Source organism: Liolophura sinensis, chromosome 4 (assembly GCF_032854445.1).
Source record: "Liolophura sinensis isolate JHLJ2023 chromosome 4, CUHK_Ljap_v2, whole genome shotgun sequence".
NCBI classification, from domain to species: Eukaryota; Metazoa; Mollusca; class Polyplacophora; order Chitonida; family Chitonidae; genus Liolophura; species Liolophura sinensis.
Genome location: NC_088298.1, coordinates 1,171,661 through 1,315,839, shown reverse-complemented (window position 1 = coordinate 1,315,839; position 144,179 = coordinate 1,171,661). Strand labels below are relative to the sequence as shown.

At 39.3% G+C, this 144,179-nt stretch overlaps 2 protein-coding genes across 3 annotated transcripts; one reads left to right on the top strand and one right to left on the bottom strand.

The window, feature by feature from the left end:
- The first annotated feature begins 34,076 nt into the window (after window positions 1–34,076).
- Window positions 34,077–104,539, top strand: LOC135464659 (myosin-IIIb-like). Of its 2 annotated transcripts, XM_064742144.1 has the most exons (39): window positions 34,077–34,327; window positions 36,796–36,968; window positions 52,625–52,729; window positions 53,394–53,493; window positions 53,824–53,900; window positions 59,871–60,016; window positions 61,231–61,296; window positions 62,438–62,528; window positions 62,841–62,999; window positions 64,307–64,423; window positions 65,632–65,736; window positions 67,261–67,344; window positions 68,513–68,663; window positions 70,058–70,208; window positions 71,303–71,414; window positions 72,364–72,490; window positions 73,062–73,281; window positions 74,257–74,398; window positions 74,887–75,040; window positions 75,845–75,933; window positions 76,448–76,577; window positions 77,194–77,333; window positions 82,020–82,034; window positions 82,776–82,814; window positions 84,734–84,852; window positions 85,967–86,116; window positions 86,830–86,941; window positions 88,208–88,370; window positions 88,708–88,788; window positions 89,248–89,409; window positions 89,891–90,063; window positions 90,435–90,662; window positions 91,403–91,443; window positions 91,756–91,827; window positions 92,571–92,735; window positions 97,435–97,560; window positions 99,817–100,008; window positions 101,878–102,192; window positions 103,036–104,539. In XM_064742144.1, the coding sequence occupies exons 1-39, from the start codon at window positions 34,174–34,176 to the stop codon at window positions 103,259–103,261; spliced, it is 5,172 nt and encodes a 1,723-aa protein (XP_064598214.1). In that variant the 5' UTR covers window positions 34,077–34,173; the 3' UTR covers window positions 103,262–104,539. The 2 variants fall into 2 exon arrangements, with proteins under 2 accessions (XP_064598214.1, XP_064598215.1); XM_064742145.1 differs by lacking the exon at window positions 92,571–92,735.
- Window positions 104,540–126,793: 22,254 nt separating this feature from the next.
- On the bottom strand, window positions 126,794–131,103 carry LOC135464921 (uncharacterized). The gene is made up of 5 exons (XM_064742494.1): window positions 130,958–131,103; window positions 129,710–129,827; window positions 128,470–128,585; window positions 127,670–127,739; window positions 126,794–127,447 (listed from the first exon to the last, which is right to left on the bottom strand). Exons 2-5 carry the CDS (start codon window positions 129,803–129,805, stop codon window positions 127,421–127,423), a joined length of 309 nt encoding a protein of 102 aa, XP_064598564.1. The 5' UTR covers window positions 129,806–129,827; window positions 130,958–131,103; the 3' UTR covers window positions 126,794–127,420.
- Between the last annotated feature and the right edge of the window lie 13,076 nt (window positions 131,104–144,179).

The window sequence follows — 144,179 nt, the reverse complement described above, 5'->3', positions numbered from 1 at the left end:
ATTAGCCTCTGTATTAGAAAACCAGTGCTGGGCAGATGACTGTGTTCTTATCTTCACTAATCACAAAACAGTATGTAGTAAGTATATCCAGATTAACCTCAGGTGCGTGATGTGTGCTAATCCCTGGCTAATCCTCCCTGGGACTGTATCAGTACAGTTAGCGCGTCCCCTGGGTCAGGCCCTGTGGTCTCTGTCAGCCACAGGAGGTCGTGATTGAGTGGCTCCAATCTTGTCCTCTGGGAATGAACATCACTGACTGTTGGTAATGTCAATCGACGCACTTATGAAACAGACATGAGCAGTCAGCCTGCCATTATTGTTATTAACACCTATATGTAGCTCTGACAAGCTATCAGTGTGTGTGCACGTAAATATCCATGTCCATGGTGTCAATAGGGCTGAGACTGTAGTTCTAGCTAACACATCTTCCTATACATGTACATTATCATATGGGTGGCGTTTTACGGCCAGGGTAGATAAGGCTGGTGTAGAACCTCAAACACTGGATGGAAACGGGAAAGTAGATGAAGGGTGCTTCAGAAATTGAACTTTCAAGAGGGCATCAACGGCATGCAGGGCTGTGGTTATATGGATACCTGATTCTGAAAACTTAAGGCTACACATACGCAATTCGGGCCTTTGCATCCAAGAATTTGCCTCCAGACTGAAGAGTGAAGGAGCACTGATTGGTTAATACTGCCACACAGGCATTTTAGGTTGTTTATAGGCGATACATTTCTACACTGTTGTTTTGCATCGTTATCTTTGTGGTGTTGTACAGCCAAGTTATCGCTAGTCAGAATAAGCAAAAATATCCTCAGGAAGAAAATCAAATTGCTATCATGTCATCAGTTTTATCTAATCAGGCGCAAGTTATTTGAATAATTCAGGAACGTACCTGAGGGTGATTTTACGTAACACAATTCATGCTTACATGTAATATCAAGAGCATCAGAGAAATTGGCAGTGGCTGACAAAGCCTCTTTGTTACTTGCAGTATTAAAGACAAACACCACTTTCAATGGAAATATGTATGAGACAAAAGACAGTTAAAAACTGTCCAGAAAAATATTTGGATTTGTTTCTTTGTTTTTTTTTTTGTTTTGTTTTTTTTGATTTTTCTAACCAAGTAGAACTTTTTAAATATCAGATTCTGTGGTGGTCTGTTGTGACCCAGAAGGTATCAGTTAGCTAACATCTGTACTCTTTACTAAGTTTCAAGGCCAAATCATTGAATGCATTCATAGATCTATAAGTATATGCATTTTGAATGATGAAATGTAGCAGTCTAATGGTGATAAGTAGCAAAACTCTATGTGACATCGCTGGTCCTATTGTGGTCAGAAAAGGCCATCATAGAATAAAATATTCAAATGCATTTTACTGGGTTAAACAAATTTTAAAAAAAGTAAATCCAACGATTTTCCTTGACAGTTTTTAATGGTCTTTCAACTGATATATACTTCATTTTAGAGTGGTCTTTGCCTTTGACTGAGTGTAAATTATTTGTTTTGTTTTTTTGTTTTTTTTTCTTTGAAGAAGAAATTCAGTAATCCTTCATGAACATGTGAAACCATACTGTTATGAAGTTGTACACGCTGGCTTCCTCTCCGGCCGTATGTGGGAAGGTCTGACAGCAACCTGCGGATGGTCGTGGGTTTCCCCCGGGCTCTGCCCGGTTTCCACCCACCATAATGCTGGCCGCCGTCCTATAAGTGAAATATTCTTGAGTACGGCGTAAAACACCAGTCAGATAAATAAATATTAAGTTGTATGTTTGGGCTAATTCTTCAGGGCTGCATTGTAACCTGTACAATATGTCACAAAACCTGTCACAAAACATATGCGACATCACTGCTTTCTTTTCACGCAACACCCAGACCTGCCAGACATTGAAGTATAATCATTATCATCTTTGTGCAAAACTCTCAGCTCAGAAACTGCTTTCTTCTGTCTTCTTTTTTTACCTGCAATGCTTGAGTACACATCAATGTATACATTGTATACATTTGTGCAGGTGTCTGTTTCAGTTTACCTGGACATGTGGTGAGGATCTTCACCTGTCACTCATGTTTACTTGCATTGTGTGAGTCTTTACATGGAGGTCGCCGGGACTCAGTTGTAATTGTTCTTATTTCTTGTTTATGTTATGTTTACATATCAATTAATTAATTTGCTAATGAATATCTCCTTTTCTCTCTGGAGCGCTGTGTGTATGTATGTATGTATGTAAGTTTTTGTACATGTATGTTCATCTCTGCTTGTAATCTACATCCTGGTTGGTATTAGTTGAGATGTTTGATGTACATCTTTTGTCCACCTGGGGACTATCACACATCTGTACATTTATATACTTGTCAGTTAGGCCATACCAATTTTAAATTTTTATTTTATAACCGGAATGAATCTCTCTTTAGTGTCAGAGAAAGGTATAAAAATAAAAACTGGAAGATCAAATAGTTTATGTAAAATGTGAACCATACCAGCAGTCATTGCCGTTGCAAACATGTTAACATGATTGGAATGAAATCATTTTGATCCGGGTAGTACACCATGAAGATCAAACCTGAGTCAGGTAAAACCAAAGACTTCAAAAATGGTGCCTTTGTTGCTTTGCGATCAGCAGTGAGACGTTAGAGCAAGAAAACATGACCGGTTGGCCCTGTGTCAGTATAATGTGACTGGCTGAGGTGTCATGTTTGGTGTCTTTTCCATGATACTAAAGTGGTGGTAGCACTTGGGCAGCATGGACTCGCCCTGCCATAAGAAGACATAACAGATAGACACACACCAAATGACTCCTCCTCCTGATATGACTAAAAACTTGTTAAGGGATTAGTGTCCAGATTCATTATTTATTCATAATGAGCTACCCCTATATAAATTGTTAATTTGAGTGTGAACAATTTTGATAAAGGGTACATTAATCAGAGTAATATATGGCACAAAAAATCCCTAGATAATGAAGCTGTTTTTTTATGCATTTTTTCAGCCAACTCTTGGTAGTCTGCGCCGAATTACGTTGTACACGTCCAGCCTTCACGGGCTGTCAGACCTTCACCATTTTCTTCAGTCTTAACAAAACCTACAAGAGTGACAACAAGCATATTGATTTCTTCACGAAATGGTTTGCTGTTCTGCATTCGTTTGTGAAAACAGGTCATAGAAGAACCCTGGTGTTAGTTTTTTCAAGTTTTGAGACGATTTGGTCTTCAGGGAGGTCTAGATTTAGAGCACAAGAAAGACAGATTTTGAAAACAGCCGTATTTGCTTTCGCCAATTTACAGCTGACAGTTGAAACAGGAATACAGTTGAATTCCCACAAGGGCTCCTGCAGACAGTATTATAACATACTATTAACAGAACTGAAAACTGATGGACAGTGAACCTGTGTACACTGTAACTCTGCCGTCCACATCCTACCTGTGTTTATGTTGTACTAGGTACGTGTACACGACTCTATTGAGAATGCCGACAGGTGCATGTACCAGTAGTTGTCATGTCACATATTGGTATGAGTATAGAATCCCTTGGAGAATATTTAGTGTGAAGCAGACAGAGCGAAAGAATGGTAAATAAATATTAAATCTGAAGATAAACCCTTGAAATGTACAGTGTAAGACAGGGTAAAGGTATAGCTTACCAGTCCGTATTATGCCAGAGCAATTGGAAATGCCTGGATAAAGATCAGATTCATCTTAAGTCTGACCAGAGAGGTCAGTGTCATAAATCGGAACTTCAACGTTGTCCACAATGGGTTCAAATTGATACGGCAGTATGTTTGCTTCGGAGTAGCTAGAATCTATCTCGGAAATGATATTGGTTTGATACAAATTTTTTCCCAGGTTATTTAGGCCAACTAGACTTGCGTTTCTCAGAAGCCCTCTGGGTAACATGCTGTTTAAACAGGTTATAATCTTTGTAATTAGGACCAGTAGCTAAATCTGGACACTAATCGTCTAAGTACGATGTTTACACACCAAGGATACACACATACATTGAATATATGTGCATGTTATGCAGCATTTTGTAGCTGGACATTTTCTAAATGTGAGTCGCACATAAATTCTGTGTAGTGCTGCGGCATTGAAACATTGTTTCCAAGACACCATGCAGGATGCAGAAGTTAATATGGACACCAAGTTGACTTGTTCATCAGCTACACATGGACACTTAAATTCAGGCAAAGAAGTAAAACACATCATTAAGTACATGTATGTATGTCAGGTGAAAGACGATTGAACACTGTCCATTAAAATATTTGATCTTTTAAAGTAATTTTTTCAACATAGTTGAATGCAATTAAAACATTGGATCCTGCAGTGGTGTTCTCTGATGATATCGGGACCAGTGATGTCGGGACAAGTGATGTCGGGACAAGTGATGTCGGGACCAGTGATGTTGGGACCAGTGATGTTGGGACCAGTGATGTCACATTAGGTGTTTGTCACTTATCACACCAACTGCTAAATTTCTGACATCTTTCACAAAACACATACAGACATATATAAATGAAGGCAATCTTCTGAATGGAACTTAGCACAAACTGGTATGTGGGAAGGTCTGTCAGCAACCTGCGGATAGTAGTGGCTTTTCCCCAGGCTCTGCCCAGTTTCCTTCCACCATAATGCTGACTGCCGTCAAATGTGAAATACTATTGAGTACCAGGTAAAACACCAATCAAATAAATAAATAAATAAACACATTGTTTTAAGCAGAAATATGAAACATGGGGTATCACTGACACTTTCTGGGTCACTAACACACCACTGTGGGATACAGTGTTATAAAACAGTCCTGTTGGAGAAATTTAAAAAATAGAAGTCAAACTACCCTAAATTACCTAAAATCTGGGTGACATACACAGATTATAAATATCTACATGTATACTAGTAGATGTACACGTAAGGCATTATTGTGCCTGCGGTTGCTGCATGTGAGTTCAAGCCCAGCTCATACTGGCTTCCTCTCCTGACCATATCTGGGAAGGCTATGAGTTTCCAGAGCCTGGTTTCTTCCCTCTGTAAGGCTGGCTGCCATCTTATCAGTGAAATAGTCTTGAGTATGGGGTAAAACACCAATCAAATAAATAAATAAATAAATGTTAGTGTGATGAAGTAGATTTGATAGAGATAATTAGCCCTTAGGTTCCACCAGCTCCACCAGTATACATGCATGTCCATGAAGTCTTATCACCATTATCAAATTATATATTTAAGTTTTGGGGGAAATACCTTGCATTCTAAGTTGTCATGTTGTCTTGTGTGTAAAAGCCTCGGGAGTAAAGGCGGTGGTTACTGAACCCCTTATCAGACACTGTGTAAGTTTAGATCATGTGAAGCAAGCCATGCTATTTTCAGGTGAAACTGACTGATAGTTATCTTCATGTCTTATGATAGTTATCAACATGAACAAAATGCTGATGCATAAATACATGTACATATATCAGGTGTAATTAACGAATTACACCTGGCTGCTCATTCACTGAACAGACATGCAAAAGTGTACATATAATGTTTCTAAAAATTTTGCTCTGAAAAATTTCAATTTTAGAGGACAGACAATGTCAGAATATAACTTTTGTCGCTTTAAACTTACAATTTTTCCAGAGGTATATCCTTGTACCTTCCAAACAAACCTTAAATCACCTGTCTACAGATCAATACAACTCTCAGAAGTGTGCAACTTTTATAATCATGGCTGAAATTTTACCGTACATGTATACTCTAGATGTACAAACTTACTTTGGTCTGCTGGCAACCTGCAGATGGTCATGGGTTTTCCCTCGGGCCATGCTCGGTTACCTCCCGCCATAATGCTGACCGCGGTCTTATACATGTGAAATATTTCTTGAGTCCGGCTTAGGACACCAATCATTTAAGTTCCACCAGGATGTACATGTTTGATTTCACGCAAGCCTGGAAATGTGCACGCTGTCACATATACATGTAGGAACATTTGAAGTTCGTACATGTTCAAATGGTGTCTTGTACACCTCCATTGGCTTGGACACGCCAAGACACCTCCATTGGCCTGGACACGCCAAGACACCTCCAGTGGCTTGGGTGGGACGGCTTATTTGCCTTCGGTAAGTCATCTCAATGAAGTAGCACTAGATAAAAGAGCAGTGGATATCTGTCCTGCACCAAAGAGGCACATTACAAGCACTTTTAGGATGCCTTCGTCATCATATGACTGAAAAATTGTTAATTACAAGGTTAAACCCTAAACACCCACTCACTCTTAATAAGGGTTGTTAGAACATGTTTTCTAATGACGGTGTTTTGAACTTCTGCTGGATCATCATGGCACGTGTACTGTTCTAGTAGTACACTGATAACTGTTAACTGGTGTTTTTAGGTACATTCATTGACATTACAGTCTTGGTACTGGAGGTCGTTAGTGAGATATAGATTCATCATCCAGGGAAGGGTGTGGCCGGAAGACTCCTCAGGAGAAACGGAAGATTCAGATTGCAGTGGCAGGAAATTTCTGTTAGGGACGCTGTTATTGATCTGTGATTGGACCTTGATATATCTGACACGGTGACTCACAGGTCTGATGATAGAGGTGCGGCAGTGCTCATCTCTGTGAGTAGATTATCATAGGTTTTTACATGCATAACATAGATAATAATAATATCTTTATTTATTGCCTGTAACTGTTCTTCCTAAAACATAGTGTAATTCTTCAACCTTTTCATGTGTTTGCAGGGTGTTTATTCAAGCATGTTCTGAAGGCATTATTCTGTGTAGAGTGATAAAATTCTACTTTTTGTGAATCCTTGAACTCTGCTCTACCAAACCAATGTAGTTTAGTCTCCAAAATCAAATTAAAAGTGTGCAAAAATTGCACTGAAAGTTGCTCTTTCATATTCGAAAAGGTTGAGGAATTACTGCTGCCCCTACAACTGTCCCAACCAGCAGGCGAGACAGGGTAGTGGCACGCTTGGGAGACAGCCCATTACCAGCCCCTTTCCGGCCTCTTCCCGGCCCCTTCCCGCCCTGCCTGCTGGCAGGAACCCCCTACTCACATGTACAAAGCACAAACCAAGTGAGAAAAAAGTGCATGGCAGACTGGGTTGTGACATACGGTTTTGCTGTATACCTCCTCTGTACTGTCACCACATCATGGCTGTTCTTCAGACACATGCCCTGACTAATAATTTGACCTGATTTAAAAAGAAATAACATTAGTTTGAGTTATGAAGCATGAAATCAATTTGGACCAATTAGAACCAAAATAGAATCTTAGTTTTTACTAATACTGAACGACGCCTTTGAAAATACATTTATTGTTGTGTTAACTGATCATAACATGTATGATCAAGGTGTGCATGTCATGGTGGTTAATTTAGTTAAGGCTCATTCTTTGGTTCAAATTCCATGATAAAATGATGACTTCATAATTCACCAACAATAATCTAACATCATCTCTTAAATGATGTCAAAGGACGGCAAAATATCTTTTAATTCTGAACTTAGAAATTGCGTGAATAATCAATCATATATTAAAACATCTTTAAAGACTTTTTTTTTATTTTGCATATGTTTTCATTGCGTGAAAAATTATGTGCACATGTACATTACTGACAAGGTCAAGGCTAAAATTAAACAGCGCGCAATGTTAATTGAGATATCACACCTGGAAAATCTATATTTAGCTCTGAAACAAATGTGTGGCATTTCCATGGACAAGCAAGATAGATTTCCAGGTGAACTCGGCCATGTGTGTTCCAGCTCATGATGGATGGATATATGGGTCTTTGGTTGAGATAAGAACAAAAAGCTGACAAGCACTAGAGAAGGTATCATTATCTTTTGATTGTTGCTCAAACAAACCATTATCCTTTCATCTGGGACCAATTTATTTGCAACCTTTGTCTTTTTTTGCCTTCTCATTCAGATTAATTATCTTGAGCCATCAGCAGTTGTTTTCTTTTACGCGACATTTCCGTGAGAAGATTGGAATGTACAAAGTATTTTATGTAGGTACAAATCTCAAGTACAGTTATTTTGAGATATCTGAAGTGTGAAGGGCATGTGTGAAGCAGTAATTTGAGGCAGTCTCCTGGGGGTTTCCTGAGAACAGCATATAGAGTTGGAAATGGCAGCTGAGCAGGGATCTATGTGATTACTTTATTCTTCAGCCTGGATTTCCCAGCCACATTAACCTGATCACTCGTCATGCTGTAGTGAAGTGATGAATAATTCTGGGACACCATGTAAGGTACAACCATCAACGAAATAAGCACCTGTAAAGAATAGTACAGCTGACAGCAACCACGGGGAAATATACAGCTTCAAGGGAAGAAATTGGACATGGATGAAAATCGAAAGTGACAGTTGAAAGGAATCTGTTCGCTGATGTGGAAACATGTATATAGATGTCAAAATGGTAGGGATTTCCCTTGAAATTTGCGACGGATGCCATTTCCAGAATCCATTCAAAGTACTGATGGTATTGATTTGATAATTGATAGTTGCCAATGCTTCATACATGTACCTAGAGAATGCACATGTACCAGTAATTATCTCCTGGGGAATTTGCCTTTAGTCCAGATAGTACTGGAGTACTGGACCTTGGATCATGTGCATGGGGATCTTGGTTCAAATCCTGGTGTAGTCATCTATTGCAGTTCACATAATATTGGTTTTATTGGTTTGAGAGTTGACGGTTTTATAGATAATACACGTAGGTACATTCGCTCATAATTTGCTTCTTGTCTGTTTCATCATGCTGCTTACAGCCAAACAGATATTGATTATAATAAACGATAAATATTTCCGTCCACATGTCAGATGTAGATATGGTTTACATACATGTACATAGTTCAGTATGTGTGCAGCTTGTTTTATCAGTTGACTGAGCACTCTACATATAGAGGCCTAAACGTATGGAAGATCACAGCTGATTATAAACATGGAATTCAGTATGTACATAGTGCGGGACCTAATTCATGTACAGCTTTGGATTTGGGCAGCCTTTCAAATATTTAAATTTCGATTATTAAATTATATTCATATGTCTTAACATCTGAAATTTTTTACATCTCAAATACCAAAATATAGTGTCAGACTTACTTATTTCCCTTAGTACAGTCAGCACAAGTGAATATTACAAACTTAGTCGAGATTTTGTAGCAGGCAATATTCTCCATAATTTCGGCAATTATGGGATATGTGTTGTAATTTGGGTGCCTATAAAGGGCATCAGAATGTGTTAATATCTAACCTTGTGGCATGCAGGCAATTATAGAGGTACCTGAGTCAATTAGATGGTTTACATGTAGGTATTCTCATTTCATGTCTGATTTTTCACCAGGGCATTCCTGATTACAAACGACACCATTACAGGTGGAATACTTTGATGTGGCCTCATTTACTCCCTCTATCATTAGCTAGTATAGGATTGTCAAATTCACATTGATGGACTAATCCAATGTACGTGGACATGAAATGCCTCTCTTTATTGTTTGTGACATCATTAGAAAGGGGCGCATATATGCTATACCTTGCTGGCTCATTTCAGTAATTAAAGTGTCCTCCACACAGATGAGTCTCCATTAAATGTACCAGGAGATCATCAGCTTAAAGTTCCCTGTCAGCTTAGTTTTACTGAGGTGCTGATTTTTGTTAGGAGGTAAGTCTATGTAAGTATGTTTTACATCGTACTGAACAACTTTTCAGTCCTACACTGCATGACAACAACGACGACGAGTCCTTGGCGTTTTGTCAGTAGGTGGTTGTTTTCATCATGCAGGAACTCCGGCTTCCTCAACCCTGACCAAAACTAACATTGGTAAAACATGTACAGTTTATACATGTCTTAAATCCCACTAAATGTCTGTGAAATTTGGAAAAAAATAACATCCATTATGGACATGAATGTACATGAGTACATATAGTATACTGTGGGGGCCTCCGTGTCTCAGTTGGTTAGTATCCTTTATGGCAGTAGATGTACATGAGTACATGTAGTAGACTGTGGGGGCCTCCGTGTCTCAGTTGGTTAGTATCCATTATGGCCATACATGTACATGAGTACATGTAGTAGACTGTGGGGGCCTCCGTGTCTCAGTTGGTTAGTATCCTTTATGGCAGTAGATGTACATGAGTACATGTAGTAGACTGTGGGGGCCTCCGTGTCTCAGTTGGTTAGTATCCTTTATGGCAGTAGATGTACATGAGTACATGTAGTAGACTGTGGGGGCCTCCGTGTCTCAGTTGGTTAGTATCCTTTATGGCAGTAGATGTACATGAGTACATGTAGTATACTGTGGGGGCCTCGGTGTCTCAGTTGGTTAGGATCCTTTATGGCAGTAGATGTACATGAGTACATGTAGTAGACTGTGGGGGCCTCCGTGTCTCAGTTGGTTAGGATCCTTTATGGCAGTAGATGTACATGAGTACATGTAGTATACTGTGGGGGCCTCCGTGTCTCAGTTGGTTAGTATCCTTTATGGCAGTAGATGTACATGAGTACATGTAGTAGACTGTGGGGGCCTCCGTGTCTCAGTTGGTTAGGATCCTTTATGGCAGTAGATGTACATGAGTACATGTAGTAGACTGTGGGGGCCTCCGTGTCTCAGTTGGTTAGTGTCCATTATGGCAGTAGATGTACATGAGCACATGTAGTAGACTGTGGGGGCCTCCGTGTCTCAGTTGGTTAGTGTCCATTATGGCAGTAGATGTACACGAGCACATGTAGTAGACTGTGGGGGCCTCCGTGTCTCAGTTGGTTAGGATCCTTTATGGCAGTAGATGTACACGAGTACATGTAGTAGACTGTGGGGGCCTCCGTGTCTCAGTTGGTTAGTATCCTTTATGGCAGTAGATGTACATGAGTACATGTAGTAGACTGTGGGGGCCTCCGTGCCTCAGTTGGTTAGTATCCATTATGGCAGTAGATGTACATGAGCACATGTAGTAGACTGTGGGGGCCTCCGTGTCTCAGTTGGTTAGGATCCTTTATGGCAGTAGATGTACATGAGTACATGTAGTAGACTGTGGGGGCCTCCGTGTCTCAGTTGGTTAGTATCCTTTATGGCAGTAGATGTACATGAGTACATGTAGTAGACTGTGGGGGCCTCCTTGTCTTAGTTGGTTAGTATCCTTTATGGCAGTAGATGTACATGAGTACATGTAGTAGACTGTGGGGGCCTCTGTGTCTCAGTTGGTTAGTATCCATTATGGCAGTAGATGTACATGTAGTAGACTGTGGGGGCCTCCGTGTCTCAGTTGGTTAATATCCATTATGGCAGTAGATGTACATGAGTACATGTAGTAGACTGTGGGGGCCTCCGTGTCTCAGTTGGTTAGTATCCAGTATGGCAGTAGATGTACATGAGCACATGTAGTAGACTGTGGGGGCCTCTGTGTCTCAGTTGGTTAGTATCCTTTATGGCAGTAGATGTACATGAGTACATGTAGTAGACTGTGGGGCCCTCCGTGTCTCAGTTGGTTAGGATCCTTTATGGCAGTAGATGTACATGAGTACATGTAGTAGACTGTGGGGGCCTCCGTGTCTCAGTTGGTTAGTATCCATTATGGCAGTAGATGTACATGAGCACATGTAGTAGACTGTGGGGGCCTCCGTGTCTCAGTTGGTTAGTATCCTTTATGGCAGTAGATGTACACGAGCACATGTAGTAGACTGTGGGGGCCTCTGTGTCTCAGTTGGTTAGTATCCTTTATGGCAGTAGATGTACATGAGCACATATAGTATACTGTGGGGGCCTCCGTGTCTCAGTTGGTTAGTATCCATTATGGCAGTAGATGTACATGTAGTAGACTGTGGGGGCCTCCGTGTCTCAGTTGGTTAGTGTCCATTATGGCAGTAGATGTACATGAGTACATGTAGTAGACTGTGGGGGCCTCCGTGTCTCAGTTGGTTAGTGTCCATTATGGCAGTAGATGTACATGAGTACATGTGGTAGACTGTGGGGGCCTCCGTGTCTCAGTTGGTTAGTATCCATTATGGCAGTAGATGTACATGAGCACATGTAGTAGACTGTGGGGGCCTCCGTGTCTCAGTTGGTTAGTATCCTTTATGGCAGTAGATGTACATGAGTACATGTAGTAGACTGTGGGGGCCTCCATGTCTCAGTTGGTTAGTATCCATTATGGCAGTAGATGTACATGAGCACATGTAGTAGACTGTGGGGGCCTCCGTGTCTCAGTTGGTTAGGATCCTTTATGGCAGTAGATGTACATGAGTACATGTAGTAGACTGTTGGGGGCCTCCGTGTCTCAGTTGGTTAGTATCCTTTATGGCAGTAGATGTACATGAGTACATGTAGTAGACTGTGGGGCCCTCCTTGTCTTAGTTGGTTAGTATCCTTTATGGCAGTAGATGTACATGAGTACATGTAGTAGACTGTTGGGGGCCTCTGTGTCTCAGTTGGTTAGTATCCATTATGGCAGTAGATGTACATGAGCACATGTAGTAGACTGTGGGGGCCTCCGTGTCTCAGTTGGTTAGTATCCATTATGGCAGTAGATGTACATGTAGTAGACTGTGGGGGCCTCTGTGTCTCAGTTGGTTAGTATCCATTATGGCAGTAGATGTACATGAGTACATGTAGTAGACTGTGGGGGCCTCCGTGTCTCAGTTGGTTAGTGTCCATTATGGCAGTAGATGTACATGAGTACATGTAGTAGACTGTGGGGGCCTCCGTGTTTCAGTTGGTTAGTGTCCCTTATGGCAGTAGATGTACATGAGTACATATAGTAGACTGTGGGGGCCTCTGTGTCTCAGTTGGTTAGCACGCTAGCTCAGCCTTATGACCCAGGAGCCTTTTACTAGTGGGGTTGCTGTGAGTTCAAATCCATCTCATGCTGGCTTCCACTCCAGCCATATGCAGCTAGGTCTGTCAGCAACCTACGGATGGTCATGGGTTTCCCCAAGGCTGTGCCTGGTTTCTCCACTATATGTGATACATTCTGGAATACGGCGTAAAACACCAATCAGATAAATAAATAAATGATACTGTGTACATAGTGTATACATAACAAGGCATAACTTACACTTCACAAACTTAAGGAATGGATTTGTTTTTTTTTTTACGACATTTTCCTACGTTTTAATGGGTATTTACTATAGATCTACATATATACATGTATCTACAGTATCCTGTGTAAGCCTGTGTAATGTCCCCAACATTACATAGAAGCTTACTGAAGGGTTTAGTTTGTTAACTGTGTTTCCTGCCAGTATTTACCCTGTGCTTGGTCAACACGTTAATTGTCGTATATTTAGATGTAACGTCATTGATACTGCGAATCCATGGTGAAAGGCCGAGGTAGTCAGACCTGACCTGTCATGTTCCATATACATGTATTTATATGGTATCTACATGTAGGTGAAAGGCCAGTCCTGGACATGTGAGGTAGGCTGGTCCTACTTCTACTTCCTTGTGTACATGTGATAGGTGTTCATGTATGTCGACTTCAGGTGTAATGTTTGCTCACAGCGATTTGGTTCTGGAATTTATAATAGTTTGTTATGTCAGCATTGTTCAGGTACATGTATGAGCTGGGTGAAAGTGTTGTTTTTTTTCTACCTCTGCATTTTTCTATCTTCACACATATTCTTTTCATATTGTACATTGTTGTACATGTTGCACTTTATATTCCAAATGCCTTCAAGTGTACTCTACATTGCATAATACATCAGCAGTACAAAGCATGATAATTAGGTACATGTGTCTGGCACACATGATAGAGGTTCAAACCCGGCTTTGGACAGATAATTTCTAGATTCCCAGGTCCTTACTGTTTACGGGGCCTTGCGGACATTATTAAAAGCGCTATAGAACACAACAACAGCTTGGCGAATAATAAAATGTTATTACCTCACTAAAAATGTCATTATAAATAATGTAAAATACTAATTGTAAACATACACAAGCAGACAGCAAATCTGTCACGGGCGGCACAAGCTGCAGGTATTAATAGGCATGTACATAGGAGGGCATAGGGCATACAACACTGTTACGCATGGCCACAAGGCAATATAACTCTTAACCCTAAAGTGTGAGTTGTTACCACGTATACATGTATTTACACCAGTATCACCTTGACACCCCATTTCAGTTTACCACTGTCGTGTTTTTAACTGTCTGGAAAAGACATGCCGACAATGCTCCAGTCTATTTGTGAAGGTCACTTGTCTTCCGTCAGTATCATGATGTGTACAGCGTTGATCAGTGTACACCAGGTCCTCTGGAGTACGGTGTTCAGCAAGCAATCAACAGTTGTAAAGTGAAAGAGGATTTTTTTTTTGTAATTTATTTATAGATGGATTATACTGTAATTATAGATAAAGAAAAGATGGTTTGTACGATGATGGGAAAAAAGTCACAAAGCATGGGGGAGAGCTTGTGTTGTCCACAAATATACATTTTAATTAATTTGCCTTAATACTTGCACTTGAAAGTTTTTATTATGCTTAAAGGCATATGTGAACTTAATGCATGTGCACGTATGTATATGTACTGGCTGAAGTGCCCCTGTGTTGTGCTGTAGATACATATATACATCTACATAAATAGACACAGTATAAGCTCGTCTAATGTTAATGAAGCTAGACGTCCCGTAGGTGTTGAATTGACGATTTTTTTTGGTGTGTGTTGTGGAGAAAAGAAAAAAATGCAGCCAGACATATGAGGTTTTAAAGATATGACCGTCCGTGACAGCATCACTGATTATACCACCCCTAGATGTATTTGTCCTTTTGGAGGAAGATCAACACACCCAGTCTGTGACCAGATTTCTTAATAGATAAATGAAATTACGGGTATAATCAAATGACTCAAGATTAATGAAATCACTGTGCAGAGTATGGCGTGTACATGTGTGTACTTGGTCAGACATCTTTATATCATTCCCCTAGGCGTCAGATAATCACAGACACATATAGAGCTTACATAAACATCTGTGTGTATATATAAGATGTATTATAGGGTTGTTTTTTGCCATTTGCCAGTGATCTGTTCTTATTCTTTTTGTGGGTGTTTTTTTTTTTGTTTTTCCAAAGAATGGGGGAACTTCTTTATAATAACCCTCCACAAGGTTCATCATTTTTTATAAGGTGAATTAATGAATTCGGTACCCAAGTCATTTTCCATGGTTTTGAATATTAGCACATTTATTTCATTATTTATTTACTTGATTGGTGTTCAAATCCATGCTCAAAAATTTGTCTACAATCTGATGGATGTCAGATTTTGATATTTATTGAGGAGTTGAAACCAGTATGGCAATTTAGGTACACATGTGTGACAAGCTAAAAACAGGAGGTGGATTTGAGCCTCCAACCTCCCCGGTCAGCGGCCGATCAGCTGCAAAGAGAAGGATGTTTTGTGTAATGAGCCATATGGGTATCAAGGACTCCATTTATGGGGATTGCTCGAGACAGCTGATGCATGCACGTATGTAAGAAATGTTGATATCTGCAGCCATTACTTTCTTCTCATCATGCCGATTTGCTAGAGTAACCACCTGCAACAGGCACTTTACCTACGTATGTATATCTGTATCTGATGCTGTCAACATTATTCATGTGTGTGACTTAAATTATACCCATAACGCTTCGGTGGCTTGAAGGTTAGAGAGTCCACCTCAAATTCTAGAGACCCGAGATCAAACCCGGCTTGGATTGAACTAAAGACCTTAAAACTGGTATTTGCTGCTGCCTCGCTTGGCGCTCAGTACTGAGAGGCTAGAGCAGGGAAACAGGACTGTTTGATCCGGTGACAGTATAATGTTACTGGGTGAGGTGTCATGTCTGGTGTCTTTGGCATGATACTTCAGTGGTGGCAGCACTCGCCCTGCCACAAGAAGACATAGCATATGTACACACACCTTATGACTCCTCATCATCATATGATTGAAAAATTGTTAAGTACGACATCGAACCCGAAGCATTCATTCATTCATTCATTATGCACATGTTGATAAAGGAAATCAAAAACAAAAAAACAAAAACAAATCTTTGTATCATTGATAATTAACATGATGTATAGCCCACACCATTGTCTGATTGACAGATGATAGTTTGGGATTTGTGCAGGTGCACTCAACAACAGGGACAGTGCGTTTCAGATGTCCCTTTAGGACACCCTTTGATGAAAATCAAGGTACATTACGTTGAATAATACAGGGTTAACGAGGACGGTACATTTACTGTACACTCGCTCGATCATGATGGCAGTGGATTCGTGGTCACGGTCTGATGCTTTCATTCATTCAGCCTGACATATTTACCCGCAGGACATAATGAGAGCTTTAATAGTATCAGATTGATAACGGTTTGTGGCGTTCACAGGTGATAAATTAGATCTAAGCAGCAGAATCAGGCTGCGTTTTTGTTGTTGTTGTCTTCTCGGGTTTATGTGCATGAGATTCAGCGTGCCTGACCCAGCCGTTGTCACAAATGAGATAATAGCATTGTGTTAATAATACATTGGAATTGATTTAATAACTAAACAGGCAGATTTGCATTATTTGTGAATTAATCCCATATTCAGAATGGTTAGTCCTTAGGAGTGATATTCAGTGATGTGGAGGTTGACACGTCCACATTCATTGAATTAATATCATTTGATAATTAACAGTTCATTGAATGCTTTTTTGCATGTGTATGAACTAAAAAAAATGTAGTAAGAAGTTTGCCGAGTTGGCTGCCAAGGACTGTATTTAAGCTAAAATTCCATGCTTGACCGGTCATATCATTCATTGTCCAAGCCTGATCCTGGGAGATTTACTGAACGTAGCCACAGGTGTTGAGGTTTAGTTGCAAAGTGGTAGTATTTTTTGACCTCTATTTTCTGCCATAAATGCACATTTGTGTAGCAAATTTTTATAACAGGTACAAGGATATGGTGTGCCTTGTCCTTGGAGTCCTAGTGTACTGGCAAATCAATACTGCTACATGTAGGTGTTCTCTCTGTATATGGGCCAGGTAATCATTAATGTACATGTGAGATACTAACAGAGAACCTAACTGTACAATGTAACCAGGTGGTCAGACTCCGTCCCTACAGGTAATTGTCAGCATCAGATTTTACCATTAAAGATGGTAATTAAAGCTAAGCACTGTAATTTTTTAATCATTATTACATGTATCTCTTTGTTTGTAAAATGCATCCTGGATGTGATCCACAACACACACTGGCATCTGACTTGCAGTGTTATGTTTTGCATCAAGAGACGATTAAACTATTTGCAGCACAATTTTAATACCTCCTTAGGATACATAATTTGTTGGAAAATATACAATTTTCTAGGAAACAGAACACAAATTTAGGAACTTTATTTATAAATGAACGCTTTGAACGCTTTCAAAGTGTCTGCCTTGAAGTCATGAGACCTGATGAAACCGAGGTAGGGTCTTATCAAAATGGTGTTTGATGCTGCCTCACTGGGCGCTTAGCACTGGAAGGTTAGAGCAAGGAAAGAGGGCTGATTGGTCCGGTGTCCTAGTCAGTATTATGTGACTGGGTCAGGTGTCATTTCTGGTGTCTTCGGCATGATACTTCAGTGGCAGCAGCACTTTGGTGACATGATTTGCACACACCTATTGATTTGTCGTAGTCATAGGACTGGAAAATTGTTAACTTAAGCACGACGTTAAACCTCAAGCATATGTACAATCTGATTGGATCAAAGCTTGTACATTTCACTCTCTCGTTGGTTCGTTCCTGAGTGCTTGGGGTTTAACGTCACTCTCTCATTCGTGTACAGTAGACAGAACTCACATAACACGGTATACATGTAGCAAGCACATAATAGCTTTAGGTCACGCAATTTGCTGAACAACATAGTGATATTGTGTACATAGGGTATACATATAGTGTGATTGACCTTTGTTTGAATTGCTGCATGGTTGCATGTTGGCCTGAAATCAGAGACTTTCTGAACTGACAGTTAGGAAAACATGCATTATTCCGCATGAGAAGAGATTAGAACCTACAGGGAATTCATTTGCGTATGATCATATCTGGCTATATCGTGTCTGTGACCTGCTTACCTGGATTTACACAGTGAAGTGATCCTCAGATCTCCTTAATAAACAGAAAAACAATTGCTATCTTTAGTAACATTAATGCAATCATACTTCAGGATTGTTTGATATAAAATACCTGTACATATATTCATACAATCTACTTGTGTGTAATTAGCAAACTAATAGAATGCAATTAACACCTGAAATAAGCTGCTTGCATGTAGATATGTACATGTATGTAGCAGGGAAGATAATTCTTATTCTTATTTTATTCTTTAATAACAATCTCTGGCTATTAAAACGTAATTTGCACCTAGGTGCATGACATTGTAGTACATGTGTGTCATTGTTAAGAACTGTCCTTACATAATTATGAGATCATCGTCAAGATATTATTTATGAATTCATATAGATGTCATGTGCAGGTAACAACTAATTAGAAATATGAAGCACTTAAATTTATGCATGTTCAGGTGAATGTAAAATGATACAGCATACGCTTTATTGATACTGGTTCAGTTTATATATACAGTACTGCATGATGTACATGTGTGTACTCCAGGTATATGCGTGTAGTGGAGCCTCTGTGGCCGAGGAGGTTAGCACGCCAGCATGGGCCAATGACCCAGGAGCCTCTTACCAATGTGCTCGCTGGGAGTTCAAGTCCAGCTCTTGCTGGCTACCTCTTCTGCTTAGTGTGGGAAGGTCTGCTGTTAGCAGCCTGCAGATGGTTGTGGGTTTCCCCCAGGCTTTGCCTGTTTTCCTTCCATAATAATGCCGGCCCTGGTCGTATAAGTGAAATAAGTACAGCATAAAACACCAATCAAATAAATAAATATCTACGTGTAGTAATATGTACATGTACATTTAATTCCTTAACCTTCCCTAGTTGATTAGAATCTCTTAGTTCCTTGATTTCCTTGGGGCTGATTCCACAATGCCATTTCTGATGTAAATCCAAATTTGAGATATGATTTTCAAACATATTTTTACAGAGTTGTAATTAAAAGTTTGACCCTTCTCATAAATGTTGTCATAAGATAAACATGTCCAAATTTCACCTTCCATTACTAAGAAATAAGCATTGTTAAAGAGGTTTTCAATTTTGGCTGAAGCCAGAAATGGCTTCTTGGAATTGGCCCCTGAATTCATTGAAGTCCCTGGGTTCCTTGACTTCGCCAAGTTCCTTGAATTCTGACAGCTCATTGACATCCCCTGGTTCATTGACTTCCCCTGGTTCATTGACTTCGCTTTGTTCCTTGACTGCCCTCGAGTTCCCCTTTCCCCTAGTTTATTGGAATCTCTTAGTTCCTTGATGTCCTCTTAGTTCCTTGATGTCCTCTTAGTTTCTTGATGTCCCTCTTAGTTCCTTGATGTGCTCTTGGTTCCTTGATGTCTCTCTTGGTTCCTTGATGTCCTCTTAGTTCCTTGAGGAACCTTGAAATTTAACATGTATATGAATGTATATGTGTGATATTGTAGAGACAATTTGACTGGCCTTGAGTACAATATCCCTGCAGATATTAACAACAGCTGCCTTTAAAAATAGTTGTTAAAAACTAGTTGGACGACTTTTTGTGAACTAGACGCTGTATGAGAGCCCCTTGTGTGGACAGACTGTGACTCGCGTGCCAGAACAAAAACCTGTGGACACAGACATACCTGTTGTAAATCATCAGTGTGTGGACAGGTAAACTGAGAACAACCGTTTGTACGGTGGTGGTGTGTGTTATGTGGCAGTCATTTAATCCAACAGAGCTGCAGTGAAATGAACATGTGTTATTATTGTTAATATTATAATAATGTGTCAAGTGCTTGTTATGTAGACATGATGATAACCTTGTACATTGTGTTAACTGTATATTGTGTACAGCATATTGTAAAATGGGATTAGATAAGAGGAAAAGTGTGATAGGCTTTATAACATGTAGCTTGGTCTCTACATTTGTAACTGTCATAAAACTGAACCTGTGGTGATGTACACTTCCTGTGTAATCTGCCACAAATACTGTAAATCTTCAACCTTTTCAAACTCGAAAGCGTTTTTTTTTCTCAGTAAAATTTATGCATACAGTTAAATTATTGAAAATGAGGCTAAAATGATTTGTTTGTGTCATTGTAAAGAATCTTCATAAAACTGTGCAAATTTTTTCTCTTCACCCCATGGTATCTGAGAATGTTGCAAAATATTGGTGGCAAAGACGGTCGGAAGGGCTGAGGAATTAGGATATGTGTATTGTGCTTGTGAAATGACGTAGGTGAAATGGCATGTGCGTGAAATGACGTGTAGGTGAAATGACGTGTTGGTGAAATGACGTGTACATGAAATGGCATGTATGTGAAATGATGTACATGAAATGGCATGTACATGTACATGAAATGATGTGTACATGAAATGGCGTGTATGTGAAATGACGTGTAGGTGAAATGGCATGTACGTGAAATGACGTGTACATGAAATGGCATGTACTTGAAATGATGCATACGTGAAATGATGCATACCTTAAATGACGTACATAAAATGACGTGTAGATGAAATGACATACGTGAAATGACGTGTACGTGAAGTGACGTGTACATGTAGTTACAATGTATATTAATATTCAGATCTACTCAATCTGCGGTAAACCGTACACAACCACATTTTTCTATGCGGGTTACTTTCTCACATACATCTATATATTTCAAAGTGGTCTCCCTTTGGCAAAGATGAACTACAAACTTTGATAGGTAAAAACCACAAAACTGTATCGGTATTTCCCCTGAAGTTTGTAAAATTGCACTTTCAGAAGCACATGAAAGCCTTAAAAATAACACTTTTTATGGCACCAGTTATGGTTTTGTGATAACTAGAAAGTTATTAAACTTAATAAAAAAACTTCTTCAATGACACTATAAGGTAAATGCAGCAATCAGAATCAAGTAAACTGTAACACCTGACAAATGTTAAAGTTTAGGTGAAATACAGCACTGAAAACCAAAAGGTGCCTTAAGAATGGTCGTTTTTGTGGTATGTAATTTTGGCCATTTGGTCCAAGAATGTGTAGTTAATCAGCATGCTTTACCCATGCAGGTGTCAATTCTGCAGTGGGAGTGCAATGGAACAGCAGCTCTTCCAGGCTTTGAGTGATTCATATGTACCAAACATGTGAAAGTGTTTATTACCTGTTAGTAAGAGGGCAGAAAGTGACAGAGTTTGGCCTGACCAATAGTCTGTTGACAGCACACAGTGTCTTTCTGTCTTCATACGTGTATACGGGTAGATCGATGACCACTTAAGCGGCGTACAAGAGTTTGAAGCAAAGATGGTAGTTGACCCGTTCAGTGAAAGGTTGACCACATCCAGTGTCATTCTGTCTTGGTGCTAATCAATGACCACTTTAGTGTGTTTAAAAGGGTTTAGAACAAAGTTATCTGGAAGGTTAGCTGAATTAATCCATGGCTTTTAGATTCCTGACGTCCTTGTATCAAAGAGATCTGACATTTTTTTTTTGTGTCCTTTGTGACACTTAACCACCTGTCACAGGTAAAAGTACCTGGAGAAAATGTCAGATGAACAACATTCTACTTGAACTCTGAGAAAACTAAAGAGACAGAAAACGCAACCAACAAAATGGCACGATATATCAGCATATGGAAAAGATCGTGTTCCCATGGGATATTGGATTCATGACGTGCAGTTTTGTTATAACAAATCAATAAAACTGCTTCGCTCCTTTCTAAGTTGATTATTCGTCGCTTGATAACACGCGTGAAAGGAGGTGTCATTAGAAAAGTGTGGCTGCTGTTCACCTGTACGTAACGCGATGGATCCCGAAACAGCCATCAATATTCCACAATTAGACTCTGTAGTTTTTTTGCTCTCGCCTAGAAAAATGACTTAAGTGTGAACACAAGTTTGTGCCCCAATTGATTTTACGCTCTCAATATTTCAGCAGTAATCAATTGGAGCGGCAATCTGTGGCAAACTGTGACTATTCCCGGGGTACCTCTGACAGGCTGTCGTGGCTATTAAAGGGTAGTGGAATTACATAGTGAAAAAATCAATGTTCACAGAACCAGAACAAAATGTACGATACGATATATATTTTGTAGCTGTGTTGATTTATCCAAATGACATGTATGCATGCATGGAGTATTTATAGCATTTACGGCTGTGCAGGTGGAGGTGTGTAAATGTAGTTGATTTATTTATTCCATTTACATTTTCATATTGACAATGGTACATGCCAGTGAGGTTTTACATTTTCACCTTTATGGGTGATATTGTCAATGGTACATGACAGTGAGGTTTTACATTTTCACCTTTATGGGTGATATTGTCAATGGTACATGACAGTGAGGTTTTACATTTTCACCTTTATGGGTGATATTGACAATGGTACATGCCAGTGAGGTTTTACATTTTCGCCTTTATGGGTGATATTGACAATGGTACATGACAGTGAGGTTTTACATTTTCGCCTTTATGGGTGATATTGTCAATGGTACATTCCAGTGAGGTTTTACATTTTTGCCTTTATGGGTGATATTGACAATGGTACATTCCAGTAAGGTTTTACATTTTCGCCTTTATGGGTGATATTGTCAATGGTACATTCCAGTGAGGTTTTACATTTTCGCCTTTATGGGTGATATTGACAATGGTACATTCCAGTGAGGTTTTACATTTTCGCCTTTATGGGTGATATTGACAATGGTACATTCCAGTGAGGTTTTACATTTTCGCCTTTATGGGTGATATTGACAATGGTACATGCCAGTGAGGTTTTACCTTTTCACCTTTATGGGTGATATTGACAATGGTATATGCCAGTGAGGTTTTACATTTTCACCTTTATGGGTCATTAACACACCTAAATTGGCTGTAAAAGTCCACCGCAGAATTCAAACATGACACTTCATTCTAATGATTAAAATATGTTAAAAAATTATAAAGGTGGTTTTAGATCAACTTTTCTGTTATATTTCTATGATATGATATTCTTTTTCTTATTTTGGCAGGCATTATTTCAAACTTAGTGAGGAAAAGTTTCAATTAATATGTTTTTTTTTTTTATACAGCAGGAGTGGGGCAAGCCAACCCTCTTTCTGTTATGAGGTACTCACTGTATTAATTACTCATTAATATTGCTTTCTGATTAGAAATGAACACATGGTTCTTTGATGTAAATGTTTCATTGTCTGATAACTTGTGAACTAGCAGGTTGAAAATTATGACTTTTGAAAGTTCTGAAAGCATTGTTTTGAAAAACTTTATTGGTTATAATTCTGTAGTGATTAGTTTTTGTATGAATGTTGTTAATGCATATCTGTTGCATTCAACTTGACTTCATCTCCATCTGAGGAAAGAGACCTACATGTATCTACATTGTTATTTTCAAAATTTTTACATCATTTTCCTGTAATTTACATGTGATTTCTCTTGAAAGCAGGCAGGTGCTCATTTGAAAGTTGTCTTGAAGCCTGGCCAGTTAGGGCTCTCAAGCCTATGTCACTGACTGTCAGTATATTGTTCAAGTATACAAGCCAGCAGTTGCTGCACTTTTGTATGCAATAAGATGGAAGCCAGAAGTGGTGGTCAGAATTTTGCCGTTTCTGTCTGTTGTTGTTTTACGGCCTATTGAAGCAAACATCAACACGAAAGGGGAATTAAACAGGGATTCTGTCCTGTTAGCTCGCCGATGCCAGGCATATTGTTGTGGTTTTGCTCGGTCCAAGCAGATTAAGGCATTATCCGTCTGTGGATTCAGGATTAGGGTGTGTCAATAATTGGCCCTGGTAGCCCTACATGTCAACTTACATCATGTGAATGTTGGGCTCCATTTTTTAATAGTTTTGCGTGTGTATACAGTTACACAAAAATATAGATTACATCTACATGGATTTTCAAATTATTATACATTTACCTGTGATTTTATGGCAGTTTGATTTTGTAAATTAATGCGAAGTTATTTTTGTTAAAAGTTAAAATATTATTAATAATCTTAAAGGTGAACTGTCCTGGGTGATCAAATTTTTCTCTTAAAATTGACAATGTATCCTAGAGGTGTCTGAAACACGGAGCCTAAGTGATGGAAAGAATTCAAATCGCTACATGTTGTAAAAAAAAACACTACTTTGAAGGCTGATAGGACGAGTTTTATGAAGCCTGGTATACTCTACGAGCTTATCTGCCCTTGATGTCCCCCTAGTTGATGACGTCACAGTAGAGCGATGACGTTTTGTGTAGTTATGAACTGTGCTAATCGCACACTGAATTTCTGCGGGATTAGTTTTCATGCCTTCGCATCAGACCCATCCATGCAACGAAAATGGGTTATCGCCATGCGACGCGACCATTTCGAGCCGAATGAGCGCTCAAAATTATGCTTTAACCATTTTGAGGAGGCATGTTTTGACCCAGTTTACAGGCTGAAAATGAGGTATGGAATTAGATTCCAAAATGGAATGGAAAGTAAAAATATCTGACGACGGTTGAAAACGGAAGCAGTACCTACTATTTTCAACATTCCTGTTCACAAAAGCAGTTTTCCTGTCAGAAAACATGGGTCAAATCTCAGTGAAGCCGACATTGCGCGTGTAAACCAGAGTACCACTCATACTTGGCACACTAGTGCCATTCATGGGAAGACAAGCCATATGAGTTTTTTTTCCTTGGAATTTTTGGTGTTAGTTGCATTTTTCATTTCCACAGCTAAAACCAACTCACCAGATGCATTTTATTGTTTTCATAATTTTTTTTCCATATCACAGGTATACAACTCAGTTAGGTGAAGTGAGAAATAAAACTAGGACAGTTCACCTTTAAGGATAAATTGAGATTGAAGGTTTACTATGTAGGAAATGCTACATACATGAGATTGAGTTTGAAGGTTTACTATGTGGGAAATGCAACATACATGAGATTGAGTTTGAAGGTTTACTATGTGGGAAATGCTACATACATGAGATTGAGTTTGAAGGTTTACTATGTAGGAAATGCTACATACATGAGATTGAGTTTGAAGGTTTACTATATGTATGTAGGAAATACAACCAACATGTATATATGTAAGTATTTAAAGGCAATATATAGAAAAAATGTCTTTGTTTGTTGGAAGTTAACAGTTAGCATTCCGTAAGAAATTGTCTGTTGTGTGAAAACAGTTTGATAAAACAAGTAGACATGAACATCCAAAGCATGGACTGGAGGTTATAACCCTTCTGGGGCAGTATTGTTCATTGATATATTTACAGGTAGATATAGCTGATCAAGCGGACGTCATATTCCAGATGATGCCTTTTGCTTTATTTGTTCCTCTCATCTCTTGTTGTCAATCAGTTGTTAGACATCAATCATCCTTGACTTCCTTGTTTTTAGTGGTTATTGAATGTGTTATTGATAAACTGTTACAGTGCATTAGCGGCCATCAGGAATTTGACATGAAGGGCAAGCGTATCTTATTTCAGCGATCACTATCACAACTGTTGACATTTGTAATGGGTAACAGGAGACAGACCTCTGTAATTGATCAGCTTATACATGCCTACATGGCCTCCATACAGACCTGATAATCACTTATAATGCACTGTTATGTATATATGTATTATATATATATATATATATATATATATATATATATATTATATATATATATATATATATATATATATATATATATATATATAATGTATACTTACTTTCTCCTCATTCTGAGGGTTCTTTTGAGTTGGAAAAGTGTTTTGAGGTTTGCATAGAACATGGGATGATATTCTACTAGAAAATTGTAAATTTCAGCACCGAAAAATAAGATTTTGTGACCATTATTTGCCTCTAAAAATGGACTTTTATGAGCAAAATCTGAATCTGTATCTGAACTAAACTTTCTTGGTTTAAGAAAAAATGCACTTTCAGAAACATATAAAGGCCGTAAAATGGTACTTTTGATGCCAACAAGTTTTTCTGATAAGAAGTTAGTCAAACTTGACAGGAAAGTTTGATTGACCTTATATTAGAGGTGATCAGTCAATCAGTAATCAAGCAAAAGGTATGAACTGAGAAAGCTAAAGTTTTAATGAAAATCACACATTAATCCTGGTACATGCACATCTATGTTTATATGTTTGTGTGTACATTATGACTCACTCTCATTAAAACAAACTCAGCTGGCATAAAACTGTACGTTAGTTTTGTTAGTGTAATCTGTCTGGTGTTGAAGACTCTGCTGGGCTGAGTTGTTCAAAAGTGTATTAGCAGTTGAACCTAGTATTAACTTTAGCCTGGTCTAAAGTGCCATTAGTTTAAGATTTAAGCCTGGCTTAACTTTTAATGCACTTTGAATATTACCGGGCCCTGAACTTTCAGAAAAGTTCTATAGGTCATTTTAGTGAATTACTACATGTAAATTCCACCTACATGTTGCTGTTACATGTACATTAATACCTACATGTAGATACTGCATGTTACGTGTTTCTCTTTTTGTTAGTATACATTGTGCTTTTTACTGGTAGACCCTACATGGGAAGGTCTGCCAGCAACCTGCGGATGGGCATGAGTTGCCTGTGGGGCGGGTTTCCTCCCACCATAATGCTGGCCACCGTTGTACGTATAAGTTAAATATTCTTCAGTACTGCATAAAACACCAATTGAATAAATAAAATAAGTAAATAAATATACATGTAACTAATAGATCTTCAATATTTTGGGTAGAGGAACAGAAATTGTTTATTATCAATAATGCCAGCAGTGAGAGCATTAGAGCAACATCGTAGGCCAAGGCCCTGTGCTTCTTATATAGATATATATACATGTATACTGTAAATCTGCAAGCTTTTCAACCACTAAAGCACTTTCTTTCAGTGGAATTTAAACATACAATTGTTATTAGAATGATTTGTTTGTGTCACTACAGATACAACCTTTATAAAACTGTACAAATTAGAAATACACCCCATAGTTCTCTCAAACTGTTTCAGAATTCTGGGTACAGAAGCAGTTGAAAAGGTCAAAGAATTAGAGTAATTAAGGTTTTGCAATTACAGACAAAAAACTGGAAACAATGTACTATTTTTTCTTGTTTCTTTTCTTTAATTTTAGAAAAATTTATGTTATGTACATGTACCTGTATGACAGCTACAGCCAGGTGAAAAACAGCCAGATGAAAAAGAGAAAAAAAAAACTTGTGCATATGCTGTTCAAACGTACATCTATGCATATTCACATAGCTGTACAGCTTACATTAGACATTAACGCAACTTGTTCAGTACCTGAGATCATTATCAATCACTCGCCAGGTAACACATTTCACGATCTGCAGGTGAGTGCACCCACATCTATGATTTTAACGGCCCAGTGATATGATGTTGACATTAGTCACTTTCATACCAGTAATGCATACATTACAGCGCTAATGGCTATTAGGTAGCACACATTTGTACAGTACATGAACATGTAGCTGTTGTCTAACATGTCTAATGAATTATGGATTTGTATGTATGATGAAAGCTGGAAATGGTAATTTCTGTTTTTTCTTCCATCACCTGCTTGTGTTACATTGATGTAGGCCATGTACTCACAGCACGCTGAATTCATTACAAAGTGTTTTTATAGGATAATGTTTACATTTATTATTACATTGTATCTTTGATATCAGCATTAGCGCCTTGAATTCATTACAAAGTGTTTACAGTCAGGTCCACATTTGTTATTACAATTTGTATCTGATATGAGCATTAGTGCCTTGAATTCATTACAAAGTGTTTACAGTCATGTCTACATGTGTTATTACTTTAGGGCCTTGAATTCATTACATAGTGTTTTTGAACATGTTTGCATTTATTATCACATTGTAATCTCTGACATTAAAATTAGGTGTGTGTTCAAGTCTGGCCCTGGACACTGAATTTGTTTGATTCCCCTTTGCTCTCACCCCTTGTTTGGCCTTGTTAATAAGTGGGATTTAGCTGATAGCAGCGCTCATGTGACTGTTTGTGCAGTGTAACATCTGTTGTTGACCACCTGTCTTCCACCAATACAGTTTAATGTCGTGTGAGAAAGTTTGTTAGTAACTTGCAAAGGTTAGGGGTTTACGCCAGGCATTCAGTTTCTTCCACCCAAGAAACTGACCACCTTTGTACCTGTATGTTAGGTGAAAAATTGAATGTTGTATTTAGCAACAACATCTATCAAATAAATCAGTAAATAATTCAGTATTAGTACATGCACATGTATCTGTGAAGAATTCATTAGGAAAGGAGTTTAAATTTTATCTAGCCCCTGGTGGCTTGACTCCGGGGTCTTGCTTCAGTAGCACCTCTGTCACCTACAGTGGCAATGTGCACCGTAGCATGATGTATATATGCATGTGTAATGAAGCAAAGTGATCATGGGTTATAAGCTATCAGCAGTATTAGATATCCTTCACATGTTCACCATTGTGTTGCCAATAAGCTTGGGTGATATCCTTGATTTTGCCCTGTCAGCAGTATTAGATATTCTTCACATGTTCACCATTATGTTGCCAATAGCTGGGTGATATCCTTGATTTTGCCCTGTCAGCAGTATTAGATATTCTTCACATGTTCACCATATGTTGCCAATAAGCTTGGGTGATATCCTTGATTTTGCCTTATCAGCAGTATTAGATATTCTTCACATGTTCACCATTATGTTGCCAATAAGCTTGGGTGATATCCTTGATTTTGCCCTGTCAGCAGTATTAGATATTCTTCACATGTTCACCATTATGTTGCCAATAAGCTTGGGTGATATCCTTGATTTTGCCTTATCAGCAGTATTAGATATTCTTCACATGTTCACCATTATGTTGCCAATAAGCTTGGGTGATATCCTTGATTTTGCCCTGTCAGCAGTAATAGATATTCTTCACATGTTCACCATTATGTTGCCAATAAGCTTGGGTGATATCCTTGATTTTGCCCTGTCAGCAGTGTTAGATACTCTTTCACATGTTCACCATTATGTTGCCAATAAGCTTGGGTGATATCCTTGATTTTGCCCTGTCAGCAGTAATAGATATTCTTCACATGTTCACCATTATGTTGCCAATAAGCTTGGGTGATATCCTTGATTTTGCCCTGTCAGCAGTGTTAGATACTCTTCACATGTTCACCATTATGTTGCCAATAAGCTTGGGTGATATCCTTGATTTTGCCCTGTCAGCAGTAATAGATATTCTTCACATGTTCACCATTATGTTGCCAATAAGCTTGGGTGATATCCTTGATTTTGCCCTGTCAGCAGTATTAGATATTCTTCACATGTTCACCATTATGTTGCCAATAAGCTTGGGTGATATCCTTGATTTTGCCCCGTCAGCAGTAATAGATATTCTTCACATGTTCACCATTATGTTGCCAATAAGCTTGGGTGATATCCTTGATTTTGCCCTGTCAGCAGTATTAGATATTCTTCACATGTTCACCATTATGTTGCCAATAAGCTTGGGTGATATCCTTGATTTTGCCCTGTCAGCAGTGTTAGATACTCTTCACATGTTCACCATTATGTTGCCAATAAGCTTGGGTGATATCCTTGATTTTGCCCTGTCAGCAGTGTTAGATACTCTTCACATGTTCACCATTATGTTGCCAATAAGCTTGGGTGATATCCTTGATTTTGCCCTGTCAGCAGTAATAGATATTCTTCACATGTTCACCATTATGTTGCCAATAAGCTTGGGTGATATCCTTGATTTTGCCCTGTCAGCAGTAATAGATATTCTTCACATGTTCACCATTATGTTGCCAATAAGCTTGGGTGATATCCTTGATTTTGCCCTGTCAGCAGTATTAGATATTCTTCACATGTTCACCATTATGTTGCCAATAAGCTTGGGTGATATCCTTGATTTTGCCCCGTCAGCAGTAATAGATATTCTTCACATGTTCACCATTATGTTGCCAATAAGCTTGGGTGATATCCTTGATTTTGCCCTGTCAGCAGTATTAGATATTCTTCACATGTTCACCATTATGTTGCCAATAAGCTTGGGTGATATCCTTGATTTTGCCCTGTCAGCAGTGTTAGATACTCTTCACATGTTCACCATTATGTTGCCAATAAGCTTGGGTGATATCCTTGATTTTGCCCTGTCAGCAGTGTTAGATACTCTTCACATGTTCACCATTATGTTGCCAATAAGCTTGGGTGATATCCTTGATTTTGCCCTGTCAGCAGTGTTAGATACTCTTCACATGTTCACCATTATGTTGCCAATAAGCTTGGGTGATATCCTTGATTTTGCCCTGTCAGCAGTGTTAGATACTCTTCACATGTTCACCATTATGTTGCCAATAAGCTTGGGTGATATCCTTGATTTTACCCTGTCAGCAGTGTTAGATATTCTTCACATGTTCACCATTATGTTGCCAGTAAGCTTTGATGATATCCTTGATTTTGCCCCTTCTTGTACAAGCACTCTTTCCAGTCGGTTGATGATACATGTATGTGTGTGTGTATATATATATATATATATATATATATATATATATATATATATATATATATAGATATATATGTAAAAATAATTAAAGCCACTCTATCATACATGCATATGTACTGTATTTTCTTGTGATATTCAGTAGATACCATATCCATCCAGAAATCATTTTGATTTATTTGTTTGTTTATTTGATTTGTGTTTTATACATTAAAGAAAGAATATTTCACTTATACATCAGTGGCCAGCATTATGGTACGCCAGAGGAAACCAAGCAGAGTCTTGAGGAGGGCAATCATTACCATCCGCAGGCTGAAATATTTTTGAGTTCGGACAGTTTTAACTTTACATGCATGTACATGTGTTATATTTTTTTCATATGGAGAGAATTCCGTGTAAAAAATTGATACCCAGTCTGCATGCAGTCCTTGTGATAATGCCAAAAGGAATGCTGTCATGATCTGAGTACGGGTACATGTACATATTGATGTGGGGATCGGTCAGGGGATCCCTTGTGCCATGCCAGTGGCTAACATGGTTTACCTTGGCTTAATGGCCTATTACAGTAAAATGTTATTCCTGTAATCCTGCTAATGTACATGTGTAAGACTGTCAAGCTTTGTGCCATGCCAGTGCCTAACATGGTTTACCTTGGCTTAATGGCCTATTACAGTAAAATGTTATTCCTGTAATCCTACCCATTGTACATGTATAAGACTGCTGAGCCTTGTGCCATGCCAGTGCCTAACATGGTTTACCTTAGCTTAATGGCCTATTACAGTAAAATGTTATTCCTGTAATCCTGCTAATGTACATGTATAAGACTGTCAAGCTTTGTGCCATGCCCATACCTAACATGGTTTACCTTAGCTTAATGGCCTATTACAGTAAAATGTTATTCCTGTAATCCTGCTAATGTACATGTGTAAGACTGTCAAGCTTTGTGCCATGCCAGTGCCTAACATGGTTTACCTTGGCTTAATGGCCTATTACAGTAAAATGTTATTCCTGTAATCCTGCTAATGTACATGTATAAGACTGTCAAGCTTTGTGCCATGCCAGTGCCTAATATGGTTTACCTTAGCTTGATGTTCCTATGTGGGAATGTGTAATTCAGTTGTTGATTGGTATCATTTTTATAAAATTAATGCATTGCATTTCTATGGGTTTGCATTGATTTTCCACTGATAGTGCCTCGCTAATAGACTGCTGCTTTCCAGATATCATCTTGGCTGTATAAAATCAGGATGCTGAAGAGGCATTAATTTTATAATTCCTTTTATGAATTGAAAACACACAACAGGCATGCTGATGTCAGCACTTGCCAGATTTGAGATTTATAGGTACTGTAGTAGGTGTAGATTGATTGAAGTTCTGGCTAACAGGGTTTGTTAAAATTCTCTGCAAATGACATGTACGTGGTAGATGGGACATGTACGTGATAGATATGACATGTACGTGGTAGATATGACATGTACGTGATAGATATGACATGTACGTGGTAGATAGGACATGTACGTGGTAGATAGGACATGTACGTGATAGATATGACATGTACGTGGTAGATAGGACATGTACGTGGTAGATAGGACATGTACGTGATAGATATGACATGTACGTGATAGATATGATATGACATGTACGTGATAGATATGACATGTACGTGATAGATATGACATGTACGTGGTAGATAGGACATGTACGTGGTAGATAGGACATGTACGTGATAGATATGACATGTACGTGATAGATATGACATGTACGTGGTAGATAGGACATGTACGTGATAGATATGACATGTATGTGGTAGATATGACATGTACGTGATAGATATGACATGTGCGTGGTAGATAGGGCATGTGCGTGGTAGATAGGACATGTACGTGGTAGATAGGACATGTGCGTGATAGATATGACATGTGCGTGATAGATATGACATGTACGTGGTAGATAGGACATGTACGTGATAGATATGACATGTACGTGATAGATATGACATGTACGTGATAGATATGACATGTACGTGGTAGATAGGACATGTACGTGATAGATATGACATGTACGTGGTAGATAGGACATGTACGTGATAGATATGACATGTACGTGATAGATATGACATGTACGTGATAGATATGATATGACATGTACGTGATAGATATGACATGTACGTGATAGATAGGACATGTACGTGGTAGATAGGACATGTACGTGGTAGATAGGACATGTACGTGGTAGATAGGACATGTACGTGATAGATATGATATGTACGTGGTAGATATGATATGTACGTGGTAGATATGACATGTACGTGGTAGATAGGACATGTACGTGGTAGATAGGACATGTACGTGATAGATAGGACATGTAGGTGATAGATGTGAGATGTACGTGGTAGATAGGACATGTACGTGGTAGATAGGACATGTACGTGATAGATAGGACATGTACGTGGTAGATAGGACATGTACGTGATAGATATGACATGTACGTGATAGATATGATATGGTGTGCACTGGATTTAGAACCGTTACTAATCAATATGTCCATTGATGTGGGGTTTTTAAACGATTTTATTTCAGCATATGCATATTGCTTGTTCCCAGAATCCCTCAAAGGTAGTTTTTAATAAATTCAGTTATGGAAATTTGATTTAAATGAAGCTTATTTCAGGACTTCAGTTAATGGTAAAAATTACACAATTACTGCAATACAGTACATGTTAGTGGTACCAAATCCATCACAGTTTGATGTTCTTGCAATGGGATCATTGTTGAGGTTTCACATATGACAAGCAGCACAATATGTATATTAAAGCTTAGTGCACAGGGACAACTTGTTGTCGAAAACGAGATATCTTGATCCAGACCACATAAAAATCCTCAAAATTTACTCATGTGCGCATAACCACATCAAGAATTCCTGAGTCTGGAACACTTCATCCAAAGGTTCAGTTTGTTTAACTTTGGACAAAAACAAATCCAGAAAGAAATGAGCCGGGCACAAGATTCCACTTGTCTGGGGGCAATCTGGATCTTTTGGGATGGTTTTCGTCTACATTGACCAATCAGTGTCTAGGGAAATGTCATGTGAGTACATATAAAATGGAAGGTGTGACACAATGTTTTGGGATCACATGAACTTGAATGTACCTTCTGACCATCTTTTACCACTGTAATCTACGAAGATGGACAACAAATGTGACTCCTGTGCGAGTAAATGATATTCCATATCATTTGACACCAGGATCTGAAAATCCGACTTTCGACAATAGATGTTGTCCGTGTGCGCTAGGCTGTAGTGTCTGTGTACATGTATGCTGTCTGACGGTCGGTCGGTCAGTCAGTCAGTCGTTCGGTTGGTTGGTTGGTTGGTGGGGTGAATTTCTGACATCGTATCTTTTAATGTGGTTCATTTTTTACTTAAAAATGACAGTTGAATGTGGTATTTTTTGGCAGGATTTCACATGTATTGAGCTTTTGTGCATGTTGTTTATGAAGTCAAAAATCACTTGTTTGGAATCCACCCCTTGTATTTATTTGTACCTGCAAACTATTATGCATTCCCAATTTACATTTTAACTTACCTTTGGCCCACTGTTTTTTTTCAGACTTTCCCCTCCCAACTAACATCATGACATGATGTGAAGACTCAAGGGAGACAACTCTTATATTACGGGTGTTCAGATCAAGGCAGCCCATTGGCTGCAGATATAACAGTTGCCATGGCAAACTCCACAATGCTGACTATATACTCTCAATACTCCAAGGAGATTCAGTTCCACAAACTTCAGGACCCCACGGAGATCTGGGGGCTGAGGGAGACCATTGGAGAGGGGACGTATGGAGAGGTGTTTGAGGGTTACAACAAACAAACAGGTAAGACTGGGGTAGGGCTGTAGTGGAAATCTAACGCCATCTTCAGAAGAATGACAAGAACACATTTTTTAAGTTAAGCGTTGAAGAATTCATGAAAAAGTACTTCAGAATGAAGATTATGGTCTTATGGAAGATAAAGAAAGGTATCGATGTGCCAAAAAAAAAAAAAAAAAATAAAGAGATAGAGATTTTTGAAGCATATTTTATATTTTTTAAGAACACCTTTATTTTATACATATTTTCCATCGATGGTCAGAAATATCTGAAAATGCTATCATTGATCAACATACATATAATTTGTACACAGGATTAGCTTAGTGCCATCCAACTTTCCCAACAAAGAAGAAAACTGAGAAGCTATTTTGTGCTTTTATGTGTTAGGCCACATCATTTACTCTGTATTAAAATAAAAATATGCCAAGCATTCATATTCTGTCAGGAGGATGAAATTTGACTACAGAAAATAAGCATACATTGTACACGCAAATATGGATCAAAGACGTTTTACAGACTAACTGGCAATAGCCTTCAACAAGGAATTTGTGATTTCAAACTCTTTTATCACTAAAGGTAGAAAAAGTCCTGCTGACCATGTGAGCTGTCAGAATTGTTAGGCAGATTTTGCGGGATCACATTTACTATAACATGGGCGTAAGGTAGAAGTTTTGAAAAAAAATTGTTCGGAGTAAACAAATGCTGGAGAAAATTGAGAAGCCAAATGCTTGTGAACTTGTAAAGTTTCTACAGGAAAGTGGCGTGATCTGTACCTCTTGAGCATGGTAAGTCAACGGGCAGGAAATTGATATCTACAGAGGTTCTGTAACATTTTGCACTAGTCAGATCATACAGGAGGACTGTTTTTACCTTCAACAACTGAAAAGTTCGAACTCAAAATTCTCCTATTAGTGAGGTCACCTGGTGGATTCCAGCCCCAGCTACGCTACATATAGATCTCTAAATGTCAGCAAGTTTTTAAGTGAACATTTTTATCTTGCATCTACCAAGCAAATTAATAACATAAATTACAAAATTTGTGATAAAGGTCTTTCGAAGCTGGATTAATTGTTATAGAAAGACAGAGGTATTCCTGAAATGTTCATTGTGTACAAAGGTTTAATTGTCCTAACCCAGTTTTGAAACCAAGTAACAACATAGCCAATACCTGTTCTTCTATATGTATTTTTTTATTACCTTACAAATCTTAAAGTCTGTAGCCTTATCATGCTTATTGCCAAACAATAAGTTTTTGTTGGTAACAGTACGATGTGCTTGTCTATATATTTGGGAAATAGTCTGATTAAGGGGGGATAACTCTAATGGAATTTCCGGAGTTGAGGTACAAGGGAAGAAATTTTGGCTGACAGACTGTACAGGATATGTCTTTTGATGTAACCTTGTTGACTGTAAACAGAGAATACTATGAAAATTCCCAAGTAACAGTTAAATAAGTAAAGTATAGGGTAGCTTTAAATGAAATAACCATAAGATTAGAGTGAAACACAAATCTAATAAGAGCAATTAGTGTGCTAGCACAGCACAATGACCCAGGATCCTCTCACGAATGTGATAATGCGAGTTCAAGTCCAGCTCATGCTGGCTTCCTCTCCGTTTGTACGTGGGAAAGCCTGTCAGCAACCTGTGGACGGCTGTGGGTGTTTGGTTTCCTCCCACCATAATGCTCGCCGCTGTTGTGTTGAGGAACTATTCATGAGTAAGGCCTAAAACTCCGGTCAAAGAAATAAATAAATCAGCCTAATAAAAAAGTAGCTTCTCGACAGAATTTCCATCATGAATGTTATGGCTTTCTGTGAAATCAGGGGAAGAAATGAAATCTTAGATCAAAAAATAAATCTAGCATGAGAAAAGCCATTTTAGACGAAGAGGAAACATGCGAGTCTTTGACCCTATAACAAAGCAAAAATAAACAGCAGGATAAAAGTAAATCTAGAATGAGAAAAGCCATTTTAGACGAAGAGGAAACATGCGAGTCTTTGACCCTATAACAAAGCAAAAATAAACAGCAGGTTAAAAGTAAATTTAGCATGAGAAAAGCCATTTTAGACGAAGAGGAAACATGCGAGTCTTTGACCCTATAACAAAGCAAAAATAAACAGCAGGATAAAAGTAAATCTAGAATGAGAAAAGCCATTTTAGACGAAGAGGAAACATGCGAGTCTTTGACCCTATAACAAAGCAAAAATAAACAGCAGGTTAAAAGTAAATCTAGCATGAGAAAAGCCATTTTAGACGAAGAGGAAACATGCGAGTCTTTGACCCTATAACAAAGCAAAAATAAACACCAGTAAACATTCTGCAGAATTCAAAAAGAAAAAAAAACATTGGTTCAAAAAAGAAGTGTTTGGGGAAAAAATAACAAAGCCTCAAATTTTTTCTCTGTGGCATTCCATTCAGATGCATGTACATGCACATGTATTGGTGTGACTGAGATGCGTGCTTTGTAATCCTAGGTTTGCCTGTGGCCATCAAAGTGATGGAATCCGTCCATGAAGTCATAGAGGAGATCGAGGAAGAGTATGTGATACTGCGGGACCTGGGGAACCACCCTAACATGCCCAAGTTTCACGGCCTCTACCTGAAGTGTGACCCTAAGGGCGAGGATCAAGTCTGGCTTGTCATGGAGGTATGTATGCTTGTCTGTATACACCCACATTATGGGTGTTATTGTGGTTTTTTGTCTGTCTGTCTGTCTATCTGTGTGTCCTTGTGTCTATCTGTCCTTCTGTTAACCCTAAAGGCGATTAGGGCCTAAAGGCCTAAAGGGATTAAGTCTGGCTGGTCATGGAGGTGTGTTTGTATACACCCACATTGTGGGTGGTAGTGTGGCTGTTGGTCTGTCTGTCTGTTGGTCTGTCTGTGTCCTTCTGTGTGTCTGTCCTTCTGTCTTGTCATGGAAGTGTGTTTGTATACACCCACATTATGGGTGGTAGTGTGGTTGTTGGTCTGTCTGTCTGTTGGTCTGTCTGTGTCCTTCTGTGTGTCTGTCCTTCTGTCTTGTCATGGAAGTGTGTTTGTATACACCCACATTATGGGTGGTATTGTGGTTGTTGGTCTGTCTGTCTGTTGGTCTGTCTGTGTCCTTCTGTGTGTCTGTCCTTCTGTCTTGTCATGGAAGTGTGTTTGTATACACCCATATTATGGGTGGTATTGTGGTTGTTGGTCTGTCTGTCTGTTGGTCTGTCTGTGTCCTTCTGTGTGTCTGTCCTTCTGTCTTGTCATGGAAGTGTGTTTGTATACACCCATATTATGGGTGGTATTGTGGTTGTTGGTCTGTCTGTCTGTTGGTCTGTCTGTGTCCTTCTGTGTGTCTGTCCTTCTGTCTTGTCATGGAAGTGTGTTTGTATACACCCACATTATGGGTGGTAGTGTGGTTGTTGGTCTGTCTGTCTGTTGGTCTGTCTGTGTCCTTCTGTGTGTCTGTCCTTCTGTCTTGTCATGGAAGTGTGTTTGTATACACCCACATTATGGGTGGTATTGTGGTTGTTGGTCTGTCTGTCTGTTGGTCTGTCTGTGTCCTTCTGTGTGTCTGTCCTTCTGTCTTGTCATGGAGGTGTGTTTGTATATGCCTGCATTATATGGGGTGTTATGATTGCTGGTCTGTCTATCTGTCTGTCTGTCTGTCTGTCTGTCTGTCTGCCCGCCCTTCTGCCACCACAACATGTGGAGAACCATTTTGTTTAGAGTTGTAAAACTGTCCTATCCTGCCAGAGCAGAAGCCTACTGAAGCTGAGTCACAGTGCGACGAAATTAACAGGTTTTTCACTCTTCATGACTGGCGTATCATGAAACTCCTGTTATACTAGACCTGCTTTGTAGAGCATGACATGACAGGAACTGTCTGACATTTGTTTGTGCTGCGGTATTGGTGTGTTCTCACCTGGCAGAGTTAGTTTGTGATTTTTACTGATGATGGTAATAATACCAAAAGTGCTGACTTGGGCACTGGTCACAGTGCTGACTTGGGCACTGGTCACAGTGCTGAAGAGGGCACTGGTCACAGTGCTGAAGAGGGCACTGGTCATGCTGATGACTTGAGCACTGGTCATGTTGCTGACTTGGGCACTGGTCACAATGCTGACTTGGGCACTTGTCACGGTGCTGACTTGGGCACTGGTCACAGTGCTGATGTGAGCACTGGTCACAGTGCTGATGATGTGCTGGCGACTGTGCCGATGAAGCACTGGTCACTTTGCTGTTGAAGCACTGGTCACCGTGCTGATGAAGGAGTGATCACTGTGCTGAATCAGTAATGGTTACAGTGCTGATGATTGCTTTGGTTATGGTGCTGATGAGGGCACTGATCACTGTGCTGATGAGGGCACTGATCACTGTGCTGATGAGCTATGATGAGGGCACTGGTCATTGTACTGATGAGGGCACTGATCACTGTGCTGATGAGGGCACAGGTCACAGTGCTGATGAGGGCACTGATCACTGTGCTGATGAGCTAGGGCACTGTGCTGATGAGGGCACTGATCACTGTGCTGATGAGGGCACAGGTCACAGTGCTAATCACAGATGACAAAGGCTTTATCAGAGTGAAAACAGAATGTATTACTCAGGTTTCTCTCAGACAGTCTTTGGCTTGTCCATAGGGAGTTCTCTAAGAGGCAGAAACACCCTGTGTGGTTACTGTATTAAAGTGGCTTGGAAATGAGACGGCCTTATTTCTCAGGCTTTGTATATTTAAAGTGATCAATCTGTAGATGTGTGTGAAGCTTATTCTGGGATACACACTGTAGATATCACAGTTTGGGAAGTATTTGTATGATATATATGTATGTAAAAGATATAGAATACAGAGTTCATGTGCGTGCACAGGAAAATTTCTGAGGCAACGTTCCATATTATACTGTATTGTAAAAATGTGCCAGGGTGTAGAGATAGTTTTCAGGGTTTGCCTTCGTCAGGGATTTTAGAGTCACTATGCATCCGTACAGACGCCAGAGGTCTGTGGTTTTTATTTGTCAAACGTATCACGTGTCAAAGATTAAAGAATGTCTATTGCACTGAAAATCATTTGAAGAGAAGTAGTGTAAATACTTGCATGAGGTACATGTACAGTACATGTGTACTGCACCTTGTTGACAAAATTACATGCCCAAATACCTGTAGACATCACAGGGACTTGACATGTGTGCTGTTTTAATCTAGAAATTGCTGTTTTTAATCTGGAGATTGCTCATGTCCTCAGTCTGGCAGGTAATCTAAGCAGGCACATATAAAACCCCAGGTGTTAGCCTGAGTGGGTCAGAAGTGTGGATCAGGATTTTGCTAATCCACAGATCACCCCATGTCAGTTTATTCCTGCACACGCAGGAAGTTTTGGCGGACAGATGTGAAGTTGAGGTGGGAGTCTGACCCGTAAACGGTTTGATAATTAATCTCCTGCGTCACAAAAGCAGCAGTGTTTGCTGGGAAAAAATTCACACTGCGAAGACAGGTTGAAACTTTGAACTGCCAGGGATAAAAACATTCCTGTGTGCATCTAGATGCAGATATTTCATAATCAAATCTCAGTAATGTGATTACAAAACAGTTACTTGTTTATACATTGTTTTCAACACATACGTGGCTCATACATCTAAATACATGTGTCTAAATATAGCGTAAATCATGCAGAGTTTAGCCAAAAATTTCTGGCTGTAAAGTTTAGCTGATTTGAGTTGCCAGTGGAGATGACAGGGGACAGTGATCATCCCCCGGCTGGGCAATAATCCCCAGGGACAGTCTGGCTGCCATCTAAAGCCTCATTAAAACATTATTGGTTTTGCGTAACGAGCTATTGACTTGTTCTCAAGGTTGGGTCTGTCGGTCGTCGAAAAAAAATTTTTTTTTGTTCGACCTGTGCAGTAACTTGCAGAAAATGATGTAAAATTTCCCCCGTCGGTTACTTCGGCACAATCTGAGTTGGGGGCCCCATGACATATGAGATATTATCCCCTCTCCCTCCCCCTTTAAACTTGTGTGTACTTGACAGTTAGGCGTAAGGATTCACACCTTTTTTTTTACTAACATCAGTCCACCTGTTTTGGCACAACGTACTCTTGCAGACCACACGTGAAACATGCATTCTGGTGGACGATATTTAGAGATGGTACTTGTGCTAACATTTTGTTGCTCACTAAAGTGTTTTGCCACTCAGCATTATGATCTTGTCACAGGCATATACAATCTTGTAAACACACTCCTCAGCCCCCACTGATCCCCACTGACCCCCAGCTGTTTCCAGTTACCAAGAATCACAACCAGACACAAGGAATCATGGGATACACTTTTTGTAATAATGGGCTAAATTACCGTAGATATCCTCCAGCTGGGGGCCTCCGTGCCTTAGTGGGCAGTGACCCAGGAGCCCCTGACCAACGCAATCACCTTGAAGGATCTAGAATCCTGCTGGCTTCCTGTCTGATCATAGGTGGGCAGGTCTCCCAGCAACCTGTGGATGGTGGTCGTAGACTTCCAAGCCCAATTTACTACCACCATATCACCAGTTGCTGTTGTATAAGTCAAACATCCTGAGTGCCCAGTATAGTGTAAAACTCCCAGTGGATGAATAAATCAGTAAATACAGTGCACTTCAGTTAAATGTATTGGCCACTGTTGGTGCAGTTTATTATAGCTATGTTGGCCGAGTGCTCTAAAGTGTTATAGTCAACACAACAACATGTTCAGGTGTTGTGGTCAATTTGTGTATCTGTGTCAAAAGGTTTCAAGACACCTGCTATGCTCTCTGTTTTTGTTTGTGTGTGAAATTTGAGGTCATGCACCAGGTCAGGTGGAACATTCTGGACTACATTGTGCATGTCTATTGAGTGAGTTCTGGCGGAGTTTTTTGTTTTTGGATCTCTAGGACATGCTGTAGGTGTTGGACAGACGGAAATTCGTATATACGCTCTGTATGTGCAAGCTTTAACTCCTTTGTAATAAGCCTAAGCTACTGCTATGTCAGTACATTGTATGAAAACAGAAACCATCCATGAATTGTGTAGACTGTGTGTCAGAGCTGTTTATAGTATGGTTATAATGAGCACCAGAATGATGGAATTTCACCTGACCCATATTCTCCGGTATAAGTATAAATGGCATCTTTAAGACAATTCCGAGTCATTTGATGGTGATGTACTACAATTCCCTGCAGAATTCTGTAGTGAAAGTCCGTTCTGGTATATATCATCAGTGTCTGGCTGTCAGCTGGGAGGATGTCATACATCTCGCATACTATGGAATTTTGTTCTGCCTGCTCAGTGGCTTGATAAATCAACTTTCTGGTACTATAGATACAAGTAAGTCTGGTAGTTGGATCAGCAGTGTTGGGCCGTCAGACAGGTGGTCTTTGTCATGTACCAGTATATGTGTTTGAAGTCCGCAGAAGCAGGCAGATCCACATTAATAGCAAAGTTCACAAACATCTGACATGTCCTAATGCTGTACACGGACCAGTTGTGACTGATTTTTCTAAGCCTGAGCTACATGTCAGCCTACATGTGTGTAGCTCTTACCAAATCAGCTTCTTCGAGCTGTAGACATGTTGTGCTGTGGATTCTAATTTTGCTGCAGGTGCACTGTGTCAATTTCATGTCATACATGCCAGACAGTAAACTGACAAGTGGTACTTGTACTTTTCTGTAATATTGACATGTATGTGTACCTTCACCTGGAAATGAGCACGGTAAATGTTAGATCTGTCACAGGGGCTGCTCTGTGTATGTAAATTCCTGTCATACATGTGAGATAGGAAAACGACAAGTGGAACTTTCCTGTTATATGGGCGTGCACCTGTACATTTCACTTGTCATTAAGCATGATAAATATTCTGGTGCAGCAGGTGCTCTGTGTCTGTTTCATTTGATGTTGTGTTAGCCAGATGTTCTATTAAAACTGACTCTAGTGATGGCTGCATGAACTTTACTGTCGATTTCTCCTCACAAATTAGTGTACACATGAATCTATATTGTACATGTACCTGTAAATGTACCCTATTTTTTCCAAAATTTGGGACACCAGGTCTGCTCATTTTAGCCAATATATATGTAACTCTAGGAAGAATATTGAGTTAGACCATTTAATGAACAACACACCTGTATCTTTTCCAAAAGGCTGATAAATCAGTGTAACATTCCACTTTCAACACCACTAATATCTGTGCCAAATATTAGCAGAATTAGGGTGCATCCACCTGCGGTTAGCTGTTAATTTATGTGGCACCCGGTGCTCTGTGTCCGTTTCATGTGCATAAATTCCACGGAAAAAAAGTGGTCAAGAGATTGAAAAAAAGGTTGAAGATTTACAGTATGATATTTAACCTATAGATTGGTATGTAAAAGTGCAGAATCACACAAAGGCATTTAAATAACACTCTTTATCCCAACACAAAGTTTTTGTGATAAGAAATTACTTCAACTTCACCAAAAAAAAAAATTATTTGGGAATGCAAAGTGCATGAATATATCAGAATCAAGTAAAACATGTCACTTGAAATATGCTAAACTTCAGATGAAATACTTTGGTACATTTTGACTCTTAAAACTAGGCCTTTCAACCTCAGTCACTTTATATACATACACGTATGACTGCATGAATGTTGGTGTCAAGTTTAATATACCAGTGTGTGCAGATATGCAGTTTTGTATGTATCTTAGAATGTTTTATGTCCAATATCCATATTTCCAGCTGCATTTGGTCACGTCACTTTCAGCATTGCCTTCACGTTCATATCCACAGCCATGACAGCAGTGCTTATGGTTGAAGACAGGATTTGTTTTTATCTTGATTAATATCCTTACACTGGATTGAGAGGGATTTAAATGGTTTCTGGACATCAGGACAATCCTTGCTTTCTTCTCTGGTACAGATACAGATTTAGGCATGCTGCTCCTCGCACATTGGCTTGCTGCTGCTGCCGCAAGTCTTGACCGATCTGCCTAAAGCCTTGATTGACATGATTTTGATTGGATTTAGCCCCTTCAGATTACAGGCATGGATTTCAATATTGGATCAGCCTTTTTGTTTTCAACTTATAATGCTTTTCTTGGCGTCTTAGTTCTGGATCGAGTGATGGTCTGTTTCGCAAATTTTTGTGTGAATTTTGGAGTGATTACATGGGCCTGCTCTGGATATCATGGACCCCCTGCCATATATGTGTAACGAAATGGGGATTACAGTGGAGCAATGGAGTGAGCTCTGTTGATTTTAGAAAGGTGTTCTGAGGTTTGCTTGGAACATGGGATGATATTCTGTTGGGGAATTTGTTTCAGCACCAAAAATACTATTTTGTGAGATTTATTTGCCGAAAAATGCACTTTTGTGGCGTATTTATCATTTCATTGCATTAATTAGCACCATATCACCATTGTATCAGAGATTTATACACTTTAAACTTAGATATCTTATGCCCAAGTAGTAACATGCTGTATATATCTGTTTAAAGCTTTTTGAAAAGAGGATTTGTTTTTCTATTTTGTGAATTCAAGGTCTTCCCATCTCAGTTTCTTGGGCAATATAAAATCCTTGGTTAATTAGTGGAGATATTATACAACAGTTCAACAAGGTTGATTTACAGTAGTTTAGAATTTTATTTTAAAATACATGTCAGGTCGATATACGGAGAAGACAGGAATGCAAACGGGGGAAGGGGGGTGGATTTACATGCACAGTATATATGTATGTTGAATGCAATATCTACAGTATCTGTAATTAGAAAGTTGTAGTGACAAATGAGAAATATTGATACATGTTCACATGTTCATATACAGGAGCGAAATGTAGAGGCTCTTGTTTATTGTGACAACTTTCAGGTCTAGATTGACAGAGGCATTACTTATGGATAACAACTCCTTGATTTATTGTGTTGGTGACATTTCGATGTAGGTTCTTACATCATTATCAAACCATATATGGTTATATATGAGAAGACGTCATATGGTTTGAACCTACATCGAAACGTCACCAACACAATAAATCCAGGAATTGTTATCCATAAGTAATGCCTCTGTCAATCTATACCATCCCAATTCCTAAATGCCTCTGAAAGAAGAAACTTACAGGTCTTCGTGTACATGTTCATATTATTAAGCACTTGTACAATGTGGTTTCCGTAAGTATGCAGCGTGCGTACTATTTGTTTGTCATCATTAATTATGGATGATTTTCTTGGACTTACATGTACGCAGGAAACAAGTATAAGACAAATTAGCCTATATTCTCATGCTAGTGCTGTAGAAGTCCATACTATATACCTGTATTTCAACATACTGTAAATGCCCTTTTATTTGCGGGCTTCAATTTTCGTGGACGTTCGCGGGAATCAGTTTTCGCTGATCTTAACAGAATTTTTGGACAACCAATAAACGAAAATCAAACATCAATACAGAAACGTCAAGTAATAAAGGAACTCAAGCATTCAAGTAACAATGTTATCATTTAAACTTCTTTGTACCTGTAAGGTGTGACAAAAATTCTATGCAATACAGTAAATTGATCAGACAAAGGAAGTTAATCCTCCTAAGCTTTTAATCTTTTGAAGACTGTTAATCTTTAAAAGACAAATCCCTTACCTGTTGTGTGAGCAAGTATTCGTGTCACTTACTCCGGGAGACAAATAAGGATTAAATCTGATATGAATAATTATTATTATTCTCATGCATTATTATTATTATTATTATTCTCATGTTTAATACTCATGCATTAGCAGTACGAGTGAATCTTTGAGTGAACTGTGACAGATTTGAGTCAATTTCTCAGAAATGAAAAGGAAGTTTGAAGTGCAGAAACTCCAGGCACGCCTAAGCCTCCTTAAAAGAAAGCAAGATTAACTGACGATCAAGTAAGCTGGATTTGTGAAAGCCGGAATACGTTTTAATTAGGTATTTCTAATGATGGTGTTTGAAAAAGTATTAGAACTGTAGTGCTTGTTAACGAATTTATAACTTTAACTGCTACATTAATAAATTACTTACCTGTTTTTTTATAGTCGATTCCACTTATTTTCGTGGAAATGTGTTTGCTGTTAAATCCCTGAACGCCAGTACCACACGAATAAAAAGGCATATACAGTATCTTAAATTTAGACCAGATCATGGCACCTGTCTATAAATTAAAAATTGCTGAGGTATATATATGTATATGTCCATGGAGGCAGAAATGTACATGTAGCTTGAATGAATCTGATGTACGTGTAAGTTCAGACAAGGTTAAACTGTGTACACACATGTATCTGGACACACTCTGTTGTACTCCTGTACGTTAGTAATACACCTGTACATGTAAGTTCAGACAAGGTTAAACTGTGTACACACATGTATCTGGACACACTCTGTTGTACTCCTGTACGTTAGTAATACACCTGTACATGTAAGCTCAGACAAGGTTAAACTGTGTACATACATGTATCTGGACACACTCTGTTGTACTCCTGTACGTTAGTAATACACCTGTACATGTAAGCTCAGACAAGGTTTAATAGTTTACTCACATGTGTATCTGGAGAGACTCTGTTGTACACCTGTATGTTAGCAATACGCCTGTACGTGTAAGCTCAGACAAGGTTTAACAGTGTGCACACATGTGTATCTGGAGAGACTCTGTTGTACACCTCTATGTTAGCAATACGCCTGTACGTGTAAGCTCAGACAAGGTTTAACAGTGTACACACATGTGTATCTGGAGAGACTCTGTTGTACACCTGTATGTTAGCAATACGCCTGTACATGTAAGCTCAGACAAGGTTTAACAGTGTACACTCATGTATCTGGACACACTCTGTTGTACACCTGTATGTTAGCAATACGCCTGTACATGTAAGCTCAGACAAGGTTAAACTGTGTACACACATGTATCTGGACACACTCTGTTGTACACCTGTATGTTAGTAATACACCTGTACATATAAGCTCAGACAAGGTTTAACAGTGTACTCACATGTGTATCTGGACACACTCTGTTGTACACCTGTACGTTAGTAATACACCTGTACATGTAAGTTCAGACAAGGTTTAATAGTTTACTCACATGTGTATCTGGAGAGACTCTGTTGTACACCTGTATGTTAGCAATACGCCTGTACATGTAAGCTCAGACAAGGTTTAACAGTGTACACACATGTGTATCTGGAGAGACTCTGTTCTACACCTGTACGTTAGTAATACACCTGTACATGTAAGTTCAGACAAGGTTAAACTGTGTACACACATGTATCTGGACACACTCTGTTGTACACCTGTATGCTAGTAATACACTTGTACATGTAAGTTCAGACAAGGTTTAACAGTGTACAAACGTTTGTCTGGAGAGACTCTGTTGTACACCTGTATGTTAGTAATACACCTGTACATGTAAGTTCAGACAAGGTTAAACTGTGTACACACATGTGTATCTGAAGAGACTCTGTTGTACACCTGTATGTTAGTAATACACCTGTACATGTAAGTTCAGACAAAGTTAAACTGTGTACACACATGTATCTGGACACACTCTGTTGTACACCTGTACGTTAGTAATACACCTGTACATGTAAGTTCAGACAAGGTTTAACAGTGTACTCACATGTGTATCTGGAGAGACTCTGTTGTACACCTGTATGTTAGCAATACACCTGTACATGTAAGTTCAGACAAGGTTTAACAGTGTACAAACATTTGTCTGGAGAGACTCTGTTGTACACCTGTATGTTAGCAATACGCCTGTACATGTAAGCTCAGACAAGGTTTAACAGTGTACTCACATGTGTATCTGGAGAGACTCTGTTGTACTCCTGCAGTTAGTAATACACCTGTACATGTAAGTTCAGACAAGGTTTAACAGTGTACAAACATTTGTCTGGAGAGACTCTATTGTACACCTGTATGTTAGCTATACGCCTGTACATGTAAGGTCAGACAAGGTTTAACAGTGTACTCACATGTGTATCTGGAGAGACTCTGTTGTACTCCTGCATTTAGTAATACACCTGTACATGTAAGTTCAGACAAGGTTTAACAGTGTACAAACGTTTGTCTGGAGAGACTCTGTTGTACACCTGTATGTTAGCTATACGCCTGTACATGTAAGCTCAGACAAGGTTTAACAGTGTGCACACATGTGTATCTGGAGAGACACTGTTGTATACCTGTATGTTAGCAATACACCTGTACATGTAAGCTCAGACAAGGTTTAACAGTGTACACACGTTTGTCTGGAGAGACTCTGTTGTACACCTGTATGTTAGTAATACACCTGTACATGTAAGCTCAGACAAGGTTAAACTGTGTACACACATGTGTATCCGGAGGGACTCTGTTGTACACCTGTATGGGAGTAATAACGAAAGTAAGAGGAAAAAATTTTTCTCTTTGTTCATTAAACTCAGTGAAGTGTAAAACATTGTTCATCAATGTTGTGTTTGATGCAGTCTTTGTTTTCATGCTGTACGTGGCTTGCTCAGTGATTGGAGGAATGCCCATGGTTGAAGTGTTAGTCGTCTGATGCGGGAGAAGGTAAAAAGTCACATATAACTGACGCTGTCTGCAGTAATTAGACCTAAACGAAGGTGTCCATTTCAGGTTTAGGTCGTTAGTGACAATTTCAAAGGCAAGCATGCAGATTGCTCATTAGTAGCCGGGCTATTATTGGATGGATTTCCCCTTTAGTTGTCCTGATCAGTTGTGATAGAGATTGTGCTGTGGAAATGCATGTACATGTACGTATATATCCGTGATGTACGTGACATTGGCCGGCCAGACCTCCTGACTTCGTATTCACTAAAGACAGACAGGTGATGTAGCAGCTGCTGGTACAGTTATTGAGTTATCTCAGTCAGTGAGTTTTTTCAGTTTCAGTTTTACATGATTTTACTTCATGTATGTGTGTAATTCTATTTAATGCCAAAGGGTTGAATATTTTATTTGAAATGTTGAATGAGCTGGACTTGAATTCATAGTGACTGCATCGGTGATCGGCTCCTCGTTCATTGCGCCGTGCTGACAATGTTGATTTGGTCATACATGCACGTGTATGTGTGCATGTTTGCTGATGTACATGTACATAGACGTGTGCGTGTGCATATTTGGTGATGTACATGTACGTGTTTGCTGGTGTACGTGTAATGCACGTGTAATTTTGGCTTTGTGCATGTCAGTACGGATTAACTTCTACACTGCTGTTATCTGTAAGCTGTCGACTTTTAGCTCCCAAAAGGGCAAGTGTAATTTAATTTCAATTCTTCATTAGTTTAACAAGGGTTTCAGTGTATATGTATTAATTAAAGTTGGTTGTTTTTTCTTTGCCATTCACACACCAGTGTATAGTGCAAATGATGTCTTATACAGATGTAAATAGAACTATTTGTTGGCAGCTTGTTGGTTTTTTGAATACATGTATCTAGACATTTGTGTCTTGGGGTGGGGGGTGGGGGCGGGGAAGGAGAGAGGTGGTAGGATTCCCTGGCAGCAGTACATGTAAGGGGCAAACTTTTCATTTTCCTTGCCTCCTGCTGATAGCTGGCTACATGTATATATGTAACGTGCTTTTGTAGAGTGATTTCTGATTCGATCACCTTTTTGTGTAGAGTGTTTGTTGTAGGAGCTGAAATCAACGCACATTGCATAATAGGCGGGTATCAACATCCATTGTGTGCATAACTCACAAACTGCTGGGAGCGTGTGAAGAATGACTGTGCTAACAGGCTTGGCCTAGCTATAAACCCTCCAGACTGAGTTACCTCCGCATCCCCTGGAGATCTCCAGCGGGAAATCCTCTAGCTCAGACGCTGATCTTTGCTGCTGGTGAAATCGACATGTAGCCAGTGTCTTGTTCTCTGGTGGGAAACACAGTTGCTCAGCTGATGTGGGCATTAGAAGCCCTGATGCTGGATGGATTGGAATTAGCCTCTGAATTCTCTTGTGTCTATGTGGACTCTATGTGAACTGGACACGTTTAAACTTTGATGCGTACCTTAGTGCTACCTTCAGATACTCCTGATATGTCCCTCACAGGTGCACATATACTGTGCCGAGATTTCTACTACCTGGTTACATTGTAGTGGAAGATGTGGGAAGGTTTGGGACAGTTTTAAGCATTGACTTGAATATCAGAGGAACATTCCCTGAAGCGATTGTCATTATGCTGACCCACAGCTTTTAATAAGCCGTATCTGATAAGTTTAGTGAACTGTTTTACTTTTACAATTAACAGTTGACTCTGTACTGTTTAATGGCTCCATTGATGAATGGCCACTGACAAGGTGAATACAAGGCTATGTGTAGATATTTGAAAACTTGCTGATGGAAACACTTTTATAGTGTAACGGGCAATTTATGGTCTGAAGTGGTTTACGGAAATGATGGATGGTGATTGCGCACCTTCATTAATTATGGATTCGGAAACTGAGGATTGTACAGAGAGTTCCGAGAATTCTGATATGACATTCCCAGAATATGTGGAGGTAAGAATAGGTCAAGAAATACATTTTTTACATATGTATGTTAAAAAGTAACTTGATGTGATTTTGTTTTTTGTTGAGATGTTGATGTAGAATTTAACAGCTGGTGCAATATGTTATTTGCATGTACAGGTATAATTCACATGTAGGGGTTGGTGACATTTTGTTGTCACACATGCTGTTGAGATGTGCTGTTGAGATGTGCTGTTGTCACACATGCTGCTGAGTTGTACTGTTGTCACAGACTGCTGACATGTGCTGTTGTCACACACTGCTGACATGTGCTGTTGTTACACACTGCTGACACATTCTGGTGTCACACATTGCTGATGTGCTGTTGTCACACACTGCTGACATGTACTGTCGTCATGCTGCAGACATGCTGTTGTCACACATGCTGTTGAGATGGGCAGTTGTCACCTGCTGCTGAGATGTGCTGTTGTCACACACACTGCTGACTTGTGCTGTTGTCACACACACTGCTGACATGTGCTGTTGTCACACACACTGCTAACTTGTGCTGTTGTCACACACTGCTGACTTGTGCTGCTGCCACATGCTGCTGACATGTGGTGTTGTCACACACGCTGCTGAATTGTGCTGCTGCCACATGCTGCTGACATGTGGTGTTGTCACACACACTGCTGACATGTGCTGTTGTCACACATGCTGCTGACATGTGGTGTTGTCACACACACTGCTGACATGTGCTGTTGTCACACATGCTGCTGACATGTGGTGTTGTCACACACACTGCTGACATGTGCTGTTGTCACACATGCTGCTGAGATGTGCTGCTGTCAAACATGCTGACATGTGCTGTTGTCACACACACACCGCTAACTTGTGCTGTTGTCATACATGCTGACATGAACTGTTGTCACAGACACTGCTGATATATGCTGTTGTCACACAGATTGCTGACAGTGTGCTGTTGATGCACATGCTGACGTGCTGTTGTCACACACATTTGCTGACATGCTGTTGCCACACTCTGCTGACTTGTGCTGTTGTCACACACATTTGCTGACTTGTGCTGTTGTCACACACATTTGCTGACATGCTGTTGTGCTGTTGTCACACACATTTGCTGACATGCTGTTGTCACATGCCGCTGACGTGCTGTTGTTACACACATTGCTGATGTGCCGTTGTCACACACTGCTGACTTGTGCTGTTGTCACACAAGCTGCAGACTTGTGCTGTTGTCACACACATTTGCTGACATGTTGTTGTCACACAGTGCTGACGTGCTGTTGCCATACACTGCTGACTTGTGCTGTTGTCACACAAGCTGCAGACTTGTGCTGTTGTCACACACATTTGCTGACATGCTGTTGTCACACAGTGCTGACGTGCTGTTGCCACACACTGCTGACGTGCTGTTGTCACACACATTTGCTGACATGCTGTTGTGCTGTTGTCACACACATTTGCTGACATGCTGTTGTCACATGCCGCTGACGTGCTGTTGTCACATGCTGTTGACGTGCTGTTGTTACACACAGTGCTGACGTGCCATTGTCACACACTGCTTACGTGCTGTTGTCACACACATTTGCTGACATGCTGTTGTCACACAGTGCTGACGTGCTGTTGCCACACACTGCTGACTTGTGCTGTTGTCACATGCCACTGACATGCTATTGTCACATGCTGTTAACGTGCTGTTGTCACACACATTTGCTGATGTGCTGTTGCCACATACCACTGACATGCTATTGTCACATGCTGTTAACGTGCTGTTGTCACACACATTTGCTGATGTGCTGTTGCCACACACTGCTGACTTGTGCTGTTGTCACACAAGCTGCTGACATGCTGTTGTCACACACATTTGCTGACATGCTGTTGTCACACAGTGCTGACGTGCCGTTGTCACACACTGCTGACTTGTGCTGTTGTCGCACACATTTGCTGACATGCTGTTGTCACATGCTGCTGACGTGCTGTTGTTACACACATTTGCTGACGTGCTGTTGTCACACACATTTGCTGACGTGCTGCTGTCACACACATTTGCTGACGTGCTGTTGTCACACAGTGGAGACATATGCCATTGTTACACACATTTGCTGACATGTGCATTTGTCACACTGCAGACATGCTGTTGTCACAAACTGCTAATGTGCTGTTGACATTGAGGTCACATTATAGTCCCTGTTAGCTAAGAGCTGTAGATAGGTAAAGTCTGAGGTATACTTGTGGCTGGTTCAAAACCCATTGACATTGTGGTCAAGTGAATGTATGACCGTATACTACACTATACATGCACAAAAGAGAAGTCCCAAAATGTGTAAACAAAAATGAATCAAACATATTGTTGGTGTTTCATTCTGTTTCACTGTGTAATCAAGATTCTGTACTATATGTGTACAGAGTTGGGGTTAATTTTCAATATATTTGAGTGGCCAGAGGCCCTTGCCTTCATTTGCTAGGATGTGCAGAGTGCTGGTTCAAACCCAGCTGTGGTCAATTAATTTGTAGATTTCACCCTCATTGCTTAATTTTATTACTTTGGTGATAGTTTTGTAAAGCTGTCAACAGCATTTGTGAGGCCCTTTGATCATTGAAGACCACCAATATGGTGAGGTTTTAAGAACATGTACATCACATGGAAAAATTTGTCAGTAACTTGCGAAAGGCCATTGGTTATTCTTCATTATTTGATTGTCGTATTAAGCTACAATGAAATAAATTAATTAATAATATGGCGAGTGCTGTTACATTTGTGTGACGAAGGTTTCAGCTGTTGCTGATGTTTTATGTTTCAGCTGTGGAGTGATGAGTTTTGGCTATAGGTGTTAATGTTTCAGTTTGTATATTGTGAAGGTTTCAGCTATTGTTGGTGTTTTATGTTTAAGCTGTGTAACGGAGGCTCAGTGACTAACCTGGCTAAGCAGCTTCTGCAGAAGAGTGAGGCTCTAGAGGAGGTGATCATTGCTCACATCATCAAGGAAACTCTGCAGGTAAGAATCTGTAAAACAATTCTGGACTTGCAGGCTATATTTATTTCATTGGTGTTTAAATCTGTTTCTAAAAATATGGCTGATATCAGGACGTAAGAGGTATGTGTTCCCCCTGTCCCCACTTTCCATGGTAAGCATTCAGCTTAGTTTATGTTTATGTTGAAATTTATACTGTTAAACGCCATTATAGGCCTGAAAAGCCTTGAAAATCTAGGGATTTTGTAGTTGGGTCTGGAAAAGGCTTCTTTTCGAGAAACTTGTTGCTTATCACACTACAGAACCAACCTGAACTGTGTTGTCAGCTTCTCTTGAACAGGTTGGAGAAATTGTTTTGCAACATGTTCGAATTTACTTGATGCTTGTAAGATCAATATACTTTGCTTTCATCTTGTATCTCAGTAGAACATTTAATCCAGTTAGCCTAAGCCTGGAAAATGGCTGGAATTTTAAAGTTATTAAGGCATACTAATCCTGCGGATCATATTTTGGAAGGTCTGCTGGAAAGTGGGTGGTCTTGGATTGCCTCCAGTTCCCTCCTGCCAAAAGGCTGGTTTCTGTTATATAAGTGAAATATTCTGCAGATATAAACCACCTCTCATATAAACATATAAATAAATGATAGCAGTGAACGTTCCTCGAACTGTTCTTTCTTTTCTTTTTGCAGGCCCTGAAGCATCTCCATGACAACCGAGTGATGCACCGAGATGTCAAGGGTCATAACATTCTTTTGACCCCAGAGGGGGAGGTCAAACTCGTAGATTTTGGTAAGGGTTGTCACGTGGTTGTTTTTATCTGACAGTTATAATTCTTGTTCTTCTTGTTAGAAAGTTAATTGGATTACTCTGTTGATGGTTTTCATTTTTTTCATGACTAGTGGAAAACAGTTACATTAGAGAAATTGTCTGCCTTTATATAAAGAGTTGAAAGTCAAACTGCAGTCTGGAAAATTGACCTTGTGTAGGTGCTTATACTTGGTGTTTGGATTAAGTTGAACCATGAAATTTATTTTGAAAATTGACTTTTAGAGTCCAGAAAATTACCTTTTTTGATCAAAATTAAGCTTTGATTTGACCCCTGACATTGTATTTCATCAGGAGTTTCAGGCCATTTAGAATCAGAGTCAGGAAAACGCCGCACATCAGTTGGGACGCCGTTCTGGATGGCGCCTGAGGTAAGGCTTGCCACTTTCATTTTTTAAAACTGAAACATTTTTCTCTTCGAAAAGATAATTACGGATATCAGATATCCAGAGAAAGTTTTGTCAGTTGGAAATCACTTTGTGCACTTGTTTTGCTCATATTTTATACATACGTACAGTATTTTATACATACGTACAGTATTTTATACCTACGTACAGTATTTTATACATACACTGCTCACTGATTTGAGTTTCAAGTCAGTTAAACATATTGAAATTTTAATTAATAACTATGGGTTTTTTTCTTCTATGAAGTGTTACGAGATACCCAGTCTGACATTATGCTGAATTCATTCGTGTGAAATCTCAAGAGCAGTAATGCAAATTATGAATGGGCTAACGGATAAATCTGTGTCAGAGCAGGTCCTATTGTATACTGTGTATAAAAGTTCATCTGTAATTTGAGATGTAACTTAAACTAGCACTTGTTGTAAATTTGCTCTTTAAGGGTGGTTTAAAACATAGCCAATAAGTTTCATGGCATGAAAATTATATAAAGACAGTACCAGTAGATAAATTTCAACAAAAAAATATACAACCAATTGTCCAGCATGTGAATATTTTTTTTTGCTTGCTGGGACATCAGTATGTGACTTGAGCAGTTAGGAGTATATAAAAGTAAGGCAGGGAACTGAAATCAACACCATGTTTGGGGTGTTCAATTTTTCCTTGAGAGAAATAAATCATCAGACTCTTCTTCTGTCTTCTTGTAATGATGAGCTGGGCCAGGTTTTGTTAGGCTGTCAGTTTCCACACTCAATCATCATGTGCATGGAAATAGTTAATTCACCACAAGATCCTCCCCACCTGCATGTCGCCCCCACCTACACGTCACCCCCCTCCTGCATGCCACCCCTACCTGCATGTCGCCCCCACCTACACGTCACCCCCCTCCTGCATGCCACCCCTACCTGCACGTCGCCCCCACCTACACGTCACCCCCACCTGCACGTCACCCCCTCCTGCACGTCACCTCCTCCTGCACGTCACCCCCCTCCTGCATGCCACCCCCACCTGCACGTCGCCCCCACCTACACGTCACCCCCACCTGCACGTCACCCCCTCCTGCACGTCACCTCCTCCTGCACGCCACCTCCACCTGCACGCCACCCCCACCTGCACGCCACCCCCTCCTGCATGCCACCCCAACCTGCATGCCACCCCCACCTGCACGCCACCCCACTTCATCTCTCAATCGGAACGCCTAACCCGACCATCTTAATGGTTTTATTATCCCAAAGAGCTTTAGAGTTATAATGATGAAGTCCAGGCATGACCGTGTAAATTACACTTACATGGCCGTGACTTATTATTATTACTATTCAGTCCTGAGGAATATATAAAGCTTTTAAATTTTACAAATTTTAAAAAAATAAAAAAAGGTGATTGTTAATGCTTTTCTTCTGACATTTTCAGTATGTCTGGTGGTAAGGTGGTTTCTTCTCACCATAATGCTGACTGCCGTAGTATAAGTGAAATATTCTTCAGTACGATGTGAAACACCAATCAAATAAATAAACAATAAATCGTGTAGTAAGTTGCATGCGTATGCATAACGCCTTGAGTACAGTGTGTTAACACCAATCAGTCAGTTAACTGAAATCTCAGTACATGTTTTTACAATTAAATCTTCACTTGTTTTTTTTTTCTGAAAGTATCTGGATAGAATTTATATCTTTTACATGTATCTGATATTTCTACATTAAAAAAACCCACTGCGGATGGTCGTGGGTTTCCCCCGGGCTCTGCCCAGTTTCCACCCACCAAAATGCTGGCCGCCGTCGTATAAGTGAAATATTCTTGAGTACGGCGTAAAACACCAAACAAATAAATAAATAAATAAAAAACCAAGTGCAGATTTGCAGTATTTGCAACATTCCACTAAGCCCCACACTCGGTCCTCTTGTTAAATGAATGGCCTATAATAAAAGACTGGGTGTCGGAAATTTTACTATCCTGTAAAGATGCTTGTCACAGCTAAAAAAATAAGTGAATCAATGCTAATGGTTTAACTTTACATAGGCCCTATTTCTTCATTGGTATCATGACAACATTATTATTATGTGGCCGTACGTCTTAAGGTCTTCCAGCAACCTGCAGATGGGTGTGGATTTCCCCGGTTTCCATCCCCCACAATGCTGGCAGCCACCATATAAGTGAAATATTCTTGAGTACGGCATAAAACATCAAATAAAATAAGCAAAACATGACAAGACACTACACACATTGGCTGATATCACTAAGCATGCTCCCCCCCCCCCCCCCCCACTCCTCCCCTAAAGAGAACTGGAAGGATTACTTTCATCAAAAGTTATCAGCCTAAACTTCTATGGCTTGCTGGTGTGGATCAAATAGGTAAAAAGGTCAACACTGATATGCCTGATTGGCCATAATTGAACAGTGAGTATTGGAGAACAGAAGTTTGATTGCTGCCATGTCAGCGGAACTCAGCTTGAACTCTGTGTTGTTTTGTACAGCTCCTATTATGGGTGAGGAAGATTAAAGGCAACTGTGAATTAGACAAATTTACTAATTGTCAGTAATTGTGAAAACTGAATCTGAAATCAAAAGAGCTGAGCAATTATGTCCTTGATTATATTCTATCCTCATTAGCTGTTCTACGGAAACCTTTGACTATTATGAAGCCTTGTGATTTTCTCGGGAAAGGGGAAATGTGCACACCTTTGGGATATCCTTGGTTAATTGGGTACTTATTACCTTTGGTTTGAAGTTTTGAAGGATTACCAGCAGTATCAGTACTAAATCTGCATTATTTTTTCCTTGTGTATATTTATATGATTTGACCAATCATCATTTTCATCCATGTATTGTGATATACATGTATATATGTACTGTCGCAGTCTCTGCATGGATTGTCAGTACTACAGTGAAACTGTCCCTCCATGGATATGTACAGTACTAGAGTGAAACAGTCTCTCCATGGATGGTCAGTACTTCAGTGAAACTGTCCCTCCATGGATGGTCAGTACTACAATGAAACTGTCCCTCCATGGATATGTACAGTACTAGAGTGAAACAGTCTCTCCATGGATGGTCAGTACCACAGTGAAAGTGTCTCTCCATGGATTGTCAGTACTACAGTGAAGCTGTCTCTCCATGGATGTTTACAGTACTACAGTGAAACTGTCTCTCCATGGATGTGTACAGTACTACAGTGAAACTGTCTCTCCATGGATGGTCAGTACTAGAGTGTAACTGTCCCTCCATGGATGTGTGCAGTACTAGACTGAAACGGTCTCTCCATGGATGTACAGTACTACAGTGAAACTGTCTCTCCATGGATGGTCAGTACTACAGTGAAACTGTCTCTCCATGGATGTGTACAGTACTACAGTGAAACTGTCCCTCCATGGATGGTCAGTACTAGAGTGAAACTGTCTCTCCATGGATGTGTACAGTACTACAGTGAAACTGTCTCTCCATGGATGTGTACAGAACTACAGTGAAACTGTCTTTCCATGGATGTGTACAGTACTACAATGAAACTGTCTCTCCATTGATGTGTACAGTACTACAGTGAAACTGTCTCTCCATGGATGGTCAGTACTACAGTGAAACTCTCTCTCCATGGATGGTCAGTACTACAGTGAAACCGTCTCTCCATAGATGTGTACAGTGCTACAGTGAAACTGTCACTCCATGGATGGTCAGTACTACAGTGAAACTCTCTCTCCATGGGTGGTCAGTACTACAGTGAAACTGTCTCTCCATGGATGGTCAGTACTACAGTGAAACTCTCTCTCCTTGGGTGGTCAGTACTACAGTGAAACTGTCTCTCCATGGATGGTCAGTACTACAGTGAAACTGTCTCTCCATGGATGTACAGTACTAGAGTGTAACTGTCTCTCCATGGATGGTCAGTACTACAGTAAAACTGTCTCTCCATGGATGGTCAGTACTTCAGTGAAACTGTCTCTCCATGGATGTATCACAGTGAAACTGTCTCTCCATGGATTGTCAGTACTACAGTGAAACTGTCTCTCCATGGATGTGTACTGGGAAACTGTCTCTCCATGGATGGTCAGTACTTCAGTGAAACTGTCTCTCCATGGATGGTCAGTACTTCATTGAAACTGTCTCTCCATGGATGTACCACAGTGAAACTGTCTCTCCATGGATGGTCAGTACTACAGTGAAACTGTCTCTCCATGGATGGTCAGTACTTCAGTGAAACTGTCTCTCCATGGATGTGTACAGTACTAGAGTGAAACTGTCTCTCCATGGATGGTCAGTACTACAGTGAAACTGTCTCTCCATGGATGTGTACAGAACTGCAGTGAAACTGTCATTCCATGGGTGGTCAGTACTACAGTGAAACTGTCTCTCCATGGATTGTCAGTACTACAATGAAACTGTCTCTCCATGGATGTGTACAGTACTACAGTGAAACGGTCCCTCCATGGATGGTCAGTACTACAGTGAAACTCTCTCTCAATGGATGGTCAGTACTAGAGTGAAACTGTCTCTCCATGGATGGTCAGTACTAGAGTGAAACTGTCTCTCCATGGGTGTGTACAGTACTACAGTGAAACTGTCTCTCCATGGATGTACTACAGTGAAACTGTCACTCCATTGATGTGTACAGTATTACAGTGAAACTGTCTGTCCATGGATGGTCAGTACTAGAGTGAAACTGTTTCTCTATGGATGTGTACAGTACTACAGTGAAACTGTCTCTCCATGGATGGTCAGTACTACAGTGAAACTGTCTCTCCATGAATGTGTACAGTACTAGAGTGAAACTGTCTCTCCATGGATGTGCTACAGTGAAACTGTCTCTTCATGGACGTGTACAGTACTACAGTGAAACTGTCTCTCCATGGATGGTCAGTACTACAGTGAAACTGTTTTTCTATGGATGTGTACAGTACTACAGTAAAACTGTCTCTCCATGGATGTGTACAGTACTAGAGTGAAACTGTCTCTCCATGAATGTGTACAGTACTAGAGTGAAACTGTCTCTCCATGGATGTACCACAGTGAAACTGTCTCTCCATGGATGGTCAGTACTACAGTGAAACTGTCTCTCCATGGATGTGTACAGTACTACAGTGAAACTGTCTCTCCATGGATGTGTACAGTACTACAGTGAAACTACAGTACTAGAGTGAAATGGTCTCTCCATGGATGTGTACAATACTACAGTGAAACTGTCACTCCATGGATGTGTACTGTACTAGAGTGAAACTGTCTCTCCATGGATGTGTACAGTACTAGAGTGAAACTTTCTCTCCATGGATGTGTACAGTACTACAGTGACACTGTCTCTCCATGGATGTACAGTACTACAGTGAAACGGTCCCTCCATGGATGGTCAGTACTACAGTGAAGCTCTCTCTCCATGGATGGTCAGTACTAGAGTGAAACTGTCTCTCCATGGATGGTCAGTACTAGAGTGAAACTGTCTTTCCATGGATGTGTACAGTACTACAGTGAAACAGTCTCTCCATTGATATACAGTACTAGAGTGAAACTGTCTCTCCATGGATGGTCAGTACTACAGTGAAACTGTCTCTCCATGGATGTTTACAGTACTACAGTGAAACTCTCTCTCCATTGATGGTCAGTACTAGAGTGAAACTGTCTCTCCATGGATGGTCAATACTACAGTGAAACTGTCTCTCCATGGATGTGTACAGTACTAGAGTGAAACTGTCTCTCCACGGATGTGTACAGTACTACAGTGAAACTGTCTCTCCATGGATGTACTACAGTGACATTGTCTCTCCATGTATGTGTACAATACTACAGTGAAACTGTCTCTTTACCAATACTGTTGGTTTTAACACTGGAGACCCTATATCCACTGACAGCCAATCAGTGGCATTCTGTAACCCTTTATAAATACATCACTGTCCTAATTTCTGTGTCCATAACCCATGATTAGATGATCAGCTAGTATTGTCGTCGTCGTTGTTTTAGGTGATAGCGTGTGAGCAGCAAGTTGACTACAGTTACGATGTGCGATGTGACATCTGGTCTCTCGGCATCACCGCCATTGAGCTGGCAGAAGGAGAGCCACCATTGGCTGATCAACATCCAATGAGAGCACTCTTCAAAATTCCAAGGTTTGTGATTGGCAAAAATGTTGTAATGTTCAGTTGTCTTATGCAGAGAAGCTTGTAATGTTTAAGAGTTTCACTTTTATCCCAGATTGCCTCTGCTGTTGCCTGATGGTTAGAGCGTCCGCCTCAAAGTAGGGAGATCTGGGATCAAACCCAGGTCGGGTCATACCAAAGACTTGGTAAAACATGGTACTTATTGCTGCACTGAGAGGTTAGATCAAGAGAACATGAGTGGTTGGCCTGGTGTCGGTATAATGTTACTGGATGGGGTGTCATGTCTGGTGTCTTTGGCAAGATACTTCATTGGCGCCAGCACTTTTGCATCATGCACTCGTTGTGCCACAAGAAGGCACAGTATATGTACACAAACTGAATGCCTCCACATCGTCATATGACTGAAAAATTGTTAAGTACAACGTTATTATGAAACCACAAGCATTCTTTCATGTGTTTTTTTTATCCCAGATTACTATAGTTAATGTCAGTCAGATTTGTACTTGTACCAAATGATTTCCAGGAAGTTTGAGGCATTTATGTATGGTCTTCTTGGTAAAATTTCATTTAATGAGTATGTGTGTAAAGTGTTATTAAGTTTTCTATTTTGTTTGAGAAAAATGAGTATTTGATGAGAGTTTTATAAAATTTGTGTCACAATAAAATACACGTTTACAATGCATACTCATAGGTGTATTGACATCAGGTGTATTGACATCAGGTTGGAAACTAGACATCTCTAGTTGGAAATGTCGGCAAATATTCCACACAGTAAACACTATATTTGATACATTCGACAGCATTGCTGGCGATGCTCTTATAAATAATTTAAAGGCCGTTGGTCTATATCATATAATATAGGTCTTAATAAATATATACAAATAAATGATATATACATACGTTTTTCTACATAGTTATAATTATATTGTCGTTTTCGAATTTTATCTAAGGTTTGGTTCTTTGAGAAAATGGTTTTAAGCATGTTCGTTTAATTTGGTTTGATGTTAAGTGTTCTCCTTTGTATCGAAAGCCATTCACTGGCTCCTGTTTTAAACTTGTTTTCACCACGACATGGCTGCAAAATTGCCGGTGTGGCGTTAAGCCATAATCATTCATTCATTCATGCCAGTTGGAAATGTTTTTAATTCCCTTGCATAGACATGTACACTACTGTGTAATTTATATCTGCCTTGTTCTTGATCTCGGGCCAATCTCAATTCCAGGAATCCCTCCCCAACACTCAAAGACCCAGATAAATGGTCCAGCAATTTCCATGACTTTTTGGCAAAGTAAGTAAAACTTGAATAATGGTCACTGCACATACTGAATTAGACAAGATTACGTGTACGTAAATGTGCATGTGGTAAAGGAGGATGAAATGTGATATCACAGGTGCGGTGGAAGCAATTTGAAAGCGCTACGTTCATCTGTTGGCTACCCCAGCACAAAAGGCGAAGGTCCAGGGGCTGCCTAGGCCCTGAAAGGTAGACAGCTGGAGATACCCCGAAATTGTTTTACAGGGTTTTATTCTTCGCACAGATCCGTTGTAGTTTTATGTGCTTAATGATTATAAGCACATGAGTGTGCATGGGCCTTCATTTTGTTGATAGGTATTGGATTAGTTTGACTTTACTTTTGATTGATTTATTTTTTGATGAAAAGTGCCACGGCCATGACCGTACCGACTGTACTGCTTCTCTCACTACTGCATCCTCACGGTAGCAGATCCATTGCTAGTCAGCCATATTGGAGTCCTGTTAACATGGGCTGGTATAGCTGCAGTACTCCAGTATGGCTGCCAGAAGTAGGTTATGCAACGACTCTGTATGTAATCCATTTATAGTGAAATTCTGGCCTGCCACTAGTTCGTGTGTGGGGCATTAGTTGATTTATTCTGAACACTGACAACTTGTTCATGTTGGTACAATGGGTTTGTGTCACCCACAGCTGGAAGACAGCAATATCTCTATACTTCGAACAGATGAAGGCTAGGAGAATTGTAGAGGATTGGTACAAGCTTTGTTACAAATGATTTACTGAAGTAACTGGTCAACCTTTGACGTGGATTTTATGGATTTCTCTGATCTTAATATTTATGAACCATGGAGAGGTCGACCACAGTATGATTAACTGATTGTTCTGTCTTTGAAGACCACTTGTCTTCCAACATTATATGACATGGGAATCTATGCCTCAAAGGCGTGAAAGTTTGTCGGTGAATTGCCACAGGTTATTGGTTTACCTCGGCACTTAAGTTTCCTCCAACACAAAGACTTACTGCTACTGTATACATGCAATGAAAAATCCTCCAGTATGGCCTTAAACAAAAGAGTTGTGTACATGCATAAAATGTCCAGTTCCTAGGTGTTGCCATGTTGTTGAATCAGCTGGTATGTACCAGAATGCTTATAAAACTTCTCTGTTTATCAGGTGCTTAGTGAAGGACTTTGAAAGCCGTCCTTTTTGTCAGCAGCTCTTGAACCATCCATTCTTCCTTCAAATCCCTGAAGATACAACACAGGTATGTCACAAGAGTTGTCTCCCTTTATCCCATTCCATTTATTTACCAAAGGCATTGTTAACACTCCATTTGAATAAACTTACCAATGGTAGTACTTCCATGGTATTAAATTCTGTTTTAATCCATGGTATTAAATTCTAAAATCTGTTAGTGCTGAAACTTACATTTTCCCAGTAGTCTGCCATCAGTACCCTGCACATAACCTCAAAATACCTTTCTAAGATCAATAGAACTCTTAGAACCAGGCAAATCTAGCATATTCATGGACAAAAGTTTCAGGTCAAATGCAGTACATTTGGTTTTTTTTTCCAGCTTAAAGCCAAATTGAAGAGCCTTGTGGCGAACACAGATCGCGTAATACACCAACCTGACATCACCTCTAAGCGGGGGAGGTTAAAGTCCCGGCGCAAGTCACGGAGGGAGGGTGTTCAGACGGCAGAAGATCTGGCGTGTTTAGAGACTCTGGATGAGGTCAGTGTTAACTCGGTCTGGGAAAAAGCTTCTAAAATTTATTCGTAGTTCTGTGTTGTCGTGGCTTAGTGTTTTGTGTGCTCGCACAGCACTATGACCCAGGAGCCTCTCACCAATGTGATAGCTATGAGTTCAGCTTATGCTGGCTTTCACACCGGCTGTCCGCGTGAAAGTCTGCCAGCATCCTGTGCAGAATCATGGGTTTCCTACAGGCTCTGGTTGATTTCCTCCCACCATATTTAAGGGGAATTTCCTTCCATACAGCATAAGACAACAATCAAATAAGTAAATAAATAATGATAGGCCTGCCAGAAGCCTGTGGGTTTCCCCCGGGCTCTGCTTGGTTTCCTCCCACCATAATGCTGACCGCACACAATCAGGTACGAGAAAGATCTTTGAGTATAAAACACCCATCAAATAAATAATTTAAAATAAATTCTATGATGTCAATGTATGGGTCTGTTTCGACTGATTTGTAATGCTTCATGTTCACCGCTGTATTTTTCCAAGTGAAACAGGTTCCTTGAAATGTTCTGGCATTCACCAAAGCAGTTTCTGTCCATGCAAATATTAGATCAAGAGAAATCCCAGCCGTATTGAATTGTAGACCCTACAATTGAGAGTACAAGTGATTTTAAAAAGTACTCTAAATGACCTAAAATTTCACCACAAAAATGCATTTTAAAGGTAAAATATTATTTTTAGTACTGAAACTTACAATTTTCCAGCAAAATATCATCCTGTGTTCCACGCAGACTTCAAAACACCTTTCTAAAATCAACAAAACTCACAGAATCAGAAAAAATGGGCAACCTAGTCATGGACGAAATTTAGGGTCATTTGGGGAAACTTATGCCGCTTGCACAAAGGAATTGTAAGGTCATTGTAAAGATTTGAAGTTATACAATTGCAATCATAGGCCAAATTTGATTTGTACATAAAAGTGCTGGTTCTTACCTTCATTTTCGAAAGAGTTTGTAACAACTTTTTAGAGAATTACGTTGCACATCTTTGCAAACCGAGTGGAAAATTACTAACAGTATACTTATAAAGGCAGGTTTTTGTATGTATTGTTAATTATTGGGGGGATCGTAAATATTTACGACTTTGTCAACCCGATCGTAATTTCTGATTATAAGTTACAACTGTCTTAGCTTACAATCCCTTCGTGCAAGACTGTGTTGATTGTAAGTTAAGACTACAATCCTCATCCTGGTGATTGATAATCAACTTAAGCGATGTGTGTGGATAAGCAGAATGTGGCCAAGGCAAATCTTGTTGACGGTGTTGTTGTTGTGTGTTGACAGGAAGCCATAGTGACTCAGCTGTTTGGTCGCTACATCCAGACACAGATCTACACATATATCGGGGACATACTGCTGGCAGTCAACCCCTTCACACCCATGACCATCTACACTGAAGAGGTAGGCAGCAGGGGACACAGTTTTTACTTGAAATAAGACGACCAAAATGTTGGAAGATATTCCAGCGTAGTACATTTATAAAATTTCACTATTAAGTTGCCTGTAAGTTTCTGTAGTCCATAGAGTAGTATCAACACTTGTGGTGAAATGACGTATCAGTCTGCTTCAAATGAAGTGGTGAATCCTCACTGCCATAGTCTACTGTGATTAGAAATACTCACCTTTAAAGGAGAAGAAAACTTCAATTACAAACAAATACCAATGAAAAGAGTAAGCATTTCCTCACAGGTGCATGCCATAAAAAAAATTTTAATACGTACTTCAAGATGATAAATTATAAATTAAGTCAGCGGCAAAATCCACTGTGGGCAACTCCATTTTGCCTAAGAACTAGTCCTGAAGTCTTCTGTGTTAGGAGGAGAATTTCTGTCGGAGATCTCCGAAGCGCAGTTCGTACATTTCCGGTAGAACTCTTCTTTCCAGAAGGTAGCGAACAGTACAGTTTGTTTTCCATTTGACGATCAGGAAACTGGAACTTTGAACGTAGGTTCAAAGTTTACACGAGCAAGCTGGCAGTTTTGACGACTTTCATTGGCTGAGAGGCAACACACCCCCAGCATAAATTACAGGGTGTTAAAGATGGAGGACGAGATGGACTGAGTGATTTATGCCAGCTTTGCCGTTTTCAGACTTCACGTGTGTGGCAAGGAAAAATCGCAAAATTATGCAGCAGGCACCACCAGATAGAAAAAATGTGCTCTTTTCAGCCCATAGTGTCATGTTTTTAAGTTTTCTTCCCCTTTAATGTATAAGAGTGTGTGGTCACATCATCTTGATGAGGCTTTGTCAGCTATTTGGTTGAGTACAGCAGCCATTTTTTCATACACCCAGTATACACATGCAGGTAACTCAGGTAACTCGATCCATGAACCTATGCCAGCATCATGTCAAGGGGAAATTTTTAGTTTCCATGGAAACCATTATTGATAGATACTGTATTTGACATTGGTACATAAAAATGGATTTGGTTAGTATGTACCTTCAGTATATTGTGATTAATGTAATGAGAATTTTCGGTGGACAGAGCTAATATACATATACATGTAGCTGAAGTGTTCCAGTGGTATCAGGTGTCAAATTGGGGCTTGCTTTAGTGGAGTACACCTGTGATTTGGCCTATAATTGCGTGCTGTTGTTGTTGTTTTCAGTACTCCAAGAAGTATTGCAATGCGGCCAAAAGCGACCATCCCCCTCATATCTTTGCTGTGGCTGATCAAGCTTACCAGATGATGATGCACAACAAAATAAACCAGGTATAGCCACAATCACACAGTAATAAGTTTAAATTAACTACCCTGATTCCTCAACCTTTTAATATATGAAAGAGCAGCTTTTAGTGCAGTTTGTACACATTTTTAATTCATTTTCATAGAAAAACTGCATTGGTTGTTTTTTCCAGTTTCATAGCTTCAGAAAAAAAGATAATTGTTTCAGTTAACACAGAAGAATGCGTTCAGAGTATGCCTGAATAAACATGCAAACAGTGTGAAGAATTAGTGATTAATTGAACCTGTTAAATAAGAAAACCCCTCTTTCATGTGAAGTAAATAGCACTCTCTGAACAAGGCTTATATATTGTTCTGTTTTCAAAGTGACTAGTCATATTTGATAAGTCGATAATGACAAATTGCAAATGTGTCTGCGTAAATCCCCGGGATTACGATTGTAGCCTGAGGTTAAGATCGACACTTTTGCACGAAGGGATTGTAAGCTACGAAAAATCAGAATTAGCTTGACTCTGTTGTAAATATTTACTATCACCCCAAAATTATGGTTAAGTAAGTATACAAATACTTAACTTAGGTGTAGTGTTAGTAATTTTTAACTCTGGTTTCCACAGATGTGCAGTGTAACCGTTTCAAACAGATGTTACGAGATTATTTTCAAATGTTGATGTTGTTTTGTAGCTGCTTAGTCATTGTGATGTAGAACTCTTTGGAAGGTGAAGGCAGGAAAATGCTCTGCACTGGAACATTTTCCATGGACACAGGCCACTATCATGTTTGAGTCTAAACTCGCTCCGCAAAATTACAATCACCTTTCAGTTACTTTGTTCAAGCATGTGTGTTTAAGTTTAGAGTCAGTCGTAAACTTGATTATAGGTACGATCTCCAGGCAAGCTTGCGCTGACGCCTAGTCCACAAAGCCCTTTAGGATTTAAGTCGAAATTTTAAAATTCTGCTCAATGCTTAGTTTTTGTTACTGAAGGTTGCAATTTGGACACACTAATTGTCTGAAGATAACATTGATGAAGGTACAAAATTTGAATTTCTAAATCCCCAAAGGTAAGCTTTGAGATCATATTTCAAATTTTGACTTACACATACGTCAGAAACGGCTTTGTGAAATTGGTCGTAAGTACGCAGAGTGAATCTGGCTCTGGTGGCAGCTTTACGTCGGAAGGTTTGTCAGGCGCCAATCGAAGGGCAGTGCTGTGGTCGTGGCACTCCAGTTACCTCGACCCCACACCCATAATCCTGACTCCTGCAATATAGTGAGCATTTTTGAGTACAGGGTTAAGCAGCAGTCAATGTTTAGTAATGGCTGTATAGTCATTTAGACTTTGGAACATGAGGAGGTTTCTGATTTTACCTGATTTCGATAGTTCTGTTCAAAAAGATATTAGAAAGGTGTTTGAATGGTTCTTGGGAATGAAAGGTCATATGTTGTATCAAAAATGTGAATTTGATTTCCAAAATTTGATTAGGCGAAATATCATAAGTAATATGTAAATAGTTGTGCCTATATTTGTATGTACATTTTTGCCATATTTTCAGTGTATTGTCATCAGTGGGGAGTCAGGAGCTGGGAAGACAGAAAGTGCAAATCTGCTGGTACAACAGCTGACTCAACTGGGCAAGGTATGAGATTACCAAAGAACTGGTACATTGCTAAGACTGAAATACCAGCCCATTGATTTCACTTTAGTGGCAACATTTACTTCTGTTTATTTGGCTGTGTGAACCCTGCTCGTATGTTAACCTTTGGCAGAGTTTATGAAATTATATAATTTAAAAAGAGCTAATAAAAAAAAAATTTGAAAGAAAGTCATTGTTTGAGACTCGTCGTTTGGTTAACTAGAAGAAATGAGGACAAACTCTGATCAGCTCAGCATGAGAATATTTACTTTGATGAGCATGAGGACAAAAAGGAAATTTACAAGTTTCTCTGCATTATTTTATATGCATTTTTTTTTTGATTTGTTTCAGTCACATAGATTTGTAACTTAGTTCACAAAAAGAAAGGTCACATAACACATTAGAAAAAGTTGTCGACCATGTACAATATTGATATACTGGAGAAGACAAGCGTGTCATCTGTGAAAGGAACTGATAATAAACTTGTTTTTGGATTTCTTCCTATCTTTAGTCCCCAAATCAAACACTGGAAGACAAAACGTGATATCAGTGAAAAGCATTGATAAAAAGTTGGTTTTGAATACAGGCATACATACACGTATAGCTGTGTTTACATTTTCAATACATTCATACTTGCACATATATCTATGTTTACGTTTTCAATACATTCATACTTACACATATATCTATGTTTACATTTTCAATACATTCATACATACATGTTTATCTGTTTATGTTTTCAATACATTTATACATACACGTATATCTATGTTTACGTTTTCAATACATGCATACATGCATGTATATCTGTTTATGTTTTCAATACATTTATACATACATGTGTACATGTATATCTATGTTTACGTTTTCAATACATTCATACATTCACGTATATCTATGTTCACGTTTTCAATACATTTATACATACACGTATATCTATGTTTACTTTTTCAATACATTCATACATACACGTATATCTGTTTACGATTTCAATACATTTATACATACACATATATCTATGTTTACGTTTTCAATACATTTATACATACACGTATATCTATGTTTACGTTTTCAATACATTTATACATACACATATATCTATGTTTACATTTTCAATACATTCATACATACATGTATATCTATGTTTACGGATTTCTTCCTAATACTTTAGGCCCCAAACCGAACACTGGAAGACAAGATCCTTCAGGTCAACCCCCTGATGGAGGCGTTCGGAAATGCCAAGACTGTGATTAATGACAACTCTAGCCGATTTGGCAAATACCTCGAGATGATCTTCACAACCAGCGGCAAAGTCATAGGAGGTCAGTAGTGTAGGGGGTCAACCGTGGCACATAATAGGTCATCTGTGGCACATAATGAGTCAACCATAGTGTGTAATGGGTCATCCATAGCATGTAATGGATCAACTGTTGCATATAATGGGTCAACCGTGGCATATAATGAGTCAACCATGGCACATAATGGGTCAACCATGGCACATAATGGGTCAACCATGGCTCATAATGGGTCATCCATGGCACATAATGGGTCAACCATGGCTCATAATGGGTCGTCCATGGCACATACTGGGTCAACCAAGGCACATAATGGGTCAACCATGGCACATAATGGGTCAACCGTGGCATATAATGGGTCAACCATGGCATATAATGGGTCAACCATGGCACATAATGGGTCAACCATGGCACATAATGGGTCAGCCGTAGCATGTAATGGATCATCCATAGCATGCTTTGGATCAGCCATGGCATATAATGGGTCAACCATGGCACATAATGGGTCAACTATAATGGGTCAACCATGGCACATAATGGGTCAGCCGTAGCATGTAATGGATCATCCATAGCATGCTTTGGATCAACCGTGGCATATAATGGGTCAACTATGGCATATAATGGGTCAACCATGGCACATAATGGGTCAACCATAATTGGTCAACCGTGGCATATAATGGGTCAACCATGGCACATAATGGGTCAACCGTAGCATGCAGTGGATCATCCATAGCATACAGTGGATCAACTGTGTGATGTAATGGGTCAACCATGGCATATAATGGGTCAACCATGAAATATAATGGGTCAACCATGGCATATAATGACATATCTCTCCAGATGCATGCAAGTTCAAAATTAGGCAGGAAGTGTATATTCCTCCACTCTCACAGTTCATGGAAATATGCCGCATACAGAAAGTTTGTCAGTAATTGCCAAAAGTTGGTGGTTTAAAACTAGCACTCTGGTTTCCTGCACCCTCAAAACTGACTATAATAGAGAAAGTGAAAAGTTGTTAAGTTTGGCATTAAACAACAAGGGAGACGTCAGAAAGGAGGAGAGCACGTATGCTTTGTGAACTCATAGTTTTCGACTGTTTTAAACCGACTGACGTTGCTTTTGCTGGAAATGTTGTCAGCCAAAAGCTCTGTAGGATTTGAGAAGGCCAGACTAGAAATACTGAAGATGTACATTGATAATTATGGGAATTCTTTTTGCTTTCTCTATGCTTACCTGGCATGTTTCAGTTTCGTAGACTTGACCTCATTCCTAAAGGTAAAGCTGGTTTGTGGCTAAGTTGGTTACAAGGTCTTTTTGAGAATTCAGTACATCTGAATTTATTGATAACAGATAAAGTACTACGGTGTAAAAACAAGTTTAATGTGTGTGTGTGTGTGTTTTTTTTTTGTCTTCCCATTTAGCCAAAATAACGGAGTATTTATTGGAGAAGTCTCGGGTGATCCACCAGGCTCGTGGGGAGCAGAACTTTCACATATTTTACTACCTCCATGATGGACTGGGTCATGATGACCGGGAGTCCAGGTATCATCTCAAAGACAGTAATTACTACAGGTGAGTTAGTTTATAGTATATCTTTTTGTCATTTCTTCTCAAAATTCTGAAGTATGAATTGGAACCAGACGAACAGTGAATGGACTGAGAATAGACATAGCATGGAGTTTTGGTGACAGTGTGTCAGTGACAAGAATGGGTCTTTGGTCTCGTACTGGGCTTTTTATTGGCCCCTTCCTGGCATGTATTTGCACCTGGGGTGTATTTGTACCTGGGGTGTATTTGCACCTGGCATGAATTTGCACCTGGGGTGTATTTTTACAGCTGTGGTGTATTTGTACCTGAGATGTATTTGAATCACTGTTCTTGTGTTACTCCCACACAAGAACATGATTTTGAATGGCAAAAATTTTACTTGAGGTCACTGTTTGTTTAAATCGGGGTGCAACACGAATTATATTGAAGTAAAATGACCTCTGTGCTTTCATTTTTTTTTTTTACACTTGCACATTGGTATCATCTGACATGAGAACACTGTACCCAGGTTACACACCTGTGTGGACTCAAATACATCTATGGATTGTCCGATCTAGTCTCATACTCAAAATTTCTGGCCCCGGGATCACAAAACGATCTTAGACTTCAGTCAAAATTTCATATCACTGTAAAATTGTTATGTCTTAAATAACAAGGTCAAAATATTGTTTGCAGTCATAAATTCTGGGTGACTCATTGTAATACAAATTTAAAACAGCTAAAATAATGGAAAACAACATAGGAAGATTTATGATTAAAATTTTGACGTAAGTCTAAGATTGTTTCGTGATCCAGGGGCCTGGTCAATTAACACTGATAGGTGAATAACATCTTGTGACTTAAATTTCTAGAAAAATAATAAGAAAAACTCAAATCCATTTTAAAATATTTTTATAAATAAAGTTAAGTGTTAAGAAACATTTCTATGTATTTTAAGGGATGGGTATTTTTTCTTTTTCTTTAAATTAGCAGTTATTCAAATTAATAGCTGCTACAAGATCCTGTTTAGTGTGCTCTGTCTGTCTGTCAAAACTTTTTATCATTTAAATATGTGACATTAACTTAACAACTGGCCCAAGTACAAACTAGATGACAGTTGCAATTTTGTTGTTCATCAGGTATTTGGATGGGTACCACACCCAGGTTCCTGACATTTCTTCCATCTCAGTGAACCGGGTCAAGTTTAAGGCCATCCAGCACTGCTTTGAAATCATCGGATTCAAGGCCCAGGTATGGTAATGAGTATTAACCAAGTTAACCAAAAGAGAGTGAAAAATAAATGGCTACTAACAAACAGATTTGGTTTACAATGCAACAAAGGAACAATGCAACTTTATTATGTAATAATAAAGAAATCAGGTTATCTCTGTGTGTCTATGTGATGAGCTTTGAGTCCTCTTGCCGGATTCATTATCAAATGGATAACAGTTAACTTTTGTTTCAAATAAAATAAATGATATACAGTGGAATATTTAGATATTAGCAGTCAGCCATTTTGGTGTTTACTGGTAACCAAGTTGTTCACATCACAATACAACAACAGCGTCACAAACATAGATGTGCATGTATCATTTGAAAGCACTTTTGATACCTTAATTTCTTCATTATTATCACTAAACAACGCTACGAATAAGAATCGGAAGCTGTAGTGTATTTCTTGTATATATTCACTACACAATTTCCTTTGGCTTAATACTGGCTGCCGTCGTATAAGTGAAATACTGTTGAGGACGGTGTATAAGTCCAATCTTAAAAATAAATAAATTTTTTTATCTGTTAGATATTTTGAATGTTACGAAAGTTCAAATTTATGAGGGTTAGCCTCTAATGAGTGTTTGACCGGTGTTTATATGTGTCTCCTGCCCCATCGGTGGCCTAGTGGTTCAAGTGTCCACCTTGAAGTCGGAAAATCATGGATCAAATCCAGGTCTGGTCATGCCAAAGACTGGTGTTTGTTTCTGCTTGATTTAGCACTGCATGCTGCTTCAGTGGCAGCAGCACTTTGGCGGCATAGACTCGCCCTGCCACTAGAAGACACAGTATACATGTATGTACTACACTCAACTAATGACATGTCGTCATCGTCGTCACAAGACTGAAAAATTGCTAAAGTATGACGCAAAACCCCAAGCATAGATACATCCATACATGTACTCATCTGTCTCTTTACCCCTGACAGGACGTGGCATCTGTGTACAGCATTTTGTCCTCCATCTTACACATTGGTAACATAGAGTTCATGGCACAAGAACAACAGCATTCCGGAGACTCCTGTACAGTCACCAACATGTCACTTCTTGACAATGGTAAGCTGTTCTTCATGGCCATGTTTCAGTCAAAAACACTTTGACAATGCTTTTCTCTAGAGAGTTCCCACTTTTTTTTACCAACATTGTGAATTGACAAGTATCCTTGATCAGTGAATTTTTAAAATACAGAGGAAACCAGCAATTAAAAATTTTTTAAAATAATTTTCCCCAAGCTATCATTTTAGCCCGAGGCACCCTGTTTTTTTTCCATCCATAAAACTGATGGGCATGGTATAGGCCTAGGTATAGGTGAACTCTGTGCCTGCCATTAAGCTATAGTCAAGTAAATAACATCACTCCTGAAAATATTTCATTTCATATTTGTTAATTTGTGAAACTGATTGACACTTTTTGCTTAAGGTGTTGAAAGTTTACAATTTTCTTTTTGAGAAATTCAGGTTTTTACTATTAATAAGCAAACATCCTCTCTCAAAGAGGCAAGACATGGATGTGGAATTTTCAAATTTATGCAGGATTAAAATTAAATAATATTGATATTTACTTTGCCGTAGAATTGCTTTTGAAAGAAGAATGTTGTGTAGATTATGCGTTGTTTTATCTCCTGCAGTGTCTCAGCTGCTAGGAATTGACCACAAGGATTTCCTGGAGGCGTTGACGACATCAGGCATGGTAACGAGAGGGGAGATAATCATCCGCAACAATTCCGTACGAGAGGCGGTGAACGCGCGGGATGCCATGGCTAAGGCGCTGTACGGCCGTCTTTTCAGCTGGATCGTCAACAAAATCAACATCCTGCTGAGACCGCAGAAACACCAGGATAAAAAAGAGTGAGTGCTATAGGTGCCGCTGCTGCTGCACTCTAAAGGTGCAAACAAGGTGGTTGAAAAAAGTTTGGAAAACCTGGAAAAAATCTAAATAAAAATTGTATGCATTTGTGAGGAGCCTTGGAAATTTTAGTGTACAGTAGAGTAAAAGAAATATGTAGAAAGACAAATAACTGCTTTTGTTCGCATCAGTATTGCTAATGGCATGTTCACATGGTGAGATTTGCAGCATCAGTATTGCTAATGCCACGTCCACACAGTGTGATAAGCAGTGTCAGTATTGCTGATGCAATGTCCTCACGGTGTGATTGACAGTATCAGTATTGCTAATGCCGCGTCCACACGGTGTGATTGGCAGTATCAGTATTGCTAATGCCACGTTCACATGGTGAGATTGGCAGTATCAGTGTTGCTAATGCCACGTCCACACTGTGTGATTGGCAGTATCAGTATTGCTAATGCCGCGTCCACACGGTGTGATTGGCAGTATCAGTATTGCTAATGCCACATTCACACAGTGTGATGGGCAGTATCAGTATTGCTAATGCCGCGTCCACACGGTGTGATTGGCAGTATCAGTATTGCTAATGCCATGTTCACACAGTGTGATTGGCAGTATCAGTATTGCTAATGCCACGTCCACGCGGTGTGATTGGCAGTATCATTATTGCTAAAGCCACGTCCACACGTTGTGATTGGCAGTATCAGTATGTCAAATTTTGAGAACATGTTGTTTGGTTGACAAAGATTTACTCTGTTTCACATGATTTGCTGATCTTGACATTAATCAAGGGAAAATTCATAATTTTGTTACAATTTTGTTGAATAGTGCAAGATTGTATGACAAATTTCAGATAAATTGGAGAAATTTGCATAGTTTTTCCAGTAAAAGTTAGTCATGGATGATAGAGTTAAGTCTACATATACAGCCTTCTGTGAAAATGGTTGTCAACTTTTATCTCATTTTTCATTTCCCAGGGAGGATAGTTTAGTTGTGAGCCTTCTGGATATCTTTGGGTTTGAGAATTTCCACCGGAACTCGTTTGAGCAGCTGTGTATTAACATTGCCAATGAGCAGCTTCAGTACTACTTTAATCAGCATATCTTTGCCTGGGAAATGGTGCGTACATCAAACTGTGTGGATTAAAACATGCTAAAGACGTATTTAATGAGGAGAATTTGGATTTCAATGGAATCTTTTCTTAAATTGAGTCATCAGTGTGGTAAAAATAACCATGCATAACATAGTGTGTATTGTTTTTGTTCAGTATGCTAGGAGATAAAAGTTTAAAGCAAGAATAATATGCTTTTGAAATTGACAGAAACATGTTGTTTTTTGGTTTGATGCCAATTTTAATATGGATTTTATTGACAAGATAACATAAAAATGCAATAAAAACCAAGTATTCTGATCTTGTCAATGTTTTCAACAAGAAAAATTGCTGGGACATCACATTACAATAAATTAGATGCTTTAAAGTTGTATTTTCATTTTTCTACACTCCGACGACATTGGAAAAAGATGTATTCTGCCCATCAATGAACAGTTTAAATTGGTGTGGCCTAATGTTTATAATTTTAATCTTTGTGTTGTCGTGAACACCTCAGCAAGAGTACCTGAATGAAGGCATTGATGGAAGTGTGATCAAGTTTGTGGACAATCGGCCTGTGCTGGACATGTTCCTGGCCAAACCCATGGGCCTCTTAGCCCTACTGGATGAGGAGAGCAATTTCCCAAGGGCGAGTGACCAGACGCTTGTTGGTACGTCATACAGAAATGTTATTATGTAACTCTGTTATGTTGCGGAGCCGGTCATGGCTGCATGGCTGAAATAATCAATCGCTAGGGCAAACTCGATAGGGGTTTTATGCTATTCTGGGACAGGAAATGTGCAGAGTTCGTCTGGACCTGGGTTCAAACCCATGTCTGGTCATACCAATGACTTTTAAAAATGGTACCTGCTGCTGCCTCTTCTGGCGCTCTGCACCAAGACGTTTCAGCAGAGAAACAGGACTGCTTGACTCGGTGTCAGTGTAATGTGACTGGGTGAGGTGTTATGTCTGGTACGGGTTCAGTCAAGAGGGTCTGCTGCGGCAACCTGCGGATGATCAAGGGTTTCGCCTGGGCTTTGCCCGGTTTCCTTCAACAGAAATGCTGGCTGCCGTCGTATAAGTGAAATACTCCTCAGTACGGTGTAAAACACCAATCAAATAAATCAATAAATCAATGCGGTGGCTGTGAGTTCAAGTCCATAGCAGCTCATGCTGGCGTCCTCTTTGGTAGCATGTTAGAATGTCTGCTGGCTGCTATCATGCACATGTAAGTGATATGATGTAAAAAACCTGTAAAATAAAGAAATCCTTCCCCTGGGCAAAGAAAAATGGACGCAACCTGTGGGCATAAAAATAATATAGGTGGTATGTCAGGTGTGTATTGGAAAGGCTGTCGATGACTTTAGGCACTTTAAGATCCTCCAGTTGTAAACTTGATATTCATTGTTTATATTAAATATTTTAGAGTGTGACATTAAACATTATGTCAGTTTTGTCGCATTTTATTTTACAGACAAATTCCATCAGAACATCAAGTCCTCCCACTATATCAGGCCAAAGGGAGACAACCTCATCTTTTGCATCAATCACTACGCTGGCAAGGTTTGTACTTAGTGTACTGTCGAATAACAATTAATGTTGGGTCATTACACTGCAAGTTCACTTGAAAAAAGGTCATTTACCCAGTAGCTGAAGAAACTTCTGTGTTACCTGTATCTCTGTGTTACCTGTATCTCTGTGTTGTCTGTATCTCTGTGTTACCTGTATCTCTGTTTTGCTGGTATCTGTGTTACCTGTATCTCTGTGTTGCCTGTATCTCTGTGTTGCCTGTATCTCTGTGTTGCCTGTATCTCTGTGTTGCCTGTATCTGTTTTGCTGGTATCTCTGTGTTGCCTGTATCTCTGTGTTGCCTGTATCTCTGTTTTGCCTATATCTCTGTGTTACCTGTATCTCTGTTTTGCCGGTATCTCAGCATCGTGCAAACGTGCGAAAAGGTTGAATTACAGTACCTTCTGAAATAACCTCAGCTCACCTTACCATGAATCTTGCAAAATTAGCGACTTATTCCTGGATGACATTTTGATGAAACTGGTGAAATGGAAATTGTATGTTGCAGGTTGCATACAGCGGTTACGGGTTCCTGGAGAAGAATCGTGACCGCTTTCCTGTGGAAATTCTCAACTTGTTACGAATGTCGGAAGTGCCTGTAGTCAGAACGCTGTTCCAGAACCCACTTACAAGGACAGGTGAAGTAACAACAACAACAGTTTTACTTACTGAAACAAGACAGTTACAAATTGCTTATTACAGCTGAAAGTTTGCCCTTCAAAAAGTCTTCAGAGTCAAATAACAGTAAATGTTACTTCTGGCGAAACATTTGGAGAAGTTCAATTTTTCAAACAAACCTCAGAACTGCTTGCTAAGACCATTAAAACTTTAACAGCCAGGCAAAGTAAATACCCTAGTCATTGATGAAATGTTAGGTCAAATACAGTATGTCCTTATCAACGTTTATTTGATTGGTGTTTTATGCTGTACTTAAGAATATTTGGCTTAATTATGTGACGGCAGCCAGCATTATAGTGGAAGGAAACTAGGCATTTTTCTTGAAATGTTAAAAATTAAAAAAACCTATTTACCGTATGATATGTATCATTTTCATGGAGTCCATAAAAATCCTAAGACAAAGGCAAGTCTGGGCATTCTTAAAGTCATAACATGACCTCCGTGATATGATTCTTATATATAGTGTTTAACAGAACACCAAATAAAATCTCTCTATTCTCTATTTGACCCCTCCCAATTAGCTAGCTCCCTGTACCTCCCTGATAGACCTTGATCTTTCTTGTTCATTTTCTTCAGGTAACCTTGCCTATGGGAGCACTGGGTCATCCAAGGGGTCAAGTTCAAGGTCATCGGCAATCAACTCTCCAGTCAGTGGAACCAATACCCTAAACCTATACACAATGAAGAGTGCTTCAGGCAGTTTGGGAGGAAGCAGGGTAAGGGGCTACTGGAATAAGGTCTACATAAGGAATATCCAGAATGGCTGACATCTTGTGTAACACTGTTTTGTATACTTACCATGTACTTGTTGAGTGGGTGGGGGGGGTGGGGTGGGGGGTGGAGGGGGGGGAAGGATTATCTGGATTTTATTTTAGGGGAGGGAGAGGGGACAAAAATTGCCAGGGTATCAACTATTCTTCTCTACAGTAACCATATTTCACTTCGTGGAGTAGATATGTATTTCAAATAAATCTTAGGTATATTCATAAATCAATACATATATTCAGATTTTTATTCAGTTGTCACATTTGTTAGAAGATAAATAGTGAAAGCCAAAGTGCACAAGTAAACATTATGTGATGCGTGTTTTTCCAGATTTATCAGTTTTTAGTAAGTATTTGTGGCATGTGGGAAAGTTTTAATCATTTTACTGCCATGTATCAAATACCCATACACTGACATGTACAATGCATATACCTGTACTGTACCTGCCGTTATCATTGTGATATAGCTATGTGAGGAAACTCGGGCCTCATATATCAGAGGCATACACTGGGCACACACACTGGCACAACAGGAGAAGGCCCCCGCTTTTTTTTTAGCACAGCACTGAAAATTTTATCAACAGACCCTAATTGTATGTGGCCAAATCATGTAATTTTAAGTTTATCTGCAAAGAAAAGTGGCTGAGTGTAGCTTAGTTTGGGAGTGCTTTATCATAGAAGTGCAGTTAATGAAATGTCACTCCTTGGATTTTAGGATTGATTTCATTTTCTGGAAACTGTGCTGAATGTTTGATCTGCTAAGGGATGAATTAGTTGTAAGAATGAAAGTTAGTTTTTCAGTACATTCACTGAGGAGGGTTGGTGGGACTACTGTACACGTAATTATGTCAGGCAATCATCCTTGGCATACAGGATCGTTCAGCCAATGGATTGGGAGTTACAGGTTTTCGTTCATTGTTCACATTGGTTTATTGGTTCAAAACATTCACTGGGGAAGGTCGGAGGTACTAGCGTTCACGTAATTGTTTCCTGGAATCAACCATCTTGCGTGCACAGTCCATTGTTCAGTCATTGGATTGGGAGTTATGGGGTTTCGTTCATTGTTCGCATTGTTCAATAAAGTACCCTCACCACATTGCGCACATATAGCTTTTGGTCCTATTAAAGGGCGCTCATGCGTTTGCCTGTTTAAATGTTGGGATTCACCAGCACTCTGCTATGCATTCATTCATTCACTCATTCATTCAACAGGACAGTAACAAAGGGAAGCAAATCTTGTAATTGATAAATTTACTTCTTTAGGAAGATTCCTAAATGATTCGTAACTGATGCGTGAAAAGGGCAAATAAGCTACACAAAAATAAACAGCATTCTTAATTCTGTTGAAAGTCCTTCATAGGTGTCTTGTAAGTTCATGATCATTCACACGTATCTGTTCTGCCAATAATGAAATTCTGTTCTGAAATGATTATGCTACCTTTACAGTTGGAACTGACAGCCTCGCGAATATTTATGAAGGTTTTATGAATACTTAAAAATCATTGCAAGATTATATCCAGTTTAAAACGAAATTTTTGAAATTGTCGCTGACACGAGAAATAGGACATGCATTTCAGTACGAATGCTCACGATTCAATATGAAAGACCACGCATGCATAGAGGATTAATTTATGACATTGATTCATAAAGGTCCAGCAAAACATTCATGTGAACGGAGCTTTAGGGTATATACTTGTACTTTACTGAATCTATAGGACTGTCACATTGGACTTGGATCATTGATTAAATGATCAGTCACTCCGAACCTGTATCTTTGATGTATACACATCATGCAAACCTGTGACTTTGATATATACACATGATGCAAACCTGTGACTCTGATATATACGCATGATGCAAACTTGTGACTGTGATATATACGCATGATGCAAACTTGTGACTGTGATATATACACATGATGCAAACCTGTGACTTTGATATATACACATGATGCAAACCTGTGACTTTGATATATACGCATGATGCAAACTTGTGACTTTGATATATATGCATAATGCAAAGCAGTGACTTTGATATATACACATGATGCAAACCTGTGACTTTGATATATACGCATGATGCAAACTTGTGACTTTGATATATATGCATAATGCAAAGCAGTGACTTTGATATATACACATGATGCAAACCTGTGACTTTGATGCAAACCTGTGACTTTGATATATACACATGATGCAAACCTGTGACTTTGATATATACGCATGATGCAAACTTGTGACTGTGATATATACGCATGATGCAAACTTGTGACTGTGATATATACACATGATGCAAACCTGTGACTCTGATATATACACATGATGCAAACCTGTGACTTTGATATATATGCATGATGCAAACTTGTGACTTTGATATATATGCATAATGCAAAGCAGTGACTTTGATATATACACGATGCAAACCTGTGACTTTGATATATACGCATGATGCAAACTTGTGACTTTGATATATATGCATAATGCAAAGCAGTGACTTTGATATATACACATGATGCAAACCTGTGACTTTGATATATACGCATGATGCAAACTTGTGACTTTGATATACACATAAAACAAACCTTGTCTTTGACATATACACATAATGCAAACCTGTGACTTTTTACTAATCCTCCATGTAGACTGTAGCTTGCGATTCTTGTATAATTTTATTTTGTGATGAATTAAAAGTATAATATTGTTTACTTGGTATATGCATGCATATGCTAGTGAAAATAATATCATAGTGTTTGAAACCTGAAGGAGATGTCTGCGATGTGGACAGTTGTATGTACATATGTAGCATGTTGAATAGATAACCAGCATGTTTCGTGTGATATGACGGATATTGAATTCATAATATTGAAGTGTGCATACAGTGCTCAGTATTTATTTGTGTATCTGTGTATTGTAAAATTGTGGTATGTGGCAAGGTCTCCCAGCAACCTGCTATAGTTGTGGGTTCACGTGGACTCTTTTCAGTTTCCTCCCATCGTCGTATAAGTGAAATATTTTTGAGCACAACGTAAGACATAAATTTCTATAAATAAATGATTAAAACAGTGATGTGAATATAAAAACCACAGCTAAACTTTTCTGCACAGCACTGCATGGTAAGTGCATGGTACTGAACAGAAAGACTCTGGAATGCAGTTGTCTCAAAAAATGACTGTGCATTTACCAGAATTTACCATCCCATTGCTACGCAGTACTGTAAGAGAGATTTATTTCATGTATTTATATCACTGGTGTTTTACGCTGTACTCAAGAATATTTCACTTACACGACGGTGGCCAGCATTATGTTGTTATGGGAAAATGGGCAGAGCCTGGAGGAAATCCACAACCATCCACAGGTTGCTGGCAGACCTCCCCACATACGGCTGGAGAGAGAGCCAGCATGACCTGGACGTGAACTCACAGCGACCGCATTGTTGAGAGGCTCTTAGGTCATTACGCTGCGCTAACGCAGCAACAGCTTGTCTATGTCCCATACATAGCACAAAATACCAATCCAGTAAATAAATCCATTTGCTATCGTGTAATCTTGAAAAAGTGTATACTGTAATTCTTTGACGTTTTCGCATGTTGTAAGCTGTTTATTCCAAAATCAAATTAAAAATACGCATAAATTTCACCGAAAGTTGCTCTTTTATCTGCAAAAAGGCTGAGGAATTAAGCTAATTGATTCATGTACAGTCCCAGTAGTTGGATTGTCATGGTACATGTGACTTAAAATGCTGTAAGTAGGAAGGTCTGTCAGCAGCCTTTAGATGGTTGAGGTTTCCCCCCGCCGTCATATCAGTGAAATATTGTTGAGTACGGTGTAAAACATCAGTCAAATAAAATAAATAAGTAAAATGAGTCTATTACAGTTTTCCAAAGGTGAAAAACCTGAGTATCATTTGTCCCTAGTTTAAATTCAACACTTGCAGATTGAACAGAGAATTTATGTCCATGCATTTCAATAAATTCAAGGTAAATTTTATTGGTTGTCCATATTGCATGATATTTGCACAAGATTTAGTAAGACGGGACATGGATTTCAGACAGAAAATGTACTTAGCACATGAACAAATAGTTGTCATCATATTGCATGATATGGAAATAAGGTGTTAAAGTAGCAGAGCTTCATGTTAGATTACACAGCCCCACAGATTAAATTATTCTTTATTCATCCCACTTCTGACACCATGTTTTATTTCCTGGCTGCTTTCCGGGCTACATGAGGATGGCAAACCTCTTCGTGGAACCAATATTTGCATGTCCAGCAGCCACTATTTATGGGTCTATTGACTTACCAGAGTAATTGAATAACGGATTATTGCTGGACTCCTCAGTCGTAATCCATTGTGTCTAAATTTAAATATTTATTCAGTTGAAAGAATTCTTTCTTTTGTTTCAAAACAAAAAATAAACTCTATGTATGCAGTGTAAAATATTTATTTCTATGTGTGCATCTTTCTTTGTTTAATTGTTGTCAGACTTTCTACAGTTCCTTAGTGTTACATTGAAATTTGTAAAATTGTGTGAGACTGTACATGTACATATTGTAATACCTTGTCAAGGTGTGCATTAATATTTGTAGCTCTGTAATTGTTGTGTGTCATGTGATATGTTCTGTTGTTGTTTGCTTGCAGATCTACAATATGGTTGTAAGTATTGAAACAATATCTAAAGAAAATCTGCATACACTTTTTGTCACTCATTCACACCTTGAAATACTTATCCTTAACCTTTTTCTTTCACTAAAATGCACAGTAAATAACTAATTTTTGTTAAAGGCCTTTTTCACATTTTAATTCTTTTACTTCAAATTTTCTTTGGTTGAAGTGTCTACTCTTCTTGAAGCAAGCCCCTGACAGACGCTGATACATAAATTTCTTGCAAACTTTGCTTCATTTTAAATCTTTCTGTACTTATAATTTAACACATTTCCAAATGCTTTGCTGACACCCTCACTTCTTTAGCCTTTATGCTAATTTAAAGTAGATCACTGAATTTCAACTGAAATAAACACTAACTTCTTTGGTGCAAATTTTCTCTAATATCTCAGTAGGTTAATTCTACTGTATTCTACATGTAAATGTTGCATTTTAAGTTAAAAACAATGTTTTTGGTTGAAAATACATACATTATATTTTATTGTTAGATAACATAATCTGAATTGATTTGCTTAATTATTGTCCAGTGTCCATATGTCCAAAGATTTTCAACATTCGGAGCAACCTTGACGAGAACACATTTTAATAAAATACTGGAATGCATGGATGATGACTTTTGCAGTCAGCACTCTAAGTGTACATGACCATCACCTTGACACTTGTAGCATGATGTTGATGTTGTTGCCATCATTGTTGTTTGGCTGTCATTGTCTGCTTTTCCCCTTTGTTTAGTCTCATAAAGGCCCAGGCCAAGTGATAAATAAAATACATGTAAGTACTTCAGATAAATAAGTGAACATTTATTTATAGCCAGTCTGTATTTATCTACTAATTATCCATTAATTATAATTAAGAAAACAACTGTTGAATTCAGTTTGGACTTTATATCATTGCCTAGGAAAAGATATTGATATCCCATTAACACTGATCAATGAAGAGCGCAATATTTTGCTTATCTGAGAAACACTGGCTTATGAATTTCTGTACAAACCAAATTTTGATTTGACGATCAATTTAAACCATGACTTAAATGTTTATACTTGTCAGACTCGATCCTGAACGTTAAGATGAATTCCAAATGAGCAGAATTTCTAGAACAGTGTTTACTAAGTTTTGTGGTAAAGTTTTAGGTTTCTATTTTCGATAAAGAAATTGCCTTGTAGAATCCCGTTGTTCTGATTATGGAGACTTGTTGTTATTATAAGTTGTACATGCATGTGCTGTTGGTGGTGTAACAATGATATAATGTCAGAAAAGCCAATGTATGACTGGAGTGATGTTATGTATGTACCCAATTCTGTGACAGATTGACAAAACTTCACACAGACTGGGTGGGGTGTTCATACCTGGTGTCATCTGCATGATACTTCTGTCATGGCGGCACAAGTAGACACACTAAATGTGCGAACACCTGATGACAAAAGCTTGAAAAGCTGCATGTACACGTATTCAGTCCGATGACAAATTGACTAAATTTCATCGAGACTGGGTGAGGTGTCGTGTTCGGTGTCTTCATCATGATGCTTCAATGGTGGGGCACTTTGGCAGCAAGGAACTCCTTCCCATAAAAGCTTGAGTACATGCATGTATCATTCTGAAGTTAAAAACGTAGCATGTACATGTGTGTGATGAAACTCAAACATGGTCGACATGGATTTACAAAGAGAAATATCTTTGATTAAATTACATGATGATGTCAGAAGCATGAATGATAGGAGAGAGAAGTGTAAAGGAGTGCTAAAAGTTACCACCCTCAAGTGCTAAGTTACCAGCCTCAAGGTCTACCCCATAGTCCAGGCCCAGACCCCGGGATCATGAAGCAGTCTTAGACTTAAGTCAGAATTTAAAATCACTTTAAAATTGTTATTTCTGATGTAATAAGGTCAAAGTATTGCTTGACCACGTAAATTCTGGTTAAGTTTTTGTAGAACAAATTTCAGCTGAAACAAGGCAAAGGAACAAATTTAATGATTAAGTTTTTGACTAAAGTCTAAGATCACTCCGTGATCCTTGGGGCCTGATATAAATTTTACACATCAAACTTTGGAACTTTGTCCACCTTAAATGGCCCCAATTTGTGTAGCTTTTGTGCTATTTCCTGTTATATATTATGCTTTGTGTTCATGAAACAACAAATTACCCTATATCTTCTAATTTTTAGGACAGATAGTAGTAGTGCTGAGAGCCATGAAAATTACATTTCTCTCCGAGTTTTTGGAAAAGTAAAGATATGAATGTGTTGTTTATTATATGGATTAACCATGTGCGAAAATATAAACTATATAGTCCTGCTGTAATTAAATGTATATTGTCTGAAGAGAGCGGACGAGGTGTGCCAAAAGTTAGAAAAATTAGGGTAGCAAAGACCCTATATTGGCTGAAAAGAGCAGACGAGGTGTGCCAAAAGTTAGAAAAATTAGGGTAGTGAAGACCCTATGTTGGCTGAAAAGAATGGACGAGGTGTCCCAAAAGTTAGAAAAATTAGGGTGGCAAAGATGTTGAATGACACATCATAAATAGTGTGTGCAAACCGGTGGATTTCACACTTGAAAAAATGCTTTAATAAACCTGTGAGACAGTGGGGTGTGGGGGTTATAATTAAAATATATTTTGTGAAAGCATGTGCATGATTTGTAGATACAAATATAGTATGCTGTATTTCCTGAATGTCTTTTTATGACTGCTTGCAGCACCCCAGCTCCTCCAACACATCCGTGTCTAGAGTACAGCAGACTGTGGCCACGTACTTCAGAAACTCACTCATGGATTTACTCTCTAAGATGGTGGCTGGCTCACCACATTTTGTCAGGTATGGCCTGTTATGAAAGAAAACACTAATATCACGTTCATGTCTAGCAAAATAGTTTGTTACATTTTTTTTTTGAAACTGATGTTTTAAACCCATTTTACTTAGTTGGAAAAAATCTAAAAAACTAGATATTTCCTGAACAGTGTTTATGATGCTCTTTCATCTTATTTATACTTCATTTTAGTTGTTGTTGCTTTGTTTTTTTTATGATTGTTTTTTGTCTTTCAGAAGGTGAAATAGTTGTATTGTTCCTATCTTGTGCCATGTTAATTTGTTCTTTACGCGAACAGAAATGTTTGTCACGTTACAATTTTTCTGCCAGGTTGCCTGATCGGTATTCCCCTACCACCTGTGTCCGTTAGTGACAATTAACAGGTGACAATGTGGTCCTGGATGATGTTTGTTGAGAGACCACAATGCCTTTCTTGTGGGAAGGCCTGGCAGCAACCTGTGGATGATCATGGGTTTCCCCCTGGCTCTGTCCAGTTTCTTAATTCTCATCGTAATGCTGTTTGCCACAGTATAACGGTGTAAATACACTAGTCGAATAAATACATAAATACAAATGATTCGTAATCCCTCACCCCCGCTGTTCTTAATGTTTTAGTGGCAGTTAACAGTGCTTGAATTTGTATGGCTGTTCATGTGGATTTACATGAAGTTTGTTAGAGGTCGCTTGCCTTCCGTCAGTAAAGATTTACACCTTGCATGAAGTTTGTTAGAGGTCGCTTGCCTTCCGTCAGTAAAGATTTACACCTTGCATGAAGTTTGTTAGAGGTCGCTTGCCTTCCGTCAGTAAAGATTTACACCTTGAGCTCTCTCTGCAGTTGCAAAGTCGTAGGTTTGCCCTGGTTTCCTCCCATAATAACTCTGCCTGCCATTGTCCTTGAGTACAACATAAAGCACTAATCTGATAAATAAATACATGTAAGTCAGTCAACTGTACAGTCATACTTGAGGTTACGGCGTTGAAAGTGGATCCCTCCCACCATAATGCTGGCTGCTGTTGTATAAGTGAAATATTCCTGAGTACAGCATGAAACATAGATCAAATAAATAAGTAAATAAAATCAGGTCCAATATAAAATACAGATGATGATGCCTTGTGTTTCAGATGCATCAAGCCGAATGATGACAAAGAACCTGGACACTTTAACCCTGAGAAAGTCACCACTCAGCTGAGGTACACCGGCGTCTTGGAGACGACGAAGATCCGCCGACAGGGCTACTCTCACAGGATCGTCTTCTCAGAGTTCTTGAGCAGGTTTGCGGAAGCTCTTTGTTATAGTTTCATTAGTTCACCAGTTCAATAAATTTCAGTTTGTAGACTTGCCCACATGTGTCAGTTTGTGTAATGCACTGGTCATCCATTAATATGTCGTGTAAATCTGATTGTCACACGTGGGAATGTTTTTCATTAATTTATCAAAGGCCGGTGGATTTACCCTGACGCTCCTAATTCCCCCCCCCACCCCCCCCACCCACCCCACCCCCCAACCCCCCCCCCCACCCCCCAACCCCCCCCCCCCCCCCCCCCCCCGGCACCGGCATCGTATCAATGAGTAATTCTCGTATGGCTTTAGATTTAAGTATTTATTTGATTATTGTTTTACGCCGTACTCAAGAATATTGCACATATACAACGGCGACCAGCATTATGGTGTGAGGAAAACCAGGCAGAGCCCGGGGAAAACACACAACCATCCACAGGTTGCTGGCAGACCTTCCCACATATGACCAGAGAGAAAGCCAGCATGAGCTGAACTTGAACTCAGAGCGACCGCATTGGTGAGAGGTTCCTGGGTCATTGTGCCGTGCTAGCGCGCTAACCAACTGAGCCACAAAAGCCCCCATAAAGCTTTAGACAGCAATGAAATAAAAAATATTTACTTGATATAGCAACAATTTGGATTAGAGAACACATTTTTTAAAGCACCTTGGCATGTGTGACTTTCTAATTAACTTTTTTTGAACCAGGTATTATTTTCTGGGATTTGGATTTGAACCTGTGCCGGACATCTCAGCAGAAAACTGCCGTATTCTTCTGGAGAAGTTGGGCCTGGAAAACTGGCAGCTTGGCAGGACAAAGGTATGGTTATTTTGTAGCTGTGCTTATGACTGCCAAAACTTTGTCAGATTATAACAATATTAAGCCCCCTATTGCTACCAGAGGGAGTTACACCTATAGGGTTGGCCCATGTTCCGCCGACAGTCCGTGCATTGCGACGCCATGTTCAGCGTACCATTTTAAGACATATATTCAGTTGCTGGAGGTTGATGTAATGACATCAGACGTACACTGTAGTCCATGTATTTTTTGCGCGATGTTCTCTGTAAATGTTTTGAACTTTTTTACCGATTTTGAACATAACACGTGCACAGACAAGGCTGATATTTCATGAAAGGTAATTATTTGGGCTATTTGAAAGTAACAGCATAAATTGGACTGGAATTGCGCTCACAGATTTCTTTTTACCAGTAACAAAAATCTCAGGTTTTGATTTTCACTTTGTGTTGTGTTTACAAAACTTTGATTTTATGCAAAATTTAGGGTACATATGTACATATATACCTGGGGCCGACATCACACGTCTTCATGCGTATATTTAGGGTACATATGTCTGCGCTTGTCTTATAATTAACAATTTTTGTGCTCATAAAAAGTAATAAACCATAGGATCGACAGTTATGAAATTGGGGATACAATTTAGAGGACTTGAGACTAAAGGGATAAACATTAACATGCTTAGCTTTGTGCACGTCAGCGGTTTGAATTTTGTAAATTGTAGGCCTTTTGTGAGGTACAGATATGACTCATTACATATACATTTTCAGTAGAGGTTTTTTAAGCATATATAAGCATGCAGGCTGACACACGACACAAAAAGTCAAATATTCATGTGTAATTTTGTGTCCAACATGAGACAGTGATAAATTTACTGATAGCCAAACAACTCGAGTCCGTTTCCAAATTCTGAAACACTGCCACAGTTGTATAGAGTGGTTATGTACAGCGTGGTGGACTTCACAGAAAGCAGTGTGTTGCGTACATGTATGCATATTTTTGTGGGCACATAACTCTGCCATCAATGCCTCTGAATGGCTTGTTCTTTAATAATTAGTGAAGTAATTTATGTTACAACAAAATTGTAATGTATTCTAGACACCTGGTACAAATTTGAATCCCCTGTCCTCAGAGGACAGTGCGTATGGGTGGCAGAGCTAAACAGTAAGGGGCCCAAAAACAGTAAGCTGTTAAAAGCTGTTAAAATTCTTCAGCGTATCCTCTGGCCATGGTGGGTGTTGTGTTGATGTTTAGGATCCGGCTGTACTGTATTTCACTATCTGTTGACAGGTTTTCCTTAAGTATTATCACATAGAGGAACTGACCCGCAGGTATGAAGAATACCTGAAGAAGGTTGTCTTGGCGCAAGCCGTTGCACGGAAGTGGATAGCCATGCGGCGTTACGACCAGCTGAGATGGAAAAGAGAAAAGAGTTCTGTGATTGTGCAGAAATGTGAGTGAGCAGTTATGTCCCCTTATTAAGCTTCTGCGTTAGTTGTCTCTTTGTTTTTCAAATGATGTACTAATATGTGTTTTGTTATAATTTTAAAGAATTATTGCTCTGTATTGAATTATTATTTTGCCATAAAAAGAGTATTTCACCTGCAAATACAAGTCTGATCATCCAAATAAACCACAAAACATTTAGGTATCAAAAGTACTCAAAGAATCAGGCAAGAAGTAACTGTGTCGAGGATAAAATGGGTGGTGATTAAAATGCTTCATATTGGGTGCTGGATAAGAATACATATGTGATTTGTAAAGAATTAATCTGTGTTTATGCCCTACAGGTGTTCGTGGTTGGCTGGTCCGCAAGGCTTACGCCCCAGTGTTAGCCCAAAGGCAACAAGCAGCATTGCAGATTCAAAAGAGTAGGCCCACGTTAAGTTTGAAAATACTGAATACTGTAATTCTTCAACTTTTCACATGTTTGCAAGATGTTTATTCGGTAATATTTGGAAGTATTATTCTGTGTAGACTAATAAAATTATACTTTTTGTGAAGCCTTGACCAATCCAGTGTAGTATTGTCTCCAAAATCAAATTAAGAATACACACAAATTGCACTTAGAGTGGCTCTTCCATATGGGAAAAAGGCTGAGGAACTAGTGTAGGAATTTGTATACTGTTAAACCATTCTTCTTTGAAATATTCTAATGTTGAAAAAGATTTGTTTACTTACTTTTGAATTTGATATACTTGATTTGTTGCTGTGAAAATTCCTGTTTTGCTAATTTCAGAATAGCTTTTGTTAGTTTGAAAATTCTTGTTTTGTTAGTGTACAAATTTTTTGCTTTTAAAAAAGTACTCCTGTTATTTCTGACTTGTCAGCTTTCCGTGGACACCAGGCAAGGAAAACCTACAAACCTGTGATAGAAAAGAGACATCAGGCAGCTGTGAAGATACAGTCTGTGGTCAGAGGTCACCGCACACGACAGGAGCTCAAACAGAAGCGGATTGAGGAGGAGAAAGTGGCCATGTTACTTCAGGAAGGTGAGCTGTAGAGAAAAACAAAGATGGAACCAGCTTTATACAGCAGTATGAATTTCTTTTGCTAGCAGAGTTACACAGAGTTACACAGCTTTCCCTAATATCGTCTGATATTTCTCCATAAATATTTGCCATCTCCAGTGTTATACATGTAGCAAAAAACTACATAAAATAAATTCATTTCCACATTTTTCTTTGTCTTCATAATAGCAATTAGCATATTACTTTTACTTCAGCAAGCAGGCTGCACATATTTCTAATAACACTATTGTTAGGCCTTCTGAATGGTTTCATTTGTACGGTTGTTTGCAGATCCAACTAGAAGTCTGACATTTTGTGGAAACAGATTTCATCAGAAAGACTATCATAAATATTGCCACAGGTCTCTAACAACATTAGGACTGCCTAATTAGGATTTGTTTTACCGTGTAAGTTCTCAACCTTGTCTTGAATTACATACCTTTGTTCTTCATGTTTTTGGTAGCATTCAGAAAAAAGACGGCCAAACAGAGACAGTTGACTGAGCAGCGCCATCGGTCCCGCGCAGCTACGATCATTCAGACATATTTCCGAATGTATAAATGTCAGAAGCTGTATCAGCAGCTACTCAAGTACAAGTCACAGAAAGAACTGCAGCTGATATACTTTGGCCAACAGGTAATAACAGGAGTTGTCCCTACATCATCTGTGATTCTCGATTGCCATTGGCTGATCAGGAAGGCTGAAATGTTGACATATAACAATTTTCAGTGAAATTTATGCACTGAAATTTTTATTTTGATTTTGCTGAAAAATCTACATTGGTTGGATTGGCCATTTTCAGGTCTTTCCAAAAATTATAATTTTATCAGTCTACACAGAGAAATACCCTCAAAATTTGCTTAAATAAACACCTTGCAGCGATCTTAAAATTTTGAAGAATTCCAGTAGTGTTTTTCCCATACATTTTAATACACTCTGCATATTAAATAAATCCTTTTCTGTAGTCTCTCTTTTCTTTTTTCTTTTTTTTGTTATTTTTGATAAAGGTTGAGAAGTATAATCATGATATATATGAAGTCATGGTGAGAAACAGTGCTCCGGTTCAACCCGACTTCAAAACCTCTCCGTCTAAATCAATGTCACGGCGCCGCGCGGAACAACAACAACAACAGCAGCCTAAACCTGACGTGGACGAGGCTAGATTAACCCAGATGAAGAAAATGAGTGAGATCAAAACTCTCCTGCCAGAAGCAGAGGCAGCCTACTATGATGGAGTGAGGCTTAGTGTTTTTTATAGGGAGAAGTTAAACTCAGGGTTGGGTTATTCCAAAGACCTGAAAATTGGTACTCGTTGCTGCCGTGCTGGGCACTCAGCACTGAAAGGGAAACAGGACTGTTTGAAACTGTGTCTGTATAATGTGACTGGCTGGGGTGTCATGTGTGGTGTCTTCAACATGATATTTCAGTACAGCAGCACTTTGGTGGCGTGAATTCACGGTGCCACAAGAAGACACAGTATATGTACACTCCTAATGACTTGTGACTGAAGATTGCTAAATACGATGTAAAACCCCAAGCATACATAAAAGATATTTTTTGTGGTAACATAATGGACTAACATTTAAGGTTTGTCATGTCAGCTGTTTGTCAGAAATGTTTTTAAGCAGAAAACGTGCATATATATTTATACAAGTATATCAGGTTTCAAATTCGCCTAAAATTCCATTAAAGACAATACTGTAGCCAGCATCTAGCTTGCTTATAGCTTGCTTGTAGTGCAATGTAGATTCAGTGGAATATAAAGGGTAAAAGCCTGGTGTTCTACTTGGTTTTGCATCTGTTTTCTCCTCAGTGATTCTTTCACTGCGTAACTATGGCTGTGTCATCAGGAATTCATGGGTATTTTTCTTTAATATCTCTCAGTGTGGTTTGAATATTGTATGCATGACAAGCGCTCATATTTCATGTGGTTTTAATGACATATTTGAAATGGAATTTTTTCATTTTGTTTCAGCTTATGGCTAGGAATGTAGAATGGACAACAGAAAATCCTCCGTGAGTAATTTTATTCACTCTTTAATTCTTCCAGTGATCAACATAATTGGCATGGTGTTTATTTACCTTCACTGAGTGGCATTAAGGAAAGTATATACCCCTTGAGTGCGAATTTGCCGCTCCCAAACTTTACATTACAACCCTGCAAACATTTCTAAATGTTATCTGGAAATCTTTAACAACAAGATGTAAAAAAAAAAGTAAAAGCTATGCCTCAACCATTTATTCTTTTAATACTTGATAGCAATGCAGTTTGTCAGTCCCTTGGGTTCAAAGTACAAGCATTGTAAGGCAACTTTTCTGTGATTTCAGGAAATTAAAAGATGTGATGGATGACAAAGACAAGAAGTATTACGATGAAATAGTCCTGCAATCAAAAGAAAGGTAAAATATAGATTGTTTTCTACCCTTTATTGCATTTACTTTTAACTGCATATTTTACACTTATTAATGTAGACAATTTTTGGGCTTGGTCACTTCAGAATTTTCCCTAACTCTCCATTTAATCACTTTTAATAGAATATGTATTTTAGTGCTTTAAATACATGCAATGATGTTTTGTCACTCTTTAAAGGAATAGATGTAAAAAGGAAGCCGTTCGAGCATTAATCTGTCAGTTGTAAAATATAACACAGAACCAAGCATCCATCTGTCTGCTGTGAGGGCCTCATAATGCTCAATAGATGTTATCCAGGATTTCTTGTGTAGAATATTCAGAAAATATAACTGTATTATATTGATGTCAGCAGAATAGTTTTTCTCCAAATTTATTTAAACTATACAAGATGGCAAGATTTAGTTTAATTTAGTGTAATTCGTTTGTGTCAACAGTTTATTTGTGAGAAGATGTTGTCATACTTCATTTATTTGCATGAGTAAATGACTTATGTTATTTAAACAAAAAAAACAAAAAATGGCTAAGGTGTGTGGCTAATAAAACAAACTCTCGAGCCTTGTTTTGTGGGTGTCAAGAAGTCTCCACAGCTAATGAAAATGTTTGTATAGGTTTTGTCATTGATTTCATTGGGTGTTGGATCAAGGCTCATGAATATTCTCATTGTAATTACTTCTAAGCCCATTCATTGGTTCATGTCTTTGAAAATATGGTGGATCTTCACTTTTCATAGGCCAGTTGAATTCACTTTGCAACATGTACAAGGAACAGCGCCCTCTGGTGCCGGGTTAAGGATGAAATCAGAGGGAGATAAGCCCATAATACCCCAGTTGGTTTTGGAGGAGGAACAAGACAGAAGCCTTTTAGCTAAATCTGCAGCCCAGGCTATTCTGGCAAAGTTAGTTTTGTCTCGCTATGCGTCTCGTGACATCCATGGAATGAAGTGCACGTTGTATCAGCCTGTTCTTATTGTTGTCTGTCATTGATTCCTCCACTTCTCGGCCTTGTCAGTCTCCATTGTAATTGGACGATGAAGTCATGTTATGGGTGGAAGGTCTTGCTGCATATGTACATGTATGAAGTCTAAACTAACATAAAAAACCAGTATTATATGTTTAGCTACATTTGTCTACGCCTAATCGTGGCTCAAAATATTTTAGTCCTTATCTTTTGGAATAACTCTCCATTTATTTATATTTATATACAAATGTTAGGTACATTTTTCTACGAAAGATGGTAGCTCGAAATTTCCAGTATTTTCAAGTTGGTTCATGGCTATCCAGTTTATGCTGGGGTCAAAATGTTCCATATTTTGAGCTCTTCAAAACTGATGACCTTAACAAAATGTGAAGCCATGGAACACAATGTAAAGGTGTCAAATGTTTTACATTCTGTTTACATCAAGGTAAAGCAGCATGGAAGTGGATAAAATATATAAACAATGAATGATTTACGAGTCTAAAATGAGGAATGTTTGCTAGATACAAAGTCATCTTTGTGATGGCCTAAGCTCTATTTAAGGTCATCATTTTTATCATTGAGCTCATAAAAATGAGTGAACGACCAAACTTTTTGACCTCTGTTGTTGCAAGAAAAAACAATGTCTTGATGAGTTTCATTATTTACATTGCCATGGTTACACTTTACATTCAGCAGGAACCTGGGAAAGTAATTCCAAAAGTTGAGGGAATCTATCTAGTAACTGTCATAAATGATGATGGAAATAATAAATATGCTGAGAAATATTGACTGATTTGAGTGTAGACATTTTAGAAATATAGACATGTAACATTGGTTTTGCTAGGGATGGGGATGTGTCCTGATTGGAGATGGAATCATTAGCTGATCACAGCATGTTGTTGTAGGAGGTGGAATGCAATGCTGTCTTTTCAGAGGTGGTGATGGAATGCCTGTTTTTCATGAACTCAGTCATTTGTTTTTACAGGTGTTCAGTAGCAGTTCAGCTTTCTTTTCAGCGCATGAAACTAACCATTCACATTTGCCTGTTATGACATGTACTACTGTGGAAAAAGTGCTTTACATGTGGATATAGAGGTCATATAAATAATGCTTGCAATCTGGCTAGAGGTCATACAAGTAATGCTTGCTATCTGGCTAGGGGTCATACAAATAATGCTTGCAATCTGGCTAGAGGTCATAGAAATAATGCTTGCAATCTGGCTAAAGGTCATAGAAATAATGCTTGCAATCTGGCATGTGGAACAAGATTTATGGTCATTCAATGAAGCACAGGCTGTGGTGAAAAAAGTGGCCCCTAATGTCCTTTATTGCAGAAGAACGATACAAGAGCCTCCCACTAATGTGGTAGCTAAGAGTTCAAGTCCAGCTCATGCTGGCTGCCTCTCTGGTTGTGCACCGGGAGATCTGCCATCCACCTGTGGATTTTAGTGGGGTTTCCCATGGGCAATAGTGCCCGTTTCCTCCAAACTAGCTGGCTGCTGTCATATAAGTAAAATATTGTTGAATGCGGCATAAAACACCAATCAAATAGGTAAATAAATAAATAAATATAATTCAGAAGATTTGTATGAACTTAATACCTAGAACAGATATAATTATCAGGAGTGTGTGCGGTTACAATTGTTGTTTGACCATGAATGATTGAAGGGATATGGAAGAAAGAAAATTAAAAATGCCTGATGGTTAATAGGTAAGGTACATGTAGGGTCATGACTTTGATATTTCCAAATAATCGTGTCGTTTATCTTCATGTGTAATTTTCTACCATGTTGTATCTGGCATGAAGTTTGTGTATCTCTACCTGAAGTGTCGCTGAAGGTAGTCAAGGTGGTTTTGTGCAGTCATGTGTCATGTAGGCATCATGGGTGCATGTGTATGGTTTATTACATATGTGTTTTCCCAGTTAACATTTAATCCTGCTAATATGCAGTACTATGTGGAAATGAAATTAGGATCAATTTTAGAAATACGTGTCGAACAAATACATGTGGATTCTAGAAACACAGATCATCAAAATGACACCAGATGTGCAGCTTGAACAAATCTTGGAAAGGGTAGATTTTCTACGGTTTTAGATATACATGTTATTTAGTGGTGTATCAGTGAGGGACTGCTGACAGTGAGAAAGATACCATTGCTCAGGTGCACAGTCTGCAACATATGCAGCTGTAGCCGTTTTAGGGCCCTTTGTGGCCAAGGTGGTTAGCGTGCCAGCAAGACACAATGACGCAGCAGCCTCTCACCAATGCAGGCACTCTGAGTTCAAGTCCAGCTCATGGTGGCTTTTTATCTGGCCGTTTATGGGAAATGGGAAGGCCTGTCAGCAACCTGAGGATGGTCATGGGTTTCCCCCACCTTATTGCTGGCCGCCATCGTGAATGTGAAATATTCTTAATTAGGGTGTAAAACATCAATTAAATCAATTAACCAAATGTAGCCATTTTGTGGTCGGCATGGTTTTGGTTTTATGTTGCAGTGTAACATATAAGTATACTAAGTAGAACTTGTGCTTTCCCCATCCGAAAGCCTCACAGTATCAAATAATATCTTCCCGAGTTTCTGTATTTTACCTAGATGTAATATTTAGGATTGACAAGTGACACAGTTGACTTCATTCTCATCAATTCATCTATCTCATAGTACCCTGAAAATTGTCCTTATTTTAATATACTGACATCACCAATTTTTCTTGGAGACAAATTTCCTGTGAATCCGTGTTCTCATTTTTTTTTTTTTTTTTTTTTTTTGTCCTTTCTTCTCATTTATGTTCTTGACTGCTTCTAAGTTCTACAAGTGCTTTGGTAGTTCAAGTAGACATGAAGTTATAGTTTTATGTATTTTAGTGTGGCACAGTAGCAGGCACAGCTTAAATTATGGTATAGTTTTATGTATTTTAGTGTGGCACAGTAGCACGCACAGCTTAAATTATGGTATAGTTTTATGTATTTTAGTGTGGCACAGTAGCACGCACAGCTTAAATTATGGTTTGTATGAGAGCCTGTTCTTGTTGACTGCAAGAATCTCCCTTTCACTTGTAGATTAGTTTGCGCTTTTTCTTGTGCTGCACTTACCTACTTATGTTCTGTTTTCATCGGCAGTCGACATTCACAAATAAGATAGACACCAAAAAACTTCACCAATGTATATATAATAGATTTGTTTCTTAGATTGAATTGAATACACTCTGCTTAGCGTTTTAATTGGAGAGAGCTGATTGGCTGCTAACCAGTGCGATGACATTATGGAATTCAGATCTGTAAGCTACCAGTAGCTATCCGCCACGAGAGTATATCCTTTGTAGCAGTGACAGTGATATTGGCATATGTTCACATGTGACCGGTGAAATTACAGTGATCCTGATGAAGAACAGTGGATACACTGTGATCCTGATGAAGAACAGTGGATACACGGTGATCCTGATGAAGAACAGTGGATACACTGTGACCCTGATGAAGAACAGTGGATACACTGTGATCATGATGAAGAACGGTGGATACACGGTGATCCTGATGAAGAACAGTGGATACACTGTGATCATGATGAAGAACGGTGGATACACTGTGATCATGATGAAGAACAGTGGATACACTGTGATCATGATGAAGAACGGTGGATACACTGTGATTATGATGAAGAACAGTGGATACACTGTGACCTTGATGAAGAACAGTGGATACACTGTGACCCTGATGAAGAACAGTGGATACACTGTGATCATGATGAAGAACAGTGGATACACTGTGACCCTGATGAAGAACAGTGGATACACTGTGATCATGATGAAGAACAGTGGATACACTGTGACCCTGATGAAGAACAGTGGATACACTGTGATCATGATGAAGAACAGTGGATACACTGTGATCATGATGAAGAACAGTGGATACACTGTGATCCTGATGAAGAACAGTGGATACACTGTGATCCTGATGAACAACAATGGATACACTGTGATCCTGATGAACAACAATGAACACACTGTGATCCTTTTTTGAACATATGAGGGCTTTATACCTGCACAGCTGTGCATGCATATTGGTTTTACTGTATGAACAAATTATCTACAGAGTTTAACACTCCTGCGAATGTCAGTGCCTTCTAGCTGTTCGACATGCATGAGCTTTGTTCTGTCTAGCACTTTGTTTTGGCAAGCACTTCTAGATTTATCCTTGTGACAAGAAGACATCTTGTAATGCATTCACTTATTTATGAACATGTATTTAATTGATTGCCCTGATTTTTTTTTGCTGTAAAAGTTTGCCATTTCTAGACATTTTTGTTATGTAAGTTATAAAGCTATTATTTCTCCTTATATATCTTATTTACCATGCATCCCATTATTATGGTAGTTTCTGTTTGAAGCATAGTTTAGTTTTCACAGTATCAAAGCCTGATTCTTTGAAAATTTCTGGGTTTTTTTAGTGATGAGAACTTATGGTACACCAAATGTCTTCTTGTGTGTGGTGATCCAAGTATCCCCCCCCCCCCATCCAACCTCCCCCCCCAAAATCCTTAGTTTTAAATGGTGTCAGAAAATATATTTTTCTAGTTTTTGGGGAATTGGTATTGTTCACATTGTTTTCTTATTGACTGTTTGTGATTTTTTCTCAATGTAGCAAACCCCAGGATGCCAGAGGGTTGTACCTTCCCATCATGCCCAAGAGCGAAAGTTTCTCGAATCTGCCATGGGATGCACCGCTGGAATCTGCGCGCCAGCAGACACTAGGAAACGCCGAACAAGGGTAAGCACATGTAGTTATAAATTTACTACTCTTGCATAAATTTAGAGATTTTAGTCCTTTCATATTTCCTTAATTGTTTTTAGAATTTGCTTTTATTTCACCTTTATTTGTTAGACATGTTTTGTGGTTTCAATAATTCCTATCTCTTAGATGTTTTCTCAGTAAAGTCTTTTTCCCCTTTTTTTTTTTTTTCAAAGGAGAATTTAAGATTCAAACGCATTGAATTGTTCACAGGTCTTCTAGTATAGAAAGAGAAGCACACCTTCAAAATGTGAAAAAAAAGAAAAAAACTGCTTTATATCTTACATCAGCAAAGTGACATGCAAATTTTAAGTTTAAGCAACATAGTAGTAGATTAGCTACATCACGAAAGGAAAAAAATTTATAGACAAACATCTGAAACTGTTCATCCCCAGTCGGCAGAATTTAGTAATAAAAAGCTGTTGTAAAATGTTTTGAAAGGAAGCATTATGTAACTGACACTCTTTATTATGTAAAAATCAATGTCCTTGTGTTGATCTTTAAAGTGAAAAAATCACAATAATCAGACATGATGTTAAGATCAAGCCAAGGTGTCTCCATCTGTGTGTTAGGAAATTTTTTATATGTTCATATTTCTACAGTATTTAAAACAAAATTTTTACCGTTGGACAAAAACTTTTTGGTAATGTTTTCCATTTTCATTTATTATTTGATTTTTTTTTTTTTACGTTTTCTATGGATTAGTTTTCCTGTTTTTTTGTTCAGTTTCTTTGTTTGAAATTTTTGTTTTTTTCAAAATTTTTTTTCAAAGGTATGAGCAGATACCTGTAGCACATCAGCGCTCGTTTTGTTTCTCTCAAGAGAATATCTATGCTACTTTGCCTACTATCAAAGAAGAGGCTCAGAAAAAAACATTAATAGACGGTTTGTTTGATTTTGTAATTGCTGTACAGTTTGGCCATCGTCGTCATTGTTCCATACTCTTATCTGCTTCTATTCTGTGTCCTGCTACATTGTTTTCACGCATTTACTAATTGTTCATGTAAATGTAGTAATTTGTTTTTTCATGGTGGTAATAAAAATGAGTTTTTCTAAAGATTCCAATTTTGCTTAGGTTTTTTGTTTCTTATTTGTGCTATTATTATTATAGGTATCAAAAGCAGATTATGTTTGTGTCTCATTACGATGAGTAAATGTAATTTGTCTGTTGAAGATCAAACTTCCCTTTTGTCCAACTCTTATTAGAGTCAGATGTCACGTACACCTGCCTGCTACGTAGCCTACATGGAAGCTTTGTCTGTTGAAGATCAAACTTCCCTTTTGTCCAACCCTTATTAGAGCCAGATGTCACGTACACCTGCCTGCTGCGTAGCCTACATGGAACCTTTGTCTGTTGAAGATCAAACTTCCCTTTTGTCCAACTCGTATTAGAGTCAGATGTCACGTACACCTGCCTGCTACGTAGCCTACATGGAACCTTTGTCTGTTGAAGATCAAACTTCCCTTTTGTCCAACCCTTATAAGGGTCAGATGTCACGTACACCTGCCTGCTACGTAGCCTACATGGAACCTTTGTCTGTTTAAGATCAAACTTCCCTTTTGTCCAACCCTTATTAGAGTCAGATGTCACGTACACCTGCCTGCTACGTAGCCCACATGGAACCTTTTTCTGTTGAAGATCAGACTTCCCTTTTGTCCAACTCTTATTAGAGTCAGATGTCACGTACACGTACCTGCTACGTAGCCTACATGGAACCTTTGTCTGTTGAAGATCAAACTTCCCTTTTGTCCAACCCTTATTAGAGTCAGATGTCACGTACACGTGCCTGCTACGTAGCCTACATGGAACCTTTGTCTGTTGAAGATCAAACTTCCCTTTTGTCCAACCCTTATTAGAGTCAGATGTCACGTACACGTGCCTGCTACGTAGCCTACAGGGAACCTAGTGTCTTGGGATACTGCACCATAGTCTTCCCTACCCATAAAAATGACCTATTTTGTAAACGTGAAAAACTCAGTTTTTGCGTTTACGTCCCATCTGAGTTTATATTAAATTGTCATTTTGTATTCAGCTCTTTGTTATTGTTTGTATATGTGTATATATCATGGAGTTGTTATTGTGAACTATATTTATACATCTATACACTGATTGTGCCTGCTTTGTCTCAAAATGTGAAATGTCTTAGCTGCGTACATACTGAATCTAGAGACATGAAACTGAAAATGAAAGTAAAAACCATTGCAAATCATTGCATGCCATTTTAAATTTCACAGCGAATCAAGTGAGTCAAGGTCAAGGTCAAAGGGGAAATCAAAGAGCCGTCGTCACGTGGAGCGCATCGAGAACAGTTGTCAAACGGATGAAAAAATAACCCTCCTTTATTTACCTCCCCTTCAAAAGCTTCCTCCAAAATTTGTTAGTCAAGTGCCAGTGACCTCCCCTGCTCTAAAGGATCAACGAACTGAGTTAGTAAAACAAAATAACAAACTTGATTCGGGTTCTTTACCTGGAGGTGGATGGGAAAGTTTTGAATATTTTATTAATGTAACTAACAACTCATATGTGGCTTTTTTTCTGAAAGTATACACTTTTATACTCGGTGGAAGGGAAAAAAAAGAAAAGTCTTTAATATTATGTAGAGATACTGACTAACTGTTCAATATTTTGGCCAAAGTCGATCATAAATCACACTATCTATAGGTTGAACTAAACTTGTCACTTGTTGCTCTCTCTCTCTCTCTCTCTCTCTCTGACTAGTTCGGGTTTTGTTTGATTTTTCAGTTTTATTTTAATTGCTTGAAAGTCCTTTTCTGATGTTTAGGAGCATTATTGATGGAAGTTAAATCCAATTACTTAGGTTAGTCAGGTTTATCTATCTGGGAAGAGCTTGAGGGGTTCAAATTTTCCTACAAAATGGAGACTCAGGTTCAAGCTGAGCAAGCCTTAAGGCGGGAAAGCTTTCCCAGTTAATCCCAACAATCCAGAAGACCCTCTGCTTAACAAGTATTCTGTATTCATGGAGGATTTCTTTGACCTGACTAATTATGACAGTTGTTTTGGTCATTGCTAACTTTATATGTTCCATTCTCGTTTTTCTCCAAATCTCTGGTTTTCTGTAGTCTCTCCTTTATCTACTTTAATTATTCAATGTTATTGCATATGTGTATTTATTTTAACCGGTGCTTCAACCTTTTCACATGTACTTATTTACTGTTGAACCATTGTATGCAATTTACGTCTCAGCTGCCAAAAAAACATTTAGGAGGCAATGCCTGAATAACATGGCCCAACAGTATGTAAGGAAAAGGCGGCTGAGGTAGTTAGAGCGCCAGCACGGTGTCATGACCCAAGAGCCTCTCACTAGTGCGGTCGCTCTGAGTTCAAGTACAGCTGATGCTGGCTTCCTCTCCGACCGTACGTGGGAAGATTTACCAGCAACCTGCAGATGGTTGCGGGTTTCCCCATGGCCCTGCCCATTTTCCTCCCACCATAATGCTGGCTGCCGTCGGATAAGTGAAATATTCTTGATTGCGGTATAAAACACCAATCAAGTAAATAAATAAAATAAAATTTTTATTTATGCAACATGTTACATTTGAAGAAGTTGAAGAGTTCTTCTGTTGTATGCTTCTAACATCATCTGTCTTTTAAGGTTTAACCGTTCTACATGTGCTATGAACTAAGACTTTGTATTTTGTCTCATTTGTGCTTTGTTTCATTGCCATTCTTACTTTTCCGTATGATCTTCATATCAAATATTTGAATGGTCTTTGCAATGCTTTACATGTCTATTCTTACTTATTTATTTATTAATTCACTTACTGCATGTATTTCACCTGAAGTTTTAGCCTTTTTTAAGTGGCACATTTTGCTTGATTCTGATTGATTTTTGATTCATCTGAAGAACTGTTGACATCAAAAATATTATTCCCAGGCATTAATGTGCCCTACTGAAAATGCAAATTTACCGGCCAAACTTAGGGTGAAATGCAGTGTTTATTGCTGTGTTCAGTTTTTGTACTTTTGATTTCAAATATGTTACGCTTTGGATTTGTCCACCATGTCAGTAAAACCATGAAAGTTGATACAGTTCTTCCAAGGTATTGAATTATGAAGTAATTTAAATATTTGCAGAACATTTGACTGACGTGGTAATTTAAAAGCTGTTCTGTTGAATTTGTGTTGTGTTTTCATCTGTATTTATCTACATGTTTCAAGAAGTATTCTTTTATGTTGAAACAAAAATTCAAAACATTCAGTTTTATCTGTAATAAATACACAAAAATTACTAAAAATTAGTAATTTCATTTTTTACTACTGTTTTTTTTTGCCAGGTCAAGTAATGGAGCCACTGTAGTTCCAGTTAATGGGTATCACAAAATAGAGGAGGATCCGAAAACCGAACGTTCTGAAATGTTAGGGGAACTCGAAATGGAGGATTTAAAGGCGCAGCTTGAGGAAGAGACGGCCCGATCAGTTGTGGCACTTTGGCAGAGGAGAACGAAAGGGAAGAAAGACAACAGTTTTAGACATCAGCCACAGGATAGTGTCTCTCAAGGGAATTCACTGGACCTGTTTGTTAGCCGTGTGGATGTTGAAAACTCTGACTCTTTGTCACCTGTGTCAGTGCCTGAGGAGGAAAACCAAAGGTAATTCAAGGCCCAGATATATCATTAAGGGGGGGGGGGGTTGTATTGATGTTGATCACTTGTATTGATGTAGATCATTTGTATTGATGTAGATCACTTGTATTGATGTAGATCACTTGTATTGATGTAGATCACTTGTATTGATGTAGATCACTTGTATTGATGTAGATCATTTGTATTGATGTAGATCAATACAACAGAGGCTGTAAACGTAAGAGGACAATGTTAATAAAGGCTTTGTGCACACTGCTCACTTGAGTTCAGTGTTGTGGCATTCAGGTAAATACTAGAATTAGGGGAAATAGCATGGCGGTTCACTGAGGGTAAAACGAAATATTCTGGCTTTCCGTCACTAGGTCTCCTCGATGTGTGGGCCGATTTTCATCTTTGGTCAGGGAAAGTTGTAAATTTCCCTCTTCTGTTGTTTTATGAAGCTTGCATGGTGATTGGTGGCATTAAACTGCGAACAGTTCTCTTTTGTGTGGTGTTGCATGAGGTGTGGTGCAGATCACTTGCCTTCCACCATTATGATGTATATCAGGCAGATGTTGCCGGTAGCTGGTAAAATTCTGGTGTTTTACACCTAAAACCTTGTGCGACATTAAACAACCATCAATTAAGTAAATCAGATGTCCTGAAGTTAACTGATGAAATACTTGAGTGTGACGTAGGAAATCATGCATCAGATCTTGAGTTTTCATTGGTTCATCCCCTTCAACATCTGTTTGTGAGGAGCAGTAAGTTAGAACTTAGTCTTGTTCTCTTGTAATTTCAATGAATATGAAAAAAAAACAAAACAATTAAATCAATCCGCAATTAAATTTTTGTTTTTATCTTTTCTAGCCCTTCTTTCCCGCCAAAGTTTGCCCGCTACCAAGCAGTGCTCAAACCTCAGCTGGTTCAAGACTCTGAAGATGGACAAGCCGTTTTTAATTTCCGTGCTCAGCTGCGCCGAACGAACATTGATTGGTCAAAAACAATTCGTCGAAATCGAGAGCCCTCCCCTGAACAGGTCGATTTTCGACATGTTTTGAAACACAAGACTGGGATACTGATTCCAACAGATTAGTTCATGATCGCCACCTGTATATGTTATTTTGTTGTTGTTGATAAAGATACAAAGTTGGACATTTTTTTACAGTGTAAATAGTAATAACCTGAATATTGTTGTAAATAACAGATGGTCCCCATCTGGAAAATGGTACCCTCCCAGTGTCTCTTCAATCAAGTATGTATGCCAGTATTTAAATTGTCTCTTTATTTGAGGAAAGAGTTTTAAAAACTACAGCTTGTTCTGGTGGGAGTGTTTCAGGTCTGATTTTCAAATAAAATACACTGACTGACTTAAATACAGATAGGTTGGTTATGTTCATATATTGACAGGGATATAAGACATCATGTACATTACGAACGCCTATGTATCGCCTTGCCTTTACTAACATTTACCCCCCAATATGCCCAAAGAGAATCATATTTGGTACATTTACATTGTCATAGCAGTGCATATAGCATTTGTGCTAATGAGATAGGGGCATTGGTGTGTGAGCATCTTTTAGCAATAAGTATTTTTAAATCGGGCTGAAAACATTTATATAAAAAAAAAAAAACATTCTCTCCAAATGTTTCCTTTTCAGGAAACGCCATGATTTTGACCACCTCTCCACTAATAATACAAGAACAAACAATATCTCTATTATACTATGTCTGTAGTACAGTCAAGGCTAATTGAGTTTAAATTTTGACTTGATGCTGAAGCTGAGGTTAACAAAAAAGAAAGGTCCGGATTACATGGAGTTGTGGGGTGAAATTTGTATGTGGAGTTATTATTGAATGAAAATCAAAATAGATAAATTTACATCTGCTGTCGTAATAAAGGTCAATGGCAAATAGTCTTAATCTGTAATAATAGAAAATTGACATGTTGAAAACAAAACTTGGTGGATGCTCAACATCCTGGCAGTTACGTTATTTTATACTACATCTGAGAATGTGTGGAACATGATTTCTATGGAGCTCTTTCAGAGGTGAAAGTTACATTTTTTCTTCTACAATCCTGAGAAGTGTTCATGTGGGCTTCACAACATAGCCATTTATTCTTCAAACATGTATTCACATGAAATAATTCCTTGCCAAAATTCTACCACAAGAGAATGATTTTGAGGTGACCAGTCTGTAGTAAATTGTTTTCATTGTGAAGCTCCCTTTTGCAGATTAAATATGAAATTTATTATTTTAGTGGATGTCAAATTTTGCTCGATTCTGAGAGAAAAAAGTCTTTTGAGCTTTGCTTGGAAGGTAAGATGATATTCTACTGGAAAAAAACTTAATTTTTAACTACAAATGTAACGTTTTAAGACTGAAATGCACTTTTATTGTGCAATTAAGGTATGATTTTCTATATTAGAGATGCCAAGCTTAGCCCTGTGTTTTTAAATATTCTCTAGTTCGCCGCTAAAAATGTGCATCTCTTCCTTTCTCAACGTTTAAAATACTAAGTTTCAGCATCAGTGGTTAGAATTTTGTAACCTTTTGATTGCCAATTTTCAGGCTAAGATTTTGGGCTAATACAGTAGATAGACATCGGCAGAATTGTGTTTCCCCCTATAGAAAAATTGTACATTAAAAACAATCTGATTTTGCAATAAAAACTGATATGTTGGCTCTGTGTCCTGCTTCACCCTGGCAATGTCGGATAAAAAATATACCCCCCCCCCACCCCCGGTCATCATTAAACCTGCAATCTGTAGTATCAGTGTGTTGAGTATTTTAGGCTTTGTCAGTGTTGTATGATACATGTACATGTATTATATCTTACCATATGTCATACAATAACTGTAAGTGTTACTGTAAGTCATACAATAACCGTATTTGTTACCGTAGCTCATACAATAATTGTAATTGTTACTGTAAGTCTTACAATAATTAATTATTTCTCCAGAGTGCTTGATGAGAACAGCCAACCTTATACTCACAGTCAGTTTTACTAGCGTGTATAAATCATATTCAGAAATGTTTCAAATGTTTGCCAAAAGGGTGAATTATAATTATATTTTTAGGGGAATGTTGATAGGATTTTGGAGGATGTTGATCAATTCTTGGGAGAATGTTGATCAGTTTTTTGCATAATGTTGATCAGTTTTTGAGGGGGAACTTTATCAGTTCTTGATGTTGATCAGGTTTTGTGGGGAGGTGTTGATCCGTTTGTGGGAGAGGGTGATCAGCTGGAGGGGGCTGTTGATCAGTTTTGGAGGCCTGTTGATCAGTTGGGCATGTTGATCAGTTTTGGAGGGCTGTTGATCAGTTTTGGAGAGCCGTTGATCAGGTGGGGGGGGCAGTTTAGCCATGACTTTTGTACACGTAGCAATAATCTCCCTCGGCTGTGCCCATGATGCCTGTGGCAGTTCCATGTGACTTTTTGAAGTTTATGGGTTGTGCCCAATCTACATCCACATGTATAATACACATATGGGGCTTACAACTCTACAAGGCTGAACACTATAAATACTGCTTCTTCTTCTTTTTTTTTTTCCAGTTTAGTGAAATTCACCTTTTAAAGAAATTTAGAAAGAGTAATCCAGTTCTGAATATATATATTGGAAAATACAGACAGTTGTGCACCACGTCCTGGTAGGAAGCTCTGCTGTGGCTATCCTCCTACAAAGCAAAATACAGACAGTTGTGCTGCGCATTCTGGTAGGAAGCTCTGCTGTGGCTATCCTCCTGCAAAGCAAAATACAGACAGTTGTGCAGGGCATTCTGGTAGGAAGCTCTGCTGTGGCTATCCTCCTGCAAAGCAAAATACAGACAGTTGTGCAGCGCATTCTGGTAGGAAGCTCTGCTGTGGCTATCCTCCTACAAAGCAAAATACAGACAGTTGTGCAGCGCATTCTGGTAGGAAGGTCTGCTGTGGCTATCCTCCTTCAGAGCAAAATACAGACAGTTGTGCAGCGCATCCTGGTAGGAAGCTCTGCTGTGGCTATCCTCCTGCAGAGCAAAATACAGACAGTTGTGCAGCGCATTCTGGTAGGAAGCTCTGCTGTGGCTATCCTCCTACAAAGCAAAATACAGACAGTTGTGCAGCGCATTCTGGTAGGAAGCTCTGCTGTGGCTATCCTCCTGCAAAGCAAAATACAGACAGTTGTGCACCACATCCTGGTAGGAAGCTCTGCTGTGGCTATCCTCCTGCAGAGCAAAATACAGACAGTTGTGCACCACATCCTGGTAGGAAGCTCTGCTATGGATATCCTCCTGCAAAGCAAAATACAGACAGTTGTGCTGCGCATTCTGATAGGAAGCTCTGCTATGGATATTGTCCTGCAAAGCAAAATACTGCTGTAATAAATTTTACACTGTTCTTCATGGTTTTATTCAGCTGGGTTTTTGGCAGTTTTTACTATATCGGTAGGTCTGTTTTTGATATGGTTAAGGACATTCCAGTGTGTATGTTATTTACAACCTGGACACAGAGTGTCATAGGGATGAATTTATTAAGCATCATTCATGGCCAACACTATTTCAGGCAAAAGCTAATTTGCCACATGAATACTAATACTTTGGACAGGACATGTTTCTGTTCGGTTTGGTCTGATTTATTGTGAAAAATTTAGGATTTTTTTTGGAGGGGTGGGGGTACAAATCTCTGTGGGATATGGCGTATCCGTCTGGTAAGGCGAAATCACGCTTTATATATTATATACTCTTGTTCATGTGTCAGTGCTGTCAGTTCGACTGAAATTGACATTGAGAAGCGTGATTTCTCATTACGCGAACTGTATTGCATTGGGTTTGCTCATCATTCAAAGTTTTCACACTTTTTGCCAAAATACAATTTTGTCAAAGTATCTGTTTGTTGTACCATTGTATTAGATAGTACTTTACATGGTGTATATTTTAATATGGACATGTTTAAAGCATTCCTGAAGCAGCAGACATTGTTGTAAAGTTGCCTTCCCCATGATGGACCTTTTTGATATTTTACCGAGTTGATTTGTCTTTTATTTAGAGTGAAAGCTCTTAATACGAAGTACATATGTATATTCTCAAATCAGTGTGTACACTTCACTTTTATTAGGATGGGCTTTCACTATGGGAAACTTTTTACAATACCACTGTTATTGGAGATTTTTATCAGCGGCATTGGATGCTCTTTTTTTAAAGTTTAATTAATTAGTTGGTGGCTTTGCAGCTTATTTATGAAACTAATGACCAACTGATTTGTGATTTTTTTTCTTCATTTGCAGTTTGCAAGATTTCATTTTATTTCTTAAAGTTATGCAGCTGTTTTTAATGTAATATTTGTTTTTGTTGAGTTTTTGGGGGTTGATTTTCGCTTTTGTACGGTGCGTAATGCATCCATAACAGATCTGATTTAATTTATGTTTTAGTACATATCAACATTTTTTTTCAAAAGGCTTATGAACATTGCAGAACAGCTGTGTTCATTTTTGCTTAGTAAGTGTGTCTATCATATTTGAAGTAACGTTTTAAATTTAAGACAAATTTAGTAGAAAAAGAGTTTGGAAAGATTAGATGAATCTTAAAGGGAAAGTCTTTCATATCTGTTCTTTGCACATTATTCTTTAAAGAGCAGATAGATTTGTGATAGTGAAAATATTTTTATAGATTTGATTACTTGTGATGTCATTTTTCTTCTTTGAACACATAGAGTTTGCTCTGTACTATACATGTATATGTAAAGACATCAAGTTTATAAATGTTTCGGCCCACATTTAAGTCTGGGTTGATTTAAATTCCAATGTGTCAGCCCACATTGTGGTCTGGGTTGATGATTCTAATTCCAGTGCCTCGGCCCACATTTAAGTCTGGGTTGATGATTCTAATTCCAGTGCCTCTGCCCACATTTAAGTCTGGGTTGATGATTCTAATTCCAATGCCTCAGCCAATATTTTAGTCTGGGTTGATGATTCTAATTCCGGTGCCTCGACCCACATTTAAGTCTGGGTTGATGATTCTAATTCCAATGTGTCAGCCAACATTTTAGTCTGGGTTGATGATTCTAATTCCAATGTCTCAGCCAACATTTTATTCTGGGTTGATGATTCTAATTCCAGTGCCTCGGCCCACATTTAAGTCTGGGTTGATGATTCTAATTCCAGTGCCTCGGCCCACATTTAAGTCTGGGTTGATGATTCTAATTCCAATGTCTCAGCCAACATTTTATTCTGGGTTGATGATTCTAATTCCAATGCCTCGGCCCACATTTAAGCCTGGGTTGATTTAAATTCCAATGGCCCGGCTCACATTTTAGTCAGGATTAAAGATTTAGCAGTGCAGTTGAGGTTCAAGCTTCAAATTCCAATGCCCCGGATCACAATTGAGTCCGAGTTCTGGCTTTAAACTAAATGTTTCGGTTCGTATTTCAATTGGGGTTCAAGCTAAAAGTATTGTGTTGTTTTACATTAAGTCTCGGTTCAAAATTCCATTGTCTTGGTTCACATTTTAGTATGGGTTTAGGCTTCAGTTGTCTCCGCCCTCATGTCAGTTTTAATTATCCCATGCTTCATGCACCAATGTCTTTTGGTTCTTTATTGTAGATTTATGGTGGACATCTGAAAGCGTTTATGCTTTTTAAGAGTTTTAAAGGGAGCAATAAGAATCTATTTGTTTTGGTGGGCAGTGTTACGTGTATTTAAATGATTTGTGCCTAAAATGTGATGTTTGTTCAGGAATCGTGATAAAGTCTTAATAAAAATCTCTTTATTCCGGCTGAACTACTTCAGTTCTAAACATTGGTGATTGTGTAAGCTGTACTTATTCCCTGCCACAAACCTATTGCCAAAACTTTGAGAATTGGTTTTTGCTATCTTTGTATATTCTTGTAAGCTGTCACACCCCTTGTATAATGTAAATGTATTCACTTATTGACGAATTTATGGTGTGAAATGAAGAATCTGCGATCCTGGTGAAATTAAAAATGAAACTAATTTTTTGGCGTTATTAATGAAATACTATAGAAGGAGCCTAATGGTTTGCTGAAATAGGATGAATTTGCTCAGTTGACAGCCAAACTTCAAGTGATTTTTTAAAAGAAAATTAGGAACCTTTTATAGGTGAAATTTATAAAAGGTAGACTGATAGAATCCAGCAACCTGCCGACGGTTGTGGTTTCCTCCGGGTTCCACCCGCTTTCCACCCGCCATAATGCTGGCCGGTGTCTTGTAAGTGAAATATTCTTGACTACATGTAAATAAAGCGTGTAGGGGCTTGTAGCATTGTGTTCTTGAGACGCTATGCGAAGCTTTCTCGTTAAAATCTGGGTGTAAAATATCAAATCAGTTTTAAATTTCTACAGTTTTACCTACGTATAGTTTACTTTTAGTTATGATAGACATTGTTTTATCTGTGTTTATACATATCACTTCTCATATTGTTATCAGCATGTACAATGTGTAGTGTTTCTGTCCAATACATACAGGTTGTGCTAGTAAGTCACCTTGTGCCGCTGGCATGCCAGTGAGCAGTCATTTTAGAGTGTACCGTGTAAACTGGTGACAAAATTGATACCAGTCATTATTGTACTTTTACCATATTTACCTTAATTACATTAATTATATTGTTACATGTTTTATCAGGGGTATAAAATGCATAATATAGTAAAGTATGATTCTGACTTTTGAAAGAGTCGGGTATATGAAATAAACTCCCCGTAGTAACATATCATTTGATCTTGGCAGTTCTCTACAATCAGCGTAGGTAAATTATTTGAATGTAGGGGCCTCCATGGCCGAGGGGATTAGCACGCCAGGACGGCGCAATGACCCATGAACCTCTCACCAATGCGGTCCTTGCGAGTTCAAGTCGAGTTCATGCTGACTTCTTCTCCGGCCGTACGTGAGAAGGTTTGTCAGCAACCTGCGGATGGTCGCGGGTTTCCTCCCACCATAATTCTGACCGCCGTTGTATAAGTGAAATATTCTTGAGTGCAGCGTAAAACACCAATCAAATAAGTAAATAAATCATTCGAATGTTGTTTCACACAATACTGTGTAAGAAGTTTTCACTTGTATGATAGCGGCCAGGGGTCCGTCTTACAAAGCAGTCGCAACAAGCGACTAGCGTTACGTCCATCGTAACGTATAGTGAAGAGATACATCACCATGGTAATTTGCTTGACGTGCCGTTTTAAGATGGGCCCCTGTTGAACTGGGAGAGGGAGGACACTGGAGAGTCTGTGGAAAGCCCCTTACCTTTGGCAAGTCACTGATGAATTTTACCACCTTTTAAACTTGCACATTTTTGGTGCATTGAGTGAGTGAGTGAGTGCTTGGGGATTAACGTCGTTCTCAACAATTTTTCAGTCATATGACGACGAAGGAATCATTAGGGTGCATGTACGTGTAATGTGCCTCCTTGTTGCAGGACGGATTTCCACCGCTCTTTTATTTAGTGCTGCCTCACTGAGACGACTTACCGAAGTTACAACTTCCTCTTTTAAAGTCTTAGGTGTGACTCGATCAAGGATTGATCCTGGATCTACCGGTCCCGAAGCGGACGCTCTACCAACTGTGCTATCCGGGCCGGTTTGGTGCATTGAAGACAAGTGGCTTGAATCAACGTTAGACTTTAAAAAGGGCCCCAACCGCGGGCGTTAAGGCCCCATTCACGAACAATGACAGCGAGTGAATCTATTCTCCAGCATTCACATGATGCACACTCCGCACATTAACTAAGACAACACATTACTTGCTTTGCGCCTTGTGTCTGGAGCCGTGTGTCACTAGGCCGGCTACATTACATGATGTTTGTACGAGTCGTGTACGCATTTCTGGCAACCAATACACTTATTTTACAATTATACATTGCCTCACTACATGACAAGTATTGTAACTGTTCTACAGTAACTTGACAATATGCTCAACAGCAGGTATTCCATGCCTTCTGAAGACCCATTGACCAGCACGAATTCATTCCGCAAGCTGTATGTGCTGGCAGCTCTCTCACAATAATCATTAACCTATTACATCGGCTCTTCAGCCGCCCAGCCTTAGTATGGCTCATCGCCGTATTACATTGGCTCTTCAGGCACCCAGCCTTCACATGGCTCATTGCCGTATTATATCGGCTCGTCAGTTGCCCAGCCTTAGTATGGTTCATCGACGTATTATATGGGCTCTTCAGCCGCCCAGCCTTAGTATGGGTCATCGACGTAACATATTGGCTCTTCAGGCACCCAGCCTTCACATGGCTCATCGCCGTATTTTATCGGCTCGTCAGTCGCCCGGCTTTACTATGGTTCATCGACGTATTATATGGGCTCTTCAGCCGCCCAGCCTTAGCATGGCTGATCGACGTATTATATGGGCTCTTCAGCAACCCAGCCTTAATATGGCTGATCGACGTATAATATCGGCTCGTCAGTCGCCCGGCTTTAGTATGGTTCATCGACGTATAATATCGGCTCTTCAGCTGCCCAGCCTTAGTATGGTTCATCGACGTATTATGTCGGCTCTTCAGCACCCAGCCTTAGTATGGCTGATCGACGTATTATATCGGCTCGTCAGTCGCCCAGCCAGCACATGGCTCATCGCCGTACAATATCGGTTCTTCAGTTGCCCAGCCTTAGTATGGTTCATCGATGTATTACATCGGTTCTTCAGGCACCCAGCCTTAGTATGGCTCATGGACGTTTTATATCGGCTCTTCAGGCACCCAGCCTTCACATGGCTGATCGCCGTATTATATCGGCTCGTCAGTTGCCCAGCCTTAGTATGGTTCATCGACGTATTATATGGGCTCTTCAGCCTCCCAGCCTTAGTATGGGTCATCGACGTATTATATGGGCTCTTCAGCCGCCCAGCCTTAGTATGGGTCATCGACGTAACATATTGGCTCTTCAGGCACCCAGCCTTCACATGGCTCATCGCCGTATTATATCGGGTCGTCAGTTGCCCAGCCTTAGTATGGTTCATCGACGTATTATATGGGCTCTTCAGCCTCCCAGCCTTAGTATGGGTCATCGACGTAACATATTGGCTCTTCAGGCACCCAGCCTTCACATGGCTGATCGCCGTATTATATCGGCTCGTCAGTCGCCCGGCTTTAGTATGGTTCATCGACGTATTATATGGGCTCTTCAGCCGCCCAGCCTTAATATTGCTGATCGACGTATAATATCGGCTCGTCAGTCGCCCGGCTTTAGTATGGTTCATCGACGTATAATATCGGCTCTTCAGCTGCCCAGCCTTAGTATGGTTCATCGACGTATTATGTCGGCTCTTCAGCACCCAGCCTTAGTATGCCTGATCGACGTATTATATCGGCTCGTCAGTCGCCCAGCCAGCACATGGCTCATCGCCGTATAATATCGGTTCTTCAGCTGCCCAGCCTTAGTATGGTTCATCGACGTATTATATGGGCTCTTCAGCAACCCAGCCTTAATATGGCTCATCGACGTATTATATCTGCTGGTCAGTCGCCCAGCCAGCACATGGCTCATCGCCGTATAATATCGGTTCTTCAGCTGCCCAGCCTTAGTATGGTTCATCGACGTATTATGTCGGCTCTTCAGCACCCAGCCTTAGTATGGCTCATCGCCGTATTATATCGGCTCTTCTGCCGCCCAGCCTTAGTATGGCTGATCGAAGTATTATATCGGCTCTTCAGCCGCCCAGCCTTCACATGGCTCATTAACGTATCATATCGGCTCTTTAGCCGCCCAGCCTTTAACTACGGCTCGTCAACGTATTATATTGGCTCGTCAGCCGCCCAGCCTTTATATGGCTCGTGGACTTGTGTCAGCCTTCAGACAATTTATTTAGCTTTATGTCTATTATAACGTCTTCCAGTGGCCTGTAACTACGGGCAGTGTAATTTCAGGAACACTGACATTACACACTATACATTTCTATCTTAGCATATAAGATCAAGATGTTATTCACAATACACAGACACCCACAAAACTGTGCCACAAACTTACGTAAATAGCTAAAATAGGTAATAGGCGAAGAAAATGTTTCCAGTGGCTCGGAACACTCACTCGATTGAACGCTCTTTCCCTTCCACTGTATTTATACAGGTTTCTACCGCAAAAACTCCGTGCCACAACTTTACCCCAAGCTCTCCCCACCCCATGAGGTCACACACAACTCTTCCCTTACTTGCTTACAGCGTGCTAAGGACAGATCAGTTCGACTTTTAATTCGCCCCGCTCAAACAAAGGAAATTTCATTGAAGAAAATGTTTGAGCCGATCGCCTAGGCAGTGTAGGGTGTTTTAGGCATGGCATTACAAGCAAATATCATTATAAGGTGGCCAAAATAATTATAATAGTGCCTTGATAAAACGTAGATGAAAATCAAATCATACTTACATATTATAATTGAAGCCATGTCCTTGAAGTTAGACAAATTATCATGTTTATTTAATCCAACTTTTTGGTTTCTAGTTTCGCAATAGCCAAATGTTCTCATGACATAGACTTGCAAACCTAATACTGAAGTCACGCATCCAGGAAGATATGTTGTCCAGAATGGCTTTAACCTTCAAGGAATGTTAACTAACTTCCGGTAAATTTTAGATCTTAGCGAATGACTCATTGACCTGCAGAGTATATGGACGTACGTTCTCTCAACAAAATGATCTGTTAAAATTAACAGAAAGTCTATTTATCTGAGTAATGGTAGAATATATTCTGTTTTTACAGCAAATTATTCTGTTAAATCAAGCACAAAAAATCTGTTAATTCAACATCAGGATTAAGGATTATACTGACGGGATATTACCTTGAATATAACAGAATATTATGTTATAATAACAATCCATGTTATTATTTACTGTTATTCACTGCAAAGGATTTTGCTGGGTTTGGAGATATGGGCTTTCACGCCATTCAACATTCCTCATTTATACATATTCTGTACAGAGCACTTTGTGAGCTTGTGCTTCGCCACTTGCTATTTTTTGCACACGTTATTTTTGAGTTTGTATCGCCCATTGTCTCCTTGCACCATTACGTACACGTTGTCCCAGTTTACCCAGAAAGTGATATATTTATTTGCTTGTTTATTTATTTATTTGATTGTTGTTTTACGCCGTACTCAAGAATTTTTCACTTATACGACAGCGGCCAGCATTATGGTGGGTGGAAACCGGGCAGAGCCCGGGGGAAACCCACGACCATCCCCAGGTTGCTGGAAGACCTTCCCACGTACGGCCGTAGAGGAAGCCAGCATGAGCTGGACTTCAACTCATAGCAACCGCATTGGCGAGAGGCTCCTGGTTCATTACGCTGCGCTAGCGGGCTAACCAACTGAGCCACGGAGGCCTCGAAACACAAATCGACAGCTCAGTATCACGGTCGCTACTGTCAACCCGTCGGCAATGAAAAGTTACACATTCACATGCAGTTGGGGAATAAACCACTTATCGGACTGTCATCTGTAGACTGGGGAATGTAATTATTTGTATTGTTTTGTATATTATTGTCAGTTGCATTATTTGTCTATTTTGTTCAAATATATGTATTGAACTTATTCAAGCTTCTTCGTCTTTCTTTGATTGATCTTGCGTAGGGCCGATCGTTGATCTGAATGTTAAACAAGCCAATTGTTCCTCATCTTTACTCTCCGATAGTGGTACCCCCCTTACAATTGCTAATGAGCTGAGTTAAGCCTCTCCTTCAAGAAAACTCAGGATGTATTCCAAATTGGTGCTTGGAAGGCGCGTGATTTCGGAAAACATCATCTGAGCCCGCCCAAAGGGACCTGTAAGCGCTGGGAACCGCTTAGTGGCCTCAAGGCTACGAGAAATACAGTACCATCCGTCCAGAAACAAGAAGGTACCTTACACGTACATGCATTCTAAGGAGTCCTTTGTCGTCATATGACTGAAAAACTTTTAAGCACGACGTTAAACCCGTAGCACTCACTCACTCGGTTGCGCTTTGATTGCAACAGTTTCTATATCTAACGCGGCGAATATACAGCCCCTAGCATCGCGTTCAGGAAATTAGAGGAAATCATGAAGCAGAGTGCCAGAGACAATCATGAAACAGAGTGCCAGAGACAATCATGAAACAGAGTGCCAGAGATTTCTAACCATAGGCTGAGATTGAACCCAGTAACTCGTGCGTCTGAACGATTTAAATTTTTTCCATTTCCATTTTGGGGGCTCTAACTTGATTAAACTAAAAAGTACACTCAAAAAATTAATCCGTTAATTTTAATAGAAAGTCTGTGTCTGAGTGAAGCTACAACTGTGTTATATTCAACATAGTAAGTCTAATAGAATCTTTACGTTGAACTGAGAGAATGTGTGTGTTATATTTAAAAGAACAATCTGCTGCAAATAACGGAACACATTCTAGCATTATTCAGAAAACAGACTTTGTGTTAAAATTAACAGACTGATTTATTGTTCTGGATGATGGCAGAATAGATTGTGCTCTTGCCGCAAACCAGTTTCAAATATGACATGGTTGCCGAAAACATAATAAATTGTTGGACTAACATATCCGGGGACATCCGTGGCCGAGGTTGTTAGCGTGCAAACGAGGCACAACGACGCAGGCGCCTCTCAGCAATACGGTCTCTGTGAGTTCAAGTCCAGCTCTTGCGTGGGGTCCTGCAGCAACCTGCGGGTGGTTGGGGGGTGTCCACCGGGCTTTGCCCGGTTTACTCCCACCAGGATGCTGGCCGCCGTCGTATAAGTGAAATATTCTTCAGCACGGCGTAAAACACCAATTAAATAAAATAAATAAATGCTCTGCCATCCCTCAGAAAGCACACCGTACTATACATGTATTACGTGAAATTAATTCAGGTCGGTTTTAGAGTACATAAATGAAACTGTTCATGCGAAAAGGTAAATAAACTACAACGTGGTCACTTTTGGCATGTGTCTAACACTCTTTTGTAAAATGAGGGCGAAATTATCCGAGAGCTAGATTTGTACGCCTGTTCATGCGAAAAGGTGAATAAACTACAGTGAGGTATTTAGCTCTTGTCGAGTATAATAAACAAGCCGTGGGTTAGTAAAGTTAGAGGGAGCCAGATTAGAACACCTGTTCATCCATGACGGTGAATAACCTACAGCGTACCGGTTGTCACTTTTATTTATTTATTTATTTAATTGATTTGTGTTTTACGCCATCGTCAAGAATATTTAACTTATACGACGGCGGCCAGCATTATGGTGGGTGGAAGCCGACCCGACCATCCGCAGGTTGATAACAGACTTCCCACTTACGGCCGGAAAGGGAGCAATCAAGACCTGGACTTGAACTCACAGAGACGGCATTGGTGAGAGTCTTCTGGATCATTACGCTGCGCTAGCGCGCTAACAAACTGAACCACGGAGACCCCTAGTCTCTTTTTATGATCATGTGTATAACGCTCGTGTTTTCTCAAAATGAAAGCGATATTTCGCGAGAGCGAGATTTGTACACCTGTGAATTCGGGCACACCTTCTATATCTGTTAATAGGAATGATTTCCTAAAAGTAATTAGACGTTTTTTTCATATCAGCGTGTATAGTCCGCACATTTTACCTAATTTTGGTACGCTATAAAATGGTTTTCTTCACTGTGAGGCTATTTTCGAAATATAGCTGCAAAATAGGAAATGACCTAAACATTTGGCATGAATATTAATTTAACAGGGACTAATTCTTAAAAAAAAAAAAAAAAAAAACCGCAGACAATAGAGTTTGTATTTGTCCAATAGATTTCTGATCTTATATGGTTTTGCACTAGGCACGGGTATACACATTCCATAGTAGGTGCATACAACGTGAGGTAAACGGTGATTCATGCAATTGTGACATGCGCCTCTTTGAATGTGTCATCAAAGTTTTTGAACAGCAGTGAAATCAAATGAATATTCATATTTATGGTTGGGTTTGAATCTTACAAGATGATTCTGTAAATTACGGTGTTTGAAACAATGCGTCTTAAAGTTTGTACTATAATAACTGTCATGCTGTGTGGAATCGCACAAAATTTTACTTGTGAATGTTTATTAAACCTGTTGAACTTGACCTATGTAAAGTTGTCGATCAAATGACAGTAGTTTACTCGATTTGAGCGTTAGCTGATCCGCTTCATACGATCACGTTTCTTACATTATTTTAAATGCCGCTGTGAGTTCAAGTCTTGGTCATGCACACTGGCTTCAAGTCCAGTTCAAGTCCAGCTAATGATTGCTTCCTCTCCGGTTGAAGGTGGGGAGCTCTGGCTGCAACCTGCGAATGGTCGTGGGTTTCCACCGGGCACTGTCCCATTTTCCTCCCACCATAATGCCGGCCGCCGTCGTGTAAGTGAAATATTCTTGAGTAAAACACAAATAAAATAAGTAAATATTTTCAGCAATGTAGTCTACATGCTCACTGAGGCGATTTGAATTGTCGTTGCTTATATAGGCATTATATATTCCGTTATATTAGTGCGTTTTGTTTTCACACGCCATTGCTCATAGGGTGAAATTTTAAGTTTCAATGGTTAATTATCATATGTGTAGTTACGTGACACGAATTTCATCAGTTGTCAACACGAAACGCTACTCAGTTATTAAAATGAGAAGATATTGTTTTTTGTACAAGTTAATTTTATTCAGCATTGTGTCTAACAATGATTCCGTGAGGATAGCTTTATATTGAAATTTTACTTCAATTTATTTTCTTCGGTTTTTATAAAGCTTTTTTTTAACCAAAGCTCCACTGCACGAGATACTTGTCATAGTTATTGGAATTTCACGATTTCACGCATGCATAACGGGTGAACGATGACAATCACAACACATTTGATGACTCAGCTTTTCTAATTGTTATTCTTGACAAACGAATTCCACACTGGACCAATCATAAGCTCATTTTCATGCGAAAATTAATCTGTGCTCCCTTCCTTTGGCAAACGTAAGAATATACAACCAAGACATAGATATAAGGCGCGCTCTTTCGTGCCAAACTTAATACGACGAACACAGCGTATAACGCGTGAGTATATAGTGACTTTCTCTGAAAAACAATCTGTTTAATTTAACAGAAATTCCGTTGTTTGAGTGGTGCTAGCATGTATTCTGTACACCTATTCTATTATTTCAACACAAAGATTGTATTCCAGAATAACAGGATATTAATTATGTTGGATATGACACATTGTTATGTTATTACAAAATACATTTTAGCATCACTCAGACACCAGGGTCCACTTAACCTCAAGCCCTCTTAACGTTAAGAGCACGTAACTACTATGGCGAAGTAATGCTTACAGTGCTGGTTGTCATGGTAGTTACGTGCTCTTAACATTAAGAGAGCTTCGTGCAAGTGGCCACTGTAGGCATGATGTCGTCATAGTAGTTTCGTGCTCTTAACGTTAAGAGAGCTTCGTGCAAGTGGCCACTGTAGGCATGATGTCACCATAGTAGTTTCGTGCCGTTAACGTTAAGAGAGCTTCGTGCAAGTGGCCACTGTAGGCATGATGTCGCCATAGTAGTTACGTGCCGTTAACGTTAAGAGAGTTTCGTGCAAGAGGCCACTGTAGGCATGATGTCGTCATAGTAGTTTCGTGCTCTTAACGTTAAGAGAGCTTCGTGCAAGAGGCCACTGTAGGCATGATGTCGCCATAGTAGTTACGTGCTCTTAATGTTAAGAGAGCTTCGTGCAAGTGGCCACTGTAGGCATGATGTCGCCATAGTAGTTTCGTGCTCTTAACGTTAAGAGAGCTTCGTGCAACAGGCCACTGTAGGCATGATGTCGCCATAGTAGTTTCGTGCTCTTAACGTTAAGAGAGCTTCGTGCAAGTGGCCACTGTAGGCATGATGTCGCCATAGTAGTTTCGTGCTCTTAACGTTAAGAGAGCTTCGTGCAAGTGGCCACTGTAGGCATGATGTCGTCATAGTAGTTTCGTGCTCTTAACATTAAGAGAGCTTCGTGCACGTGGCCACTGTAGGCATGATGTCGTCATAGTAGTTTCGTGCTCTTAACGTTAAGAGAGCTTCGTGCAAGTGGCCACTGTAGGCATGATGTCGTCATAGTAGTTACATGCTCTTAACGTTAAGAGAGCTTCGTGCAAGAGGCCACTGTAGGCATGATGTCGCCATAGTAGTTTCGTGCTCTTAACGTTAAGAGAGCTTCGTGCAAGAGGCCACTGTAGGCATGATGTCGTCATAGTAGTTTCGTGCTCTTAACGTTAAGAGAGCTTCGTGCAACAGGCCACTGTAGGCATGATGTCGCCATAGTAGTTTCGTGCCCTTAACGTTAAGAGAGCTTCGTGCAAGTGGCCACTGTAGGTATGTTGCCATAGTAGTTTCGTGCTCTTAACGTTAAGAGAGCTTCGTGCAAGTGGCCACTGTAGGCATGATGTCGCCATAATAGTTTCGTGCTCTTAACGTTAAGAGAGTTTCGTGCAACAGGCCACTGTAGGCATGATGTCGTCATAGTAGTCACGTGCCCTTAACGTTAAGAGAGCTTCGTGCAAGTGGCCACTGTAGGCATGATGTCGTCATAGTAGTTACGTGCTCTTAATGTTAAGAGAGCTTCGTGCAAGTGGCCACTGTAGGCATGATGTCGTCATAGTAGTTTCGTGCTCTTAACGTTAAGAGAGCTTCGTGCAAGAGGCCACTGTAGGCATGATGTCGTCATAGTAGTTACGTGCTCTTAACGTTAAGAGAGCTTCGTGCAAGTGGCCACTGTAGGCATGATGTCGTCATAGTAGTTACGTGCCCTTAACGTTAAGAGAGTTTCGTGCAAGAGGCCACTGTAGGCATGATGTCGTCATAGTAGTTACGTGCCCTTAACGTTAAGAGAGCTTCGTGCAACAGGCCACTGTAGGCATGATGTCGTCATAGTAGTTACGTGCCCTTAACGTTAAGAGAGCTTCGTGCAAGTGGCCACTGTAGATATTTTCTCGCCATAGAAGGCAAAAGATTTTCTGTAAGTATTGACAGATTAATTTTTCGAGTATAACGGAGTTTGTCCTCAGAAAACAAAATGCGTTAGTATGACAAAATGATGAAGCTATTTTCACTTTACCACATTGCATGCATAGTGTTTCCAGCGGCTTTCAAGTATTAATGCTGAATCTGAGCTTATGTAGACTGATATATGTTTACTCCATTTACTCCAGTAACTGCTGGGGGCCTCCGTGGCCAACGGGGTTTGCAACCCACACATGACACAGGAGCTTCTCGCCAATGTGGTCGCTATGAGTCCAGCCCATGTATACTGGGTTCCTCTTCGGCCGTACCTGGGAAAGACTGTCAACGTAATGTTTGATAACGTCAACATTAACTATCTAACATAGAGAACAACCCAGGATTCACGTGCGAAAAATCACATGCAAAAATCTATAAGCCAATCAGAATTGTCTGACTTCGTCTCTGGAAACACCAATTCGTGCCAGACATATTTAGACGTCCCTAGTCGCTGACCTGACGGACATTTTCAAGCACAAATGATTAACTTAAGTAGAATTATGCATAACATATTACTGTTTTTCTTTTGCAGGTTAAAATGATATTTTCAACCAATCCGAGTTTCATGCTGGCAGTGTTGTGCACAACAGCAGCCATTCCTAACAGCAAAGGTAAACCTTTTTGATCGATTCGTATAATATTCAGGGTGGGTTCATAGACCCCCAAGAATATCCCCCCAAAAGGCATATTTTGGGAGTTTATTCATATGATTGTTGTTTAACGCCATGCTTAAAAATTTCCACTAGCCGTAAGATATGGTGGTCAGTTTTATGCGTGGACTGGAAACGGGATTTGGCGATATAAACTACCGCCCTCAGGCAAGTAAGTCACGAGATTTCCCACGTGTGACGTACTGATTTGTACGCCATGTCCCATTGGTCAAAGAGAATAGCTGCTCTTCAACGAACGCATCAACGCACAAACCACACCTAGGGCATCTTGAGCGCCGTCGGCTAAGGTCCTATGAACAATGAGAGCGCGGGGGCCAAATCTAGAAAATCCGCGTCTCAGGGACGGAACCCTCATCCCATGTGACAGCGATTTGAAGTCGATCACACATCTTATACCCATTTGTTCTGGGTGAATGTGGGCCGTGGTATAGTGCATGGCCTGAGGCTCTCGTCTGTTAATCGTTAGGACACACAAGGTGCAAGTTCAAAACCTGCCTTGAACGGGAAGGTTGTATATACACCACCGCTTTCACTGTTTGTGGTTCTTTGGTGACAGTAAGCCGTTGACCACACATGCATTGTACTGTTCCGTTCTATTCGTTGTAACACGTCACAGTTTCTGTATAATATAATACTATTTAGTTTACTTGTGAAACAAAGAGGTAGTTCACAACCACTGTAGCGTGAAAGCAGAGAATGATGTGTTTTTACAAAGCTTGGAGTCGGCTTGTTTTTAGGCATTTTTCCCCTTCTTAGACGGACGAAACAGTGGACAGAACGGGGGAAACGACCGCACAACACCAGAGACCAAACAAACCTACTGACTTAAAGACTATTAAAGCAAGAATGGGTTGCGTCTTATTTCAAACAACAGAATTCACGGGTTAAAGGCTACACTTCACTGTATCAGATGTAGTACTGCAAAATCAGTAAATCTACGATTCAATGAATCAACAAATCAATGAATCAATGGATGAATCAATAAATGAATCAATCAGTCCGTCTACCGAGCAATCTAACCACCAATCAATCAATCTCTGCAAAAACTGAATGATCTTTTTTTATTATTATTTTACAGCTGTATGTCCTTTAGGGACCGTACAACGTCGGACGTTCGTGTCCTGCACGATTGGCCTCCCCTTACGTCTCGGTCCGTGTCAAGCGGTAGGTGGACAGATCATACAGGGAACGTTTGACTCTGTGTTCAGCGTGCGATCCATACCTACGGGATCTTCCTGTACCTACTCTAGCGGCTTGATCCCTGTCGTGGCGGCCAGTACCAGTACTCCCGTGGCCACCAGCTGTGTGGCACAACTCACAACCTGCGTGTCTGGTAAGGATCGATCTGGGCGTGTCAGTGCGATTCTTGTACAAACTGTAACAAGACTGACTATAATGTGTTTGATTGCATACATATGTTGTTGGTAGTTGCAATAATGTACCTCTCGACTGTTCGAGTGGCGCATAAGCGTCCCAAGAGTTGCAATGTGTTTTGTGTTCTCAAATGTCGATCTTTTGATTGAGGACTTTTTTCGACAAATATCTTCTAAAATATGCAGTCATTCCAAAGTTGCGCAGAATATCCTTAGCGTAGGTCTACATACGGATATATGGACACCAAAAAAAAACACTGACCAGCTCTCTTTTTTCTCCGTTTTCACTTTTTTTTACCATATTTCACGCAGATGGCAACAATGGTATATGTATCTGTTTTTCCAGGGCCGTTGAGGCAACAACGGTGACGTTTTCTCTACACAACAAATGAATCAAAGACTCGCCTTGCTCCTCTTTTAAGTCGTACAGGAGGTTGAAATTCTACTGATGTCTTCTGTACATGCTTAACACACGTCTGCTGTTAATTTTTAATTTATTATTAGCTTTAAAATTATAGCTCAAATCTCACATATGACTATGTTTACAAAAAAACAACTCAAAATGAGGTGGCTAATGTCACGACCTTGTGGTCAACTGAAACTCTCGAGCAAACATATTCGAGCACGTCTTGAGACTCGTTTTGGACATTGTTGGCTGTAGGCACATTATTGCAACTAGCCGCCTGGATAAAATATTTGGAGATTGGTGTGTTTTATCTTATATATGCACGCGTGCGTGAGTGTATGCGTGTATGCGTGGGTGTATGCGTGGGAGTATGCGTGTATGGATGGGTGTATGTGTGCATGGATGGGTGTATGTATGTACGTATGTATGCGTACGTGTGTATGGATAAGTGTATTCGTGGGTACATGTGTGTCTATATGCTTGGGTTTTTACGTCGCACTTAACAATGTTTCTGTCATATGACGATCTGGATTCACTAAGTGTATGTACATATACTGTGTCATTTTGTGGCAGGGCTAGTCCATATCGCCAAACTGCTGCTGCCACTGAAGTGTCATGCAATAGACACCTGACAGGACACCCCACACTCAGATTATATTGACACCGAACCAACCAGCCCGGCTTCCTTGCTCTAACATGTCAGTGCTGAGCGCGAAGAGACGCAAAAACAAGTACCATTTTTAAAGTCTTTGGTATGACCAAAAAACGGCCGGGTTTGATCCCAGGTCTCCCGACTTCAAGTCAGACGCTGTAGCCATTAGGCCACCGAGACACAAATTCATCGAATGAAATTGGCACATATGGAGGCGCTGTGTTGAACGTTTCACCCATGTAATGATAAACTAACATGATCAGGTTGTCTTATTTTTTAAGATCCCCAAGGAAAACGGAAACTTTTCTGTGTACTGCCATGTTTAAGTTTATATCCCCTTTAACACCTTGTATCCCATCGTCTCAACCATTGCTTCTAATAATACTGTATCTAATGTGTGTATATAGCATACATATTCTATTAATTCAACATAAAGGTTCTATTAAACTAACAGGACATTACGTTGAATATGACAGAATATTGTGTTATAATAACAGAATACATTCTATCATCAGTTAAACTTAACAGATTATTTTTTTAAGTGTACACCAAGGACACATGGTGTTTCAGTGATCGAGGTATTCCACATTGTCATCTACAATGGTCAATTCTTGGAGAACTAGTGTCACAATATTGCTTCATAAAATCTGTGGATCCAACATAAATAATTCCCACTAGCCATTGTGTATCAACAATTGTTCCTGTGGTCTCGTAATTGATCATACGCCTCGCAGCGGATGCGCCGCTGTCTTCAATCGCTTTACATGCCTGTCACCACTAGACAAACTAGACCTTTGGAGACTGTGCGACGGACGTAGGCTTGCTTAGGCTTGGTCTCACCACTGGTGTTCTCGTGCGGAACCATTTAATCAGCATTCATCAATAAAATAGTTTGAGATGTTGGTTAAAATCATATCGCGCACACATCAGATGAAGACAATGTATGTGTATTAAGTATTATTAAAAACAATGGTTGAGAGAAAGTTCTGGTGTCTTCTGAAATCAGTTCCTATCGTGACCCCAGTGACCTCAACGATGTTCAAGATTTCTGAACAAAATTTTGTAGTGTTAACAGTGATGTAAATTAGCGAACGCAGAGAGCGGCGCATGCGCTGTAAGGAGTATGGTCAGTAACTTTCAAGTGCTCAAATGGTAGGGAAAAAAACTTACAAATGTTCACACATCATTTCAGTTAGACGATTGAACGCTGGGATTGGTAGTAACTGCGTGGAGAGGGCAGCGACCAGTGATGAGATTGTGCGAGGGACTGGAATACGTGGGACTCGCATTTTGATTGGCCAAACGGACTATGATGCCGGCTCCTCGTCACGCTAATTGTCCAATCAAAACCTTCACTGCAAACTTAATGTCCGCTTTGTTTTATCTGTCCTGATTCCGAGCTGAAATTATGCTCTCATGCTTTATTATATATATATATATATATATATATATATATATATATATATATAGTTATATATATGTATATATATATATATATATATATATATATATATATATATATATATATATATATATATAGTTATATACATATTTTCATTTGCGTCCAATTTGTTCTAGAACTTGTTCTGAGAGAGTAAATAAAACCATTCCTCAAACCGACGAGTGTGACAGCCAGGTTTTCTTTGTTGTCCAGGTCTTTGGCCCGCGTTAAGGATTGGGCAATATCTACCAAGCGAGTAGCACTAAAAGAAATCCAAATTTTTCCCATTTAAATCTTCCAAATTTACCAAAAACAAGCATGGTCTTACAGGGCATGGTCTTCAGTATAAGGGATACACCTTGGATATAGTTCACGAAAACTTTCCTACAGCAACCCCTCCGAATTTGAAGAGCACAAAAACAAGACAGACCTCTCTCACAATAATTACTAAATGTTATAATTTTGTTTCATTATTGATGGATGAACTCTCTTATGTTGGTAAAATGCAGTCCTGTCTCAAAACTCTGAAAAAAATGCCATGACCCATTTTGTGGAAAGGGAAAAAATGTCCGAACTCACATTTTATTCTCATGAGGCGTCCCTCCTTGTCCGAGTGTCGAGCGTGCTAGCGCAGCACAGCCGTTAATGACCCAGACGTCCTTTAACTGTTGCTGGGTTTTTCCATTTTTGTTATAAAACTTATCCAGATTATGATCCAGATTTTCGTCAAGAAGTTATTGGTTCAGTATGCCATTTAATGACCACTTGTCTGTGTCGGTTTTATTTGTTAGCGAGCGTGGTTTTATTTACTCGTATAGATGTTAAATTATACAGTTATTCACTCTGTTATAGAAACAAAAATATGCATGAGCCGTCTAAATGTTACTCAGCAAACCTCTCAGAACAATTGTCTACATGGCCTTGAACAGTTTATTCCTGTATAGATTCAACCTGAGAACATTTATTTATTTGGTGTTTTACGCCATACTCATAAATATATTTCATGTATACGACGGCGGCCAGCATTATGGTAGGAGGAAACCGGCTAGAGCCCGGGGGAAATCAACGGCCTTCCGTAGGTTGTCGACAGGCCTTCAAACGGGCTACCAGGGAAGAAATCAGTACAAGCTGGATTTGAACTCACAACGATCACATTAATTTGTGAGAACCTCTGGGTCATTATTGATTGTGCTGCGCTAGCATGCTAAACACTCGGCCAAGGATGTCCGCCTCATGAGAATAACCCGCCGATGCCCTCATGGGGCCGTGTGTACATTTCTTCATTTGATTATCTTATTTTGATTAACTTATAAACAAGCATGGTACACGATTTGGATACTGGTTTCATTCACCCAGTACATTCCTTGCGTACTTCCATCACTGAAATCTTTTGACTGTTTCACTTTGCATGGATCCGTCTTAATTTCGTACTGAACATTCACAGTTCTTGAGTGGTTTGTGTTGAAAGTTGCTTAGCAATTGGCGTTTAATTTAATCTGTCACATTGTGACATTATAACCAGTGTCACCTGAAAAAGCTAAGAGAATATGACTGGTGTATACTTACACCATGCGTATTTACTATGGTGCGATAAGCTTATCTCTTCACCAAATGTTGTCATGGAAATTGTGCCAGGTGCAAATTGCGACTACTGCGCTTAATGGACCCCTGGTCGGTTTATCAGTAACGTATCAGTACCGACCTGGTCCAGGCACTGTGGTTTCCCTCACCAACAAATCTCACTGACATCGTTTACGTAAAAAATTTCTATAAAACAACAATCAGATCAAATCAATTTAAATGAATATATGATATCTTTCTCAACCTTAAAGCAAAAGAAATATATTGTGCTAAAGTTTCTCGCATCTGATACATTTACTGATGTGATTTGTTTTGGGTTTAATGTCAAACCCAAGAAATTTTTCATTTGTACAACGACAGGTTTATAGGTGGGGGAGACCACCGACCTTAGCCAGGAATCTGAAAACCCTCCTGGCTTAAGGCCACAGTGATAGCACTGCAGCGAGTACTTTCACCGTCTAACCTAGAAGGTCCCTTCTCTAGATGCAGATATATGATCAAATGAACGGACCTAAGAAAAACCAAAAGAGGCAAGTTTCAAAATGACTTCTTCATAACAGCTTTAATACTGATAGGCTCTTGCACAAGCTTTCTTTCAATGGAAAAAAATGTGTAAAATAATTTTAAAGCTTACATAAATAGCTCATAAAAAGCACACTCTGTCAATAATACTGCAGCTTAGAATGTAGACAGCTCTCATCACAGTACCATACCCTGATAGCTTACATGTCTTGTCATACAAGTGTTATTTTTCACATGTGGCTTAACACCATGACAAAAATCATTAAATCAAACAAATCAATCACAGACACCAAGGATTTACACGAAAACATTCACAGGCAGACTAAGAATCAGCCAAGTAATATTAACTGAAAACAACCAACATTTCTCGTGTGCATGATCAACACTCACACGGTAGCGCTTGTACAAATCAGTGTTTGTGACTCGAAACAGGAATATCCATGAACATTTGTGTATAAAATAACTTATCTTGTATAAATGTGAACACACAGTTTCTCACAAAAACAAACCAGTATTTAAAGTTTTGAAAATGTAAAGAATTTCTTGAAATCATTGCTCCATCAAACAACACCGAAGATATTGTCCTGCCTTGGCCAAAACTTGTAAGCACAAAACATCTGTTGAAAATGGTAAAAAATGGTCTTCTTGATGTTGTTTACCACTGCTGAGAATAGTTGGTGGACTGAAAACAGACAAAATTGAAGAAAACTTAAAACTGATACGTACATATATTTTGCTGTCCACAAAAGTCAGAGTGTCAATGTCTGTCCACAATAGACAAGCTGTTAATCTCAGTCCACAAAGCCAACCTGTTAATGTCTGTTCACAAAAATAAGATTGCTGATAATCATCAGACTGTTGTATGAATGGCGTACTGTTATGTGAAATGAACCTATATACTTACATTATATCGGTTTGGAATTTTGGCTGAATATTCCACCAGCTGAGTCTTATGGACTGCGTCTCTCCTTTGTCTGAAGGTACAACGAAAATGATTACAGCACAAAATGTGGGTGTTAAGGTTTTTCATAGCAAGCTACAGGCACACGTTTATCAAGTTTTAACATTCCACCATGATTCAGAATTCCAGTATAGCGAACAGTGCACTACCTTTCCAAAGGTGCACCACTGGCAAGCTAAACAAAATTTTACCAGGATACTAGAACAAAGTTAATCACTAATCATTTGAAAACAAAAAAACCCCAAAAAACATGTGAATGTTTCTTGAGCATATCCTCATTGACCTTCCAAAAAAAGCGGCCACCTCAAAAACTTTTTAGTGGGGTTTTGATAAAAGCATATTTTAAACGTTTTTCTCTCAGTCTTAATTTCTTTAAAATTCCTATCTTTTTCATTAGCAAGAATGGGAAAAAAGGGAATTCATTACTGGACTCCCTTATTTTTTCTGACAGGTTGAAGTTATGCCCAACAAATTTGTTTTTACAGATAGCCTGATGACGACTTATGCCTGATTTATTTATTTATTTGATTGGTGTTTTACCCCGTACTCAAGAATATTTCACTTATACCATGGTGGCCAGAATTATGGTGGAAGGAAACTGGGTAGAGCCCGGGGAAAACCCACGACCATACGTAGGTTGCTGCAGACCTTCCCACGTACGGTCTGAGATTGACGCCTGATTGTTGAACTATTTATTAGTGTATGAATATATTAAACATAATCAGTGGAGGTGTTTGACTTACTTGTCTGTGGACATAGCATTGGTCTGATCACAGGATGGGGTCAGTTCACTCTGATAAGTGCTCATGTTCCCACCCTCCTGTTGACGATATGCCTGTAGTTTCTCCTCCAGGTCTTCCTGTATAGAACAAAAATGTAATATCATCAAAACAAAATCAATATGCACAATATTTATTTATTTATTTGATTGGTGTTATACACCACACACAAAAATATTTCACTTATATTGTGGCAGCCAACATCATGGTGAAAGGAAACTGGGCAGAACTCAGGGGAACCCACCACCAGCTGCAGGTTGCTGGAAGACCCTCCCACCTAAGACAGGAAAGGGACAGTACAAAACTGGTCCACCTGGGCTGGATTTTAGGCATGCACAGTTTTTTTTTAAATTGTACATGTCTGTATAAACTGCAGCCTACATAGATATGCATGTAGCTTAAAGGAGAAGAAAACTGAAAAAAATGACAATATAGGCTGAAAGCACATTTTTTCCATCTGGTGGTGCCTGGTGCATAAGTTTTGCGATTCTTCCTCTCACAACATGTAAAGCCTGAAAATGGCAAAGTTGGCATAAATCCATCTTTAACACACTGTACTGTTCGCTACCTTCTGGGAAGAAGAGTTTGACCGGAAATGTATGAACTGCACTTGGGCGGCTTTCGACGACAATTCTCCTCCTAACACAGAAGACTTCAGGACTAGTTCTTAGTCAAAATGGAGTTGCCCACAGCTGATTTTGGTGCTGACTTTGTTTATAATTTATCAACTTCAGATATGTATTAGAATTTTTCTATGGCATGCAGTTGCGAGGAAATACATACTCTTTTAAATGTAGTACTTTTAAAAGTATTTGTCTGATGTTTAAATTTTCTTCTACTTTAATGCCTACAGAGTGAAGTCTTCGACAAGGAACTATTACCTATTCCATTTAAGTTTGCTGATAAATCTGAGACAATTAATATTTAAGTTAATTTATAATGCACAGTACATTAATGTACTTAATTTGGCAACAGAGGATTCAGGTCTTATAACTTAGACCACACGTACGTGTTGGAGGCAATTCCCTGCCACAGGAATTGGCAAGAATTCTTGCAACATTGAATGCAAGCATTTTTAGGGTGTTCATTGAGAGCAGTCTTATCACTTTAGATCCCCTTTGGGCAAACCACACACACAATTTCAGCAATATGAATTCAAGTTAACATCTATGGTATAAAGAAATGTCTTCTGTGAGGATCTCACCGAGTCAAGCTTTTCTAAAATCCATGCCGCTTTCTTGTTCATTTGCTGCTGGCGACGACGGGCTTCCATATGTTCAGCTATGCCTGAAGCTGCCATTTTGGTTCACTGCTAGAGTCCACTGATTGAATAAATCGAAAGACAGACAAAATTTTACAACTTTCCATACATGGAAACAAGATGACACCTGGAACTAGGACATATGTCTAACTTAATCCCAGCTGACACTAAAATCCAACTGAATAAAACTAAACTCATGATATATATGTAAAGCAGTGGCACAGTTGGTTAGCACGCTAGCACAGCATAGTCACCCAGGAGCCTCTCACCAATGCGGTCCCTGTGAGTTCAAGTCCAGCTCATCCTGGCTTCTTCTCAGGCTGTACGTGGGAAGGTCTGCCAGCAACCTGTGTATGATCGTGGGTTTCCCCGGGGCTCTGCCCGGTTTCCTCCCACCATAATGCTGGCTGCCGTTATATAAGTGAAATATTCTTGAGTATGGTGTAAAACACCAATAAAATAAATAAATATGTAAAGCATGGCAGCTTTGTCACATAAAATAAGACAAGACAAAATCACTTTTATGTGAACAATCAATCTTAACTGGACACGATTAATAACAATAAAAAAAATACCTAAATAACAATGCACTCAAATAAATATCTGTATTTAGCACAAAACACTCAAGAATTGGAGTGTAGTACGAATTATGTGTGGGTTAATACATGTAAATTGCCTACTTATCTCAGGGATAAAATTCGTGCACATGTGGTCAATCTCTCTATCATGAAGATAGTTCAACCGTATGTAAAACAATCTGTCCAAATATTTCACTAGACTTTTGATGCTGTTCATTACTGACTGAGTAATTAATTAGGCTTATATAATGGTCCTGTAGTGTAGGCCAACGTGTAAGCCTATATGCCAGCTATAGTTTGATAGTTTTGCTACGTTACAATGGCATTAGAGACAAAAAACGCTCCAGATGAGTACCTTCTGTTTATCATTGTCGATGAGACACAGGAGTGTATTATGTCTGCAGAAATCCGACTGATCATTTTACCGCTTGTATATAATAGCAGACGACATTTCTAACTGACGACACTTTGCCACCGGGTGACGACTTACAAATGAAAGTTCCCAAATTTTTTATCAACCGATTGGCATTTCATCTGTGTTCTCCGACTCGGGACATATCTAAATGATCGAGTAACTAAATATCTACAGGAGCTCTCTGTTGTGTGTACTCACCTCGAACAAATGTATTCTGCACGCTAAACCCCGCCGAACATGTAAAATATCCACCAGCTTTCGTCGTAATCCGTTGCCAAGCGCAAATGACACCCTTCTCAACTCTGACCTCGCGTCTTTTTATGATCTCCGCACAGCCGAGAGCGGTCGTCAAGGGAAGTAAGCACGCGGACTTGTCCGAGCCTGTCCATCGCAAAGTTTTCCATTTCCACAACATGTGTAATAGACTAAGTGAAAACGCGTTTCCTTTCACTCTCCTGATTTAGCCCTCGAACAAAATCAGTGACGTGATACTGCACACCAGGGGATAATTAGCTTACTTTTGCTAATATGTCTGTAACAGTTTTGATCAATGTACAAGTCAAATAGAAATTAGCACTCACAACAGAGACGTCGCACCTTTCAGGCCATTGGGTACTTTTTGGTCAAGATAAGAAGATTTTAATTTGTATGTGCATGTCACCATATAATACATTTTTCACTAATTATTAAATAATAACGAAACATTAGAAATTTGACAATGTACTTCCATACATTTAATTATATACTAAATACTACAAATACATGTTTCTGATAATGACATTAGATGTAAATTTAAAAAACCAATAATAAAACAAAAATTGAAATGAAAAATCTTTCCTACTGAACCAACCTTAAGTCCTTGCGTACTTAATTCTGTCCCTTCTCGGGAAACTCCGTCAGGACTGATGCGTCAAGTGAGCTTCCGCGTGTATGTGGCGTCACTTCACTGTGCTTTGTTTATGACAACGTCATTTCTAGTGTGCTTCAAGTCCTATGTCCTTCGAGTGACGAGCTTGCTGAGGAAAAGCTGTAAACCGGCCGCATAACAAATGAAAAAATTCTTGTTAACGGTCAAGTAAATAATTTCACTCCTAGTTGTCATTCTTATTATGATTTTACAGATTGAAGGGGCTATTCACATACTTAAAATGTCTACCAGAAAATTTGTGAGCTTCATAAGCTTTCCGTGCTTAATGTATAAGAGTATAGTTTATTACGAGAAAATTCTACTTGATGTAGGACGGCGTCCGGACGTTCGTGCGCCGACAGACTGCCTTCACGCCAAACACCCCCGTTGCCTTCAAATGGGGTTTCCACTATCTAAAGCTCTGCGTTGTTTATTACAGCCTACTTCTCAAGGATTTTTGTGAAGATGCCTAAAATCGCTGATGAAAGTGTAGAGCCCACAAGACCGGTACCCGTATAAGCGCTACTTTTCATCAAGTATATATATCATACGTTTATATAACCTTTACAGAAAAAAATGGAATGGATTATTATTTGTTTTAAACATGACGATATTTGCGTGAAATAATGTTCTTTTTTTGAGAAATGTCACTGCTATCCTGTATTTATTTATTTATCTATTAATTTATTTGGGCCGAAAACACAGACAGTGTTCCTCTTTTAGAGCCAACTGAAGCAAATAACATCCGTGTGGACATTGACAGGTGTTCCGCCGTCAGCAGTAAGTTATTACTTAAAACACCGTCAAGGTTGAATGCGTTGGCAATTATTTTGTGAAATGCTGGTCGGATTTTTATATAATAATGATTCTTACACGATCAGAATAATGGCGGTGACGATTGTGACAAGAATAATATTTAGGCTGTGAGAAATGCACTGATTATGAGAAACAAGGTTATTTGTTGTAATACTGTCTATAAACGGTTGTGTACAATACAGACAGAGTACACAAGATGTGTACCACAGGTATACAGAGTGACAAATTTCTAGAGCAGTAATAATGCACACGTCGCTTACGTGTACACTTTATGTACACTTTAACCAACATGTATACCAAAGTCATGGTTGATGACAATTAATAATGGCGGCGTTGATGATTGTAACGGTACGGTGTGTACTTACATAACAAACACAGCAAGCAAAACTTAAACCATGATTTCAGGCATCAAGGACATTTAATTATTGATTCATCAATGTTCAGTACTATCCTTTGCCGTGAGTTTAAGTCCAGATCATGCTGGCTTCCTCTCCAGTCGTACGTGGGATAGTCTTGCAGCAACCTGCGGATGGTTGTGGGTTTCACACGGGCTTTGCCCTGTTTCCTCCCACTATAATGTAGGCCGCCGTCGAATAAGTGAAATATTCTTGAGTACAGGGTTTAACCCCAATCAAATAAATGAATGAATAAATAAATAAATAAATAAATAAATAAATAAATAATAAATAAATAAATAAATAAATACCATCCATACTCCAGAATTTTTCACCGGATAGACCATTTTATGCGTATGCAGTAGTCTCAGTTTTTACTTTTAAGATTTTTATCATTGCACTTTATCTGTATGTACGCCGACTGAGCTACTGTGATGTCATTTAAAAACAACCATATTCTCACTGTTATACATACCGATGTTGACATATCTGTAAAACAGCCGACATCTAAATGCATTGCAGCGCATGCTTGCGTTTGTTTTAACTTTTCCTTACGTAGGCACTGGGGTCAAGGTCATGCCAGAGGTTTCGAAATGCCCCTTGAGCGATTAGAAGGAACCGATTAGTTTCGACCACACAACAAGGTATATGTTAACTTGCAATCAGAACGCAACTCAGTTACATATTTTATTATTGACAACTTATATACTAGCATGGTACACGATTTGAATCCTGATTTCACTCATTCGCCTTGCGTTTTTCCAACACCATTGAAAACTGTTGACTGCTTTTCTTTGCATGATTCCATCATATTTTCGCACTTTATATACTTTCTTGGTTCTTTGGTGGTTTGTGTTAAACGTCTGTATTGAAGCTGGCAAATGGTCACACGCCTCCGGTGGAATGTGGCAAAGGACCCTTTGCACTACATAGGAAATCGCCCCATTTCGGTGCAGCACTGAGGTGTATTTTTCATGCATCAAAAACAAGTAAAACTTACTTGAATATGAAGTACAATCACCTAAGAACATGTGTATGTGTAAAAAAACTGCAGTGATGCGATTTATAATTTTTGTTTTATCAAAAGACAAAAGTAGGGTCAAAAGTAGGTTTTGATATTTTAAGGCGCTTTCCTCTTGGAATTCCCTTCGTAATAAAATATGATCACTCGAACCAAAATAATTTCCACATATTTGGTGTCTAGTTCGTGTGTAGTATGCTATAACAAAGTATCGTGTCTGTTCACGCTGTCATATTTTTATAAATCGAAAAACAAAAACAAAAAAGAGAAATAATTTGAAAGTTCAGAGGAAATCTGCATTTATCAGAATATGTCTTGGCTTCCAAGACATTGTCCACATTGGTACGGTGCGTGCCTTGAAATCGTTCTGTCGAATAGGATAATGATGTCCATCCCTATAATTGCATACTTTTTTTAGTTTGTAAAAAAAGTGAGTAAATGGAATGGGGATTGATTTGAACCAGACAAGAAATTCTTTTATATATATATATATATATTTCTTTATATATTGTCAAGCTCTATGATATATAAGTTTAAATATATTGTTATAAATCTATATAGATTATATACAGTATTCTCTCAATGAAAACGCAGCGATGTTTACTTCAGCTAACAGCATATCGTGCAATTATATTGAGAAAGGGGACACCTATTTAGCTTTGTAATAAACGTCTGTTAAAAACAGTCATATATTCACGGTATATCTCGTAAGACACAACTTTTTTTTCAAATACCAAAATTAGACGGAAAATGATATCGCATGCATTTAACAGCATACAGTAGGCCGATGGTTAGTAACGAATATCTTGGTGTGGCCTATTTCATCGGCTACACCTGTTATATAACAACTTCAACCGCATGGCGGGGAAGCCCGTGCGTAATTTCACTGACAATCTGTCACTGTGAGCAGGTTGGCAATCGACCTGAGGGACGGGGGGACGATTTCCCATCCTTTTCTATATGCCTCAGTTCGCTGATGATAGCTTGCCATTTATCACTGTGACACGTGGGAAAGTTCGCCAGAAGCTTTCCAAAGCTCCGTGGTTTAATCCGCGTATTCCGCTATCTCCCACGCATAAAAGCGTCGACCTTCGCATATAGGTGAAAAACGGTTGAACATGGCGTTAAGCAGCATTCAAATAAATAAATAAATAAAGTCGTAACGTTGCTTTGTGCTGCCTGTGAGTTCCGATAGACCACCTTACACAGAGTTCAACATGTACCCATTTACCAACGAGTTCATGTTACGGGTGGACTTTCTGCCTCCTGACTTCCACTGTATTCATGATAAATGTACGCTTTTATGTTTAGATAATGATCGTAGGTCTTCTCGGAAAATTGCAGTTGCAACCCCTATTGAAATATGTTTTCAACAGCGGATGCGACGGGCAACCGCTTTTAAAGTAAAGAAGATTTATTTCAATAGGGCACTTTTGCGCATATTCTACTCGCCATTTGAAATATTTCACACTTTTGTAATATTAATAGTTTCAAAGCATTACCTGTCTAATTGACAGAATATCACGTGTTCAAAATATCAGAAACTGTTTTCTTTTCTACAAATATTTTGAGCTGTTGACGATTTTTCCACGACGCGTTAGTGGCATTGGGGAGGGAGGGGGCTGCTGAAAATCCTGTTTTACGGTGGTACATATTTATTTTGCCTGAACGGTAGAACTAGCATGGATTATAATAGGATATAACTGCTTTTCCCGTAATTTTGGGCACAGAGCTGTGTACTTGAAGTAAGACAAGAATATTTAACAGTATAACATATACCCTAATCCTTGCCCATTTCCTGTTCCACAAAAAGTATATTTATATCAAAGCTAGCAATATTACAATTTTACACAGTACTAACAAATAGAATATTCAAACGAACATAACTTGCAAGTGCAACCCCTATTGAAGTAACTGTTTCAATAGGGGTAATTTATTTCAATAGGGGTTGCGACACAGGCTTTTCAAGCTGTATTCTGCCATTGCAATAGAGCAGAAGATTAGTGGTCATGCTTTTCTGCTTCACGGCTGTAGGAAAATGCAAGCCTTGCTTCATATTAGAATTGCATGTTTTTCGCCTAATTACGGTACTATGTCATGGTACTAGGGGCTGTCAATGTGTGTGATCATTCGTCAACTATCACACTGTCGCTCTGGTTTTACTCAATACACTGTAGTCTCCTATATATATTCACATCTTTTCTGCCAGAAAAAACTGCATTATAGTTTTAAAATGTAGAGCATCAGCTTTCACATCACCTTTGATGATTTATTACTTTTTCACATTGACAGAAGCCAACAGAAATGTGGGAAATTCACTTGGGACATTGGCTCTGGTGGTAATACCCGCGGAGGTGAAATGAAAGGAAAAAATGAAGGAAAAGTTAATGTCGTCGGTTATGGAGGTCTAGACACATACAGAGATCTCTCTGGCTTAGTGTAGTGTGAATGTTCGAGTGAAGGGTTCGGGTTGAATACGAGAGAGTAATTCCTGGCGGAATTCGCCAGAGTTTTGTGTTAAAAGTTAGAGAGAGGTTCATTCATGGATAGGCATAGAATGTCTGAAACACCAGTCACAAGGGTTTAGTGTTTATCACTGCAGTCTTATGCAGTCCTTGCTCATACATAATTTTCTGTTAAGGGATATTATCTGAGAATGAAGTCTGAATTCACGTGTTGGTTTGAGGCCCGAGGTAGTGGTTCTGGGAAGGAAAGTGGCGATAGGGGTGGGGTAGAGTGTTGTGGGAAGGGGTGGGTGATTTTCATAGTTAACATTCGTGTCCAAACTTTTACACTGATAAATAAATAACATAAATGAATGAATGATAGAATGAATTACTACTATCATCCGTTACAATCATATATATAATTTCAAGAGGTGATGATGATAATTTTATCAGTGAGACTGGTCTTTAGAAATTTGACTTCGTTTTGTGTTGAATACTTCTCTTATTTATACGGATATCAGGTAAACGAATATAACTGAGACCCTGATTAGAGTCCAGGGCCCGGTTGCTCAAAACTGGATTAAGATAAATACCAGATCTAACTTTGTCAAGTCTTCAGTTTTGCGCACAGTCTAAAAAAATGTGTAGCATTATATTAAATATGAACTAAAACTGCTAAAAACTTTAAATATGAAATATGACCTAATTACCAGGATTAGCTAATACACTGTCGAACAACTGGGCCCTGGCTCTAAAGAATTTTCTTGGATAAAATGAGCAGCGACTAAGTTAATGTGTTCATGCAGCTTCATGCCGAATAAACAGAATTAGTCCTTGTTTCCAACATGGACGGGCGAAATATCATTATGCATGGGAACTACTATTTTGCAAACTCTTGTCAGATTTCAGTTTCCAACAAATAAACAGGAGAACGTTCAATAGCCGTAGACCGCACCGAATCGTAATTTTGCTCTCGACGGGTAAACTGTTAATCGTTGAGAGCATATTTGTTTCTGTATATCTCGCCAGAATGGCAAACTATTGCACTTTCAGGAATTGCCTTCTAATTTCATATACATTTGACATATTTGACAAATCACATCCAATATTCCTATGTCCCTGATCATGTGGTTTGTGATGTGTTATGATGGCGGTCTGGCACATTACATCCAATCTGTCTGTTTCTGACCACACAGGACGGTTAACATTGCTATTCTGCTACGGTAACGTGTGTATGGGTATCTGTATTTCAACTAGGTTGATTAAAAGCGTTTCAAAAGTCGATACATGTATTTCATAGTTCAAATATTTCGTCGAATACTGGCAGTTGCAATATAGTGATTTAAAAATCAACCAATCTTCAACTCCTTACCTGCAAAGTAATCACAATTATTTTAGACAGAAATAATCGATTTTAAGATGTTTACCTTTAAATGAAATAATTTGCTTGGAAAAACGCTATTCCTAAATGAGACAAAAACATGTACATGGAAGGGCACGGGCTGGATTGCATAACATAATTATTGCATCGAGATACATCAATTAAGCAACAGTATAAGGCTATGTATTTAGTTGACATCTTTCGTCTCGGATAGAGAATCAATTATGTGATTATGTTTTTCACACTGCGGAAGGTTAAACTCATTTGTCCTTGGTATGGTAGATGTACATCATATAAAATATTAAAGGAAAACCAGAGCAGCGACGACAGTAGGATAGCTGGAAAATAATCACACGTAAGCTCTGGAATAAAGCCTCTTGTCAATTTAATCCAATGTTAGCTGTAAATATGACAAATGCCCTCTATAGCTTAAAGGAGAAGAGAAATTAAATATCATTCAAATACCATTGAAAAGAGCATGCCTTTCCTCGCAGGTGCATGCCATAAAAACATTCTAATATGTACCTCAAGTTGATAAATTGAAAATAAAGTCAGCACCAACATCCGCTGTGGGCGACTACATTTGACTAAGAACCAGTACTGAAGTCTTCTGTGTTAGGAACAGTAAAGTACAATCCGATTGGCATTCTGGAAAGCGGAATGTTGAACGAAGGTTCCAAGTTTACACGAACAAGCCGGCATTTTTAACGACTCTCATTGGCTACTAGGCACCACACCTCCAGCATAAATTACAGGGTGTTAAAGATGAAGGACACGATTGATGCCAGTAGTAAAGAACGTTGCAAACATGTCCGATTGGGGAGGAGGTTGGGGAGGAGAGAGCGTGTCGTTGCGTCGTTGGACCAATGCAAAAATATTACATGGGAAAATGCCTGTTGTCAAATCGATGTCAGCGACTCATGTTTTTTTTTTGTTTTTTTTTTTTATGCGCCCAAACGGACCCATGGGTTAGCCTCAGGAAAATGCCTGTAGCTCCACTTCGCCGTAAAACTGACCAACGGGTGTGCATGTCATGCACGAGAGCAGCTCCTTCAGCTCCATTTCGCGCCAAAACTGACCGATGGGTTAGCTCCATTTCGAGCAAAACTGACCAATGGGTGTGCGTGTCACGCACGAGAGCAGCTTCTTCAGCTCCATTTCGCGCCAAAACTGACCAATGGGTGAGCTCCATTTCGCGCCAAAACTGACCAATGGGTGAGCTCCATTTCGCGCCAAAACTGACCAATGGGTGTGCGTGTCACGCACGAGAGCAGCTCCTTCAGCTCCATTTCGCGCCAAAACTGACCCATGGGTAAGCTCCATTTCGCACCAAAACTCATGTTTTGGTTATTTCGTTGAGGTCCGCGTTGCGTCGTCCAATGACAGGATCAGGGAGTCATATACATTGTATAGTATATAATATTGTATAGCATTGTATAGTATAACATTGTATAGTATAACATTGTAACAGTGTATATAGTATTACATTTTTATGGTGTATTATTATATTTTTGGATAAAAAAAAAACATATTACATGGGGAAATGCCTGTAGTCAAATCGATCTCAGCGACTCGTGATGTTTTTTGTTTTTTTTATGCGCGTGACGTCACACGTCACGCCGCCCAAACGGACCCATGGGTGAGGTCCATGTCGCGCCAAAACTGACCAATGAGGCGCGTACGTGACGTCACGCGCGACGGCAGCTCTTTCAGCTCCACTTCGCGCCAAAACTGACTAATGGGTGAGCTCCATTTCGCGCAAAAACTTAACGTCTGCTTGAAAATTTGGGTTGAGCAGCTCCTTCAGCTCCATTTGGCACCACAACTGACCAATGGGTGAGCTCCATTCGCGCCAAAAGCGAGATCTCAGTTTACCTGCGGCATGTGCGACAGGCAGTTTTCCCTGCGGCTGCGGGACAACTGGCTGCTTCATGAGAGGACGCACCATGCGGAAGAGCGGTTAACATGACCGACCTGCGGACGTTTCCCCACAGGAGCCATTTGGTTCGCCACCAGCGACGACATGGAAAAACAACGAACGGGTGTACATATGCGAAGAGACCTTTTACGGGTTACGGGATTGGCGCGTGCATCCGCGTGCTGAACACAGAAAGGTAAGTCACACACCCAACCACACTGTTTGGTAAAAGCCGAAAGGTTTGTACTACACGGCTGCACGGCCATGCTCCCGTCTAGTGCGGACACATCACCTCAAAAAAGGGCTCTTCTTTCTCAGTTGGTATAGCCCAACACTCACCGAAGTATAAACACATGCCGTATTTCGTACTATGAATGGTTCAATTTTCGATACTTGAGATTTACTGAACTGCTTTCGCAGTGGCACAGCGCGTGCTACATAACCGTATGCCTCCAAGTCATCAGCTTTTTTTTTTAACTATATGTTGCCTAACACATTTCTGTGGTCATATTCTCTGGATTTGGCGCGTTTTCTATGTAAATTTGAATAAAACAATAATTATTGGACATTATAGATGGCGCTGCAGGGTTCTTCTAAGCCCACCTGCCATAATGCTCGTTAGGTCATCGCCGGCCGCTATCCGCTTCTGCACATACATGAAAAGGTATGAATGCCGATATCAACAGATAATTGTGTGATGTGATAAGCTAGTCTGTAAGACATTCCAGAATTAGTGTTACATAACCGTAAGCTTCCAAGTTATAAGCTTAAATGTTTTACCTATATGTTGCCTAACACGTTTCTGTGGTCATATTCTCTGGATTTGGTGCCTTTTTTATGTAAAATTGAATATAAGGAGAATTATTAGACATCATAGATGGCGCTGTAAGGCTGATCCATGCCCACTTGCCATCATGCTTGCTAAGTCATCACCCGCCGCTATTTGCTTCTGCACATACATGAAAAGGTATGACTGCCGATACCAACAGATAATTATGTGACATGATAAGCTATTCTATAAGACAATCCAGAAGCTAGAGACCACATCTAGAAATTCGTCTCGCAAAAATATTACACAGGAATATGCCTGTTGTCAAATCGATGTCAGCGATTGTGTGTTCGATGGATTTCTGTCATTTTCAGATTTCTAGATAGCCTAGGTGTTTTTTGCAGAACTCATGTGATGTTTTTTGTACAACATAACGCTAGACATGAAGGCTGTCGACTAAAACTGACATATTTATCATACGATCATGCAGTATAAACACATGCCGTATTTTGTGCAGAGAATTTCATGGGGAATAATTCTGGGCCGCTTGTTGACACGGCCTTAGACGGGAGCAGCCTTTGGCGCTGTATGGCTAATCTAAGCCCACCTGTTTAAACGGATTTATGTAAAACTGAATAAAATAATAATTATCGGGACATCGCTGATAGCGCTTTAGGGCTTATCTAAGCCCACTTGCCATCATGCTCGCTAGGTCATCGCCCGCCGCCATTCGCTTCTGCAAATACATGAAAAGGCTTGACTTTCGATACCAACAGATAATTGTGTGACGTGACAAGCTATTCTATCAGACAATCCAGAAGCTAGAGACCACGTGATTTCCCTGGTTGAAAAAAGGGTGGGTGAAGAAATTCGTCTCGCAAAAAAAAAATTTACATAGGACAATGCCTGTTGTCAAATCGATGTCAGCGATAGTGTATTCGTTGGATTTGTGTCATTTTCAGCTGTCCAGTTTCGTACTATGAATGATCCAATTTTAGATACTTGTGATTAACTGGTGAACTGCTTGCGCAGTGGCACAGCGAATGTTACATAACAGTATGCTTCCGAGTTACAAGCTTATTTTTACCTATATGTTACCTAACACGTGTTTGTGGTCATATTCTCTGGATTTGGTGCCTTTTTATGTAAAATTGAATAAAATAATAATTATTAAGCATCAGAAATGGCGCTGTTGTGGCTCCTCTAAGCCCATATGTTAAAGATAGCCTAGGCGTTTTTGCAGAACTCAGTGGATGTTTTTTGTACAACGTAACGCTGGACCTGACGGTCGTCGACTAAAACTGACGTATTTATCATACGATGCCGTATAAACAAATGCTGTATTTCGTACATCAGAATCAGCAATACCATTTGTGAGAGAGAATTTCAGGGTGAATAACTCTGGGCCGCTTGTTGACGCAGCTATAGACAGGGACCAGTCTTTGGCGCTGTATGGCTCATCTAAGCCGAAATGTTCAAACGGAATGGTGGCCTCCGTGGCTCAGTTGATTAGCGCGCTAGTGCAGCCTTATGACCAAGGAGTCTCTCACCAATGCGGTCGCAAGTCCAGCTCATGCCCGCTTCCTCTCCGGCCGTACGTGGGAAGGTCCGACAGCAACCTGCGAATGGTCGTGGGTTTCCCCCGGGCTGTGCCCGGTTTTCACCCACCATAATGCTGGCCGCCGTCGTTTAAGTGAAATATTCTTGAGTACGGCGTAAAATCAAATAAACAAATTAAACGGAATGTGACGGAATGCTGTACTTATATTCTACTCTACTATAGTTATACATACAACAAATAAATAAATATACTGTACTATAGTTATACTCTACTATAGCTATATTGTACTCCACTTTATTCTCCTATACTATACTACGTGAAATATTCTTCAGTACGGCGTAAAACAACAATGAAATAAATAAATAAACATACTATACTATAGTTATATTCTACTCTACTATACTTATACTCTACTCTACCATAATATGGCTATAATATGCGATACTATATTGCTGAAGCGGTGAACGAAATCTATCCGCCTTCATTGGATTTAAAGGAGACAACATATAGTCCTGATGGTACATCTTATTTGGATCTATATCTGTACAAAGACGAAAAAGGTCTCCTTTCACGCCGCCTTTACGACAAATAATTATATCAATTTAATTTTGATATTGTAAATTATCCTTATTTAGATAGCAATATACCAAAGGGTCCTGCATATGGCGTATACATATCTCGCCTTGTAGCATTTGTCAGATCTTGCGTTAATTGTGATGACTTTAATCTGCGTCACAAGTTGATAGTTCAAAAACTAGTTTGTCAAGGATACTCCATTAAACGACTTCATTCTAAGTTTCTCAAATTTTACAATGAGTATGACACTCTCGTTGGCAGGTATGGACAGAATGTTCAGAATCTCTGGCGATCTGCATTGTGATCAACCACATAGACGGCGCTGTTATCGCTATGTACATATTTATCACGTACATGGTATTTAACAACATAGATGGCGCTGGTTGCCCAGTGTAACCGTCTATCGTGTAAGTCATGTGCAACATCATAGATGGCGCCTCTTGTAGCATGAGATCTTTACATATTAACGGGAAAGACGTAATCGTCCGTTACTTTTGAATCATAATCTGATCGGTTAGGGTCTGTAACGCTCGTCATTTTCAAACTGTATCTAATACCGCTTAACCTGGGGCTAGGGGCCGTAAAGGTAGCCATGCTAATTACATCAGCATGATGCCTTTATGAACAGTTGCAATTAAAGCGCGACTGAGATACTTGTTTAATTGTTATTTGACATGGAACTCATTCACGGACTACGAATTTGAACTTTGATATGGAATTCATGCCTGGAATATTCATTGTCTGCCTGGCATCATTGAAAACTGATGACCGCTTCTCTCTTGTGTGTTACCGGCTTTATTTCTTATTTGTATAATTTCTTACATACCTTTGTCTTCGGGAGTTAGTGTTAAACGTTGTTGTGGAAATGGATCTTGCGATTATCGACTTGGAGCGCCCTTAACGGACTACGAATGGTATAGGAATGTCGGACTGGACGCTTATATTAAAATATACCATATCTTAATTATTTTTATAGGTTCTACAACATTTTTTATGTGGTAAACTCCAGCAGCTTAAGAGGAAACCAAAATGACTAAGGGTTGGAAAAAGGAGTTGTTTTGCAGATAATTCTGATTATTCTGATAAAAACAGAAAAAGTGGCAGAAAATGCAAAACTATATTAACTGCAAACTAGGATTTTCTAAGGAGGTTCTTAAGTTTGCAGTTAATGGCAGTTTTACATTTGTGCCACTTGCACAAACACCTTTTGTTTGATGGCACTCATGCGTCGAGGGCTCAAAGCTGCCTTCCCTTGCTTTGAGCCATCAACAGCCCTACCAGACAGCTCTTCGCCCCCCCCCCTCCCCCCATCCCAAATAGTGCCATGGTCAAGGTCGAGGCAAAAATCTTTGGATTCCCTGCCGATTCCGGGATGACGCACAAGTCATGCGTAAAATGGCAATCATCCTTGTGCGCACCAAGTCTTAGCAACACTCACCCCAACAGTAGATGGCATGTCTGGAGGGGTGGAAGGCAGTGCGGGGGGCAGCTGAGGAAAAGGCAGGTGGGGAGTCAAGGACTCTGCCTTCTCCCTGTCTCTCCAGCAACACTGGCAGTATTTCAGCCAGCTCTTGCATGCCCTCAAACCTCCCATGTATTTCTTCTGTGTAAGAAACCAGTTCCTGCCAA

What these genes read in the sequence shown, in the direction of transcription:
- LOC135464921 (XM_064742494.1), bottom strand. Translation starts at nt 129,805, where the DNA reads ATGGCAGCTTCAGGCATAGCTGAACATATGGAAGCCCGTCGTCGCCAG. An exon ending in TTTTAGAAAAGCTTGACTCG is followed by an intron (nt 128,586 to 129,709) that starts GTGAGATCCTCA and finishes TGTTCTATACAG; the next exon opens with GAAGACCTGGAGGAGAAACT. An exon ending in AAATTCCAAACCGATATAAT is followed by an intron (nt 127,448 to 127,669) that starts GTAAGTATATAG and finishes GTCTGTTTTCAG; the next exon opens with TCCACCAACTATTCTCAGCA.
- LOC135464659 (XM_064742144.1), top strand. Translation starts at nt 34,174, where the DNA reads ATGGCAAACTCCACAATGCTGACTATATACTCTCAATACTCCAAGGAG. An exon ending in ATATCTTTGCCTGGGAAATG is followed by an intron (nt 74,399 to 74,886) that starts GTGCGTACATCA and finishes TGAACACCTCAG; the next exon opens with CAAGAGTACCTGAATGAAGG. An exon ending in GGCTCACCACATTTTGTCAG is followed by an intron (nt 84,853 to 85,966) that starts GTATGGCCTGTT and finishes CTTGTGTTTCAG; the next exon opens with ATGCATCAAGCCGAATGATG.